General features: G+C 43.7%; 2 protein-coding genes across 2 annotated transcripts; one reads left to right on the top strand and one right to left on the bottom strand.

Moving 5' to 3' along the window:
* The first annotated feature begins 6,335 nt into the window (after nt 1-6,335).
* On the top strand, nt 6,336-7,815 carry LOC147423639 (uncharacterized). The gene has a single exon (XM_086501945.1). The coding sequence runs from the start codon at nt 6,593-6,595 to the stop codon at nt 7,349-7,351; it is 759 nt and encodes a 252-aa protein (XP_086358071.1). The 5' UTR covers nt 6,336-6,592; the 3' UTR covers nt 7,352-7,815.
* An 11,748-nt stretch (nt 7,816-19,563) lies between these two features.
* On the bottom strand, nt 19,564-116,221 carry LOC147423640 (putative histidine kinase 4). The gene is made up of 10 exons (XM_086500966.1): nt 114,945-116,221; nt 70,040-70,993; nt 69,845-69,961; nt 69,640-69,761; nt 21,814-22,039; nt 21,571-21,679; nt 21,416-21,502; nt 20,897-21,245; nt 20,296-20,830; nt 19,564-19,979 (listed from the first exon to the last, which is right to left on the bottom strand). The coding sequence occupies exons 1-10, from the start codon at nt 115,302-115,304 to the stop codon at nt 19,767-19,769; spliced, it is 3,072 nt and encodes a 1,023-aa protein (XP_086357092.1). The 5' UTR covers nt 115,305-116,221; the 3' UTR covers nt 19,564-19,766.
* Nucleotides 116,222-144,179: the final 27,958 nt, after the last annotated feature.

A 144,179-nucleotide genomic window follows, 5' to 3' on the forward strand; every position in this document is an offset into this window, starting at 1 on the left:
TTCTCATGCAATCCTTTGTTATTTCTAATATCTAGATAGAGATGATGTATTTTTTTGTTTCTAAAAAAGCAAGCACTTACAAAGTGAATATTCTAGGAGGGTTATTTTTTAATTTACAAGCATTCAAACCTTTCTCTTTGGTTGTCACATTTCTATTTGCAACCACTGTAGTTTTTTGTGTATAGTATGCCATTTCTCTCGCTATTGTAACCAATGGCTTGATATTTTCTCAACTAGTTGCAAGTGCATAAGCTAATGAAGAGGAGATAATGTCATCTCTTCCTATTTGCAATGTGCGTGCGGCAAAGAGAGAAGCTCGAAATGTCAGGAGGAATAGTGCATCAGCTAATGAAGAGGAGATACTGTCATCTCTTCCTATTTGCAATGTGCGTGCGGCAAAGAGAACAGCTCGAAATGTTGGGAGAGATTTTACAAAGCAGATTATTGAAACCCTGCTACAGATCAAAGCCTCCTGCGATAGGATGGAGACAATGCCAACCAATGTCTCTGATGTGGTTGAAACTTTAAGCTCTGCATTGGAGATTGAAAGTGGGATACTGTGGAAATTGCGAGAAGAGACAAAAGCAACAAACTTGCAAAGATTAGAGAGTGAGGCATACTTGAGAGAGAAACTTTCTCAAGTTGAGGATTCTCAAAAGATGATATTGGCATCTATTGAGAATCTTCAAAAAGAATTTTCAAGGAGTCAATGCGAATCAAAAGGACAAATTCAAAACAATACTCTACGATACATCGTGCTAGGATTGAGAAGTATTGTCAAAAAGCTGGGTGCTTTGACAAAGGTTCAAGGTTCAAGACTTTCAGATATCCGAGCTACCTTAAATAAATTAAGTGCTTTGGCTAGATTAGTTCGACCAAAGAAACGTCAAGTTTCTCAACGAGCTAATCCTACTAATGGAAGAAATATGCAATTCTATGTTGTATCTTCATCAAATTGTATGTTTTTTTGAGTCACTATCGATGTGTCAATTGTATTTAGTTTAGAGGAGATAATTTGATGTTCCAATTTATATGGATTTTTTATTATGCATAAGAACGTCCTTTTACTGACTGATCAAAACTATAGCAAGTACCTTATATGAGATCTATTCGCACGTGATTTCATAGATGGTATCTGGACCAGGTATATTATCACCTGGTCATGCACGACGTAACCGACTATGTGATGAATCCCGAAAGGCGAGACGTAAAATAGCACGAGAGAGAACAAGGCATTCACTACAAAGTACTATTGGAACTTTATTGGAGTGCAATGAAAGACACTGGTTGCATGATGTACATGAAGTAAACTCTGAAGCCATGGATGTTGGGATGACAATGAACATCAAGAAACTATGGAGCCTATTGTTAACCTTGAAGAGGGAAACTATTCTAAAGTAGAAAAGCATTGTTTGTCCATCCGCTTTGAATACCCAACTTCTCTCCTTTTACATCACAAGTCTATGGCACCTGTTCTATCCAAAAAGTGTGATTGCACAACTTAGGAAGCTTAGATTTTATTTGCTCTAAATGTGGAGCAAAGGAATGGAAGGATGAAAGAAAGACTATCCAAACATTCGTGGGTAAATATTGTTGCTCTGATGGAAGAGTTCGATTACTTCCTTTGAATGAGCCACCAAATGAATTGAAAGATTTAATGAGCTCAACCACAACAAGAAGTAGACGTTTCTTACAAAACATTTGGGGATATATAATGCATTGGCATTTGTATCTCTTGGTGCCCATATCGATGAGACTATTAATTATGGTGGGAGAGGTGTATACACTTTAAAGGTACATGGCTCTGTTTATCATAGCATTCGTTCTTTAACGCCAGCTGAAGGACATAATGAAGTTCCACGATTACACAATTATATTTTTTCGATACCAAACATGAGTTGAGCAACAGATTGCATCATGTTTCTAATTTAGATCGTAGTATTTTAGAGTGTTTACGATGGATGATGCATAGAGTAAATCCCTATGCAAATGCTCTACGATCTGTTGCTTCTTTGTCCAGAGATGCTATTGTACCCAATATGAGGATGGTTATTACAGAGCATCGTTGTGATGGTTGGCACTATCTTGCTCCAAGGGGTTCTGAAGTTACTGCAATTATGCCAGGACAAGGGGATGATAGAAATATTGGCTATCGCGACATTATATTGAATTTTTGACATGGGTGCTTGAAAAGAATCTCCAACATGCATCGAGCTTACATGTCCTTATTGTATGTTTTGTTATTTCCAAGTGGAGAGGATGGGTGGCATCTTTATTTACAGACTAGTGATGGAAAAAAGTTGAGTCAAAAGCAATTTTATGTCTTTAGCTTACAAATAAGAGATGATACAGTGGAGTGTCTTCTTTGAGGGCGTAGGCTACTACAACAATATGTCATGGATGCTTATAATACTATAGAGGCAGCACAGCTATTGTGGATGCAAAATAACCAAATAACACTTCGTGATGAATTGGTTGACATGGTTGAGGCTAGAGATGGCTTAGAGAGCATTTGTACACAATTAAATATCTGAATAGCCTTACTCTTGGTGGTGGTTTTCCACCTCATGCTTTAGTCTTGAAAGAAAATGCTCCTATCATGTTGCTGTGAAATTTGGATCCAAGACGTGGATTATGTAACGGAACCAGATTGATATGCAAGCAATTTCATCATAAGGTAATTGAGGTAGAGATAGTTACAGGATCGAATATTGGAGAGAGAGTTTTTATTCCAATGATTGACTTTATTGCTGGAAGCCATCAGGGGCTTCCATTTCAAATGAAGCGTCGTCAGTTTCCAATCAGGCTTGTTTTTGGGATGACTATCAACAAAGCACAAGGGCAAACACTGGGAATTCTTGGTCTATATCTTGCATCATCGATCTTCTCTCACGGACAATTGTATGTTGCAATGTCCCGTGTGCAAAGTGCAACTGCTATGATGATTGTTGTCAATACTGAAAACACTCAAGAGGAGTGTTACTACACTCCAAACATTGTATTCAAGGAAGTATTACAACTAGAGAACTCATAACATAAGTTCAAATTGACATTGTGGCTCTTACTTAAAGTTAGACACACTTGATATTAAATTTTATTGATATCTCTTAGATCAAAGTATTGGCCACAAATGGATCCTCTACGTAGTGCATCTTATGTAGTGGGTCACATCACTGAATTCATTCGAGGTATTTATCTTATTTTTTCAATTAGACTATTAACTTAACCTAATATTTTCTTGAGAAGATTGGCTTATACATTGACTTACTTTGTTGAAGATCCACCACAATGAGGGGAAGAATTTCTGCTATGTTTTTGATGATCTTATTTGATACAACTCATATTATATTGTAAGAGTTTTTATGTGGTATTTTGGTAGTTTTAAGCTTTTCTTGCTCTACATAATTCATGGATGCCTTTGCAGAGATCACTGCCATTGAGGATTTATCGTCGTAGGTGTTTATGAAATGCTATACTTAGATAGAGATATGTCTATGGAAGTTCTTGGATACTATCATGTTGCCTTTTCTTTGGACCACGAGCATCGTCGTATTCAAGTTAATATTTGGTTTGTGAGTGATGAAAGGCCAATTAATGCACAACAGGTGGGGGTTGTTGGAGATCTCACTACACCATATCGATCGAGGATATTTACTCAAGTTGAAACACCCCCCCCCCCCCCAATCTTGCAAAATGTATACAACATAGCTCCTTGGACTTATAGAATCCCTAATGTGGTCTTTCAAAGGCTATACTCTTTTGTATTGTTTTTACTACATTCAAAATATTAAAAGCATCTTTGTGAAGTTGTGAAATTTCAAAGTCTTTTGAATTGCTTTCATTCCTCTCTCTCTCTCTCTCTCTCTCTCTCTCTCTCTCACACACACACACACACACACACACACACACACACACACACACAATATTTTAAATCCTTCTTTTAAACAAAAGAAAGATGGACACGATTCTCTACGGTATGATCGTGTAAGTCTTCTTTATTTTATTTCATCTCTCTTCCTCTTAAACTTCTAAATCTCCATTGTTAGAGTAGATAAAGAATGGCATGATACATCATGGTTTCGTACACCCTCAATGATGTACCTTTTTATATTAGAGGTATGTGAAATCCTATGTTTAATACTTACTTTTATCATGATTGATAAATTTTATGGTCTTTATTTTGTGTATTTACAGGTGTGATATTTTTTCTAGATCCTCCATTGTGGAGGGGTCCTGCACATGCTGAGGATATTGTTCGTCTTATTGATGATTTTGAGATCCTTCGGTGCGTATAGCTTGAACTTGAATCCATATGACGCTAATTAAGTTGTTACTTTTTATGCCTGAATGGCTAGTTGTTATCTTCATTGCAGGCTTCAATATTATTGCAGACATTTTGTCTTGGCAGTATATGAAGTACGATATTTTAGAAGTGTTGTAGGTTATTATCACATAGAGTTTGATATAGATGATATGCGAGTCACTGTACGAGAGTTAGGTACGTAACGGCTTCTCAATTGCAACTTTTCATACGATTCCTATGGAGTGAATGAATGGATGTTTAAAATCTATTCTTTGGGTGACTCACCTCCACGCCTCGGTCGTAGTGTTCAACGTGTTGGACCTTGGATCCTGAGAGTTCCAAGTAGAGTGTGTCGTAGGCTCAACTTCTCTAGATGATCGAACACTTTGATCCATTGTCTATGCATTCTAAGAACCATAATTTTTTACTTAATGTTGGCTTATTGAAGTGGGTTTTTATCTACTACATAGGTTAATGTGTGTGTGTGTGTGTGTGTGTGAGAGAGAGAGAGAGAGAGAGAGAGAGAGAGAGAGAGAGAGAGAGAGAACTTTGCTAATTGCCAATGTAGGTTAACATGAGTCATGATGTATTGGCTATTCTCCCAATACATATCAAGATGCTTATTTATTTGAAAGTTAAGGATGAGTACATTTGTCAAAGAAATGGTACATGGTGCTGGTGGCATCATTGAGTGTATTCATATGCAGATGGGTGGTATGGAAATTGTGGATGCTTAAGCATTTCACTATGCAAAGTGTCACAAATATTGAGCGAGATAAAATTGATGAGAGTCCTACATATGGTTGATATTTATTATGTCAATGTTTATGGTTGTGATATTCAGTTGCGAAAGATATATCACAATCATAAATCTTATATTTTAGATGAAGAGTTTGAAGTTTTGAAATTAATTGTGAAGTTTCTCAATAGGATATATTGGAGTGATCCTTAGTCGTCCAACTACAGAGTCGAATACGAGTTGTTGTAAAAAAAACATTGAGGTTGTTGTAAAGACTTTGACCTAATGGATCTCTTGACACTTTTTGGCTATATTTTGGCATGACTTTGACTAATCGAAGTGTTCGTATTGCGCTTATACTTTTTTAAAGTGTTTAAGTGCACGTTTAACAAGTGGCCATGTTGATAATCTCTCTCTCTCTCTCCATAATTTTAAGCTTTGAGTACTAATGTTGCCCTCTTTTCTTATAGCCAATTAAATGGCCCACGAAATTGTGAATATTTTTTCAAGTGTAAAAAATCTTATTGTTGATGCCTTTGAAGAAAGTTTGTTATTTGCTGAATGCGGATGGCAATGGGCATGGGAAGTGATCGAAAAAAACTACACTGTTTGGGGGTCATATGTAGATGAAGAGTTAGAGGTTGCTTGACCCCTATTTCTTTTCCAATCTTAAGCTCATGCTCTTAAAGCAAGAGCTTGGGTTGATTCGTCATTACAAGATTTACTTGAGCTGGGTTCAAAAAATACATTTAAAAGAAGTGTGTAGAGCTCCATCTCAATATCTTGATCCTGTTGAAATAGCACGACTAAGAGTGCTGTGTAGATATATTCTTGAGCTTTTATGGCAATAATGTAACAATTTTTTTTTTGTTTGAAACATGTCTCTTGCTTTTATGTAATCTCTCTCTTTCTCTCTCTGCAAAAGGGAGAAGGAGAAGAGAGAGATACAAAAAGGTTAAATGTAGAGGGAGTAGTCTAAAGGGGTCAAAGAGAGAGTGAGACAAAAACTTGCATTTGAACAATGGGTAAATAAATATACGTAGGTTATTGGTGATAGTGTCTATCGTGTGTGTGTCATGAAGAGATGTATAAAGATACACACACACACAAACACATACAGAGTGAGGTGATAAGAGCGAACGAGACCTACCGATAGGCGAGTGTCACGAGCTAGTGTTGTAAATTTGGAGCACTTTTGGTAACATGGGAGAAAAAATGTTAATTTGGGCATGCTTGAGATTTCAAGGCCCGGACGCCCATGATCCACGAACACCCTTCCCCCCTTGGAACATGCCTTGCCCCTTCAACTCGGCTTGGAGGACACGCCACGTGGACTTTTGAAAGGACCCACTCTAGTCTAGTGTTCATTCTGCAAGTCTTCTTGCCTACTTCTCCAAGCTAGGGTTTTGCAGAATCAGAGATATCGGGTTTGCTATATTCAAGCTTCAGCAGAGCAGGGATCCCGCCGTGTTGTAAGCTTTGGGCTTTGGATCTCTGTTCTTCTTCCAGATCTTCTCTGTTCTTCTTCCAGATCTACGTGCTGCGCAAGAATGAACGGTTACCGGGATACGCAGGGAGGATCGGATTCTCATGTTGGCATCAACTTCCCGCAGCAGAGAAAGCCAGCTTTTCAACCGATCCAACCACAAATGCGCCCTCCATCTATGGCAACTGGGGTGCCTGCGTCCTCAGGTATTCCTTTTCTTGCTTTTGATCTGAGCTCTGCGCATACTTCGGGCTATGGGCCTCCACCCACAGGTAGCGTCCTTCGCAGTAATGGGTTCTTTGAAGATGAGGCCCCTCTGCTTGAGGAACTTGGCATTAACACACATCAGATTATGCGCAAGACCCTTTCCATCTTGAACCCCATCCGGCTCAATGCAGATCTTCATGAAGATGCAGATCTCTCAGGTCCCTTTGTCTTCTTCATGCTGTTTGGTCTCTTCCAGCTTCTTGGTGGCAAGGTCCATTTTGGGGTTATTTTAGGCTGGCTTGCAGTCGCATCAGTCTTCCTCTACTTTGTGTTCAACATGTTGGCAGGACGAAATGGCAGTTTGGATCTTTACCGGTGTTTGAGCATTGTGGGCTATTGTCTCTTGCCTATGGTGATTTTTGCGGCCCTTTCGCTGTTTCTACCACGTGGTGGCCCAACAATTGTTGCAATTGCATGCATTGCCATTGTGTGGTGTACAAGGGCTTGTACGAGTTTGTTGGTTGTGGTCACACCACATGCAGAGGAGCATAGAAGTCTTGTTGCATACACTTGTGGGTTGCTATATACAGCGTTCTCTCTGTTGGTGCTATTTTAACACTGCAGGTATGTGGATGAAGGCGCCCCGCACGCCACATTTGTGCATGGAAGAATAGAGTTCATCCTGTGGACTTTTTTGTGTAATATTCTTCTCATGCTCGTAGTAACAGATATGTAGCGGATAACCAGGGTTTTCCAAGAGGTGAATTGCTCTATTTTTCAGAGAAATGGGCCTATTTGTCAGCAAAATGCGCCTACTGCTAAATGCTAGAAGTACAGGCTGGTTTCTCTTGAGCACGATCTGTTGCTCTATGTGCATCTTATTTATCCAAACTGGCTTCCACAGTGGTGTAAAATCTGTTCAAGGGAAGAGTTTTCTTGAAGATAATCAAAAGCTGGTAACAATCTGTGCAATTGTAAGTGTTCTCATCAGTTGCAGCTTTCAAAAGATAAGCAGAGCGCCTTCTGATGGTTTATGGATCAATATACAACTACACGAGTAAATTTTTTACATTCTTGGAACAGAGTGTTCTAGTTTTGTGGCTTTTTGATTGTTCAAGCTTTATTTACTACTCTCTACCATCGGTTTCCCTGTCCAATTGTCGGCCACTCGATGTTTGGTTGTTCTGGAGTGTGTGTGCAATTTATGAGCTTGCGTGTTGCCTCTCACTGTTGCATCCCTTGTCTCTTGCAAGCATGTGTGTTTTTTGTTCTCTGCTGTGTGATTTCCAGTTTTTGCTCGCGATTGCAAGGCAACTGGACTTGACTCGGCACCCGGATTTGGCCTAACACCCAGCCTTATCTACAAGCTGACCGAGAGTAGTCCTTATTGAAGAGTGTCAAAGGATGCACATTGGAGCCTGGTGGAAGGTCAGGTTGTGATGTAGACCTTGCGGCATCAGTGAGGACTTTGATGTTCTAAACAGTCTCAGCTATTCGTATGCAAAATGACCCATCAAAGTTAACTTGGAGAGTGGCATGGGGAAAACTAGCTCGAGTAGACAAGGAGTGGTGCTGTTATCTTAAGTCAGGGTGCTTGTTCGTCTTTCCTTGAGAAGGCATGCTGGAGGTAACTGGTCTATTCAACATTTAGAGAGAAAAGAGCCCCTAGGACCATGATAGCATTACCTTTTCACTATGTTAAGGTGATTCTTTCAGTGTGAACACGAAGATTTGTCTGTAAGAGGTCATTTAATCCAAAATGTGAGTGAATGTGAGCGACCGCATGAGCTTGATTGATGATATTTAATCTTTGTGGGACATAATTGGGCATGAAATAGCCTACCCAATGATTGCATTAATAGTATTGTGGGGCTAGCATCTAAACCTTGTGCATTGTTTGATGTATATCTGAAGTCGTATCAGGAGGCATTTCATGCTCACATGCAAAAATTGAGATTGCATTTTTTATGGTGTTCGGTCTCTCAAAATGTATATGCATACGGTATGCCGTGCATTGTTAATGGATGCATGTTGTAACCTTCAAACTTTGAGATTGCTTTTGTACCAGAGATTAGTTTTTAATCTTGGGTACTCGAGATTGCATTTTCCCAAGGTTAGTTTGCTTGAGAGCTACAATTTTCAATTATCCCATTGTCGATCCAATCCCCGATGTAGTTGGGGGTTTCAGAGCTTATGAATGATTAGAGTTCCCTAATTCTGTCAATCATTAAGTCAATTAGTTTACATTCTATTATAACCTTTGCTTCCATACATGTTCTTGGATTAGGTAAGGCCTACGCTATAAAGATATGTTTTATAGGCTTATGCATTGCTTCTTCCTAGCTATGGATAATTGTTGGAGCTTCCATTATGCATGTACGTATGTCCATTGTTTATAAGTCTTGTATGAATCTCTATAATTGTGAGTGTTCCCTACGTGAGCGTGATGCAGTTGTGATGACATCATAGAAAGAGTCTTATACTCCATCTCTATCCCATATAATTAATTTGAGGTAATGCATGGCTTCCTTAATAGAATGAATGGTACTGTGATGCTTTCCCAACTTCACAAATGGTTCTAAAGCTTGTCAAGGCCTGGTATCTCCTAAATCCATCAATTCAATCTCTAATCATCAGGTCAATTAACTTTCTGTAAGATCTAATGTAATCTATCTCATTAGCCAAGCATCCAGCATGTCCATGGAACCATTTATTTGAGCCATTATCCCTCTTACTCCAATTCATAACTCTTCCCATGGTGGGCGAAGCCTCATCTGCTCAGCTACTATGAGAGGTGGAACCATGAAAGGTCCCAAGTTCAATAGGCATGGTTGCCTTTTGGGGAGCTACATCCAACCAACTTGGATGGCGCCCATGCTTGGCACTTGACATTTTGTGGCTTAGTTATCATGATTCACGGTGATATAAGGAGCGACGGAAGTGAATGTTGAACTTTGCTCAAGATGAGTGCTCCAAACTGTGCTCAAGGTTCCTTTTACTTACGGAAGGGAGAGCTTTCCGTTCCTTTAGTGAGAGAGTGCAATGGACACAAACAAAGTGGTGAACATTGTGAATGAAGGTGTTGAGACTGAGAGATAGAGAGAGAAGAATACGACACTAGAATGTTGTCAAACCCTCCTCCAAAGCCCCACTCTCTATGGCGAGAGCCGTCTACTTATGATTGCAGACATCTCTACAACGCTTGGACTTGTCGACGATGAGGACGACGACGAGACCGATTGAAATCTGAAAATGCTAATGGTTGAAATTTGCAAATCTTGATCTGCTGAATTCTAACTCTATATCGGTGACGATGTGGATCGCCATGATGCGACGACGACGCGCTAAAAACGCAGATGTTGATATATATGTTTTCCAGGCAGAATCTGCAAACTCCGCGGGACCTAACCGTGCGGCGAGGATCTGCTGCGGGAAGGTGAGATTTGTGAGGTTTGGGGGTTCTACTGTGGACACTGACTGTTGAAAACTGAAAACAATAAGTCTAGGGTTGATTCCGTCGCGAAGATTTGCAAAAACATTGAGGTTGATCTGCAAACCAAAATCGCTAGGGCCGAATTTTGTGCTTCTGCAAAAACGCTAGGCTTTTGTTGTGTTTTGCTGTCGTCGGGTTGCTCTGCAATGCAAAAGGCTGGGATTGATCTGCAATGGAGAAAAACGCTGGCTGTCCTTGGCTGAAAACACTAAGTCTCCTGCCATCGGGGGGTCTTGCTGAGAAGGTGCACTGTTGGATGTCAGGTCTTTGTTGCCTCTTTTGCCAGAAAGTGCTAACGCTAGGTTTCTATATATATAAACTTAGCAAAATTGCCCTACCTACTTTCCAACAAAAGTCACTTAATAAATAAGTGAAAAATGTCAATGCACTAAAAAATTTCCCTGATGGATTCTGATGGGAATGCTAATGATCATGCTGTGTGCAACCAGAGGATATGCATCTAGATCAAGTGTCTGGATATGCACGGTCTGCAAACAGACTCACAAAAGTGCTAGATCATTTCCTATTCTAGACTAACTTGACTGAACTGAACCCTGGTCATGCTGTAATTTGTCCACGAACACATAAGGTTGGATGTGTCACATGACATCCCCTCCTTTTCAAAGTGAGGTATTGGTATCGAATTGTATGGCGTTGAGGGAGATCGCCTACAGCGTCTGGAATCTTGGAAAGGACTCTTCGCTGGCCCACTCTGATGTGTGGGTCATGCGATACTTGAACTTCATAAAGGTCTGCAACGCTTGCTTCTTTGGGCCGCGCCGAAAGCGACACAAAGTCTTCTGTGGCTCCTTCGATGCTTCATCTTTGTCCATAGTCATGCGTCTACCATCTTCAAGAATCTCCGAGGCTGAAAATTCCTGAAACCACTCCCAACACAAAAACATGAACATACCCATTCCATGTAAAGTGACTGGAAAAAATATTGTCTTCTCTAAAGACTGTGCATGCAATGTAAATGAACAGAGATACGGAGTGCTAAACCGTTTATCAAACACATGCAAACAATGAGATCGAATCTTTTCTTTCTGATCTAAATTAATCAACTGTGGCAAATCATAATGGAAATGCCGATGGTTGATACTCAATCCTTCTTGTGCTCTTTCTACGACTGTGTCGTGCCAAGGAAGAGACATGGAATGTGACTTCTTCGAAAGCATACTTTTCAGCTTTTCATGAGAAATCCGTATACATCCATGCGCAATTATGAGTGAATCATGCTCAACGTACAATATGTCATGCCTAGGAAAAGGGATCACATAAAGATGCTGACTAAAATGCAGGAAACGATCACGAATGAAACACTCGAACAATGCGTGTTGACTAATCATGCTAACACATAGAACTTCCTGTGGGAGCTCTTTGGACCTAGGCTCGAGAGCCAAGATCGGTTCTTCGTGTTTGATCGAATCTTCATGTGGGGGTTCTGTGGACCTCAACTCGAGAGCCAAGATTGGTTCTTCGTGATTGATTGAATCTGCAATGAGGTTAGCTTCACTAGAGAAAGTATCAACTAACACATCATCCTTGTGAACAATCACATCATCTTTATGCAAATCATCATGCTTGTGAGAAATCACATCTTGATCATCATGCAAATCATCATGCTTGTCACTATTATGCAATTCATCATGCTTGTCATTATCAACCAAATCATGTGTGTCGTGCTTTGGAGAAGAAGAGACTAAGAGAGTCTCCTTTTCATGATTCTGTGCAAACTGCGCCTGCACAATAGAAAAAAGTCGCAAGAACTCTTTCATGTGTTGGTCGCTCTTCTCTTTTCTTGCTTTGTTCTCGCGATCAAATTGTGCTTCTCTTCCTTTGTCTTCCAAGCGTGCTTGCTCGTACTTACGCTCGATGGCTGCCAATCTTTCTTTGCGTTCACGTGCTATGGCTGCCATTCGTTCTTCGTATGTACGTTCTATGGCCGCCATTACTGCGTCGCTTTCTAGCTTACTGTCCATCAGATTTTTGTCGAAAGCTGCCATAGGAGCTAATGCAATCTTTGGTGTAAATGGGGAAGGGTCGAAAAAACCTCATGGTGAGGAAAACTCTTCTTCGCCACTTTCATGCTCACCACCTCCAAGCGAAGTATCCATTCCGCTTCGAGTGATGATCATCCACTGAAGTCTTGGGTTCTTAAGTTCACGAGGAACTTGGGTTCTTGTGGGTCTTGGGTTCTTGGGTGTCTTGAGGTTCTTGGGGGTCTTGGGGTTCTTGAGGGTCTTGAGGTTCTTAAGTTCTTGCGGTTCTTGAGGTTCTTGCCTTCTTCTTTCGCTTGCAATCTGTGTTAGAGAAGGATCTTCTCTTCACCCGAGTTCTGCTCTTTTCCGCGGGCGCACCCATTGGCGGCCTTGCGCTCACACCAAGGTTGCTTTTTCCCACCTCACGTCGATTGGCCGGTCGCTAAGTGCACGGTCCGCTCTCAATGAGTGAAAAGAGGCACAAGGGGAGGCTGGACAAGCCCTTCTTTCTTGGTTTTTCTGTCACTCTTCAAAAACACGATTAGAAATCGACACACCTAAGAGGACTTGGGTTATGTGTGAACACAACAAGCAAGAAAAAATTCTTGTGATTCTTGTGGTTCTTTCCTTGAGTGATACAGAACACTGCCTAAGCTCTGATACCAATGTAAGGTGCAGCGGAAGTGAATGCTGAACTTTGCTCAAGATGAGTGCTCCGAACTGTGCTCAAGGTTTCTTTTACTTACGGAAGGGAGAGCCTCCCGTTCCTTTAGTGAGAGAGTGCAATGGACACAAACAAAGTGGTGAACACTGTGAATGAAGGTGCTGAGATAGAGATATAGAGAGAGAAGAATACGACACCAGAATGTTGTCAAACCCTCCTCCGAAGGCTCCACTCTCTATGGCGAGAGCCATCTACTTATGATTGCACAAATCTCTACAATGCTTGGACTTGCTGACAATGTCGACGACGATGAGGACGACGACGAGACGGGCTGAAATCTGAAAATGCTAATGGCTGAAACCTGCAAATCTTTATCTGCTGAATTCTAACTCTATGTTGGTGACGATGTCCATGGCGACGATGCGACGACGATGCGCTGAAAATGCAAATGCTACAATCTGTGTTTTTTAGGTAGAATCTGCAAACTCCGTAGGATCTGACCTTGCAGCGAGGATCTGCTGTGCGAAGGTGAGATCTGCGAGGTTTGGGGATTCTACTGCGGAAACTAACCGCTGAAAACTGAAAACGTCGAGTCTAGGGCTGATTTCGTCGCGAAGATTTGCAAAAACACCGAGGTTGATCTGCAACCCAAAAACGCTAGGGCTGAATTCTGTGCTTGTGCAAAAACGCTAGGCTTCTGCTGTGTCTTGCTGTCGCCGGGTTGGTCTGCAATGCAAAACTTTGGGGCTGATCTGCAATGGAGAAAAACGCTGGCTCTCCCTGGCTGAAAACTCTAAGTCTCCTGCCGGGGGGGGGGGTCTTGCTGAGAAGGTGCACTCTTGGATGTCAGGTCCCTGCTGCCTCTTCTGCTAGAAAGTGCTAGCGCTAGGTTTCTATATATATATACTTAGCAAAATTGCCCTACCTACTTTCCAACAAAAGTCACTTAATAAATAAGTGAAAAATGTCAAAAATAGGAAAAATAGGTTTAATGCACTGAAAAATTCCCCTGATGGATTCTAATGATCATGTTGTGTGCAACCAGAGGATATACATCTAATCTAAGTGTCTGGACATGCATGGTCTGCGAACAGACTCACAAAAGTGCCAGATCACTTCCTATTCTAGACCGACTTGACTGAACTGAACCCTGGTCATGCTGTAACTTGTCCACGGACACATAGGGTTGGATGTGTCACAAGATAGGTGATCCATGGTCTATTGTCGAGTGTTGGTGGCTCTAGATCCCGGTCTAATGGTGCTTAGGCTCATTGTTAACTAGTCTTTTTTGAAGGCAAAGGAAGCTCACATGTAGTGGTTGAGAGGCAACTCACGTTGAGGGAATGGTGCTATATCTTTACATTTTAGAGTAGTTTCTCAATGTCATCCTTACTTAGGTAGGACTCAACACTACAGAAGAATGTCAGCACTACTTTTGTAGACAAATGTCATTAACTACAAAGAAGCAAGATGTGCAATAGTAGTGAAGTACGCAGAGCTTAATTGGGTCCCTTGTGCCACCCATACCCTTGATTTTACCAGAGCCTTACCACTGCACGACCAGAGTTATCACTCTTAGATACAACCACATCACAGGCTTGTGCTACATGGTTTGCTGCGGCATTTCATATTCGTGCATTGCAACAAATGCAACCAGCCTTGGTAGAGCCTCCACACTATCTCGCACAGGCATGCTCAAACGGGATCGATGGCTAAGGTTCTCTGGGCCGTCGGATGTGCATTTGGTAAATTCGAGAAGAAAAGTAAATTCAGGCAGGCTTGTTAATTCGGGTCGATCCGCACCCCATGTCTCAAACCCGCGACCTCCCCACCACGAGCCACGTGCACTAACCACTACGCCCTCATGCGTACGCTGAAATATAGGCGATTTGAGTATGTCATATTGTAAATGTGGGCCGATTAGTAAATTCGGGGCAACTTTGTAAATTCGGGCAAATTGGTAAATTTGGGGCAACCTCAGATTTGACGGTCCATAATTGACACGCCTTGCCCTTTCCTCCTCCACCATTGATCCCATTTGACCACGCCCGTGTGATATAGTGATGAGGTTGGTAGAGGCATTGGTCAACACACATTGGGACATAAAGCTTGACAAATATCCAAGTCACAAAGTGGAAAATTGCCAACGATTGGACATTGGCTTGCCATATTTTTCTTACGATTTGCCATTTTACTTCCTTTATACTCGAGGAAAACATTGCAGTTTCTAGGGGTTTGGGGGGCATCTTCCCTTTGGGCTTGCACCTTCTATACAATTCTACCCTTACCAACACCTACATTGGTTTGCGGTAATCTGAATTGACATGTACATCAATGCTTGAAAGAAACCTAGGTTAGTGTAATCCCCTCCTACAAATTCTGAAGTATACCTCAATTTTGAGATTTGAAGGTGAGAAACGTTAAAAAAAATGTAGAGAAATATAGTGAATTAATCTCTAATATGCACGGCCCTTGGTGTTTGGCATGCAATGCTCGTACCTATATATTTCTACGATAAATTTGAGGAAAACCTATGTGCTACGGTTTTGAGGGGGACAATTTCTTTGGCCTAGCCACCGATTCAAAACAAAGTGTCCCTTATGAAGTGGTTGTGAAATTTTTATTTTTATTTTTTTGCAATATGATGCTTCACATCAGCTAGTTTTATGGGATTGCACCCACATATCCAAACTTGCATGTTGTAGGGGTTGAACCATAGTGGGCGTGCATAAAGCCCTGGTTATTGTTAGGGCAACTCCTTACACTCTTTGATGCTCTCTTTCTAATTGCATCACTTGTGCCATATGTGTGCTACCACACCCTAATCATCTATTTGTGCAAACGTCTTCTTCATAATTCAAAGCTTCATCCATATCTTGCATCCAAAAATGCACGAGAAGTAAGAAACCTAAGCAATGAGTCCAATATAGCAAGATAGAACATGAGATAAATAAGAGATTTCTTCAACAAATTAAAGTAGACAATGTAGATAGCACCATAAAGTAGATAGAACATAAGCTAGCATAGAGAAGAGATAGCACCAGTAAACTGATGTAAGCAAAAGAGAGCACAGGCACTAAACACATTTTGATGCCAAATTTTTGTGTGTTATACTCAAAGTTTATATGTTTACAAGGTGGCTACTCAATACACAAAATTTCAATTTTTTTTATTTTTTGGTGGGGGGTTGGGGGGGGCGGGGGATGTACACACGGGCCACCCATGGATAATTATCACTCACTTCTGCCTTGTTTAGATGGAGAGCATCGGTATGGCGGCGAAGTGCTTCTTAGTGAAAAAAGGTTTTTCTTGGCCCCAATCTATGATCGAAACATAGACTCCCTTCTCTTTAAAGGTGGAGCATGATTTTTGTGAGAGCAAAGATCATTCTGCAAAGCTATGGTGGTGTGTTCCAGTTTGTAGTAAACCATTGACAATGTGGAAGATATTGGCTCTATAGCGGTCCATATCCCCCAATTGTCTTTTTAAAATCTTTGCTTATGGGCATGTTTCCATCTAACTTGGCTACTCAAATCCACTTTTTCAAGTGACCACCATTGCAATATTTTTGAATAAGCATATGCTTCTCATAGTAGTGCAAAATTTCTAGGGGGAGAATCATGCCACAATGTTGAAGATAGGACGACAAAAGCCTACTCCAAACCATTTATATGTGGATATAAACTAATTAGAATCACCTTCATTCATATGTGGATATCAACTAATTAGAATTGCCTTCAATCCTTTTGTTGCATAGGTATTTTCCAGAAATGTGGGATAATTCGTGACATTGGCAAATTTTCCCTTTCGTAATGTAGCAACGTGAGTGAGTTGGAAATGAGTATGAGGAAAAATATGAACATTCGTGGGAGGTGGCTATGACAAGCATCAACAAAGGGGCCACATAAGGTGTCATCTATGCCCCACTTAGAATCTGTTACCTAGCAATTTGGGATGATTCAATTGTACGTGACACCTTGCCTAATGTTGCAGCATGAGTGGGGTGGATATGGGTGCGAGGTAAAAGATGGAACATTTGGTGGGAGGTGGTTGTGTTCAAACAAAGGGGACAAAGAGGGTGGTGCACTCATGGTTGGTGCACTTATGTCCATCTCTACTGCCACATTTTTGTAGGGCTTCTTTGAGTGTAGCTTCCAATGGTACCTCCTCAACACATGCTTGTTTTTGGGTGGATTGCTTGGTATAGCTTGTGCACAAGCTATACTCTTTGGGTGTGATTCGAAACAAGACTATAGCCATTGGATGTTAATGAATCATAGGCCATTGAGATTTTCACTTTTTGGCCATCATCTTCATGGCACCACTAGATAGGATGGAGAGGGAAAATACTCAGGGGCAAGATGTTGCTCCATCCTACTAAAGAAAAAATTGACCAATTCCATAACATGGTCATCTTAAGACTTTGGGGTGCTAGGGGAAAACTTATGGCGGAGATTGGACTCGACAAGCTTGGAGAGATGGTGGGCGATACTCTCAGCTATAACTTGCGAGACCAACTCTAGAGATTTTGGCCTTGAGCTCTACCATGGTCTCAACTTTACGATAACATAACTCATCACAATGCAATACTCACAATATTAAGGCATATCAAACAATCACACACATGGCTAGCACATTTCACTTTAAATAAAACATTTGAAGACACATTACACACCATTCAAAGTCCAATAACAAAAGCACAAATGAAATGTAGTCCAAGCACATGCATTCATAAAGGTTCTTGGAGTGTAAGAAGCAATCTTCCACATGTTTTATAATTATACATGGCAATGATGCGACTAGTGAAATTTAATGACTATAATAACACCTTTGAGGCTCGCTTATTGAAGAGGTAGTAGCTTTTTAGCAATGTAATGTTACTCTTGTTAGTTCAACCTTGCAGCATGAAGATTCCACTACCTACAAGGAGAGGTGTAGCACACAAGAGTGGAAGGAAGCTATGGACAAAGAGATTGATGCTGTCCACAAGAATGGCACTTGGGATTTATGTTTTTTGCCACCCAGAAAGAATACAATAGGTTGCAAATGGTTTTACAAACTCAAGTTCAGCAAGGGAAGATTGATAGATACAAAACCGTAAAGGAATTTCAATGCTACAGTTTTTGCTCAAGAATGTGGTCTTGATTATGATGGGACTTATGCTCCCATAGCAAAGATGAGTTCCATCCTATTAGTTCTCTCGTTAGCTTCCTTTCATAAGTGATAGCTTTGGCTTTGGCAAATGGATGTTAACCATGCCTTCCTCAATGCATAGTTTGAGAATAAAGTTTACATGAAGCAATTTAAGCATTATGATGTTGCAGTAAAGAGCACAAGGTAAGCAACTTGAACAAGAGCTTGTATGACTTAAGCAAACCCCAAGAGTGGTATGAGAGGATTCATTGAGCACCTTGGAGCTATATCAACTATTCTTGAACCAATGATTCTAGAGAGGTACTCATCTTTTGCGGGCACATGGCGACAATATGTTGCTAGTCTATATAATATGCCAACTTAAACTCCCCTATCGCGGCCACTAGGGTCTTGACCTCAATTCCACTTTCTCTACTAGTGATACATGATACCATTGTTAGACTACAAATATGTTGATCACATGACCACGATGTTCTAGCAGCCTGTAATACATTGGAACCTTCGTTGGCACACATGTTTAATAGATCTATATGTGAAGGCTTTCTTGAGAGTTGAAGCAATAAAACTATTGTGCCAACATTGAAAGTAGGGGATCCACCCTAGCAACTATCATACCATCATGACAAGTTATACATTGGCCAATTGGCCAAGCTTTATTCTTCAGTGCTTGAGCATGATCTTAACTTTTGGGCAAAGAGAGTGTGTTAAGGGCATGAAAATAGGCTAAATTTGAAGAGGGGTGACACATTGATAGGTAAGCAAAGCTTAACCAAGAACTTTACTATTTGATCTTTGAGCCTTTAAAATTTATCTGCTTTTCAGAAATGCATTCCTTACTTGTTGCACTCACCCAAGCATTCTAGGAGAAGTATCAATGATGCCATCATTTAGCCTCTTTTCTAAGCCTATTCTAAAGGCTCAGATTTTGTACTCATCATTCAAGTGTTCTAGTAGAGCTTCTTTGCGGGTATATCCTTGTCTCTCCTACATTGTGTACATTTGCGCCATGGAAAGAAAATTCATTAGTTCCTCAATAGCAACTTTTGGGATGTCAATCTACCATTGCTTTGTAGATTTTTGCAAAGCTTTTGAAAGAAAACCTAAAGCAAGATCGGCTGGTTTGGTGCTTTAGGAGATTACATGGGGTATCTTTGCATTTTGATAAGATTGACACAAGTAGAAGAAGATAGCTCACTCCACTGTTGGAGTGATGCATGGATGCCTGCTTTCTCCTACTCTTATCAACAATATGTATATTGATGAGGTACCACTCTTCCATTCTTTTCCTACTCCATCTCCTCCACATGAGAACACCCTCTTAAACTCCGATCACCGCCATAGTCCATGCAGTAGACTATAATTATTTGAAATGATAGCAAGACATTTTTAAAGGGTCTCTCTCAAGGTGAGAAAATAAAGACGACGACAAGAGAGTGGGAAGAGTAAGGAGTTTCTTTTGAACCAACACATGAGCTTTCTTATTATTTCCAACTAGTTTCCCCATAACTGAGTAGGACATGGACATTCTTTAGAGATACTTGAAACTTGGAAAATACCTTAAAAACCTTTCTTTCCATCAATATTAGCAATTTTTTTTAACAAGGATGCAAGCAGCAACATGGCCATCTTGTGCACTCACTTATTCTCTTGATTTCCTTTTTGCTAACTAAGCTATCCATGTGTTGTGTATGTGTATATCTTTGGTAATCCTTTGTTCCTAAAGCTTGAAGTCCTCTTTTTAAGCTTGTAAGACTGTTCTTAAAACTTCAAATAGCTGCTTTGCTTCAAAAGGCTTGCATGCATATGCATCCATCCCAGCTTCCAAGCACTTGTCTTTGTAGCCTTGTATGGCATGAGCTGTTAGTCCTATGATTGGCTTACGTGGCATCCCAAACTCTACTTCACCTTGTCGGATTAGCCTTGTTGCATGAAGTCCGTCCAAAATAGGCATCTGTACAAATTTTGAAACCAAAGCTGTATGAGAATAGCCATCTAGTGGTGGTTTTTGGTCATGTGAAGACATTTGTGTAGCTTAGAGCCAGCACCAAAGCATTCGGATGAACGATTATATGCATTAACTAGCATTTTGGAGATGCTAATCACATCATAAGTGATTGGGGTTTCCTAGCGCATAGCATAATCCCTTACATAATGTTGCGTGTTCTCCATCTAAGTTGTTTTCCTTCCAAAAAGATAAGAATGCTCAGACTTTCTTAGAAGGCACACAAACCATAACTAGGAGTCGTCGTCATGAGTAAGAAACTTGCCTGTACATCCATCAAAACAAGATCATAATTATCCCACCCCTGTCGAAGCGCATCCAAGCACTGTTGTCCATCGCTGACAACGTCCACCTCAATCCCAAACTTCTTGAGTTGCTGGCGGGCTACCTTTTGATTGACCAGATTATCTTCTGCCAGAAGAACCTTCTTGCCATTGAGAGGATTAGTGGACTTTTGCCCTTCCAATGACACCCAACTGCTCTCCTTTTCCAAGTTGCTTGAAATCAAGTCCTTTGATTGGAGGCTACCATTTCTGCTAATTGACCTTCCAAATGTGTCAGGTGCAGCATTGTTTTCACAAGTTCGCCAGCCATTCAAGGACGGAATGGAGGAATGATTACAAGAAACCTCCCTGCACTTTTTGTACTCCAAATTTTTATGGTGTGATTCTTGCATTCCTTCTGAATCCCACACGGCCTTACCTACACACCGAGTCTCATAGCAAGCCAGAAAATAGAATGTGCTTCCTTTTCCAAGCTCACTCTCGAGCCAAATGCGGCCACCCATCATTCCTACTAACCTAACACCAAAAAGAGATAAGTAGAAAGAAAATGCTCACATTTGCTCAGATCGAGTGTTAAGTTACCTCTCCACAATACTAAGCCCCAATCCAGTCCCTCCATAGAGCCTTGTTGTAGAGCTGTCTGCTTGTGAAAAAGCCTTAAAGATTTCCCTCTGGTTGTCCTTGCTTATGCCTATTCCCGTATCGGAGACAGAAAAAAGTATGGGCACTTTGTTGGCTGCCTCTGAACCACAGTCGCAGCCAAGGATGGTTTCCTTGCCATCAAAAGCGTTAGCTGCCTTTAAATCACAGTCGCAACCAAGGATAACTTCCTTGCTATCAAAAGCTGTCAATGCAGGACAAGCTAAAGAATCCATCACCACATTCCCAAGTTCCTCGCTACTTAGGCTGCCAGACACCTCCTTGACCTTGCCTGAAATCCAATTTTTCAGAATCAACGAGCTGAATTTGCAAGCCTAGCCTCCATTGAAACCTAGTTTTTTTTTTTCTGACCGACAGCACCTGACCTCACCATTCAAGGTTAATGTCTTGATGACTCAACCATCCTTACAAAAGCGAGTTAAGCTCATATTCGCACCTTACCTGAGTCTTCGGTAGTAGCACCTTCAGAATATAGTCTTGCTGAAAGAGAGACAGAGCCTTTGTGGGTGAATTTGATTGCATTCCCGACTGCAAGGAAAACAAAATTAGCGAGACAAAATGTACAGAGACATGAATGTGCTTGTTGGCATTCTTACCTAGGTTGAGAATGCACTGCTGCAGCCGTCCCGCATCCCCAATAAAATATGCTGGTAAGTCTGAAGCTACATCCCAAGAGAAGTCTAATTTTTTTTGTGTTGCTCGTACCTGCCATAAAAGCTTTTCTTTTACCAACCGTTTGTCAAAGGATTGTAACCTTAATAGATGCACTTTAGCATGTTGTAGCTTTGTTCCACAGATATTTATGCTTTAGATCAGTCATAAAGGTAAAGAAGACATACCTGAAGCATCTTCATGGTTGACTCTATGGTGCCAGAAAGACAGAATGGCACATGCTCCAATTCCAAGCGACCTGCCTCTATTTTTGCTAAATCAAGTAATGCATTCACGATATGAAGCAGACAATTTGCTGATTGAGAGACGGTTTCTAGGTGTTCCCTCTGCTCATTTGTGAGATCTGTATCGAGTGCCAAAGATACCATCCCAATAATACCATGAATGGGGGTTCTGTTAGCAAAAGGCCACCAGGAAATAAATTCTAGAATGCTTGCTCTCTCTCTCTCTCTCTCTCTCTCTCTCTCTCTCTCTATCTATATATATGTATATGTATATGTATATGTATATCTATATATATATATATATATATATATATATATATATATATATATATATATATATATATATATATATATATATATATATATATATATATATATATATATATGTATGTATGTATGTATGTATACATATAGACAGATATAGATATATGTAGAGAGACAGATATATATATATATGTGTGTGTGTGTGTATATATATATGTGTGTGGGTGTGTGTGTGTAGATAGATAGATATATAAAGTTTCTTAAGTACCTGGTACTGCAAAACAGGAAGCTCCTTCAGAGCATTAGTGTGCCAATTCGCAGAAGACTCCAAGGGTTGTAACCGTGTATTTGGAGAAGGCACATACATGGCATACAATGAGACAAATCTTTATCATTGATATCCTTATGATTCAAGACCTCAATTCCATTGGCAACATATATATATATGTAGATAGATAGATATATACAGTTTGTTAAGTACCTGGTACTGCAAAGTAGCAAGCTCCTTCAGAGCATTAGTGTGCCAATTCGCAGAAGACTCCAAGGGTTGTAACCGTGTATTTGGAGAAGGCACAATATATGGCATACAATGAGACAAATCTTTATCATTGATATCCTTATGATTCAAGACCTTAATTCCATTGGCAACATAAGCAGAAGCCGTGATGCAGTTGCATAATTTACATCGAAATAATCCGTTTGAATCCTTGTAACTTTCTGGATGAAGGCAGGCCAGAGATGGATGTGATCTAGCAGATGAAGTAGACTCAGCAGAGCTCGATGTACAGGCATAGTACTGAGGTTTAGCCAGTACAGATTCCAGATTCCAACTGCTTTTTAGACTTCGATCGACCAAGTATCTTATACTAGCCTGTAGAGCCTAGTCTTTGCACTTGCAAAGGAATTGGTGCAGTCACTTCATTTAGAAGGGTCTTAGAAATATTCAATTGCCATTCATGAGGGAATTGGACTTCTTGCCAAGTAACCATTTCAGGTAAGGTATCCTGAGTGGTCTCGTCAACCTTTATGACAATATTTTGTCCCTTAACTAAAGAAGCATCCTCTTTTAAGTACACAGAATTGTACACCGAAGGTAAACAGGTGTTCACAGTTCTAATGATCATGCGATAAGCGATTTGCAAGTGATCAGAACTATGTTTGAGATCTAAACCATGGGTTTTGATTAACAAAGAGACAATCTCATTGAAGTATTTGTCAGTGAGACTACAAGAGAAGTTAGGAAAACACTCTATATAGGTCCTTTTGAAAGGCTTCCTTGCAAGACACTAATAGTTTGGTCTGCCAAATTTTTATGCCTAATGTCGAGTAATGCTCCAATGCATGAGACGTTCAAGCCTTTGGGAAACAAGGGGATTATGCCTATGGCTATATATCCTATATGCATAAACTGATGACCTTTCTTCAAAGCTTTTTGCCTAAAGTCAAAAAGCTCTTCAAAGAGATGGATAATATGATTATCCGTCTCACTGTCTCTGACAGTAAGTTTTCCATGTGTTTCATGATACAGGGTGTTGGCTGAAATGGCAAAAACCTTGTGATGTTTATAGATTTGAGCAAAAGATACCTTTCGGAGGCTCCTTTTTCCAGAGGGATTAGCTTCGTCGAATTCGATATGATCAGAAAGTAACTTCTTAAAAGAAGAGATGATCATAGCCATAATGATAGAGGTTAAGGCTTCACACAGTTAGGAAATGTTGAGCGCGATTAGAGTACTAGGGTGCTAAGCACTTGATAGTGAACTTGATTGGAAGATATAAAGAGCTGACAGTGTCTGTGTCTGAGCGGCACCAAGCCTAGCGACTGTGACTTAAACAACTAAGTGCTTCCAATTTCACTATATGAAGGTACTCATTAATCAGCTTTCACTCAACAATTACCACTTGCTACAATAAAGCAATTAAACCAACTAACACAAGGCTCTGATACCAATTCAAGTAGGATCTAGACATACAAATAATAATTGAGAGGATACTAATAGAATTGGGAGATGCGGAAACGAGTTAAATAACACAGACAAGGTGGAACAAAATAAGGTACTTGATTTATCATAGAGGATTACAAGCTTCACAAAAATAAACTGCCACGGTTAGGCTTGACTAGTAAGTGCTCTATAGGTAAGAAGCTATTCGCTCGGGAGTGGTAATTCAGGTGCCCCCCTTTGCCTTCGAAACCTCCTTTCTTTATAGTGGAGGAGCCAGGATAGCTTCAAGCATACGCGAGTGCAGGTTGCTTTAGAATGTGGGTATCTTTACAGGTGTCACCTAGAAGGCTTTCAGCATACATGAGTGCAGGTAGCTTTAGGGCGAATATCTTTACAGGCGTCAAGTAGAAGACTTTAGTGCAGATATTTTACAAAAGTAAAACATATCTTACGTCACTGCTGAGATCTTATTCTTTTCTAGAAGTGCTGTATAACATCCTTGCTTAGGTTGCCTTGGCGCGGGATAGTAAATCAGCAATGTTAGTTTTACAACCAGGCACATATTCATAAGTCACATCAAAATGACTCAGCTTGTAGGCCTATCTGTATATGCGAGCATTTCCTACTTTTCTTGCATTCTTTTCTTGGAGGAACTTATCAAAATGCTTCGAGTCACTCTTTAGTGTGAATGGGATCCCCAATAGAAATAATCGGAATGATAACACAACATTCACACCAACTAGGAGTTCTCTTTGAATTGAATGATACCGCTACTCAGCATCTTTGAACCTTTCGGAAGCCCATCTACAAACGATAGGGGTATCATTTACTTGTTCACACAATATATCTCCCCATGCTTCTTCGGATGCATCTGAATATACAATTAAAGAATTATTAGTAGGAATTTGTAACAGAGGTAATTTCTGGCAGATCTCCTTTATCTTATGCACAATAACAGACAAATTCCCAAACCAAAAGGAGTCTTTGCTTCTTTCCAACTGCTTGAATGACAGTAAATCCTTTGCAAGATGAGGGTATTGTGGCGCTATTCATTGTAGACAGCCGACAAAGGATTGGACCTGTTTGAGATCTTACGGCTGATATGAAAAAACCAATAATTCTTCAAAACATGGTCTTGCATTTGTATACATCTAGAGGAGATTTCCACCTCTAAAAAAGTAGTGTGTGGTTGACAAAGCTCCATTTTCTTGAGACTAAGCACTAATCCAGTGGTTGAAGCTTTTGCAAAAACCTCTTAAGATGCTTGATATGGCTGTCAATGTCCTTAGAGTAGACAAGAATATCATCAATATACAGCAGTAAGAATTCCCTACAATCTGAAAATAAAACCTCAATGCGTTCTTGACAGAGTGATGTGGCTGGCTTTAGTCCCATGGGCAACACTGCCCATTCAAACATTCCTTGCGGGACTACAAAACTGGTTTTATAGCGATCAGCAGGTTGTATTTTAAATTGCCAGACCCGCTCTTTAAATCAAACTTTGAGAATACCTTAGTGTCCTTGATTTTGCGAAGTAGATCATCCTTCAAAGGTAAAAGAAATCGCCTTACTTCCAGCCAATCATTAATTGGTTTATAATTAATAACTAGCCGCTTCTTCCCTCTTTTCTTTTCTGCATGATTATTCACATAGAAAGCCTGACATTCAAAAGCATTGTTAGAGGGAACTATTAAACCATTTTCAAGCAGCTAATCAATTTCTTCGTTGCATAGCTTCGAGTCTTCCAAAGACATTCCAGGATGAGTAGATTTCAATCCTGCTGGCTGTGGGTTGCTAGGGAGTGAGACCCAATATTCTTCTTTCTTTCAGAAAGCTAAAGGATTTTCACTAGTTTGTTTAGCTAGCTGATTGGCAATTGATGGTAGCTCATTGTGGTGCTTCAACTTTTCTGCCTCAAACCATGCTAAAAAACGCTCATTCTTTTGTGGATTAGGGAGTGTGGAAATTACCCCCCGAAGCAAAAGAGCTCCACGAGCTTTAGTAAGCACTGTGTAGTACCGGTCATCTAACCGAAATCGGATAGATAGATCAGGGTTCACTATGTAGGGTGTGATTTGAGATATAATATCAACTCCGATTGTAAGATCAGTACTGGGATTGGGATGAAGATAAAGAGTGACCTGTAACTTAGCATATCCCTAAGCCATTTTGCATATTACAATCTTAGAAATTCGGCCACGAGTATTATTGGCATAAGAAACAATGACACCGTAAGGAAGATTTGACCAAACGTTGAGGAACTAGAGCTTGGTTGATGTATGAAACAATAGACCCTGAATCCCATAATGCATCAAGCCGAAAAGACTGCTTAGATGGAAATTTGATCCAAGTTTCAGAATAGAAAGCACGATTATACTTGGGATCAAAGTCGATGATACTGCAATTATTTATAGGCCGAGTAGGGACCCAATTGGTGGGAGCTTCATTAGCAATTTCTGTCATAGCAATTACATCAGACAGATGATTAGCAATCCCATGAACATGATCAATCTTGGTTTCAAGAGTAGCTAACTGATTTTCAATAGAACGAATCTGTTGCTGCAATTGATCACACTTGATATGTATCTCCAGTATAGCCTTTAGAATGGCCTAATCATTTTTACTACAAATTTGAATATACTCACAAGCTTCGTTTAGAGGATGATCTCGAGAAGTAGAAGCTTCAGATACGTCTTCGTCTAGTTGTACTGATGATGGATTCTTTTGATGTCTTTCCTAATGTCTACTTGTTTCTTTGTTGACAAAGAAATGGGTAGAATCAAGTTCTCTTTTCTGGTTCTGTCATAATAATCAATATCTAATTCTCCTAAATGATTTTCTCATATTAAACTGATCATTTAATGTGGGGAGGTACCAGGGGAGAAAAAGCTAGAATATTGGTTAAGCTAGCAGACCGGCCACAGTAGGGATCCAAAGGAGGGAAAATAGGGATCAAAAGGGGGGGCCATCTGCAAAAGAACCATGTGCAACAATGGGCTAAAAAGACCCTAAGGTTCAGCCCATTAAGACTTCCAAAATGCTAAGGTTCCAAAATTCAAAGGTTGTGTCCAAAGGTCAACCCTAGGGAAAATTGGATGCTTAGTGTGTGTACAAAAGTCTTCTTCAAAGCCTACAAAGGAGGGGGCGAGCCCATTTAGTAGGGGATGAGAGAGAAAGCCACACACACACACACAGGCTCCCTTTACACAAAGGGAATTAGGGACACATGTCAGCTCCCTAGGCCAGATGCCCACAAGGTGTGCCCAATTCCTATTGGAAGACCCTTGAAGTGGACCAATGAGAATTAAGCTAGAGTAAATCTAGTTTAATTAATTTAAAAACATTTAATAAAAGAAACCAATGAGAATTAAGTCTCCTAGAAGACTATTGGGCAGTCTCCCAAGGGGTCCAATGAGCATTTAGGAGCCCAATGGCTTGCCTGATTCCTATTGGCCAGGAGGCAAAGGGGTCCAATGAGAGTTTAGTTTAATTATTTAATTACCTAAAGCTCTCACAAAAGGGGAAAGGGGGACACATGTCAGAAGGCTATCACTTATGCTGCTTAACACCCATTGGCTTGACTTGGGGAGGTCCAATGAGGCAAAAGCCAGACCAATTTAGCAGGAAGGACTCGCCCAGGAGAGAGAGGGGGCTGATTTTTGCAAGGCATTATCACACACACACTCACACAAGCTCATGTGTGAAGAAAGAATACTCTATTTCCTCCCAAGCTTTAATGGAGAGCTCATCACCTACTCCAAGCTTGTGAGATAGAAGCCTACATCAACACTCTCTTGGCATGTGGATGCAAATCCAACCAAGAGCCAAGCTTCAATGCATGCTCATCTTCTCTACCAAGCTAATTACTAAGCTAAGCTATGCTAATATGAGTGATTATGTGAGGAGATGTACATCTTTCTCGTAAGATACTCCTTCCTCTCAATCTACTCTCATACCCTGCTAGCTCTCACCATCTTCGAAGGTGTGTGAGGTCTTGGGTCTGAGAACGGGGATAATTCAAGTTGTGTTTGTTAAGTGTTTTGCTTAGTGCATGAAGTTTCCATCTTCATTGCACTAGTTAGTCTTGAAGGAACACAAAGAATTGTATTGTACAATGTCTCTCTTGATGGGAGAAACCATAATACAAAGCCTTTTGGAGGGGGGACCGGCTCCATGAAAATCCGGTCCTCAACTGTTGTCAATAGATTAATTTCTCTCTCTTTTGAAAGTATTGTTGATGCTATCTAACTAGGTGTTATGCTTTTTGTTGCTCTCTCCACCCAAGCACTCTTGTAATTCTCATTAGGAATCTATTCTAATGAAATGCCCACTATGTTCATGCTAATTTCCGCTACACATAAGTTATTAGGCCATTAAATGTTACATTGGTATCAGAGCTCATGGTTTCTCTTTTCTTGCTCAAGAAGGGAGGTCCTCAAGCTAGCTATAAATGGTTGGTATTATTAATTGCCTGTGAGTAAGTAGAATAGGGATTTTTCAGCCTTGCAGTGCGCCTGCCTTCGTGCAGTTAACGGGGCATCACCGTCGAGAGCTATGGTCTTAATAGTGGAGTCCTACGGGGCTTGCCTACGGCTTAACCACTATTGAGCTATTAGAAGCTTGACAGGAGCCGGTGCTGTTTTGGTGTCGAAAGACCCTCTCTTCTATTCCTTGCAATTAATGGTATTCGAGCCGCGGGTACAGTAGCTTGAGTGCTTTTTCTAAAGGGGTAAAGAGGAGTAGCAACTAGGGCTTGAAGTGCCAAAGTACACCTAAAAGTTGTTAGAATGGCTGACAATAGTAAAGAGAGTGAAATTAATGTTGATAACTTTGATTTTGCTCATGAGCAAGCTACTAATGATGCTTTAATGCTTGTTAACTATCTTGTTTCTAGGCTTCAACAAGCCATGGGCAATCCATCTCTCCAAAGTGAAGTGCAACGGCAGCTCCGTGCCCACGGGATTCTCCAAGCTCATCACTATGACGAGAGAACACCTAGGAAGCCTCCTTGTGAGACTACCAAAAGAGGTCTCTCTCCGATTCGGGAAGAAGAAGAGAATCCATATGAAGGGCTCAAAAATTTACTTCTTGATGATGCATCTCCTTCCCAAAGGAGAACTCAAGAGCCTCCACCGAAGGAACGAGAAAGAAGCGAGTCTCCCGCCACCTCGGCGGAGATGGCTCCACGAAGACGGCGGGCTAAACGCTCTCCATCACCACCAAAGAGGAGAAGACCATCATATTCTTCTCCCCACCACAATTCAAAGAGGAATGATAAAAAGCAAGAGAAGAAAAAGGCGAGAAAGAGAACACCCTCTTCTCCATCTTCTTCATCCTCTTCCTCTTATGAAAGCTATGGTGAAGACGACAAAGATCAAGACAAGAAAAAGGCGAGAAAGAGGTCACCCTCTTCTCCATCTTCTTCAAATTCTTCATCTTTTGAAGAAAGTGATGGTGCAACCTTTGAACCATCAAAAAGAAGAGGCCATAGGAAATCCTATGCCGCATGGAAGAGGTCGTCCAAGTTGAAGAAATTCAAAGAGGGAGGGAAGAGCATCTCTTTCCTTACCTATGATGGTACCTTTGGTGCTACGGACAAAGTCTTGGCCTTTATCCAACAATTCGATGCGGCGTTTGGAGATGAGGGCTTCACGGAGTCCTCTAAGCTACGCCATGTAGCTATGCACTTTCAAAAGTCCGCCAGACAATGGTGGTCTAGCCTACGAGCCAACGGTGAAGCTCCATGAACATGGAAAGCTTTAAGAGCTTCCATTATGAAGCAGTTTTTGGCCACTGATGCCAAAGACAAAGTACTCACCGAATGGCGAAGCTTAAAGCTCTCTCCCAATGAATCTATCCACAAATATGTTGACAAGTTTTGGGACCTACAACTCAAAGCCACTGTCTTCAAAAAGTTGGATTTTGGAGAGAAAAAGCAACAATTTTGTGCGCGCTTAACCGAAGAAATGGCGGAGTATGTCAACTCCCAAAGACCACGTACCATATCGGCGGTAATACACCACACTATGGTCGCCTCTCGAATCAATTTCCAAACGGGGGCAAAAAGAAATAATAAGCCCCCGGAAAACAAGGGTTCCAATGAGCCTAAGGGGAAGGACAATGTCCAAAAGTCTCCTAAAGGAAACGCCAACAAAGCTAAAGAGAAGGGAGTTTACAAAGGTAAGAATAAACTCTCTCCTGAAGAGCTTGAGCGTTATCGTAAGGATAACCGGTGTTTCAAGTGCGGCGAACAAGGGCACGCGTACCGCGCTTGTCCCCAAAAGAACAACCGCCAAGATCCTCCTAGAGCTTCCTTGGTTGAAATCCAAGAGGAGGAGACTCACCAAACTCACCACAAAGGATCTCCTCTATGCCATGCTTGGGGAAAGGTAAGAGAACATGATGCTTTTATTCTCTTTGACCTTGGTTCTACTCACAATTTTATATCTATGGAGTTAGCCACCAAGCTAGGCATACAATCCTACGAGATGGGAGATGTCCTACCCGCAGACAGTGCCTTCAAGGGGCAAGAAGCTTCAATCACTCCCTTAATTGGGAAATTGAGGCTTCATGTCCAAGGCTATGTGGACAAAGAGGACTTCTTTATCTCTCCTCTCAAGCATGAGGATGTAATCCTAGGGGCACCATGGTTTGACCGCCTGGCTGCCGATGTTAAATTTCCTGAAAGGAGAATCTCCTTTAAGTTCAGGGAAAAAGACATGTATATAGATGCTAAGGAAATGGGTAACACCATCCCCATTGTACATACACCAGCTTTCAACAAGTCAATAAAGAGCTCTATTTCCGTGTACATGATTTTTGTTAAAGACTCTCAAAATGAACCTAATGCTTTAGCAAAAGAAAATAAAAGCAACCAAAAGGAATTAGAGTTATCTAATTTTCTCAAGGGGTTTCAAGATGTTTTTATTGACGACATCCCTTGTGAGCTACCTCCTAAACGAGGTAATGATGACCATGCAATTGAACTTCTTCCAGGAAGTTCACCGCCTAATAAACCTCCTTATAGAGTTTCTCAAGCTCAACAAGAGGAGATTATGCGGCAAGTGCATGAGTTAGTTGAGAAGGGTATGGTTAGGCCAAGCTCATCTCCATTTTGCTCACCTGTGCTATTAGTGCAAAAGAAAGACGGCACATATCGTATGTGTGTCGACTATAGAGCACTAAATAGGATCACTATCAAGAATAGGTTTCCCGTTCCACGGGTAGAAGACCTATTTGATAAGCTACAAGGATCGACCTACTTCAATAGGGTTGATCTAAAAAGTGGCTATCATCAAATAAGGATAGTTGATCAAGACATTGTAAAGACCGCATTTCGTACTACATTTGGTCTTTACGAATACATTGTCATGCCTTTTGGCTTGACAAATGCACCAGCCACATTCAACCGCTTGATGGAGAAGCTGTTCAGGCCTCATCGAACCTTCACTGGAGTGTTCTTTGATGATATTATCATCTACTCTAATTCATTGGAGGAACACAAGCAACACCTCCAGATAATATTTCAAGTTTTAAGAGAGAATAAACTTTATGTTAATCGAAAGAAAAGTGAATTTTTCTTGCAAGAGATTCAGTATTTAGGTCACATTATCTCTCAAGATGGCATCCAAATGGATCCATCCAAGTTAGAGGTAATAAAAGGATGGCCTAAACCAAGGAATCTTCATGAACTAAGAAGCTTCATAGGTATGTGTGCATACTATAGACGCTTCATAGAAAAGTTCTCACAAATTGCGGGGCCATTACATGACCTAACAAAAAAAAGCGTTAGGTATACATGGTCTGCTAAGGAGAACAATGCTTTCGAAAATCTTATCTCTCAACCTGTGCTTACACTACCGGATCTCACAAAACCATTTGAGGTCCAATGTGATGCTTGTGGTGATTGCCTTGGAGCTGTTTTGCTCCAAGAAGGGCACGCCATAGGCTATGAGAGTCGAAGGCTCGACCCTATTGAGCAAGCTCTAGGCATATATGAAAAAGAACTCCTTGCAGTTCTACATGCCTTAGACTCATGGAAGCACTATTTATTGGGGACTCCTTTCATTCTGCGAACGGATCACCAAAGTCTTAAGTACTTCATGATGCAGACCAAGCTCTCCGACAAACAAATGAGGTGGGCAAATTTCCTTTCGCAATTTCATTTTCATATTGCTCACATTGCTGGCAAGCATAATCAAGTAGCCGATGCACTCTCAAGACGACCGAGAGTGAATGCGGTTTCCATAGCAACTCACAATGATCTATCTTCAATGATATATGAGTATGCTATTGATCCCGATTTTAGAGATGTGATTTCAGCCCTTGCATTAGGGAAGAAAGAAGAACCATTTACTTTACAAGATGGTTATCTTCTCTATGGCAATAGACTATGCGTTACTAACTCCCTGCGTGAGAAAGTAATGTATGAATCTCATGCTCCCCCGTATGCGGGGCATAGAGGGATTCAGTCTACCTTAAAGGGAATTGAAACATATTTCTATTGGCCTACCATGAAAGTGAATATACAAGAGTATGTTTCCAAATGTGTGGTATGTCAAAAGACAAAATTTGATAGAGGGAAGCAACCTGGATTGCTTCAACCCTTACCAATCCCTAATTCACCATGAGAGAGCATATCCATGGATTTTATCTTTGGATTGCCTAAGTCTATCCATGGGAATACGGGAATATGGACGATAGTAGACAGGTTCAGTAAACAAGCTCATTTTATACCTGTCAAAAAGACTATCAAAGCCCATCAAATGGCAACCCTCTTCATTTCACAAATTTTCAAATACCATGGCTTGCCAATGTCCATAGTGTCGGATAGAGATCCTAGAATGACCAATAATTTTTGGAAGGGTCTCTTTGAGAATTTAGGGACAAGGCTAAATTTCTCTTCGGCCTATCATCCACAAACGGATGGCCAAAGTGAAATAGCTAACCTAACAATTCTCGATCTACTAAAAGCCTATGTAACGGAAGTAGATCAAAGATCCCAATGGGAGAAGTACTTACCCTTAGTGGAGTATGCTTACAATAACACTGTACATACTTCCACGGGAAAAGCACCTTTCGAGGTAATTGAGGGAAGATCAAAAAGTCCCTTGCTACTTAAGGTACATGGGAAGATCTTCGCTGCAGATGAGTATAGCCGAGACCTACAAGAATCTTTTCAAAAGATTAAAGATGCTATCTCTATCTCACAGCAAAGGCAAAAGGCTGCTGCTGACAAGCACAGAAGAGCCCAAGCCTTTAAAGAAAACGATTGGGTCTTGTTAAAGTTTCCCAAGGCTCGATTAAGACACACAACGGGCAAGAATCCTACGGGCCACCAAAAGTACTATGCTAAACTAGCAAAAAGGTACTATGGTCCCTTCCAGATTCTTAGGCCAATCAATGACATGGCCTATCAACTTAAGTTGCCCAATCATTGGCTCATACACAATGCTTTTCATGTGAGCCTATTAAAGCCTTACAAAGGAGAGCCACCTCAAGAACCAACTATTGAAGACCCACCGGAGATCGAGGACCAAGAAGAGGTGCTGCAGCCCGAGTCCATTCTCCGACATGAAGACAAGGTACTAAGAGGCGGTAAGACTATCCGACGATATCTTATTAAGTTTAAGAATTATCCTTTTGAAGATGCTAGATGGATGCAAGGCATACAATTAAAGGATAACCTAAACCTTGTCAATGCTTACAATGCTTCCCAAGAGTAAGCAAATGTACAAACTGTTAAAAATGAACAAAATTTTTGTCTTATAAGACTCTTTTTCTTTATTTGTGCACAAAAATGAAGTAGTATGCATGCTTAGATCAAGTTTGCAGAGACGACGTCTCCCAAACACCAAGTAGAGCTTGTCACTCTACTATGGAAGACTGATAGGACTAATGTGCAGACATGCTTGCGGCAGCCTCAGGCTCTCAAGCGCCAAATGGACTAGTCATCCATTGTGGAATGATGTCATAGGGTAACATAGGGATCCTCTACCCGCTAAGAAAAGGACTCATGAATAAAAAATCACAAGGTTTTTGCCCTTTCAGCCAACACCCTGTATCATGAAACACATGGAAAACTTACTGTCAGAGACAGTGAGACGGATAATCATATTATCCATCTCTTTGAAGAGCTTCTTGACTTTAGGCAAAAAGCTTTGAAGAAAGGTTATCAGGTTATGCATATAGGATATATAGCCATATGCATAATCACCTTGTTTCGCAAAGGCTTGAACGTCTTATGCATTGGAGCATTACCGGACACTAGGCATAAAAATTTGGCAGACCAAACTATTAGTGTCTTGCAAGAAAGCCTTTCAAATGGACCTATCTATATAGAGTGTTTTCCTAACTTCCTTTGTAGTCTCACTGACAAATGATTCGATGAGATTGTCTCTTTGTTAATTAAAACCCATGGTTTAGATCTCAAACATAATTCTGATCACCTGCAAATCGCTTATCGCATGATCATTAGAACTGTGAACACCTGTTTACCTTCAGTGTACAATTCTAAGTACTTAAAAGAGGACGCTTCTTTAGTTAAGGGACAAAATATTGTCATAAAGGTTGACGAGACTACTCAGGGTACCTTACCTGAAATGATTACTTGGCAAGAAGTCCAATTCCCTCGTGAATGGCAATTGGATATTTCTAAGACCCTTCTAAATGAAGTGACTGCACCAACTCCTTTGCAAGTGCAAAGACTGGGCTCTACAGACCAGTATAAGATACTTGGTCGATCGAAGTTTAAGAAGCAGTTGGAATCTGGACTGGCTAAACCCCAGTACTATGCATGTACATCGAGCTTTGCTGAGTCTACTTCATCTACTAGATCACATTCATCTCTGGCCTGTCTTCATCCAGAAAGTTACAAGGATTCAGACGGATTATTTCGATGTAAATTATGCAACTGCACCATGGCTTCTACTTATGTTGCTAATGGAATTGAGGTCTTGAATCATAAGGATATCAATGATAAAGATTTGTCTCATTGTATGCCATATATTGTGCCTTCTCTTAATACACGGTTACAACCCTTGGAGTCTTCTGCGAATTGGCACACTAATGCTCTGAAGGAGCTTACTCCTTTCCATATTAGGTACTTAATAAACTTTCCCTGCTTACTCCATCTTCACATGTTTTTTCCCGGGGAGTATTATATTAGGAAATAAAAGATAAGAAAGAAGGAAAGGAAGCAAAGCCCGTGCAGTTAATTCAGTATGACAATCAATCTACTAACAAAACTTTCCCAAGGATGTTTTCAGCCTTTTTGCATGAACCCACTATTGAATCAGTAATCTAGTTTCCTGCAGACATGTCACCATTTGCAACAGAGGATTTAGAAGATGGGTGTAATCCTAATGTTAGATGGAGAATTAATGTTCAAGTCCAAACTTGAGAGCAACGACAACAACAAGGTGAAGTTGTTAGAACTATCCTACCAGAGGATAGTGACTGGACAGTTTTTAAAGATGGTGAGGAAGAAGAATTGGATGAACTAGATGTGCTGCTACCACAAATATTTCCTATCCTAGAGGCTTCCTCTGATGATGAGTCAGTAATTAGTTCCAAGATTATGCTTTATTCTAATGAAGAAGATCGGGTAATGAATCCCATCAAAATGGAAGCAGAAGGAGTCAAAGTGAAATCACCTTCGTCAACATCCTCGAATCTAAAAGGAGTGATAAAGATAGGAGATATGACAATACTCGACATTGATGATCTTTCTCAAGAACAGATTTGGAAGGTTTTTGAGTTCATCTACAACTCAGCCCATTATGGAATCAACTATAAGGATCTGACACAGAGACGATCTGTGTCTATGATTATAGCAGGTTTTCAGGGAATGCTGAGAGCCTGGTGGGATGACCTCAGTCCAGATAGTAAAGCCTACATCATGCAAAGTGGGCCTGCAGGACGAGAAAATTTTGATAATGTGATTTCTCTATTTTTTGCAACTCTTGTTATGCAGTTTTTGGGATCTATTAACAAGATACAGGAGCGCAACAAAGAAGCTTTTATCAGAAGCAAACTCTCTGACTTAACCTATGTTAAGAAATACCAGCAGCACATGACACAACTCATGTATCATTTTCCTGGTGGCTATTTCAAAGCAGAGTATAATCAATATTACCTGAATTCTTTTCCTGAGCCTTTCTCTAACTTGATCAAAAAAAGGATTAAAGCAGCACGTTTGCATGTGGATGAAAACCTTTCTCTAGCACAAATAAATTCTTTCATAGATGAAGTTACAGATTTGGAGTGTGCTAGGATAAGGGTTGGAAAAGAAATAAAGCAGGTAAAAGGATTTAATACTAGTTTCTGTGAAAAAGAAATGAAAGCTAAAGCATTTAGATGCAGAACCTCCAAAGAATGGAGTGTAAAGTCAAAGCCCGCCGAAATAAATTTGGAAAGCCAGAGACCTCGAGAGGAGATTTTTGACTAACCTCTAGGCGGGCTCTCTCAACAAGAGAGGGACTGATCACATCATGTATACTGCCTGGGTCAAACAATATGACAAAACGCTGCCCCGTCATATGACCATAACATTTAATGAGAGACTCATCAATGGGAGGGTCAGAAGAAACTTGGGGCACACTCGTGATATCATTAATTGCATTGACAGAGGAAGTGAGTTCCGTGGATTCTTTAGATTCATTAGAGTCAAGCTTAGGACATGTTCTTTTTATGTGACCCTTAATGTGACAATGAAAACAACGACCTTCCTTAGAATAAGTGCTTTGCTCTTCCGGCGTGATGTATCCTCCTAAAATTCCTTGTGCTACCTTTTCATCTAGAGTGAGCTTAGGTTTAGCAATTGTGGTAGCTTTACCCTTAGGTTCATTGGAAGAGTTCTTTTCTGAGAGACTGTTGGAAGATTGGTTAGAAGAGTTACCGTTCTTACCATTCTGAGGGTTCTGAGAAGTCTGAGAGGTACTTGTCGAAGTCTTGTTCTCCTTAGGCTTTCCCTTGTTGTGCTTCATCTCCTGTGTGAGAGCAATCACTACCGCCTTGTTGAGATCGATTGGATCGAGCACCTCGACATCGTACTTGATATACTCGTCCAATCCATAAAGGAATGCCTCCTTGCGCTCCTAACTCCGACTTACGTAATTGGGTACCTAGCTGCAAAACACGATTAGAGAAAGACATAACTGGCATACTATTTTTCTTGAGAGCGCGCCAATCGTCCTTTAATTCGTGTGAGGTACTGAGGTGGCATAAACCGCGCCTTGAGCTTGTCTTGGAAATCAGCCCAATTGAAGGAAAGGGGCATGAATTCGTTGGCTTCCTCTCGGTGCACGGCTAACTGTGCCTCTTGCCATGCGTGGTATCAATTGATGGCATCAGCGGCAAGGTACATAGCTGCCATCAAAACCTTGCTATTTCCTATCTTCTTAGTTGTCGCAAAATAAGCATTAAATTGACGTAACCAAGAATGAATAACCGTAGCATCCATCTTATCATCATACTTAATGAAAGTCAACTTCTCTGTGACTGGGTTGTTGGAGTCCGAATTGTGGCTTGCGCCACTGGAGGAACTACCAACATCTTTGGCTGGTTCGGACTTCGAGGCAAGAACTTGTCGAACGAATTCTTGAGTGTGAAGGTCTCTTTGAACCTCCCAATCGGCTTCCAAGGCCGCTCGTCTTGCTTCGGCTTCCTCCTTTCTTTGTGCTTTTCGTTCTTTTCATGCATCGCGCTCACGTTCCAAAGCAATGCGAGTCGCTTCTTGTTGTGCCAGCGCAACGCGATTCTCTTCTTGTTGTGCTAGCGCAACGCAAGTCGCTTCTTGCTATTGTGCCAACGCAACTCGATTCGCTTCTTGTTGTTGTGCCATCATGTCCAACATCGACTACACCATCGCCTCCATAGGATTTTGTACAACTCGTGGCGTAGATGGAAAAGGAGGAGGGTCGGAAAAGCCTCCTGATGGAAAAAATTCTTCGTCGCCTCTTTCATGCTCATCACCTGTATGCGAAGTATCCATTCCGCTTCGGTTGATGACCATGCACTACACTACGATCTTTGGTTCTTAAGTTCACAAGGAACTTGGGTTCTTGCGGGTCTTGGGTTCTTCGGTTCTTGACGGTCTTGAGGTCTTGAGGTTCTTGAGGTTCTTGAGGGTCTTCTTTTGCTTGCAATCTGTGTTTGAGAAGGATCTTCTCTTCACCCAAGTTTTACTCTTTTCCGCGGACGCACCCCTTGGCGGCCTTGCGCTCACACCAAGGTTGCTTTTTCCCACCTCATGTCGATTGGGCCGGCCGCTAAGTGCACGGTCCGCTCTCAATGAGTAAAAAGAGGCACAAGGGGAGGCTGGACAACCCCTTCTTTCCTGGGATTCCTGTCACTCTTCAAAAACACGATTAGGAATCAACACGCCCAAGTGAACTTGGGTTCGTGCGACCGCAACAAGCAAAAAAAAAATCTTGTGATTCCTGTGGTTCTTTCCTTGAGTGATACAGAACATTGCCAAAGCTCTGATACCAATGTAAGGTGCAGCGGAATGAATGTTTGAACTTTGCTCAAGATGAATGCTCCGAATTGTGCTCAAGGTTCTTTTTGTTCTTATGGAAGGGAGAGCCTTCCGTTCTTAATGAGAGAGTGCAATGGACACAAACAAAGTGAATGGACACTGTGCGTGAAAGTGCATGAGACTAAGAGATAGAGAAGAGAATACGGCACCAGAGACGTTGTAAAACCCTCCTCCGAAGGCCCCACTCTCTATGGCGAGAGCGGTCTACTTATGATTGCACAAATCTCTACAATGCTTTGGACTTGCCGACGATGTTGACGACGATGAGGACAACGACGAGACGGGCTGAAACCTGAGAACTCTAATGGCTGAAATCTGACTCTATGTCGATGACGATGATGCAACGATGACGCGCTGAAAACGCAGATGCTGAAATCTGCGTTTTCCGGGCTGAAACTGTAAACCTTGCGGAAACTGACCGTGCGGCGAGAAACTGCTGCGGGAAGGTGAGATCTGCGAGGTTTGGGACTTCTTCTGCGATGTCTAAAGGCTGAAAACTGAAAACGCTGATGCTTCTTGGTGTTCCGTCGCGGTGAATCTGCAGAACGCCGGGGCTGATCTGCAAACCAAAAACGCTAGGGCTGAAAACTGTTCTGTTGTCGCCGGATGTCCTGCAAATGCAAAACGCTAGGCTGATCTGCTGTGTCGTGATGACGCCGGGCTGATCTACTGTGCACAAATCGCCAGGGCTGGTCTTGTAGATGAAAAACGCTACGGTTGTCCAGCTGATGCAGAAAACGCTAGGCCTCTTGGGTTCTGCTGAGAAGTTGCCTGTTGAGCGAGTGCTCCTGCTGCCTCTTCTGCAAGAAAGTGCTAGCACTAGGTTTTCATTTATGCAAACTTAGCAAAATTGCCCTACCTACTTTCCAACAAAAGTCACTTAAAAATAATAAGTGAAAAATGTCAAAAATAGGGAAAATAGGTCTATGCATAGTAAAGGATCTGACTGGAATCTGATGGTCATGCTGTGTGCAACCAGAGGATATGTATCTAATCTAAGTGCCTGGGCATGCACGGTCTGCGAACACTCACAAAAATGCCAGCACACTTGCTATTCTAGACTGACTTGACCGAACTGAACCCTGATCATGCTGTAGCTTGTCCACGGACACATAGGGTTGGATGTGTCACGTAATGCATAACTTATGGGACCTTCCCAGAGACATATATGCTCGGCTAGCACTTGAGTCATCCTGACAGCTAGCGCTACAAGGGGACACAACATGTTGGTATGGGCAGAGGGCATCATGGTTTCAGTCACATGGCTTTAGCATGGATAGACTGCCTCCATTCCAGTACTCCTTGGGATGCACCCTCCCTTTCTCTCACACGGACAGAGACCACTAGACTTATACGTCAGGATTTGATTCAACTAGATATCAGAAGCACATGGATACAGCGGGTACAAGACTTGGGCACGAAGATGGCTTTTCTATAGAGAGCATCTCCTCCAACTAATAGAGGATGGATATGTGATCAGACCGGCCTATATGGACACTCATTTATCCTATGGGATACAATGTGCTATTGGTCAGATGCGCACATCATCGCATCAGCTAGAGATTGAAACTGGCAGATTTAGGAAAGTACCAATAGTGGCCAGGGTTTACCGGTTGTGTCATATAGAACCAAAGATAGAGTTGCATCACATTTTTCATTGTCCGGTATACTATGAGATGCGAGGCCGCTTTCATTGTCTATTCAGAGAGGGCTTTGGACTGTTGGCTAGAGTCATGAGATATCAGGATCAGAGATGCCTCGGCTTGTTTTTGCTAGAGTTGCGCAGACACACGGAGAGTCTTGAGGAGATCAGGCAGTGGGAGACATTCACAGTGGGAGATCACTGACTTCTTTAGAGTAGGGACTCGGCAATCCGATGAGCAAGCTTCACAAAAGACTTCAGAGCCCACCTATACTAGAGGCATATTAGTTGACAGAGCCGTTGAGCTCGGGAGACCATGACATCGACGAAGGCTCCATTAGAGGATCGAGACTATTCTAGCACGACATGGGAGACGCCCAGTACCACTATTTACAGAGGCGGACATTGACGAAGCTCTTCAACGATTGATGCAATACTTTCTCAGACAACGCCCGATGCCAAGCATCCTCAGGCATGGATGATGATGATGATGATAATTTTCAGTCTGACTATTTTAGTATTTTAGTTTGTCTTTCACTTTACTTCATTTTATTTTTGTACCCAGACATTGGATTAGATCCACAAGGATTGTATCAGTTTGGTCTCATAGGTCATTTTGGCCTTTTGAAGACGTTTAATATAACATTTCATTTCATTGCATATGTGTGTGTGTGTGTGTGGAGGCTATACATATCATTAGCTCTTTCACCATCCCACCCATCCCCCTCGGAGCCAACCATGACTACCTACCTCTATCTTTCAATGGAGCCACCATCTCCCATGCACCTGCTACACCTACTCCACACTCTTACTATCCAATTCATACAAGAACTAGCCGGAGTACTCAGCACAGGTTTCATGTGGGCCTTTGTTGGCTTGACTCATCTACACCATTGTCCACACTCACCTCCCAGATCTCATCTATCTACACACATCAACCCTTAGCTCCTTCCCACACTACTCACATCAGGCGTGCCCCCCCCCCCCCCCTCCCAAGGGACACTATGTTACAAAATCGCCGGTATGATGATGAGTGCAGAGGCTTTACCACACCCTATGAGCACAGAGAGCTCCAAGGAAGACTAAAGAGTAGGAGGTCAGACGATAGATGAAGACTCTCATATGCACAAGCGGCGAGCTTTCGGGGAGGCAGAGAAGCTTGAGCTTTACCACCTATTCATGAGTATTGATAGTGCGACAACATGGCGAACTCTTATAGAGCCCTATCCGACTACCCCCATTGAGGCCTCACCACAGGCATGGCATGATTATGCAGAGAGGTTGTATGAGGCCTCTAGGCAGCCTCCAATCCCAAACCTACTCGAGCCACGACCTAACATCTCCACTTCCTTCACCCATTGACATGGTAACACATGCCATACGCCAATTACATAACTGCACATATGCCGACCACACAAGATTACAGAGTGAGCATCTCACTTACACAACCGACACCATAGCCCCGTTGCTTGCACACCCCTTCAACAGGATACGGCGGAGGGCTTCCTAGAGGGTGCACTAGACACACTTTTGTGCCTGTCCACTAAGTCTAGCAACACCTTGGACCCAGGGAATTACAGGACCATCATGATTGGCCACACCATGGCCAAACTCTACGGAGCAGTACTTGAGGTAGAGCTCAGCTCATACGCGGAGAGAGAGGGACTCAGAGCCCCCCACTAGATCACACCTTTGTTCTACGATGCCTCTTTGATGGAGCAAAGTGCGGAAGAAGAGATTACACTACTGCTTTGTGAGAGGCTCTTTCAGCGCCTTCAGAGCTTGAGTGTACTAGACACACTGTTGTGCCTATCCACAAAATTTGGCAACACCTTGGACCCAGGGAATTATAGGACAATCACGATTGGCCACACCATGGCCAACTCTACACAGCAGTACTTGAGGTAGAGCTCAGCTCATATGCAGAGAGGGAGGGAGTCAAAGCCCCCCACTAGATCACATCTTTGTTCTACGATGCCTAATTGATGGAGCAAAAGCGCGGAAGAAGAGATTACACTGCTGCTTTGTAAGAGGCTCTTTCAGTGCCTTTAGATCTCCACAGTTGACCTGGGCTATGTATGCTTTATATGAGTAGGTGACAAGAAGAGTACACTACCCCGGAGGCTTATCAGACCCAATTTCTAGCACCATTCGTGTGAAGCAAGGATTCCCACTCTCCCCAGTCCTCTTCGGGATCGACATTGATGAGATCTCAGATTACATACTACGAGTTGGTGGCGAGGATACGGACCTTGGAGGTACCTCCATACATATCATGTTTTACGCTGACGACATTGTTATGGTCTCTGAGTCATGGGAGACACACTTTTTCTTTTTTTTTTTTAAATCATGATTTAATTTACAAGTGGAAACCTCAAAACAAGGAAAACCCACAGTAAAAAAGTACAATAAGTGGAGCATTGTGATGCTTTGAAAGCTAGAAGCAATCAAAGAAAATCCTGTAAGCTTCAAGAGAGATATCTCCCACATCATAAGCATAATGCAGGGCTTCTCCGAGCGAAAACTTGAAGTAAGGGAAAGGGTCAATTTGTAATGCATGAAACATCCGAGAGTTGCGCTGGTGCCAAATGGTCCACATGACCCAAAATCTGACCCAACTGAAGAAGATCTCAAACTAAGACTGTGGCGGTTGAAGAACTCCAAAAATCCAAAACCATCTATGAAAGAGTCCAGATGGGAAACGAAGGCGCAGAGCAAAGGAAACCTGCCTGATGAAGGTCCGAGAGCAGCGGCAATCCCAAAGCAAATGCGGAACAGACTCGTCAGCCCCAAGACACCAGACACACACACACACACACACACACACACACAGGGTTAATAGTGAACCTTGGGAAAACCAAGGTCGTGATCTTTACTTCCAATGCATGGCGGCCTCTTACAGAGTCCTGCCCCACCACACCCATTGAGGCTTCACCCACGGGCATGGCATGATTATGCAACGAGGTTGTATGAGGTCCCTGGGCAGCCTCCGATCCCAAAGCCACTCCGGCCACGACCTACCATCTCCACTTTCTTCACCATAGATATGGTACCACACAGGATTACAAAGTGAGCATCTCACTTACACAACGGTCACCATAGCCGCGTTGCTTGCACACATAACTCTTGATGCACTAGGATTGCATTCATGACTTATTTAGTCATCACATCCACATCTCACCGATCTCTAGCAGATGTGTAGCTGCACTAAATTCATCATATCAATCATCAAACAAAATGCTGTAGACATTTCATCTTTTCAACATATGCTCTAATAATATGCACATGAAAGAGCACATGTAAACAAATTCAATCTAGGAAATTTCCAAGTCGATGTACATTTTTTCATAAAGTCGTTCCGCAAAGTACTTCCAACCTATCAATACCCCTAAAATCTGATGGAGAAATTAGTGACTTCATTCACAATCTAGGCAATCTGTGACAAAGGAGTGGAGTGGCTCCCCTCTTGTGCAACGACCATATTCAACCTGCTGATTCGACGTGCACTTAAGGAATAGACACTGCTAAAATCCAAAAGCCTCAAGGTACAACTCAAAATTGAGGAGAATCTGCATAGTCCCCCTCCTCCATCCATTTTGCATCAAGAGCCAGAAAGTTCTTGCCCTTGACCAAATTATCAGTGGACCTAGCTTACCCTTGTGCCATGGGACTGATGGTTGCTGCTTTGGTCCCCCTGTCCACCGGCACATCATTCGGAATCTTTGGAACTCTCTGATGAATCATCAACTGTTTCCTTCGTTCTTTCTTTGGACACTTCGCAAAGACGTGTCCTTGTTCAGCACGTCCATAACACTTTCTCTCTTTAAAATACTCAACACACTGCTCTTCTATAAATTTGAGCCCTGTGGATTTCTTCTTCTGTTTCTTGCCCTTTCTCCTTGAAAGACTCCTTTCCCGTTGACTTGGACATTGGCTTGTCCATTGGGTAAATCAAGGAGCCTGATCTCTTTCAGTAAGCTGCAACAAAACTTGCTCCAAAAAAAGGGATCTTCCAAAAATAAGCAATTGGCAAAAAGGTATTCCAAAATTGTTGACAATATGTGATGTCTTTTGTCACCCTCAAATGATTCCAAGCCATGATAGCATTTTGTTCGTACTCCTCAATCAGCCATGCTAAAGTGAATGCTTTCTTAAACGTTACATATTCTTGGAGCTTTACTATTCAAAAGCAGGGTCGATCACCATGTCTGAGAATTGCCCTTCAAACAGATGCCACCTTTCGTACTCTGGAGGCTACAAATGTATGCATAATTGAGGAACAAACAGGGATGCTTATGTATGCTTAACTGAGGAAAAACAGGGAAGAAATCTTTTTTCCCATATCATCCCCAGCTTCACCTATGGCTAGCAAACTCAAATATATGCTTCACACAAACGAATTTCCGCTATTGAATCGGAAATGAAGACATGGAGAAAAGAGACGGAGGATTGGAGGAATGCGAAAATTATTTTCCTCAAGAGGATGAAGAAAAGAGAAGACGTGGAAGGACAAGAAGGATCACCTCCTTAACAAGATTGCCGCATTGGAGAGTAGCATTTCAGATCTCCACAAAGAGGTGGCAGAAACGCAGTCAAAAAGCAGACTTGAAGAGGGGGAATTCCAACCCTCTTTAAGGGGAAAAAATGACTATCAAAGAGCAGGTAAAGACGATCAAAACCGAGGAAGAACATAACAAGTCAGCAACGTCTTCATGGGCGGAAGTAGTCAAAAATACACAAAAGAAGGTAGATGAGGCAGAGAAATGGATTAAGGTAGCAATGTAAGGGAAAGATATGGCATCGACACCCACACCTACTCTCATAAACATGACCTTGGAAGAGGAACAAAAAAGGAGGAAGAGAGCCATGCATGTTAGAGTATCCGGTCTTAAAGATCAAGACAATGTGGATGAGGAAGTGAAAAAGCTCATGGGTATGATGGAGATTATATCTCGAACACATACAAGAGCTTGAAGAGTGGGAAAGAAGAGAAAGTGGTACATCCTCATCTAAAGAATGTGCGCTACTATTACACTTTCCCTCAATGGAAACCAAGAAAGAATTTTTGAAAGGGAGACCTACTCTAAAGAAGACGGGAATTTTCTTAAGTGACGACCTCACCTTGACACAGCTAGCACATATGAAAGAGGTCATGCCAGAAATTCAAGCAACAAGGGAAAAAGGGAAGGTTGGTTTTTAAAAGGATGGAAGAGTGGTGATCTTGAAGAGACGCACCGCATGACAGTGCGCTACCTATGGGACTAAAATCAAGATTGCCACATGGAATTGCAATGGGTTTATGAGATCAGATGTAGGAGCCTTTGAGGATAGTTTCAGTGGGAGGGACATTGTTTTTTACTCAGAGACACACCAAGCACCCGGACAAGCCCTACCACATGTTAGTGGATATAGATGGGAGTCGGCTAGTAGACAAGAAACGAGATCAGAGCTAAAGGATGAGGATCCGTTGAAGTAGCAGTACCATACAAGGAGGAGCTACAGCCGATGGTACACATTGTGCAGAGATGCTCATACTCGGTATATGTGGGTGAGACTGAGGCCTGAGACTAGCACATACCTCTATGTTGCTATTTGCTATTTTCCACCTAGCACTTCAGTTTATGCGGCGCCTAGAGGGAAATCACCATTTACCATACTAGACGAGGATATCTAGGAGTTTTCTAAAGATGGTGATGTTATGATTTTGGGAGAGTTTAATGCTAGGAAAACACATCATCGGTCAAGTTTCTATGGGCCTGGCCAGAGCCTCGCAAGATGGAGAGCATACAAAGTATGGTAGGGTTCTTATTGAGATGGGTTGTGCGCATGGCTTGGCTATATTGAATGGTATACATAGTTTCCCCATCGGCATGGATCGAGTACATTAAACTGTCATGGCTACACCCAGCTCCATCCCATGCATTGAGGACATTGTGGTAGGCCCTAGACCGGTTGGGGTTGCAGTGGACCATGCGGTTCTAAGCCTTACACTAGCCTTTTCCTACAATATAGATGCACCAATACACATACCCAGAGCTACTCGGAATACATTTAAGAGGGAGACTATATACATTGATGAGATCTATGCACGCCTTTGTGGCGAGGAGCTAGAGCGTCCTCTTCAAGAGTTCACACAGATTCTCACAGAGACACTACATTTGGCAGCGGTACACGCATTTCCACATAGCCACCCTTCAGGGAGATCTCGTACTGGGAGGATACCCCAGAACAGCTGGTATGATGAGGAGTGCAAGGAGACGAGAGCTACTATACAGAGGGAGGTGCTCATAGGTGCTATTACTCGCATTAGCTTTCGGCGCCTTGTGCGATGAAAGAAGCGAGCCTATTTAGCCCAATTGGAGAGAGATTTATACTAGCTTTTTTTGAGTCAGGATTCAGGTGAGTCTTGGAGATTGTTTCACGAGCACTCCTTGGCACCAGCCATTACATCTATAGATACATTGAGTGAGTATGCTAACTCGCTTTATACAGTCCCTGACCAGAGTTCATTGCCGCATCCACTAGAGGCAGCCCACAGACTTGTAATTTCTTTACTACGGAGAAGGTAAAGAAAGCTATTGACAAGATGAAGACTAGGAGAGCATGTGTACATGATGGCTTCGTAGTCGAGCATTTTATACATGCAAGAGGTATGCTTTGCATGGATGTTTATTAGAGCTATATGTGAGGGCTTCCCTGGTACCTGGAGCATGTCGACTATTGTACCCATCTTCAAATCTGGAGACTTTATGATGCCGGGGAATTATCGTAAATTATCGTACTATCATGATTGGACATACACTAGCTAGATTATATGCATCCATCATTGAGCATGAGCTTAGCAGATGGGCTGAGAGGGAGGGCATTCGTGTGTTGGGCCATGCTGGTTTTAGGAGAGGTTTCTATACTTTTAATCACATTCTCACACTTTGAGCTATTATTGAGGAGGGCAGCTTCCATGGGAGGAGGATCTACTGCAGCTTTGTGGATTTCTGCAAAGCTTTTGATACAGTGCCGAGAGGGAGACTTATGCAGAGATTGGGAGTGCCTATAGAGCTCATTTGGGGCATCATGGCATTATACAAGACAGTTAGAGGACGGGTACGTACACCTCACAAGATGTCAGACACCATTCACTCCACCATTGGGGTGAAACAAGGTTGCCCATTATCTTTGACACTTTTTGGTATGTATGTAGATAAGGTTTCAGACTATATTGAGAGGGAGGGTGACAGAGGTGTGCATATATTAGGGACACGGATACCCTAACTGTTATATGCACATGATATTGTGCTCATTTCAGACTAACCAGAGGGGATGCAGCGTCATCTTGATGCTTTACACACTTTTGTGCAAGATACTGGTATATCAATTAACCTTGGGAAGACCAAGGTTATGATATTTGATACTACAGTGCAGTAGGTCAGACGATCGACACCCATCTTTACTTATGAACAGGAGAGGGTAGAGTATACAAACATGTACATTTATCTTGGACTTTCTCTCTGAGGCGAGCAGCAGAGACTAGATTGACATCGCACCAAGCTATGGCTATTTGATACTTTGGTTGCCTCAACCATGCTTTATGGAGTACAGATATGGGGACCATTGGTGGACCATCATAGCCGTCAGCATGGGCGCACTGATGGATGGCGAGGCATGGAGAGGTCAATTATCTCCATGATATCCAGGATTATCAGGGCTAAGGCCACAGTTCAATGTGAGATTATTAGAGTAGAGATGGCCGCACCCCCACCAGTGGTAGAGGCGCTCACGAGATCAGTATCTTTCTTACATAGCCTATGGAAGCTACCATAGGAGCGTTACGCTCCTCTTGCTCTGGAGTCCTCTCAAAAGCTCACAACTCAGGGAGACACATCATGTTGGTATGCACAGATGGCATCATGGTTTCAATTGCATGGTTTCTCTACGGATAGGCTTCCTCCTTTTCAGTATTTGTAACAAACTGTTGACGTGTCAAAGCCTAAAGAATGGAGCCAGCTTACAGATGATGTGGCTGCCCTAATTTCTGTCAGAAACCCTAACTGCTGAAACCCTAACCCTAAAACCTGCAAACCCTAATTCTAGAACCCTAAGAAGAACAAGCAATAGAAGAAGAAGTCCTACCAACTTATGGGGACCCCGTCCGATGGGGCCACAAGTGATATAAAGGCATTAAAAATAAAGCAGAACACACTCAAAAGACTTTGCACATCAAAATATGATGATGTGGCACCTGTACGGACGTCCCGGAATTCGCGGCGGATTTTTAGGGAAATCCCGAAATTTTAGGAAAGTGATTTTTTGGGGTCAGCTTTTCACATTTGATGCTTTTAGGCTTTGGGCCTTTAAATATGAGCCTTGGGGGCCCTCTCTGGCACTTTTTAGCGCGCAGATTGCAGAGCAGGTGGTCCCCGACTGTTGTACTTTGTGAATCGGCAGTAATATAAAGAAATACCGAAAGGGGCGCAAAGGTTTGGAGCCAATACTCTCTGGGGTGGAATTCCGCCACTCCGTGTCACGTGTCATCTCTCTCTCTTTCAGTTCAATTGTTATTGAAGTGCTAAAAGTTTGTTCAGTCTATTCTTTTCTATTGGCACGTGGTGCCCGCCTTGTGACAGTGGTATCAGAGCATTTGGCGTGTGCTTTTCTGAAAGCATACGGGTCCTACAAAAGAGCAGACAGAGCTATTGGAATTGAATTATATTTGAGGTATCAACCACTCCCACCCTTACTTCAACGCGCATCAAGCGCGCTCCCGTCTTCACCGCTCATGTCTTACAGGGCATAAGCCAATTAAGATCACTTGCAAGAGAAGGATCCAGATTTGTTTCAAGTCACTGTTTTTTTCTCAGAAGCAGTGCCATACAGTTGTTGATGTCTACAGCTACCAAGCAGCATACTCCAAGTACTTGGCAAGCTTTCAAGAAAAATTTTACCCGAAGTTATATGGTTTCTGACATCTTCCTTTGGAGTGCAACTTCTGGCAGAGTGGGGTATCTCGAAATGCTTGCGATGGAAACCCTAGCAGATTATAACTTGAAATTTCTTGACATCTCCCAGTAGATGTCTCTTCACGATCAGATGACCTTGGAGGTCCGGTGTGATTGCTATCTCTTGGGACTACCATCGCCGCCAAAGAAACCCTGTCTGTCCAAGAGCTGATGTACCATGCTGTGCTCGGCTACGACCTCATGGAAGGAGCCTAACCCTAATTTTTGGTGCAGGTTTCAAGATGGAAAGTCAGTTGACTTTTCGAGCTCGACTGATGTCGAGATTGCTTTTTAAGTTTGAAATCTGTTTGAGAACTTGTTTGATGATCCTGTTTGGAATTTGTTTGAAATGGATGGTATCTGTTTTGAACCTGTTTTGCTGATTTGAATTGTTTGACTCTGGTTTGATATTGGTTTCAATGGTTGGTGATTTTACTCCCGGGTGGAGAAGTGAGAAATAATGTTTGAGAATGCTTGTTCATACTCATGGCTCGGACCCTTGTGGTTATTTGCGGGGGGAGTATTGAATGATTGAAAAGTGTTGTTTTTACTCATGGCCCAGAACCTTGTGGTTATTTGCGGGGGGAGTATTAAATGATTGAAAAGTGTTGTTTTTACTCATGGCCCGGACCCTTGTGGTTATTTGCGGGGGGAGTATTGAATGATTGAAAAGTGCTGTTTTTACTCATGGTCCGGACCCTTGTGGTTATTTGCGGGGGGAGTATTAAATGATTGAAAAGTGTTGTTTTTACTCATGGCCCGGACCCTTGTGGTTATTTGCGGGGGGAGTATTGCATGATTGAAAAGTGCTGTTCTTTTTACTCATGGCCCGGACCCTTGTGGTTATTTATGGGGGGGGTCTTGTTGTTGTTACTCATGGCCCGGACCTGGGTGGTTATACGGGAGCAGTATTAAGAAGTCTGAGCAGTGGTTACTCTCAGCACCTCCAAACGACGCAGGCTGCGGTCTGGGGGGCGTTTGGTTGTAAAAGGTCTCTATATCTTATGGCCCGGACCTTTTTAGGTTATTTGCGGGAGGAGTGATGAGGGAGTCGTTGAACAGCTCATGGCCCGGACCTGGATGGTTATTTGCGGGGGGAGTGTTCATCGGCGGCTTTATGTTTCTATTTCTTGTAACATGCATATGTGAGCATTTGTGTTGCATTGTGATGTGCCAACCACTGAATATTCCTAATTGGATGAGATTGCCTAGGTATGTAATTCTAGTGCATCAAGACACCCGTGGAAGATCAATACGGTCTGGGTGTGATGGCTAATTTTACTACGCCGGAATATCAAGAGTTTCGATCTGGACGAAAGGAGAAGCTAACTCCTTGATCAAAACAGCCGATAGGAGTAGCTAACTCCTTGATCAAAAGAGCAGAAAGGAGAAGCTAACTCCTTAATAAAAAGAGCAAACTGATTGTCCCTCGGAATGACCCTCGGAAATTTTTGAGCTAACTTGAGTTGTTTTGTAGATATGCTGTAATCGCGGACAATTACTCTCTTTCAAGAAGGAGAGATGTAACAAACTGCTGACGTGTCAAAGCCTAAAGAATCGAGCCAACTTACAGATGATGTGGCTGCCCTAATTTCTGTCAGAAACCCTAACTGCTGAAACCCTAATTCTGGAAACCCTAACCCTAAAACCTGCAAACCCTAATTCTAGAAACCCTAACCCTAAAACCTGCAAACCCTAATTCTAGAACCCTAAGAAGAACAAGCAACAGAAGAAGAAGTCCTACCAACTTATGGGGAACCCGTCCGATGGGGCCCCAAGTGATATAAAGGCATTAAAAATAAAGCAAAACACACTCAAAAGACTTTGCACATCAAAATATGATGATGTGGCACCTGTACGAACGTCCCGGAAATTTGCGGCGGATTTTTAGGGAAATCCCGAAATTTTAGGAAAGTGATTTTTTGGGGTTAGCTTTTCATATTTGATGCTTTTAGGCTTTGGGCCTTTAAATATGAGCCTTGGGGCCCTCTCTGGCACTTTTTAGCACGCAGATTGCAAAGCAGGTGCTCACCGACTGTTGTACTTTGTGAATCGGCAGTAATATAAAGAAATACCGAAAGGGGCACCAAGGTTTGGGGCCAATACTCTTTGGGGTGGAATTCCACCACTCCGTGTCATGTGTCGTCTCTCTCTCTTTCAATTCAGTTGTTATTGAAGTGCTAAAATTTTGTTCAGTCTGTTCTTTTCTATTGGCACGTGGTGCCCGCCTTGTGACAGTATTCCCTAGATGCCCCCTCCCTCTCCTTGACACAGAGGGAGATTAGCAAAGTTACACGGATGGATATATTTCAGCTCGACACTCAGAGGACATGGATTCAGCCGACACAGGAGCTAGGTACAAAGATGGCTTTCTACAGAGAGCATCTTCTACAGCTCTTAGAGGATGGATTTCTGATCAGACCAGCTTACATGGATACCCACTTGTCATATGGATTACGGTGTGCTATCGGACAGATCCGCACATCATCTCATCAACTAGAGATTGAGAGAGGCAGATTTAGAGGCATCCCAGGGGAGGACAAACTTTGTCAGCTATGTCAGAGAGAGCCAAAGACAAAGCTTCATTACATATGCCAGTGTACAGCCTACTATGAGATACGTGGCCGCTTCCATTGTCTCTTTAGAGAGGGGTTTGGGCCTCTATCTAGAGTCATGCGATTCTACGACCAAAGATGCCTTGGTCTATATTTGATGGAGATACAGTGACATTGAGCAGGGCTCCTCAGAGTGAGAGCGCTACATTTGAAGAGACGTACATAGAGGGTGATAGAGGTGCTCAACTTGCAGGGACATGGATTCCGTTGCCTTTATATGCCGATGATATTGTGTTGATCTCCGATTCTCCACAGGGGATGCAACGTCATTTGGATGCATTGCATGTATTTGCACGGGACAGTGGATTGTTTGTGAACCTTGGTAAGACCAAGGTAATGGTGTTAAACACCATGGTGCAATGGGTAAGGAGGTCCGTCCCCACTTTTACATATGGTCGAGAGACTGTGGAGTATGCAAATACATACACTTATCTTGGGGTGGTTTTCAGTGGTCCAATATTTTTCCTGAGGCGTGCAGCAGATACGTGATTGACCAAAGCCTATGCAGCATTAAGGAGACTTGCGCAGGTTCAGTTCCAGGAACCTCGGACAAAGCTTTGGCTCTTTGACACTTTGGTCACTTCAGCCATACTGTACGGAGTGGAGATATGGGGCCCCTTAGTTGATCATCATAGCAGAGCTGGCAATACCGATGGATGGAGATGTATGGAGAAGCCTTTGGTGTCTATAATTTCTCGGATGATTAGGGCCAAGGCCTCAGTACCACATGACATTGTTAGGGCAGAGCTCGCTGCTCCTCCATTGGTAGTGGAGGCACTCACTCGATCAGTTTCATTTATGCATAGCACTTGGGCTCTCCCTAGAGACAAATATGCTCGATTAGCACTAGAGTCTTCCCGACAGCTGGCATTGCAGGGAGATAGATCATGTTGGTATGCAGAGATGGCATCTTGGTTTCAATTACATGGCTTTAGTATGGACCGGCTACCCCCATTTTAGTACTCTAAGAATGCACCCTCCATCTCCCTCACTAGGGCAGAGATTACCAGGCTTATTAGACAGGACTTGATTCAGTTGGATACGAAGAGGACATGGATACAACCTACACATGAGCTAGGTACGAAGATGACTTTCTATAGAGAGCATCTTCTCCAACTCACGGAGGATGGTTTTGTGATCAGACCAGGATACATGGATACTGTCACCAGTGTGTGACTACTATCTATCCTTTTTGTTGATTTCTTTCTTATTATTTATTTACTTTCACTTTTTGGAAACACCCCTCGGGAAATCTAACTGCCCTGCATTGCATAGCTAGTGTGGAACTGTCCAGAGGGAGTCCAGGCCTGAGGGCAAGAGAGAGCACTAAGGTTGGACAAAGACTATGGTTAGCCAAAGTGGGGTCATTGACTAGCCAAAGTGGAATCCTTTGCTACAGAGCCTACATTTCAGTTCTAGGTGTGGCTGCAGTGTACAGAGGGGGTCAGATGACCTAGAAAGATACAATGGCAGCATCTCCTAAAATTTAGGGAACTGCTATTTTGGGACGTGAAAATGTGTTCGCATCATTACCTCCAGTATGACTAGGGGAACATTTTCTTACTCTGCCGTGAAGTCAACTGGGCAACCGGTTGGGAGATTTTTAGGCGGCAACCCCGAAACGGGAAAATGCTTGTAAATGTGCCAAGTGGCACCTTCTGGTGCACTTTCCTCATGCAACAAGAAGTGGCGCTGAATTTTAAGCTGGGAGAGGCTCATTTTCAGACTTTCTCATAGGTTAAGAGCTATGGAGTGCTTGCTTTCCCTCCTATGTACAGTGCGGTGCCAGGAGTGATGCCCTGCACGCTACGCACTGCCCTCTCTCTCCCCTATGGCAGTATGTTATGCCCCACTAGTGGGCTTTCCAATTGACCATGTACAGTTGTGTGGGTTCATGCGCGATTGCCGAGGCAAGAGCCTCTTGCACAGGTACTGGATTAGCTAGCGGCTAATCCCCCGCAGGTACAGGTGAATTCGGAGAGGTTCCACGCCAGAAATCTCGTTCGATTCAAAGGGCAAGTAGCCCTACAGGTGCGGGAGCTCGAGGACTTGCTACGGATGCGACCGGTACGCGAAACGGAGCCCGAAACAGTAAATTACAGCCTGCTGTGTATTTTTGCAGGTTTAGGAATTTGGCCCTAAGCGGTCCCTAATACCCCCAGGAGGTTCGGGGACGCGAGGGGACCGCTGTACAAGTGATTTGGCGCATTTTCGGGGCTGAAAACAGAGAATTCAGCGTGCTGCAGATTCTCGCCAGGTTTTGCAAAGTGCCCGTATGCGTCGGGAAAGTCATTCCATGCGTGGGAATACTGACTGTGAAGGGTCCTAGTACAGTTATGCTGCCGAAATCGGGCCGGAACAATTGAAATTCAGCCAAGTTTGTGCGGGGCAACTTGTAGGGAACCACAACGTTTATTCCCTCTTTTAAACAATAAAGAAATACCGAAAGGGGCGCCTAAGTTAGGGGCCAATCTGGTGTCGGTCTACTCATACAGGTGCAATCGAGCAACCTGTATCCCTCTCCCCTTTGTTGTGTCTTGAAAGTACAGGTAGAATAGACGACTAATAATGGGTGAAAGCTAAATCAAGGTTTGAAGTAAAGCCTACCGCCCTTTTTGGATTGTACAGGCCGGTTTCATGGTTCCATCGACGGGATTAAATCACTTTTTCCCATAGAAGTGAGCCTTGGTCAGTTTGGGCTTGAAGACACAGGGAATTGCAATTATGGCTGACAGACCAGATGATGTGACTGAAGAGGTTTCCTCTTCACAGGGTCAACAGACACATGAAGTGGGTGAGTCTTCAAGACCGCCACAGACGGATGATGATATATTCAGGACCCAGTTGGCTACTGCTGTGGCTATGTTCACACAAGTAATGCAGAACCCGATGTTTTTAGCCTTTCTGCAACCTCCTCTTCCGTCTCAGCAAGTTGGGTCACTGGATCATATTCAAAAGCCTGTTAAGGCTCGAGCACAGGTGATTCATACTGCACAGTCAATGGAAACACCTGTACACTTGACGGAGAACATGCAATCTCCACAACCTATGCCTAAGGTGCAAGAACAGGTGGCTAAGATGTCAGTCTTTCAAGCTGTACCAGTTCAGCCAGCCACTTTTCAGCAGCCTATAGCTGGTTCTAATGGGCAGGGAAGCAACCTACAGGCTATGACAGGTCTTCCCACCACCTTCAGTACACCCTGGCTATTTTGGAGGTGGATCGGTATTCCAGAGCATGGCTGGTCATGCACCTGGAAATCAGTTTTATACGCCAAGAACAGTGTTCGGGGGTGCCCAAACGATGATGCCTAACCCCATGTATGGTGTCACGGGCATGCTACCAAGGTTTCAAAGCACTCAGGGCCAATTTGGGATGCCACAGGCAAATTTTGGTATGGCTAGAATTACAAATCAGCAGCCAAATATGGCATTTCCAGGGCAACTTAATTGCGGTCAGGGAACACAAATGAATACTAACAGTGTTCCCATGTTTCACTCACTTCCATATGACAACTTAACGCCGCTGGAGAGGCCAACTCCGTACAAAGAAGGTGGCAAAGGTGTGACTTTCACGACCTTTACAGGGTTTAATGACAGGAAGAAGGCTCTCTCATTCCTCCACCAGTTTGACAAGGCCTATGCAGGGGGAAACTTTACAGAGGCTTCAAAGGTCCGTAAGGCAGCCACTTTCTTGACAGGGAATGCGGGACAATGGTGGACAACTTTATTGCTTCAAGGGCAAGCTCCGTCCACATGGATTTACTTCAAGCAGATTTTTGTAGCAACATGGTTATCTGATGACTTTGAAGTAGATGTCATGACAGAATGACACCAGCTTAATGCTGCCACTTGCAAGAATCTGGATAACTACAATCGGAAGTTTTGGAAAGTTGTACTTCCAGTAACTTCCTATAGGTTTGTGCCATTGACAGAACAGATTGAAAAATACTGTTGTGGCCTACCCAAAGGATTGAGAAAGTACTGCACGAAGACCAAAGTCACTACTTTGACGCAGCTCATTGAGGTAGCAAACACTGGCAATGGTTTGCTCAAGGGAGAAGATTGTGAATTCAATACTGGCGTCAAGGAAGGATCAGCCAAGAAAAACTCAGCGAAGAAGCACGTTCCCAATGAGGCTCCAAAAGGGACTCAGGAGCCAGCCAACGCAGGGAAAGGCAAAGCTTCGGCTGAATCAGAAAAGGGACCAACAAAGAAATGGAAAAGACGTTTTCCTCGTAAGTCGGAAGAGCAAAAGAAGGTCCTGAGGTCAGAGAACAAATGCTTCATCTGTGAGCAGCCTGGCCACATTGCTTACAATTGTCCTACAAAGAAAAGGCCAGCTGATTCTGAAGACAAGGAGGACAGGAAAGGAAAGAAACCCATGGCTGGTCTAGTGCCAGATATGGTGGGCGATAAGCCAAATTCAGATGCAAGTGAGCTTTGCAGAGCATGGGGAAAGGTCAGGGATCAAACAGTGCTTATCTTCTTTGATCCAGGTGCCAAAGCCAACTTCATTTCCCCAAAATTGGCTTCCAAGTTGGGAATCAGACCTGAAGAGATGGGGTATACAGCAGAGGAAGGTTTGGCATGTCCTGGCCATACAAAGGCTGTGACACCCATCATTGGAAAGTTGCGCCTACATATCCAGTCCTATGTAGATGTTGAAGAATTTTACATCACGCCACTGGACGGATGTGATGTGTTGTTAGGTATTCCTTGGTTATTTCGTGTACAGGGAATCATGGATGCCTACAACAAAAAGATCACTGTACAGAGCAGGGGAAAGACTCACATTCTGGATGTAAAGCTTAAAGGGGAGTCTATTCCCACTGTATCAGCTTCTGCTATTACTTCTGTAATGAAAAAGCATCTTTCTGCGTACTTGGTTTTTGCACGTGAAGTGTCAGATTGTGATGAATCAAATTTATCTGTGCTAGATAAAGAAAGGTCAATGTTTTTACAACAGTATAATGACTGTTTTTCTGATTCATTACCGTCTCAATTACCGCCAGAGAGACCCGAGGACTACGCGATAGATTTGGTGCCAGGCAGTAGCCCACCAAATAAGCCTCCGTACAGGGTTAGTGCGGCTCAGCAGAAAGAGATAATGAGCCAAGTACAGGAGCTAAAAGAAAAGGGGCTGATTCAGCCCAATTCATCTCCATTCTGTTCTCCAGTGTTGTTGGTGCAGAAAAAGGATGGCTCATGGCGTATGTGCATCGACTACCGTGCACTGAACAAGAATACCATCAAGAATAGGTTCCCTATACCTAGAATTGATGATATTCTGGACAAATTAGAAGGAGCAGCTATGTTTAGCAGGATAGATCTAAAGAGTGGGTACCATCAGATCCGCAATAGATCAGAGGATGTGCACAAGACTGCTTTTAGAACGACGTTTGGCCTTTACGAATTTTTAGTGATGCCCTTTAATCTCACAAATGCTCCTGCTACGTTCAATCGGATGATGGACAGAATTTTCCATCCACACCAGCAGTTTGTTGGTACATTCTTTGATGACATGATAGTCTACTCAAAGAATGAAGAGGAGCATAGGCATCACTTGGCCATTGTGTTCAAAGAGCTACGCAGTCATAGGTTGCTCATCAATGCAAAGAAAAGTGAGTTTTTTCTGGAAGAGATTCACTTTCTGGGACACATTGTCTCAAAGGATGGTGTCAGAATGGATCCTGCAAAAGTTGAAGCGATCAAGTCATGGCCAGATTTGAAGACGGTGCACGATGTCCTAAGTTTCTTGGGACTATGCTCCTATTACAGAAGGTTTATCTGAAAATTCACTGAGATTGCTTCACCTTTGCATGCTCTTCAAAAGAAGGCAGTCACCTTTAGATGGACACAGAAAGAGATTTCAGCTTTTAATCTCTTAAAGGAAAAGATGACTTTAGATCCAGTCATTGTGTTGCCAGATCTTAGGAAGTCATTTGTGGTCCAGTGTGACGCTTGTGGTAGTAGCATTGGTGCAGTGCTAATGCAAGATGGCAGGGTAGTAGCCTATGAGAGCAGAATTTTGCAAGGGCTAGAGATGACCATGCAGGTCTATGAGAAAGAGTTACTGGCTGTGATTCATGCGCTCTTAAGTTGGAAACACTACCTGCTAGGTGCAGACTTTGTTGTCCAAACAGACCATCAGACCTTGCGATACTTCTTGACACAGGCAAAGTTATCTGAGAAGCATATGCGATGGGCAAATATCTTGTCCATGTTCCACTTTCAGATTGTGCATGTGGAAGGCAAGAAGAACGTTGTGGCTGATGCCTTGTCAAGGAAGCCACAAATTTCAGCTGTGTCAATTCCTTATCATCATGCACTTGATGATATGAGGGAACAATATGAAAATGATGAAGATTTTGCAAGGGTCTTCGAGTAGCTAATGGACGGACAACATCATGAACACTATCTTCTTAAAGACGGGTTCATGATGATGCATGGAAGATTGTGTGTCACAAAGCCATTGCGTCGCAAAGTTATGGAAGAGAGTCATGTCCCACCGTATGCAGGGCATCATGGCATCGATGCTACAGTTAAAGCGGTTGAGACATTCTTCTACTGGCCTACATTGAGAAGATGTGGATGCCTTTGAATGCCTAATATGCCAGAAAGTCAAGTTTGACAGGCAAAAGGCACCAGGGTTATTGCAACCACTACCTATTCCAGATAAACCATGGGAAAGTATTGCTATGGATTTTATCTTTGATCTTCCGAGAACGCAGACAGGAAACGATGGTATTTGGACCATCATTTGCAGATTCAGCAAGCAGGCTCATTTTATTCCTATCAGGAAGAAGATAAAGCCAGATCAGATGGCACGCTTGTTTATGAGCAATATTTTCAAGTATCATGGCATGCCACAGTCGATTGTTAGCGACCGTGATCCACGCATGACAAGTTTGTTCTGGAAAGGCTTGTTTGAGAATATGGGCACAACGCTCAAATTCTCTTCGTCATTTCATCCTCAAACAGATGGGCAGTTAGGAGAGGCAAATTCTACTGTCCTAGATCTGCTGAAGTGCTACGTGTTAGAGCATAAAGGAAAGTGGGAGCAATATTTACCATTGGTGGAGTATGCGTACAATAATACAGTGCATTCATCAACTGGCAAGGCACCTTTTGAGATAGTTGAAGGTGGCAAGAAAGTTCCTCCCATACTGCATACAAAGGACAAGATATTTGAAGCAGATAAGTATGTTCAGGACATGGATGAAATCTACAAGAAGGTCAAAGTGGCCTTAGAAAAGACTCAAGCAAAGCAAAAGAAAGCAGTTGATCGTCACCGTCTTCGTGAAGTGGTATTTTCACTTGGTGATTGGGTGCTTCTGCGCTTTGAAAAGGCAAGGTTAAAGAAGATGAAGGGCAAGGAAAGACTGTTTCCAAAGCTCAGCATGCGTTACTATGGGCCTTTTCAAGTGTACGACATAATCAGTGATGTTGCATATAGGCTGAAATTGCCTGAGAGTTGGAAGATTCACAATACGTTTCACGCGAGTCTTCTCAGACCCTATGTGGGTGATGTGCCAGAGGATATGCCAGCTGAAGATCAACCAGAAGTCGAGGAACTTGACAAGATCTTGGTCCCGGAACAGATTTTGGCACATAAAGAAAGAAAAGTGAAAGGCAAGGTTGCTAGGCGTTACTTGGTAAAGTTCAGAAACTATCCACCAATGGATGCTAAGTGGATGGAAGAACGTGAACTTGCAGAGTCACCAACTGTGTTATCACTTTACCTTGAAGCCTTCGATTTGCAACCTGCCTTGACCCCTTGAGTTTCAAAGCTACATGGATTGTCAGTGTGACAATGGCTTCTGAAAGAAATGCTATACATGGTATTTAAAGTGAGCTCAAATGAAATACCTGTTACATGAATGTTAGAGCTGTACAGATTGTCAGTTTGGCAATTGCTCTTATGGAATGTCCAAAAGTATGGTTAGTGCTAAAGAAGTGAGTATTTCTTGTCAGTTTGTCAAGGATACAGTAATTGCTTCTATTAAAGGGTACATGTGTAACTGCATTCTTAAACTGTCGGTTTGGGTATGCTCGAAAGTGTTACTGGGCCCAACGTGTACTATAAGACAGTGGCAAGTTAGTGACTCAAAGCAATGGCAGAGTGCGAAGCTACCACTATGTCATTGGGACAAGGTTCACACGCAGGCAATACATGTGTTGACGAGGTGTTGAATACACCAGGGTTGACAATGACCATGTATGTGTCGTACATGTGTTGACAGGTGTTGAATACATCAGTGTTGACTGTAAGCATGTACGGCATAGATGCAAATGAGGACGTCTGAGATTTCAAGAGGGGGGTATGTCATCAGCGTGTGACTACTATCTATCCTTTTTGTTGATTTCTTTCTTATTATTTATTTACTTCCACTTTTTGGAAACACCCCTCGGGAAATCTAACTGCCCTGCATTGCATAGCTAGTGTGGAACTGTCCAGAGGGAGTCCAGGCCTGAGGGCAAGAGAGAGCACTAAGGTTGGACAAAGACTATGGTTAGCCAAAGTGGGGTCATTGACTAGCCAAAGTGGAATCCTTTGCTACAGAGCCTACATTTCAGTTCTAGGTGTGGCTGCAGTGTACAAAGGGGGTCAGATGACCTAGAAAGATACAATGGCAGCATCTCCTAAAATTTAGGGAACTGCTATTTTGGGACGTGAAAATGTGTTCGCATCATTACCTCCAGTATGACTAGGGGAACATTTTCTTACTCTGCCGTGAAGTCAACTGGGCAACCGGTTGGGAGATTTTTAGGCGGCAACCCCGAAACGGGAAAATGCTTGTAAATGTGCCAAGTGGCACCTTCTGGTGCACTTTCCTCATGCAACAAGAAGTGGCGCTGAATTTTAAGCTGGGAGAGGCTCATTTTCAGACTTTCTCATAGGTTAAGAGCTATGGAGTGCTTGCTTTCCCTCCTATGTACAGTGCGGTGCCAGGAGTGATGCCCTGCACGCTACGCACTGCCCTCTCTCTCCCCTATGGCAGTATGTTATGCCCCACTAGTGGGCTTTTCAATTGACCAATGTACAGTTGTGTGGGGTTCATGCGCGATTGCCGAGGCAAGAGCCTCTTGCACAGGTACTGGATTAGCTAGCGGCTAATCCCCCGCAGGTACAGGTGAATTCGGAGAGGTTCCACGCCAGAAATCTCGTCCGATTCAAAGGGCAAGTAGCCCTACAGGTGCGGGAGCTCGAGGACTTGCTACGGATGCGACCGGTACGCGAAACGGAGCCCGAAACAGTAAATTACAGCCTGCTGTGTATTTTTAAAGGTTTAGGGCTTTGGCCCTAAACGGTCCCTAATACCCCCAGGAGGTTCGGGGACGCGAGGGGACCGCTGTACAAGTGATTTGGCGCATTTTCGGGGCTGAAAACAGAGAATTCAGCGTGCTGCAGATTCTCGCCAGGTTTTGCAAAGTGCCCGTATGCGTCGGGAAAGTCATTCCATGTGTGGGAATACTGACTGTGAAGGGTCCTAGTACAGTTATGCTGCCGAAATCGGGCCGGAACAGTTGAAATTCAGCCAAGTTTGTGCGGGGCAGCTTGTAGGGAACCACAACGTTTATTCCCTCTTTTAAACAATAAAGAAATACCGAAAGGGGCGCCTAAGTTAGGGGCCAATCTGGTGTCGGTCTACTCATACAGGTGCAATCTAGCAGCCTGTATCCCTCTCCCGTTTGTTGTGTCTTGAAAGTATAGGTAGAATAGACGACTAATAATGGGTGAAAGCTAAATCAAGGTTTGAAGTAAAGTCTACCGCTCTTTTTGGATTGTACAGGCCGGTTTCAGATACTCATCTATCCCACGGGATACGATGTGCTATTGGTCAGATACGCACATCCTCAATCAGCTACAGATCGAGACATGCAGATTTAGAGGAGTACCCGCCGAGTCCAGGATTTGTGAAGTGTGCCAAATAGAGCCGGAGACAGAGGTACATTACATATGACACTGCCTAGTATACTATGAGATACGAGGCCGCTTTCATTGTCTATTCAGAGAGGGTTTTGGGCCACTTTCTAGAGTCATGAGATACCAGGATCAGAGATGCCTCGGATTATACTTACTAGAGATTTGCAAACACAGAGAGGACCTCTTGAAGAGGGGCACAATGAGAGAGATCCTAGATAGCGGAAGATTACAGATTTCTTTTAGTCACAGATAGAGGAGTTCCAGCAGCCCCCACAACATAATAACACCAGAGGCACCAGAGACATACTGCTTGATTGGGCGATAGAGTTGGGGCGGTCCCATCGCCCACGGATGAGGGGGCCTCTCGACATCGACGCAAATTGCGACAAAGGATCCATACCATACTGGCGCGACATAGGAGCCGTCCCGGATACTAATGTATACGTATATGATGCCTCGATTGTCAGAGAGCTCCATTGTATTAGCTCACCCTTTGTATTCCCCTATGTATCAGCTTTCACCCCACCCCTACCCACTATTTTCTTTTCAGTTCTTTGTACTTTTTGTACCCAGACCTGGTATTAGATTCACCACATGTAACCTTTTGGTCTCATAGGTCATTTTGGCCTTTTGAAGAAGTTAATATTACATTTCATTTCCATTCATTTCATATCTCTCTCTCTCTCTCTCTCTCTCTCTCTCTCTCTCTCTCTCTCTCTCTCTCTCTCTCTCATTTCATTTACATTCATTTCATGAAGGATCAGACGAAAGCTCTACAGGAAGGAGATGAACAAAAATCGAAAACGGCATCTTCATGGGCGGAACGTCTTGTTAAGACACAAGAAAAGGTTGATGGAGCAGAGAAATGGATTGAGGATGCGAAGAAAGGGAAGGCCCAGATGCCTGAGACCAAACCTACCTCCACCATTATTAATATGACCATTGAGGAAGAGCAGAAAAGGAAGAATCGGGCTCTGCATGTGCGGGTCACAGGAGTCAAAGACAAAGAGAATGTAGATGAAGAAGTGAGGGAACTGCTACAACACATGGGCATCACAGAGCCTACTCACACAAGTGCATGGAGAGTGGGCAAGAAAGGAATCGACGAGAAGGGAAACGTAAAGGATAGGACACTTATTCTCCGCTTCCCGAATATAGAAATAAGGAAAGAATTTCTAAAGAAGAGGCCAACTCTTAAGAAAACCGGTATTTTCCTGGGAGATGACCTTACATTGGCACAAGTGGCACACATGCAAGAGTTGATGCCAGAGATCAAGGCAGCAAGAGAAAAGGGGAAAATCGCCTTTTATAGAGGAGGGAAGTAGTGGTTCTGGAAAAGTGCTCATCATGACGGTGCGAGACCTATGGGGCGACGCTCTGGATAGCGGCGTGGAATTGTAATGGATCATATAGGCTAGATGTAGGTGCCTTTGAAGACAGCTTTAGGGACAGAGACATAGTTTTCTACTCAGAGACACCCCAGATACCGAGACAGCTTATGCCACATGTGAAGGGGTATTTATGGGAAACAGTTGGTCGACCAGACAAGAGATCTCTACAAGGTAGCCGGGGTTCAAGAGGAGTAGCAGTCTTATTTAAAGAGGAGCTGAAACCGCTACTACAGGTTATCAGGAAAGATGAACAAGCAAGGTATATGTCGGTGAGAATGAGAGCTAAGACAGGTAGATTTCTATATATCGCTATATGCTACTTCCCTCCAAGCACATCAGTCTACTCCTCACCTAAAGGACAATCCCCTTTCTCCATATTGAATAATGACATATGGGAGTTCTCTAGAGATGGAGACATCGTTCTCTTAGGAGACTTTAATGCCAGAACGGCCAACTCTCAAGCCGTATTCTATGATACTTCCGAGGAAATGCTCAGAGAAGTGGATTTATCACAGGAGGGGCTTACTAGAAACTCACAGGATAAAGAACACACTGAATATGGGAGACATCTCATGGAGATGGCAACTACACATGGTTTGGCCATACTTAAAGGTCTAGAGAATTTCCCTTTATCTAGGGGATTCACATGCTTCCCGCACAGGCATGGGGCCAGTACAGTGGATTATGTCATGACTTCACCAAGCTTTATTTCTAGTATCGAGGACTTTAAGGTGGGACCCAGACCGGTTGGGATTGCAGTGGATCATGCTCTCTTGACCTTATCAATCTCCTTCCAATACAATGCCTCTCAAGTACAAAGGAAGAAGACACACACAAGATATACTTTCACGCTAGAGACTGACTCAGTCTATGTGGAAAAGATCTATAATAGGATGTGGGCAGCTGACCCACTATATACTGTAGAGGAGATTACTTCTCAGCTCACAGAGATACTACATGGAGCAGCACAAGCGGCATACCCACATACTCAGCCTGATCAGAAGAGAGGATCTGGGAACATGCCTCAAAACAGTTGGTACGACGAGGAATGTAGAGAGACGAGAACCCAGGTCCAGAAAGAGCTTACACTTGGGATCATCACATATAAGCAGTCTCGGATTGCTCTTCGGCGTATAGTACGTCGCAAGAAAAGGGCATTTTAGCCAAACTGGAGAAGGATTTATATCATCTCTTCTTGAGTCAGGACTCACATGAGGCCTGGCATTTATTTCACGAGCACTCATCGCCTCTGACAAGTACTTCTCCTGAGATTTGGGGTCAATATGTAACATCATTATATACGGTATCTGGATAGGCTCCATTACCAGATCCGCTAGAGCCATGCCTTGCTACTAGTACTTTCTTTACTACGGAAATGGTGGAAAAAGCCATTGATAAGATGAAGACAAGAAGAGCATATGATCATGAGGGTTTAGTAGCAGAATATCTGATCCATGCAAGGGATCTACTTTCAGAAGTCCTTGCTCGTCTGTTTAATCAGGTCATGTGTGAAGGATTACCTGAATCTTGGAAATTATCTACTATCGTACCTATTTTCAAGTCAGGGGATCCTATGATACCCGGGAACTACCGTACCATTATGGTGGGTCACACATTGACCCGACTGTACGCATCCATTCTGGAACAAAAATTGAGTAGATGGGCAGAGAATGAGGGCATAAGGGCAACAGGACAAGCTGGATTCAGGAGGGGTTATTCCACTTTGGATCATATTCTTACGCTCAGAGCCATTATTGAGGAAGGAAGAGCAAGCGGGATTGATACAGTACCAAGGGCCAGATTGATGCGCAGAATGCAAGAGTTAGGGGTCCCCAAAGAGATTATCTGGGGGATCGTGGCCTTATACGGGTCAATAACTGGTTATGTACGTACTCCAGAAGGGGATTCCAACATTGTTCATTCCACTGTTGGAGTAAAGCAGGGATGCCCACTGTCCCCTACTTTATTTGGTATGTATATAGATGAGGTATCAGATTACATTGATAGAGAGGGTGACAGAGGTGCTCAACTTGCAGGGTCATGGATCCCTTTGTTGTTGTATGCAGATGATATTGTATTATAGCAGAATCACCAGATGGAATGCAGAGGCAGTTAGATGCATTACATAAATTCGCGGAAGACAGCGGACTGTCGGTAAACTTGGGTAAAACCAAAGTTATGGTGTTTAACACCACACCATAGTGGGTTAGGAGATCAGCACCTACATTTGCATATGGCCAGGATACAGTATAGTACATAGATGCATACACATACCTTGGTGTGGTATTTACAGGACCGAAGTTTACTCTTAAGAAAGCAGCGGGTGCTAGATTGTCCAGAGCCTCTGCGGCCTTGGGAGGGTTGGAGAGGATGTGTTCACAAGTGCAGTTTCAGGAACCACGAACAAAACTTTGGCTCTTTGATACTGTGGTGGCTTTGGCTATGCTTTATGGGGTCCATGGGGACCATCTGTGGATCAGGATAATTGGAAGTCAATGGAGAGACCTTTGGTATCTATGATTTCCCGAATGATTAGAGCCAAGGCCTCCGTACCACACACGATTACTCGAGCGGAACTAGCTGCCCCTCCGATAGAAATTGAAGCTCTTACCAGATCAGTGTCCTTTATACATGGTTTGTGGGATACAAATAATTGCCGATATACTAGATTGGCCCTCGAATCCTCTCGACAATTAGCAATGAAAGGAGATACATCATGCTGGTATGCGCAACTGTCCTCGTGGTTTCAGAGACATGGGTTCAGTATGGAAAGATTACCCCCCTTCCAATACTTTCTTGAGGCTCCATCACTCGCAATCACACGAACGGAGATTAATAAAATCATCCGCTAAGATCTTATACAGCTGGACACCAAGAGGACATGGGTAGACCCTACACAAGAATTGGGCACGAAGATGGCCAACTACAAAGAAAACTTCCTACAGCTATCTAAAGATGGTTTTGTGATTCGCCCGAGCTACATGGATACCCACCTGTCTCATGGTTTGAGATGTGCTATTGGTCAGATTCGTACATCCTCACACCAGCTGGAAATTGAATTTGGCAAATTTAGGGGAATCCCACCTGAGAGCAGAATTTGCAAGTTATGCGGAATGGAGCCGGAGACAGAATTACACTACATATGTCATTGCACCGTATACTATGAGATACGTGGGCGTTTCCATTGCCTATTTAAAGAAGGCTTTGGACCTCTAGATAGAGTCATGCAATACCAAGATCAAAGGTGCTTAGGCTTGTACCTACTGGAACTACATCGGCACAGGGATAATCTAATGAGAAGACAAAGAGCACTACAGCCTTAGAGGCAGATCACAGATTTCTTCGGATCGAGAGAAGCAGGAATGGAAGGAGAAGCAAGAGGCCAGCAGCGAGCACAAAGGAGTACCCACATTCATACCAAAGGCACCCTCATTGACAGGGCGATCGAGCTTAGGAAATCGAGATGACCACGACCGAGATGCAGAAGCACACTTCACCGGAGGAGACTACAACAAAGGATTAGAAGCATTCTAGCCAGACACCCAGAATGCTCCTAAGAAGTTTATCTAATACTTTGTATTTAGTTTTTCGCATTTATTTTCACACTTTCACACTTTTCAGACATTGTAACAGATTCACCACGTTTGTATCAATTTGGTCTCATAGGTCACTCTGGCCTTTTGAAGACATTAATACAACATTTCATTTCATTTCATCTCTCTCTCTCTCTCTCTCTCTCTCTCTCTCTCATAACAGGTCTTGCGTTCAACTCTCCTCGTGGGATAAATCTTTAAGGTCTCTTGGGATAGTTTCCTACGACGTTAAAACAATCTTCTTCTCGAGTGTGTGTGTGTGCACGCGCGCTAATAAAAAGAGGAAAATGGTATAACCTTTCTATCACCCAAGTGTGGTAGATTGGTTATGCCAATTCCCTCTTGAATAACAGGTCTTGAGTTCAACTCTCCTCGTTGGATAGATCTTTAAGGTCTCTTGGGATAGTTTCCTACGACGTTAAAACAATCTTCTTCTCGAGTGTGTGTGTGTGTGTGCACGCGCACGCGCTAATAAAAAGAGGAAAATGGTATAACCTTTCTATCACCCAAGTGTGGTAGATTGGTTATGCCATTTCCCTCTTGAATAAGAGGTCTTGAGTTCAACTCTCCTCGTCGGATAGATCCTTAAGGTCTCTTGGGATAGTTTCCTACGACGTTAAAACAATCTTCTTCTTCTTCTCCTTCTTCTTGATTTGGGGGATTATGGCTTTATACAGATCAGTGATGGGACATGTACGCACCCCAGAGGGGATATCTGACTTAGTTCACTCCACTATCGGGGTGAAACAGGGTTGCCCATTGTCTCCTACTCTATTTGGTATGTATGTTGATGAGGTGTCTGATTACATTGACAGAGAGGGTGATAGAGGTGCCCAGCTGGCAGGGACGTGGATCCCATTGTTGTTATATGCTGATGATATTGTCTTGATCTCTGACTCACCAGAGGGTATGCAGCGACAGTTGGATGCATTACACAGTTTTGCAGAGGATAGTGGATTGTCTGTAAACCTTGGTAAAACCAAGGTCATGGTGTTTAACACCACACCGCAGTGGATCAGGAGATCGGCACCGACCTTCACGTATGGTCAAGAGATTGTGGAGTATACAGATGCATACACTTACCTTGGGATAGTCTTCACTGGGCCGAGGTTTTCTTTGGGGAGAGCAGCAAAGACTAGACTGACCAGAGCTTATGCGGCCTTGGGAGGCTTGGAGAGGATGTGTTCGCAGGTTCAGTTCCAGGAACCTCGGACAAAGTTATGGCTCTTTGATACTTTAGTAGCCTCAGCTATGATGTATGGGGTACAGGTATGGGGACCTTCTGTAGGCCAGGATGGTTGGAGACGTATGGAGAGGCCCTTGGTATCTATGATCTCCCGATTGATTAGAGCCAAGGCCTCCGTACCTCACGCGATCATTCGAGCAGAGCTAGCTGCCCCCCCCATGGAGATTGAGGCGCTTACCAGATCAGTGTCCTTTGTGCACAGCCTATGGGATACTACTAGAGACAGATATGCTAGATTGGCCCTTGAGTCTTCCAGACAGTTAGCTCTACAGGGGGACACTTCATGCTGGTATGCACACCTATGGGATACTACTAGAGACAGATATGCTAGATTGGCCCTTGAGTCTTCCAGACAGTTAGCTCTACAGGGGGACACTTCATGCTGGTATGCACAGATGACTTCATGGTTTCAGACGCATGGCTTCACCATGGACAGGTTGCCCCCTTTCCAGTATTCTCTTCAGGCACCCTCGCTGTCTCTTACACGGGTGGAGATCACTAGACTCATTCGTCAGGACCTGATCCAGCTCGACACCAGGAGGACATGGATAGAGCCGCCTCAGGAGTTGAGCACGAAGATGGCTTTCTATAGAGAGCATCTTCTCCACCTCACAGGAGATGGGTTTGTGATTCGACCCAGCTACATGGACACACATATGTCTCATGGTTTGCGTTGTGCCATTGGTCAGATACGCACATCCTCACATCAGCTCGAGATTGAGACCGGTAGATTCAGAGGGATACCAGCAGACAGCAGGATATGCCGATTATGCCAGAGAGAGCCAGAGACAGAGTTGCACTACATATGTCATTGCACAGTGTTCTATGAGATACGGGGGCGTTTCCACTGCTTATTCAGAGAGGGTTTTGGTCCTCTATCTAGGGTCATGAGTTATGAGGATCAGAGATGTCTTGGACTATATCTACTTGAGTTACACAGGTATAGAGACACTTTACTGGGGAGAGCTAGAGAGAGGCAGTCCCAGAGACACATTACAGATTTCTTTTCACTAGATATGGGACAGCCAGAGGAGCAGCCACCACTGCAGAGCTCGTCCCACACTCATTCGACCACTACTGGCACTCTCATCGACCGAGCATTGGAGCTACAGAGATACAGACGACCGCGACTGAGGAGAGGAGCTACACAGCATCGACGGAGACTACAACAGAAGATTCGAGCCATACTCTCTCGACATCCAGAGTGCAGATGAGGATGGATCCTCACCATTTCTTCCATCTTTGTTTCACACACTGTTACATCCAGTTTACCGGGTACCTATTGTATCAGCTGCTACACCCACGTAGTTTTAGATTGTAGTAGTAGTAGTAGTATTTTGTTCCACTTCTAGTTCTTTTGTACCCAGACATGGTATTAGATTCACTATTTTGTAACTGATTGGTCTCATAGGTCATTTTGGCCTTTTGAAGACGTTAATATAACATTTCATTTCATTTCATTTCTCTCTCTCTCTCTCTCTCTCTCTCTCTCTCTCTCTCTCTCTCTCACACACACACACACACACACACACACGCCATGAATGCTACACTATGCTATCCACCCTAACTCCACAGCACTGAGTATATGGAAACTAAAACAAAACCAACCAGGCTACCTGATTTCATGGCTCATATTTGCAAGAAACTCCGACTTCGCCCTGTTGGCCTCCTCTGCTGCAGCTTGTGAGGCTTGTAGCTCTGTATTGGCTTTCTCAAGCTCCTTGGTACGCTCTTGAACCTAGATTTGTTTTGGAAACTGCTCTTAGAGTGAAACAAATCATGGCATTGACTACATTAAAGGGAACTATGCAAATAGAGTACCTGGAATTCCAGGGTGGAATTCATTTGATTTAGCTCCTCTTCCATTTGTTTCCGTTCATGGACAACAGCTGCCAAAGTTGTTGCAACCATTGACAGCACACTCACAAACATTTGAACCTAAAAAGTAGTAAAACCTAGTTCTTTAAACAAAACAATAGTATCTTAATCAGAATGAGGGACAGCAAAGATTCTAACCTGCAACAATGACCTATCCTTGCTTTCACTATGGTACAAGGGTCCGTGATGCTTAGCTGTGCCAGCACTTGCGATCAAGGTCACAACCACCACAGCCAAAGGCAGGCCAACTCGATTGAAACGGAAAGATGCCCAAATAACCACAGGAAACACAAGGTACGATAAGTGTTGTACAAATTGGCTTGACGGAACCCCAAAGTCAAAAAAGATAACCAAGGACAAGCATATCAGAATGATGAACAAAATCACGCATTCAGCCAGCCACATGAGAAACTTTTGGACTGAAAAATCTGAGATGTCCATTGTACTGTGGTCCTTTTCAACGTCAGATGTAGGCAAGGCTAAGCACTTGTCAATGTTTCTTTTATGATCTTGATTGCACAGGTTTTCAATACTGTTGTGCATTTGGTCTTCAACAGCACAGCCTCCCGTACAGACAGTTTTTGCCTGACTTGTTAACTTGTGGTTGCAACAGCATATGCCTGTTAGCCTAGGGAGACACAGAATGTTCAAAGCCACATAATCTTCTGTTGACAATTTCTCATTCAAATGGTCCCCCATCGGTGTACTCAGCTTTACGTCTGCTGTACTACTTTGCTTGTAAGGAGCTGCTAATGATGCACATACATGCTTCGCTTTCAGAATTAAAGGCTTAGCTTTATTGATTCCAAGACAAGCTTTAAGCCGCTTCCTGCCCACATAGAAGATTCTGAGGTCCTCTAACAAAAAGGTCCAAACATGTAGTAAGCATGGTGTGTAGCATAGAATGGCAGCCAGATCACCAAGAACCCATGTTGGCCAAACTTCTGTAAAGTGACTCCACGAAACAAGATTTGACAAAGAAAGGAGAAGAGCATTTCCAGTCCCAGAAATGCAGGCCGTTGCTGGTGCCACAGCAAATAGCCATAATGCATCATGAAAGGCATCAACAGTAAATACACCTACTTTGGGCTCCTGCACAGAGGAAAACAGTACAAAACATAAGGACTTGTACACAACACTGTAGCAAACGAGCACATCCCATATAATGCACATGCACCCAGACACATGCACAAGGTTAGTGGTTTCAAGTATAACCAGACTGCACCGAGAAAACATGCCCAAAAAATCCACATGCACACGCGTTCACAAACATGCACAAACAGTTAATGTTTGTGTGCAGAATCTTACAGTGGATGCCTCCATGAGTGCACGCATGTAAATGTGCAAATGTCAGCATGCGCAAGTGTGTGTGCAGGCATACATGGCATGGGCATATGTTTCTGCCTGTCTAGGAGGCACAAGCATACAGCAGGCACTTCGTTTGCTATGCATTGTCAGTCATGCTCTGCACACACACTTTCGTTTGAAGGGAGTAATCCCAGCATAAAATCAGCTTAAACCTCCAAATTTTACAGGGATATACTAGACAAAAAAGTTCACCTACATCTTCACGTCCCCCCCCCCCCCCCCCCCCCCCCCCCCCCCCCTCTCTCTCTCTCTCTCTCAGCAGAGGGAGATACTGCCTTCTTTAGAGCAAGGACTCAGCAGCCAGATGAGCATGCTCCGCAACAGACTTCAGAGCCCACTTATACCAAAGGTATATTCGTTGACAGAGCCATTGAGCTCGGGAGAGCTAGACACCCACGTCTATGAGGGCAACCACGACATCGACGAACTTGGGACGCCCATTTTTGGGCTTCCCATCCCCACTTGCCGTCCTGCCCTCTTTTTTACACTAAAAATCCATTTGAGCCCCGTCCCCACTCCTCGGGATGCGTCCCTTGTGACTATGCGACGAAGGCTCCATCGGAGGATCAGGACTATTCTAGCACGACATGGGAGACACTCAGTACGACTATTTACAGAGGTGGACATTGACGAAGCTCTTCAGCGACCGATGCAGTACTTTCTCGGACAATGCCCGATGCTGGGCATCCTCGGGCATTGATGATGATGATTTCAGTCTCACACTACACTTCACTTTATTTTTATTTTTGTACATAGACATTGGATTAGATCCACCAAGATTGTATCAGTGTGGTCTCATAAATCATTTTGGCCTTTTGAAGACGTTTAATATGACATTTCATTTCATTTCATCTCTCTCTCTCTCTCTCTCTCTCTCTCTCTCTCACACACACACACACACACACACACACACACAGAGCAAGGGATGGCGTCGTGAGGGGCTGAGCGGCTGATAGCGCAGCAAATGCTCCCAGCAATCCGTATGATACTACAAAGGCTCCAAGGCTACGCGCACAGAATTTTGTCCAGCCATATGTTAAACGATCGTACACTAAAGCCTATTTTAACATAGGCAAGGGGGAAGCTTAACCAGAGGGGGAGCTTCAACAAAGAGGCAGATAACATTATGGTGTCAAGTTCACGTGCACAGAGGGGGTGGTTGGCTATTGCAAGCAAGGGGGGAGCTTGGTGTGGGAGGCTTCTTGTGTGTGGACATGTACTAAGGCTCTCTCTGGATATTTGGCAGAGCAGACTGAGTGTCCCGCAGTGGGCTGTGGTAGTGCATATACCCGCCCGAGCCAGAGCGTCGAGCTATACCCGCATCGCCAATGGAGGCCATGAGCGCTTCGCCAGTGGAGGCCATGCTCGTTTCGCCAGTATGTAAGCCCCATTCGAAGGCAACCTTTGTGTTTACAAACAAGCGGATAACACAAATGGAAAGGGAGATGAAAGAATGGAAAGCAGAGACGGAGGGATGGTGGAAAGAGAAGGCCAACCTTCTTCAAATGTTTCTCAATGAAGGCGCACAATGGAAGGAGGAGAAAGAGGACTTGCACGCAGAGCTACAAACACTTAAGGCGGATTCACAAGCACTTAGAGAAGAGGTCACAGACCTTAAGCGAGAGCTTGCGGATAGAGTAAGCAGTGGACTAGAAGAAGGGGAATTCCAGCCCTCGGTGATAGAGGAGATCAAGGTCATCAAGGAGCAGGTACGGATGATCACAGAGGAGGAGAAACAGAAGGTGGTAAAGACGTCTTCGTGGATGGATGTGATCACAAATACGCAGAAGAAGGCGGATGAGGCCGAGAAATGGATAGAAGTCGCTAAGAAAGGGAAAGGGAAAGAAACCACATCCGTCCCCACTCCTACAATCATCAACATGACTCTAGAAGAAGAGCAGCGAAGGAAAACTAGAGCCTTGCATATAAGAGTAACCGGTCTAAAAGACCGAGATGATGTGGAAGGAGAAGTCGAAGAACTTCTCCGCATGATGGGTAGTGAGGCTACTCATACAAAGGCATGGAGGGTAGGGAAGAAGACACAAGGCAATGGGGAGACTTCAAAAGGGAGAGCTTTAATCATCCGTTTCCCATCCATGGAGGCAAAGAAGGACTTCTTGCACTAAAGAAAACGGGTATATTCCTTGGAGATGACCTCACTCTCACACAGTTTGCGCATATGAGAGAGGTAATGCCAGAGATTCAAGTGGCAAGGGAGAAGGGAAAGACGGCCTTCTACAGAAATGGCCGGGTGGTGATTGTAGAGCGGCGCTCCACATGACGGTGCGAGACCCATGGGACCACACTCAAAGTTGTCACCTGGAATTGTAATGGATCTATGCGCCTTGATGTGGGTGCTTTTGAGGATAGTTTTAGACATCGTCTTCTACTCTGAGACACATCAAGCCCCGAGGCAATCTATGCCTCACATAAGTGGCTATAGATGGGAGACAGCCTGTAGACAGGAGACACGATCAGAGCACAGAGGGCGGGGCTCAAGAGGAGTGGCAGTGTTATTCAAAGAGGAGTTGCAGCCATTGATACATATAGCCCGCAGGGATGAGCAAGCTAGGTACATGTGGGTGAGATTGAGAGCAGAGACGGACAGATATCTTTACATTGCTATTTGCTACTTTCCCCTGAGTACGTCAGTCTATGCACCACCCAGAGGACAGTCCCCCTTCTCTATTTTGGATGATGACATATGGGAGTTCTCTAGAGATGGTGACATCATCATTCTAGGGGATTTCAATGCTAGGACTGCCCATCATCAGACAGTATTTTATGATACTTCAGAGGAGATGCTGCGAGAGTGGGATGCTGCAGAGACGGGCCTATCCAGGCTATCACAGGATGGAGAACACATTGAGTATGGACGATACTTGATAGACATGGGGACTGCACATGGATTGGCCATCTTGAATGGCCTACAGAGATTTCCCGATGCACAGTTTTTACATGCTTTCCACATAGACATGGAGCCAGCACAGTGGATTATGTCATGGCACAACCGAGCCTCATCTCTAGTATCCAGGATCTCACGGTTGGACCCAGACCTGTTGGTGTGGCAGTGGACCATGCTCTTGTGTCGTTGACCATCTCTTTTCAGTTTAGTGTAGCACACAGGCTACGAGCAGCAGCCCCTACTCGCTACACCTTCACACAGGAGACGGACTTTGTATATATAGATGGGATCTGCAGACGCCTGTGCACAGAGGAGCCAAGGCGACCTCTGGAGGAGCTTACTACTATACTGACACAGACACTACATGATGCAGCAGCAAAGGCATACCCACATACCCAGCCTAAGCAGAGACGCCGTTCGGGGAGCATGCCCCAGAACAGTTGGTATGATGAGGAATGCCTAGACACTAGAGCTAGACTTCAGAGGGAGGTGCTTTTGGGGGACATCACTCACAGACAGTCACAGATTGACTTTCGACGTCTAGTGCGGCGGAAGAAGAGGGCATTTTTGGCTCGCCTAGAGCAGGATCTATACCAGCTATTCTTGAGTCAGGACTCATGTGAGGCATGGCGGCTCTTTCATGAGCACTCCCCCCCCCCCCCCCCCCCCCCCCTGCCATCACTTCTACAGAGGCCTGGGGCCCGTATGCATCATCTCTGTACACAATTCCTGAGCAGCCCCCCCTTCCCGACCCCCCGATCCATGCCGACACACACGCCTTTTTCACCGCGCTGAGATGGTGAGGAAGGCCATTGACAGGATGAGGACTGGGGGAGCATATGATCATGATGGCTTAGTGGCTGAGCATTTCACGCATGCCAGAGATTTACTAGCAGAACTTCTAGCAGTTATGTTTAACCGTGCCATGTGTGAGGGCTTGCCTAATACTTGGAGCCTATCTACTATTGTACCTATCTTCAAGTCAGGAGACCCTATGGAGCCTGGGAATTATCGCACTATCATGATTGGACACACATTGGCACAGTTGTACGTATCTATTCTTGAGCAGCAGCAGCTGAGTAGATGGGCAGAGAGGGAGGGGATACGCGCAGCCGGGCAGGCAGGTTTCAGGAGGGGTTTTTCTACTCTTGACCATATCTTGACACTCAAAGCCATCATTGAGGAGGGCAGATCGCGTGGGAGACGGATCTATTGTAGCTTTGTGGATTTCCGCAAAGCATTTGACACAGTGCCCAGAGCTAGATTGATGCACAGATTACAGCAAATGGGAGTACCCACAGAGCTCATTTGGGGGGTCATGGCATTATACAAGTCAGTAGTGGGGCATGTACGCACCCCAGAGGGTCTATCCACACCGGTTTACTCCACTATTGGGGTGAAGCAGGGCTGCCCGCTCTCTCCTACTCTATTTGGTATGTATGTGGATGAGGTTTCTGACTACATTGCGAGAGATGGTGATAGAGGTGCACAGCTGGCAGGGACATGGATTCCACTATTGTTATATGCTGATGATATTGTGTTGATCTCCGACTCTCCGGAGGGGATGCAACGTCACTTGGATGCTTTGCATAGGTTTGCCCAGGAAAGTGGTTTGTCTGTCAACCTTGGTAAAACCAAGGTCATGGTATTTAATACCACCCCACAGTGGATTAGGAGGTCAGCGCCCGCATTCACATACAGCCAAGAGAAGGTGGAGTATACAGATGCTTACACTTACCTTGGAGTGGTTTTTAGTGGGCCAGCATTTTCATTGAGGAGGGCAGCAGAGACTAGATTGACCAGAGCCCATGCAGCATTGGGTAGATTGGAAAGGATGTGTTCACAGGTTCAGTTTCAGGAGCCTCGGACGAAGCTTTGGCTCTTTGAAACTTTGGTGGCTTCTGCATTGCTTTATGGAGCTGAGATTTGGGGACCTTCACTGGATCATCACGGGAGGACAGGCCGCAATGATGGATGGGGGTACATGGAGAAGCCTCTGGTCTCTATGATCTCGCGGCTCATTAGAGCCAAGGCTTCAGTACCACGTGCTATTGTACGAGCACAGCTAGCTGCCCCCCAACTAGTGGTTGAGGCGCTCACCAGATCTGTCTCCTTCATACACTGCATGTGGGAACTTCCCAGAGAGATATGCACGCCTTGCACTTGAGTCCTCTCGACAGTTAGCCCTGCAGGGAGATACAGCTTGCTGGTATGGGGAGATGACATCATGGTTTCAAGCGCATGGGTTCAGCATAGACAGATTGCCTCCCTTCCAGTACTCACTGGATGCACCCTCTCTGACTCTTACACAGTCCGAGATCACCAAGCTCATTCGCCAGGACTTGACTCAGTTACACACCAAGAGGACATGGATACAGCCAGCACAGGAGCTGGGCACGAAGATGGCTTTCTACAGAGAGCATCTCCTCCAGCTTACGGAGGATGGTTTTGTGAGGAGGCCCAGATACATGGACACCCACTTGTCTCATGGGATACGATGTGCTATTGGCCAGATACGCACATCTTCACACCAGCTGCGGATCGAGACTGGGAGATACAGCGGAGTACCAGCAGAGGCCAAGACATGCCCCCTGTGTGACATCGAGCCTGAGACACAGTTGCACTACACATGCCACTGCCCCGTCTACTACGAGATACGAGGCCGCTTCCATTGCTTGTTCAGAGAGGGCTTTGGACCATTCTCTAGAGTCATGCGGTACGAGGATCAGAGATGCCTGGGTTTGTTTTTGCTCGAGCTGTGCAGACACAGAGAGAGCCTGATGAGAGGAGAGACTAGCCAGTCTCAGAGACAAATCACAGACTTCTTTAGAGCTGCCACTGGACACTCGGAGGAGTTACTACCACAACAGAGCTCGTCGCCTTACACCAGAGGCACACTGATCGACCGAGCGACTGAGCTGGGGAGATCCAGACGCCCACGACTGCGGAGGACTACACAACATCGACGGAGGCTGCATCAGAGGATTCGGATCACTTTGGCTCGACATGCACGACGCTCGGCCAGACTACTGACCATGCAGGAGATTGATGAGATCCGCCAGTGACCGATGCTGGATCTCCTGTGATCTAGCTATCCCAGCTAGTTGTTTAGCTGCTTAGTTCACACCTAGCAGTTTAGGATTCTACAGTATTTTATTTTGTCATTTTGTCATCGTGTCATTTTGTCATCGTGTCATTTTGTCATCTTGTTACTCTTGATACTCTGACTTTGTATCAGATCCACCACATTGTAACTTTCTGGTCTCATAGGTCACTTTGGCCTTTTGAAGACGTTAACATTTCATTTCATTTCTCTCTTTCTCTCTCTCTGATTCATTTCTAGGAACCTTGGACAAAGTTATGGCTCTTTTATACTTTAGTAGCCTCAGCTATGTTGTATGGGGTGTAGATATGGGGACCTTCTGTAGGCCATGATGGTTGAAGACGTATGGAGAGGCCCTTGGTATCTATGATCTCTTGACTGATCAAAGCCAAGGCCTCCCTACCCCACGCTATCATTCGAGCAGAGCTAGTTGCCCCTCCTATGGAGATTGAGGCTCTTACCAGATCAGTCTCTTTTGTGCACAGCTTGTGGGATACTACTAGAGACAGGTATGGTAGACTGGCCCTTGAGTCTTCCAGACAATTAGCTCTTCAAGGGGACACTTCATGCTAGTATGCACAATGATATCATGGTTCCAAATGCATGGCTTCACCATGGACAGGTTGCCCCCTTTCTAGTACTCTCTTCAGGCACCCTTGATGTGTCTTACACAAGTGGAGATTATTAGACTCATTCGTCAGGACCTGATCCAGCTGGATACCAGGAAGACATGGACAGAGCCGCCACAGGAGTTGGGCACAAAGATGGCTTTCTATAGAGAGCATCTTCTCAACCTCACAGGAGATGGGCTTGTGATTTGACCCAGCTACATGGACACACACGTCTCATGGTTTGCGGTGTACCATTGGTCGCACACCTCACATTAGCTAGAGATTGAGACTGGTAGATTCAGATGGATACCTCCAGCGACTTTCAACCAAATGATGGATAGAATTTTCCGAAAGTATCGATCTTTTGTCGGCACTTTCTTTGATGACTTTGTAGTCTTCTCCAAGGATGAAGCAGAACATTGACACCATATACTACAGGTCTTTCAGGCATTGCGAGATCACAAATTAGTAATCAATGCCAAAAGAGTGAATTTTTCTTGCCGGAGATGAACTTTTTGAGACACATCATCTCAGCAGAGGAGTACACATGGACCCTGCCAAGATTGACACTATACGTGACTGGCCAGATTTGAAGAATGTTCATGAAGTTAGAAGCTTCTTGGGCTTGGAGATCTTACTACCGGCGGTTCATTCGAAAGTTTGCAGAGGTAGCCTCCCCTTTGCACACATTGACTCAGAAAGGAGTCCCTTTCTCGTGGGGACCAATACAGGTAACTGCCTTTCAAACACTTAAAGAAAAACTGACTACTAGACCAGTGTTGACTTTGTCGGCCTTGCAAAATTCATTTGAAGTATATTGTGATGCTTGTCGTTGTAGTCTGGGAGCGGCCTTAATGCAAGAAGGCCATGTGAATGATAATGAAAGCCGATTGTTTTCAAGGCCAGAATTGACAGCACAAATTTATGAGAAAGAGCTTTTGGCAGTGATCCATGCTCTTACTCAGTGGCAACATTACCTACTCGGAGCCGATTTCACGATCTTCACTGATCATTAGAGTTTACGCTACTTCTTGTCACAAAAGCAGCTTTTGGAAAAGCAGATGCGGTAGACTAACATCTTGTCACAGTTTCACTTCTAGATTGTCCATGTTCGGGGACATAAAAACTTGGTGGCAAATGCATTGTCTCAAAAGCCCTTAGTCTTGGCTATTTCCGGGATTCATCATAGAAGCTTCAAGGACATGGTTGATCAATACGCCACAGATCCGGATTTTTGTCACAAAGTGATGACGTGGCTGCCCGCTCTGCCGGAAACCCTAACCCTAAAATCAGAAACCATAATTCTGTTGAAACCCTAACTCTGATTTGTTGGCTGGAGCTGCTGACACGTGGCAGCTGTACGGACGCCTCCGTGATTTGCGGGCTATTGACGTGGCAGCAGCATGCGGGAAAAGCATTGTTGCGTGGGCAGCTTTTGGCTACGCATGGGATTTTCTTTTTCTACGCAATAGAGAGAAACTCTTTTGCTTTTATCCAAAAGAGCTTGAGAGAGAGCTTTTCTGCTTTATTTTTAAAAGCTAATTATGGACAGCTTTTTGGGACTTGCTTTATTTTTACAAGCAAGAGAGAGAAAGAGCCTTTGCTTTATTTGGGATTTTGATTTTCAGCTTTTGGGGCTCTGCTTTAGGCATCCCTTGTACTCTTTAAATATGTGGGTAGGCCACTCATAACTCAGAGCATCTGGATGCAGAGTCTGAGTGTGAGCGCCTGTCCGCACTCTTGTACTTTGAACTCAGATTAATACAGAAAGAAACACCGAAAGGGGCGCCAGTCTTTGAGGCCAATATCTATAGGCACGGAACTCCGTCGGGCCAGTGTCGAATAAATTGTGAACTGTGAACTGTTTTGAAGTGGTTATTTGGTGCTGTCGCGGTAGATTCTTGACTTGGGGTGTCCAAGTCTGTTACGGTGGTATCAAAGTGCGGTGCGGCCGATTTCTCTTCTACGAAAAATCCGATCCCAATTTTTTTTTTCCGCGGCACCTATGGCTTCACGCAAGGATCAGTCACCTCCCTCTACATCCGGAGATGCGAGAAGGGATCACAACGAAGATTCCGGCACGGAGTATGGCCCGCCTAGGCCTACTCAGGCGGAGCGTCAAGAGATGGAGCGTCGTCAATTGATCGGCGATGCAACAAAGATGATGCTCAATTTTGTGAAGGACCCAAAATTTGCAAAATATATAAGCGAGACATCTTTTCAGGAGGTGCATGCGCAGTGGTAGAAAACCACAACACCACCCCCAAAACCTGCTCTCAAGAAACCTTCTGCTCACAAGAAATATACAGAGAAGGAATTAGAAGAGGTGGTTGATGCGCGAACTGCTCAGCTTTTTGACGCGCAGAACAAAGCTAAAAAGCACGGCAAAAAGCAGAAGAAAGGCACTGACTTCCTGGGTTATTTGGGTCGTCAGTCGACATTTCAAAAGGCAAAGAAACAGAAGAAGCGTGTTCGATTTGAAGGAGTACCCACTTCTTCTTCTTCTTCTTCTTCTTCTTCTTCTTCTTCTGACAGTTCTTCTAGCTCATCTGACTCGAGCGAAGAAGACAGAAAAGGCAAAAAGCGAAGCAAGAAACAACGCTTCGGAAAGGGCAAGAAAAAGGCAAAGAAGTCTAAATCTCGCCCAGTGAGTGAGGACTCGTCTACAGACAGTTCAGACTCTGATGAGAGCAACTTTTATGCAAAGAAGAAAAAATTTTACAAAGCCAACCAGTATGACTTTCTCAAAGACAAAAGCAAGAAAGTCCGAGAGTTGAAGAAGGTGGACAATCAATTAAATTTGACACGTTTTCGGGATATAGAGATGCTTCGAAGGCTTTGTCTTTTGTACAGCAGTTTGACATTGCTTTCGCGGGAGGGCGTTACTCGGAGCACTCAAAGATTCGGAGAGCTACCTCTTACTTTAAGGGCAATGCTCGAACTTGGTGGTCCACGCTTCTATTAAACAAGACTGCGCCAGTTAAATGGCTGAAATTCAAGAGGCTTTTTATTTCTTCTTGACTGACTCGAGAGTATGAATGCGATATACAAACTGCTTGGAACCATCTTCGGATGACCAAGAAAGATACAGTGGACGCTTATTGCAAGATTCTGGAGCTCTTTTCTATCCGCCTCTTCATTTAAGAAGATTTCATTCAAGGAACAGATTGAGCGGTTTATCTTGGGTCTACCTACAGAGATCCGAGATCACTGCTTGGAACAACAGTCAGCTTCTATTCAGGAGTTGATGAGTCATACAAAACAGGGTTTTGCCATTCACTCTGGCAGTCTGACTTACCCCACCGATGAGATCATGACACAAAGAGCTGAACAGACTTTGACAAATGAAAGTAGAAAAAGAAAGAGCAACCCAAAACAGAAAGAAAAGGATGCACGACCCAAGCTTACTCCTCAAGAGAGGGCTCTCTACATAAAGGAGGGGAAGTGCTTTGGATGCGGGAAACTGGACATATCTCCGCGAAGTGCCCTAAAAAGGCACCGAATGAACAGGATGAAGAAAGGACAGAAAGTTCTAAAGCAGCTGAGGGACGTGGCAGAAAAGGCTGATAAAAAAGCAGAACTAGTACCACATTGCGTGGGGCCTGAACCGAATCAAATGAAGGAAAGTACAGACTTTGCCGGGCAAAGGGAAAGACAAAGAAGCTCTTTTGAAGGAGCCAAGGCCAACTTCTTGAGTTGCCGGCTCGATTTGGAATTACGCCCGACAGGTTGAGCCCACAGGCGGAGGTAGTTCGAGTGGCACCCGGACGGGATGTTGCCATTACACCGAGCATTGGCAAACTACGTTTGCAATGACAGGGGTGTTTAGGGCACGCGGAGTTTTACGTAATTGCCTTGGAAGGTTGTGACGTTCTACTCGAAATCCCTTGGTACCACAAGAACAACGCCGTGGTGACTACCCGACCGAGAATGCGACTTTGACAAATGAAGGGCTTAGAGATTGTATTTGATGGAACTTCAGTTTCTTTACTCACTTTTTTTTGGGAGAGAACTGAACAATGGATGAAGGTCGAATATGTTTTGACCTGAACAAAAGAATGCCAAGATTTTCTCCACACTCATGCCAATTGCTTTTCAGAGGGCCTATCAGGCGAGTTACCACCCACTCGTCCTCGGGATCATACCATTCATCTGAGACCTGGAAGCACGCCACCGAACCAGCCACCTTACCATGAGAGCCGAGCCCAAAACGAAGAGATTATAAACCAAGCGAAAGACCTCTTGGAAAGGGTCTTGTCCAACCTAGTACTTTACCGTATTGCTCTCCAATGTTGTTGGTTTTGAAGAAAACAAAAGACGGATCTTGGAGAATGTGCATCGATTATAGAGCTCTCAACAAAATCACCTTCAAGAACAGATTTCCAATTCCTAGAATTGATGATATACTCGATAGATTACAGGGATCCTCGTGTTTTAGCAAGATTGATTTGAAGAGTGGATATCGTCAGGATGGACAGGATTTTCTGAGAGTACAGGCTATTTGTTGGCACTTTCTTTGACGATATCATTGTTTTTTCCAAGAATGAGGCAGAACATAGAGATCATCTGCTTCAAGTCTTTCAGGCATTACGAGATCACAAGTTAGTGATTAATGCAAAGAAAAGTGAATTTCTCCTACCAGAGATACACTTTTTGGGACACTTTGTCTCAGCAGGCAGGAGTGCAAATGGATCTGGCCAAGATAGAGACTATCCGTGATTGGCCCGATTTGAAGAATGTCCAGGAAGTTGGAAGCTTCTTGGGACTGTGTTCGTACTACAGGCGGTTCATTCGAAAGTTTGCAGAGGTTGCTTCCCCTTTGCATATCTTGACACAGAAAGGAGTCCCTTTCTTGTGGGGACCCACAGAGGTGACTGCCTTTCAGACTTTGAAAGAGAAATTGACTACGGGACCAGTTTTGACCTTGCCGGACTTGCACAAGTCGTTTGAAGTATATTGTGATACTTGTGGTCGTAGTCTGGATGCAGTCTTAATGCAACAAGGCCAATGTCATGCCTATGAGAGCCGATTGTTTTCAAGGCCGGAATTGACAGTACAGATATGTGAGAAAGAGCTTTTGGCGGCTATCCATGCTCTTATTCAGTGGCAATATTACCTACTCGGAGCCGATTTTACGGTTTCTCACAGATGATGGGAGTTTATGCTAGTTCTTGTCATGGAAGCTCGGAAAAGCAGATGCGGTGGGCAAACATCTTGTCACAGTTTACTTCCGGATTGTCCATGTGCAGGGACAAAAGAAATTGGTGTCAAATACTTTGTCCCGAAAGCCGTTGGTTCTGGCTATTTCCGCGATACATAATAGGAGCTTCGAGGATATGGTCGGTCAGTGCGCCACAGAACAGATTTTGCAGATGAATTCAGTTGAATACAGAAAGGGGAGATAGTAGCGGACTATTCCATTCGGGATGGCTACTAGATGAGAAAAACCATGTTGTGCGTTACACAACCGTTGAGGAAAAAGGTTCTAACTGAATGCCACTGTCCGCCTTTTACGGGTCACCGCGGCAATGCTACCACCTTGGAAGGGGTAGAGAGATACGTCTTTTGGCCGAGACTCAAGAAGAATGTGGACGTGTTTGTGCGCAGAAGGTCAAGTTTGACAGGCATAAAGCACAGGGATTGTTACAGCCTTTTTACCCATACCCACCCGCCCTGGGAAAGTATTGCAATGGATTTCATCTCCCGAGCACACAGCGTGGGCACGACTGTTTATTGGCCAGGTCTTTAGATTACATGGCATGTCTGAGACAATTGTCTCCGACAGGGACCCCAGGTTCACGAGTTTAATTTCGGACGGCTATTTGGGGAGAACATAGGCACCCAGTTGCAGTTCTCGTCATCGTTCCACCAGCAGACTGACGGGCAATCAGAGATTGCTAATTCAGTGGTACTGGCTTTGTTGAAGTCCTCTTGGTTGGATCAAAAGACTACTTGGGAAAGGTTTTCACCTTTGGTGGAATATGCCTACAGAAACATGTTTGACTCTTTGATGGGGAAGACGCCATTTGAGATTTTTGAATTTGCTACGAAGGTTCTACCCTTCCTTGTGCGAAAGATAAGATTTTTCTTTGAAGCCAACCAGTTCACGAGGGACTTGGTCCGGAAAGCTTTGCAGAAATTTCAGGAAAGACAGAAAAAGGCAGCAGATCGCCATTGTCGCGGTTTGAAATTGAAGGAGAAGGATTGGGTACTCTTACATTATGGAAAGGCACGCCCGAGAAAGAAAAAAAAAGAGAAAGGAGCAGCTTCTTTGAAAGCTTAACATGAAATAGTGTGAACCTTTCCAGATTTTCCGAAAAGATGAATGATATCTCCTTTGGACTGAAGCTGCCAAAATACTTGGAGGATTCACAATGTTTTTCATGTGAGTCTCTTGAAGCCTTTTGAAGGCAATGTGCCTGATGATGAACAACTCGAATTGGACGAAAACAAGCAGATACTCGTTCCAGAACAGAAATTGGCACAGAAAGAAAGAAAGAAGGTAAAGCGAACTCACGGTTCTTGGTTAAATTCAAGACCTACTTCGCATTGGATGCGAAGCCAATGGAGGAGGAAGACCTAGCAGATATTCCTCGGAATGTGTATCTTTATCTTGAAGCTTTTGGTTTAGCATAGTCTTCTCCAAATGGAACCCATAATTCAGCTTGGCTGGAGATCTGGTGCAGTGGGTTTGCACAAGAGGGGAGTTACTCCGCTCCTTTGTCAACAAATGCCTTGATTTCTTAATACTAGAGTCACTAATGTCTCTTTGAGCTTCAAGGATACTAAGAGCTGACAGTATTCTGTTGGATGACTTTATGGAATGGAATTCTTGAATATGAAACTGATTTGTTCTTGACTTGTTTTTAAGTGTAGGAACTGATAGACGAAATGACTGCAGCATTTTGGTCCAATTGATCTCGAATAGACATGGTTGCAATAGGGGTTAGTCAATTGGACATCTATAAGGTCCCGACTGGATCTAGATGCGATTGCTAGCTACATTGCCGATAAATCATGGTCTAAGATCCGAATGAATGTTGAATGTCATGTGATGTGATTGTCGATTGGTACATGTGCTAGATCTGTATTCCTAGTACCTAGGTACTAACAGTCAATGTCTGCTAAGACGATTTATGGCCTCTGTCTGTTTTGCAGGCGTAATCGAGGGCGATTACAATGCTTTCAAGAAGGGGGTATGTCACAAAGTGATGACGTGGCTGCCCCCTCTGTAGGAAACCCTAACCCTAAAATCAGAAACCGTAATTCTGTTGAAATCCTAACCCTAACCCTAACTTGATGGCTGGAGCTGCTGACACGTGGCAGCTGTACGAACGCCTCCATGATTTGCGGGCTGATGACGTGGCAGCAGCATGCGAGAAAAGCACTATTGCGTGGGCAGCTTTTGGCTACGCATGGGATTTGCTTTTTCTACGCAATAGAGAGAAACTCTTTTGCTTTTATCCAAAAAGAGCTTGAGAGAGAGCTTTTCTGCTTTATTTTTAAAAGCTAATTATGGACAGCTTTTTGGGACTTGCTTTATTTTTACAAGCAAGAGAGAGAAAGAGCCTTTGCTTTATTTGGGCTTTTGATTTTCAGCTTTTGGGGCTCTGCTTTTGGCATCCCTTGTACTCTTTAAATATGTGGGTAGGCCACTCACAACTCAGAGCATCTGGATGCAAAGTCTGAGTGTGAGCGCCTGCCCACACTCTTGTACTTTGAACTCAGGGTAATACAAAAAGAAACACCGAAAGGGGCGCCAGTCTTTGAGGCCAATATCTCTAGGCACGGAACTCTGCCGGGCCAGTGTCGAATAAATTGTCAACTATGAACTGTTTTGAAGTGGTTATTTGGTGCTGTCGCGGTAGATTCTTGACTTGGAGTGTCCAAGTCTGTTACAATTTTTCGATGTATTCACTCAAATACAGAATGGGGAGGTAGTAGCGGGATATTCCATACGGGATGGCTAGTTGATGAAGAAAACGGTGTTGTGCGTTACACGGCCCTTGAGAGAAAAGGTTTTGACTGAGTGCCATTGCCCACCTGCCGAGACTCAAGAAAGATATGGACGACTTTGTTCACAATTGTTTAGTATGCCAGAAGGTCAAGTTTGACAGGCATAAGGCACAGGGATTACTACAACCTTTACCCATTCCACCCGTCCTTGGGAAAGTATTGCAATGGATTTCATTTTTGATCTCCCGAAGACACAGAGTGGACATGATGGCATTTGGACTGTCATCGACAGATTTAGCAAGCAAGCTCACTTCATTCCAATGAAGAAAACAATCAAGCCGGATCGTTTAGCGAGACTGTTCATTGCACAGATTTTCCGACTGCATGGCATGCCTGAGACAATAGTCTCCGACAAAGATTCCCAATTCACGAGTTTGTTTTGAAGGGCTATTTGGGAGAACATTGGCACACGGTTGCACTTCTCGTCATCATTCCACCCGCAGATAGATGGGCAATCTGAAATTGCAAATTCAGTTGTTCTGGATTTATTGAAGTCTTACATTTCCGATCAGAAGACTCAATGGGAAAAATATTTGCCTTTGGTGGAATTTGCCTACAACAACACGATTCACTCTTTGACAAGAAAGGCGCCATTTGAGATCATTGAAGGTGCTCCGAAGGTTCCACCCTTAAAACTAAAGATAAGATTTTTGAAGCCGACCAATACACGAGGGACTTGGACAGTGCTTTTGCCAAGGTCCGAGAGGCTTTAGCGAAATCTCAAGAACGACATAAGAAGGCAGCACATCGACATCGACGAGATTTGAAATTAAACGAAGATGATTGGGTGCTCTTACGTTTTGAGAAGGCACGCCTAAGAAAACGAAAGGAAAGGAGCGGCTTTTTCCAAAGCTTACCATGAGGTATTATGGCCCTTTCCAGAAAAAAGAAAAGATAAATGATGTCTCCTTTAGACTCAAGCTACCTGATACTTGAAAGATTCACAATGCATTCCATGCGAGTCTATTAAAGCCTTTTAAAGGCGATGTGTCAGTTGATGGGGAGCTTGATGAGCAACCGGAAGTGGAGGAAAGCGAGGAGATACTCGTTCCAGAACAGATTTTGGCACACAAGGACATAAAGATAAAAGGTAAAGTGATTAGGCGGTTCTTGGTTAAATTCAAGAACTGTCCTGCATTAGATGCGAAGTGGATGGAGAAGGAGGACCTAGCAGACACTCCTCAGATTTTGAAACTTTACCTTGAAGCATTCGGTTTAGCATAGTCTACTCCGATAGAACCCCAAATTCAGCGAGGGTGAATCTAGTGCAGCGGGTTTGCACAAGAGGGGAGTCACTCCGCTCCTTTGTAAACGGATTACCCCCGATTTTGAATAAAGTCACTGATGTCCCCTTTGGGTTTCAGGGATACTAATGGGCTGACCAATATTCTGCTGTATGACTTTATGACAGGAATTCCCGAAAATGAATATGATTGATTGCACTTGACTTGCTTGACAAGAACTGAAAGACGAAATGACTACAGCATTTCGGTCTCATAAATCTCTATAGACATGATTGCAATAAGGATTAGTTAATCGGGCATCAGTGAGGTCTAGAATGGATCTAGATGCGATTACTAAATACTTTGACGATGGTCATGGTCAAAGATTTGGAATGAACTTTTTTGTGATTTGTCATGTGATGTCCTGTGATGTCAACTGATGTCCTGTGATGTGACTGTCGTTCTGTACAAGTGCTAGATGTGTCGTGTCTAGTGCGTTGGTACTAACAGTCAGTGTCTACTAAGACAGTTCAGGCGTAATCGAGGGCGATTACAATTTTTTCAAGAGGAGGGTATGTCACAAACTGGTAACGTGGTAGAGCCACCCAGACACACACACACAAACTGTTGACGCGGCAGCCACCGGAAAACGCGCCGACAGGCTGACGTGGCAGTACGGATTTCCACGTATGGCGCTGATAGGTGCTGACGTGGCAGACAATATGGACGTTCACTTTTTACGCTGACTGTACGGACGTTCCGTGTACGGACAGCAGTACGAAATTCCGCTTTTAGTGTAACAGACTTGGACACTCCAAGTCAAGAATCAATCGCGACAGCACCAAATAACCACTTCAAACAATTCACAGATCACAATAGATTTGCACTGGCCCGACGGAGTTCCGTGCCTAGAGATATTGACTGCAAAGACCGGTGCCCCTTTCAGTATTTCTTTTTGTATTAATCAGTTCAAAGTACAAGAGAGTGGCTCGGGTTTCACTCTCAGACTCTGCGTCCAGATGCTCTCAGAAGTGAGGCCCTCACCACTAATTTAAAGGTTACAAGGGATGCCCAAAAGCAGAGCCCCAAAAGCTTGAAAGCAAAAGCAAATTCTCTCTCTCTCTCAATGAGAGTTAAAATAAAGCAATTCAACTCTCTTTCTCTCATCCAAAATCCTTGCGTAGCAAAAAGCTAGGATTTGCGTTGCTCTTTTTTTTTTTTTTCCTAGCCTCCGCGATTTCCGGAAATTAGGTTTTTTTTTTGCAAAAATTAGGGTTTGCAAGAATTTTAGGGTTTTTGGCAGAAATTAGGGTTTTTGCGGTTCGTAGCCACGTCATCACTTTGTGACATACCCCCCTCTTGAAAGCATTGTAATCGACCGCGATTACGCTTGCAAAACCGACAAAAGCCATAAACCGTCTTAGCAGACACTGACTGTTAGTACCTACGTACTAGGAACGCACATCTAGCACATGTACAAAATCGACAGTCACATCTCACGACATCACAGGACATCACCAGACATCACATGACATTCAACATTCATTCGGATCTTAGACCATGATTTATCGGCAATGTAGCTAGCAATCACATCTAGGTCCAATCGGGACCTCATCGATGTCCGATTGACTAACCCCTATTGCAACCATGTCTATTCGAGATCAATCAGACCAAAATGCTGCAGTCATTTCGTCTATCAGTTCCTGCACTCAAAAGAAGTCAAGAAATCAATATCATTATTAGGAATTCCATTTCATAAAGTCATCCAGCAGAATATTGTCAGCTCTCAGTATCCCTGAAGCTCAAAGAGACATCAGTGACTTTAGTATCAAAATCAAGGCATCTGTTGACAAAGGAGTCGAGTGACTCCCCTCTTGTGCATCCCACTGCACCAAATCTCCGGCCAAGCTGAATTTTGGGTTCCGTTTGGAGTAGACTATGCTAAACCAAAGCATCGAGGTAAAGTTTCACAATCCGAGGAGTATCTGCTAGGTCCTCCTTCTCCATCCACTTCGCATCAAATGCAGGAAAGTTCTTGAACTTAACCAAGAACCGCCTTCGGACTTTACCTTTAGTCTTCGTATCCTTATGTGCCAAAATCTGTTCAGGATCAAGGATCTCCTCATTTTCTTCCACTTCGGGTTGCTCATCAGGCACATCACCCTTAACAGGTTTCAAGAGACTCACATGCAATGCATTGTGAATCCTCTAAGTACCTGGCAGTTTCAATCGGAAGGAGACATCATGTATCTTTTCAGTGATCTGGAAAGGTCCGTAGTATCGCATACTAAGCTTTGGAAAAAGCCTCTCCTTTTCCTTTTTCTTTCGTAGGCGTGCCTTCTCAAAACGTAAGAGCACCCAATCATCCTCCTTCAGTTTCAAGTCGCGACGATGGCGATCCGCTGCCTTTTTCTATCGTTCTTGAGACTTCTGCAAAGTCTCGCGAACCTTGGCAAAAGCCGTATCCAAATCTTGCGAATATTCATCCGCTTCAAATATCTAATCTTTCGTGCTTAGGAAGGATGGAACCTTCGCAGCACTTTCAACAATCTCAAATGGCGTCTTCCCCGTCGAAGAGTGTATCTTGTTATTGTAGGCAAATTCCACCAAAGGTAAGTTCTTTTCCCATTGAGTCTTCTGATCCGAGATACAAGACTTCAATAAATCTAAAACCACTGAATTGGCAATCTCAGATTGCCCGTCAGTTTGCAAGTGGAACGATGACGAGAACTGCAACCGCGTGTCAATGTTCTCCCAAATTGCCTTCCAAAACAAACTCATAAATCTAGGGTCTCTGTCGGAGACAATCGTCTCAGACGTGCCATGTAATCGGAAAATCATCGTGATCATTCTGTGTTCTCAGGAGATCAAAAATGAAATCCATTTCAATATTTTCCGAGGGGCGGGTGGGTATGGGTAAAGGCTGTAACAATTCCTGTGCCTTATGCCTGTCAAACTTGACCTTCTGGCATACTGCGCACAAACTCTTCCACATCCTTTTTGAGTCTCGACCAAAAGAAGTATCTCTCTACCCCTTCATGGTGGTAGCAATGCCGCGGTGACCCGTAAAAGGTGGACAATGGCATTCAGTTATAACCTTTTCCCTCAACGGCTGTGTAACGCACAACATAGTCTTTCTCATCAAGTAGCCTTCCCGAAAGGAGTATCCAGCTACTGTCTCCCCATCCTATATCCGTGTGAAAATATCTGCAGTATGTATCTGTGGCATACTGATCAACCATATCCTCGAAGCTCCTATGATGTATCGCGGAAATAGCCAGAACCAACGGCTTCCGAAACAAAGCATCTGCCACCACATTCTTCTGTCCCTGAACATGGACAATCTGGAAGTGAAACTATGACAAGATGTTCGCCCACCGCATCTGCTTTTCCGAAAGCTGCTTCTGTGACAAGAAGTAGCGCAAACTTTGATGGTCTGTAAAGACAGTAAAATCCGCTCCGAGTAGGTAATGCTGCCACTGAGTAAGAGCATGGATAACCACCAAAAACTCTCTCTCATAATTCTGTGCTGTCATCTCCGGCCTAGAGAACAGTCGGCTCTCGTAAGCAATGACATGGCCTTCTTGCATCAAGACCGCACCCAGACTACGACCATAAGCATCACAAAATACTTCAAATGACTTCTGAAAGTCCGGCAAAGTCAAATCTGGTCCTATAGTCAATTTGTCTTTCAATGTCTGAAAGGCAGTCAACTCTGTGGATCCCCACGAGAAAGGGACTCCTTTCTGTATCAAGATATGCAAAGGGGAAGCAACCTCTGCAAACTTTCGAATGAACCGTCTGTAGTACGAACACAGTCCCAAGCAACTTCATGGACATTCTTCAAATCGGGCCAATCACAGATAGTGTCTATCTTCGCCGGATCCATTTGCACTCCTGTTGCTGAGACAAAGTGTCCCAAAAAAATGTATCTCTGAAGCATATGATCTCTGTGTTCTGCTTCATTCTTAGAGAAACCAATGATATCATCAAAGAAAGTGCCAACAAATAGCCTGTACTCTTGAAAAATCATGTCCATCATTCGGTTAAATGTCACAGGAGCATTGGTTAAGCCAAAAGGCATCACCAAAAACTCAAATAACCCAAAAGTCGTCCGAAAGGCTGTCTTGTAGATGTCTCCCGGCGCGATTCGGATCTGATGATATCCACTCTTCAAGTTAATCCTGCTAAAGCACGAGGATCCCTGTAACCTGTCGAGTATATCATCGATCCTAGGAATCGGAAATCTGTTCTTGATGGTGATTTTGTTGAGAGAGCTATAATCGATGCACATTCTCCAAGATCCGTCTTTCTTCAAATCCAACAATAGTGGAGAGCAATACGGTGAAGTACTATGTTGGACAAGACCCTTTTCCAAGAGGTCTTTCACTGGGTTCATAATCTTTTCATTCTGTACTCGGCTCACACGGTAAGGTGGCCGGTTCGGTGGCGTGCTTCTAGTTATCAGATCAATGGTTTGATCTTCAGGCCCTCTGAAAAACAATCGGCATGAGTGTGGAGAAAGATCTTGGCGTTCTTTTGATCAGGTCAAAACATATTCAACCTTTATCCATCATTCAGTTCTCTCCCAAAAGAATGAGTAAGAAACTGAAGTTCATCGAGTACAATCTCTAAGCCCTTCATTTATCAAAGTCGATTTCTCGGCCCGGTAGTCAACCATGGCGTAGTTCTTGTGGTACCAAGGGATCCTGAGTAGAACATCACTCGCGTGCCCTGAACACCCCTGTCATTGCAAACGAAGTTTGCCAATGCTCGGTGTAATGGCAACATCCCATCCGGGTGCCAGTCGAACTACCTCCGCCTGTGGCGTCAGTCTGTTGGGCGTAATTTCCAAATTGAGCCGCCAATTCCAAGTGAAAAGAAGTTGGCCTTGGCTCCTTCAAAAGAGCTTCCTGATCCTTCACTTTGCCCCTAAAGCGGCAAAGTTTGTACTTTCATTCATTAGATTCGGTGCAGGTCCCACGCCATGTGGTACCAGTTCTACTTTTCTATTTGCCTTTTCTGCCACGTTCCTCAGCTGCTCTCGGACTCTCAGGCCTGTCGTTGTCTTTATCATTCTGTTCTTTCTGTGCCTTTTTAGGGCACTTCGCGGAGATATATCCCTATTCCCCGCATCCAAAACACTTCCCCTCTCTGATGAAGCGAGCTCTCTCCTCAGGAGTAAGCTTGGGTCGTGCATCCTTTTTCTCTGGGTTGCTCTTTTCCTTTCTACTTTCATTCCTAGAAGTCTGTTCGGCTCGTTGTGTCATGGCCTCATCTGTGGGGTAGGTCAGACTGCCAGAGTGAATGGCAAAGCTCCTGAATAGAAGCTGACTTCTGTTCCAAGCAGTGATCTCGGATCTCTGTAGGTGAACCGCTCAATCTGTTCTCTGAACGAGATCTTCTTGAATGAAGAGGTAGGTAGAAAAGAGCTCCAGAATCTTTCACAGTAAGCATTGATTGTATCTTTCTTGGTCATCCGAAGATGGTTCCAAGCAGCTCGTATATCTCGTTCATATGCTTGCGTCAACCAAGAAGAAATAAAAAGCTTTTTAAATTTCAGCCATTTAACTGGCGCAGTCTTGTTTAAAAGAAGCGTGGACCACCAAGTACGAGCATTCCCCTTAAGGTAAGAGGTAGCTCTCTGAATCTTGGAGTGCTCTGAATAGCGTCCTCTCGCGAAAGCAATGTCAAACTGTTGTATAAAAGACAAAGCCTTCAAAGCATTTGAGTATCCTGAAAAAGTATCAAACTTGATCGAGTGGCCACCTTCCTTAAACTCTCGAACTTTCTGCTTTTATCTTTGAGAAAGTCATTCTAGTTGGCTTTGTAAAAATTCTTCTTGTTTGCATAGAAGTTTCCATCATCAAAATCTGAGTTGTCTGTAGACGAGTCCTCAGTAGAACTGTCAGTCTCTAGGCAAGATTTAGCCTTCTTTGCCTTTTTCTTGTCCTTTCCGAAGCTTTGTTTCTTGCTTCGCTTTTTACCTTTTCTGTCTTCTTTGCTCGAATCTGAAGAGCTAAAAGAACTGTCAAAGAAGAAGAAGAAGAAGAAGAACTGGGTACTCCTTCAAATCGAACACACTTCTTCTGTTTCTTTGCCTTCTCAAAAGTCGACTGACGACCCAAATATCCCAGGAAGTCAGTGCTTTTCTTCTGCTTTTTGCGGTGCTTTTTGGCTTTCTTTTGCGCGTCAAAAAGCTAAGCAATCCGTGCATCAACCACCTCTTGTAATTCCTTCTCTGAGTACTGTTTGTGATCAGAAGGTTTCTTTAGAGTGGGTTTCAGGGGTGGTGTAGTGGTTTTCTACCACTGCGCATGCACTTCCTGAAAAGATATATTTTGCCAATTTCGGATCCTTCGCAAAACTGAGCATCATCTTTGTTGCATCGCCGATCAATTGACGACGCGTCATCTCTCTTTGCTCCGCCTGAGTAGGCCGAGGCGGGCCATATTCTCTGTCTGAATCTTCGTTGTGATCCCTGCCCGCATCTCCAAATGCAGAGGGAGTCGACTGATCCTTGCATGAAGCCATAGGTGCCGCGGAAAAAAAATTGGGGATCGGATTTCCCGTAGAAGAGAAATCGGCCATGCTCTGATACCACCGTAACAGACTTGGACACTCCAAGTCAAGAATCAATCGCGACAGCACCAAATAACCACTTCAAACAATTCACAGATCACAATAGATTTGCACTGGCCCAGCGGAGTTCCGTGCCTAGAGATATTGGCCCCAAAGACTGGCGCCCCTTTCGGTATTTCTTTTTGTATTAATCAGTTCAAAGTACAAGAGAGTGGCTCGGGTTTCACTCTCAGACTCTGCGTCCAGATGCTCTCAGAAGTGAGGCCCTCACCACTAATTTAAAGGTTACAAGGGATGCCCAAAAACAGAGCCCCAAAAGCTTGAAAGCAAAAGCAAATTCTCTCTCTCTCTCAATGAGAGTTAAAATAAAGCAATTCAACTCTCTTTCTCTCATCCAAAATCCTTGCGTAGCAAAAAGCTAGGATTTGCGTCGCTCTTTTTTTTTTTTCTAGCCTCCGCGATTTCCGGAAATAAGGTTTTTTTGGCGGAAATTAGGGTTTGCAGGAATTTTAGGGTTTTTGGCAAAAATTAGGATTTTTGCGGTCCGTAGCCACGTCATCACTTTGTGACATTTAGCTCTTGGCAGCTTTTGGGACAGTTTGCTTTTAATTTTAGATGCTTTTGGGGGCTCTGCTTTTAGCAACCCTTTGTAACTCTTTATAAGGACCCTAGGGGCTCACTCTGCAGAGCATCTGGACGTAGAGTCTGAGAGCGAGCACCCGCGGGCTCATTTTTACTTTGCTCAAAGATTAATATAAAAATAAATACCGAAAGGGATGGCAGTCTTTGGGGCCAATATCTCTTGGCACGGAACTACGCCGGGCCGTGTCGTCTCTCTTGTGATCTGTGAAATAATTTGAAGTAAATCTCTGTTGTGTCGCGGTAAAATCTTCACTTGGGTGTCCAAGTTTGTTACACATCTATCCCATAGGATACGATGTGCTATTGGTCAGACACGCACATTCTCACATCAGCTAGAGATCGAGAAAGGTAGATTTAGAGGAGTACGCGCCGAGTCTAGGATTGTCAAGCGTGCCAAATAGAGCCCGAGACAGAGCTACATTACATATGTCACTGCCCAGTATACTATGAGACACGAGGCCGCTTTCATTGTCTATTAAAGAGGGTTTTGGACCACTTTCTAGAGTCATGAGATACCAAGATCAGAGATGCCTCTGATTCTACTTACTGAAGATTCGCAGACACAGAGAGGACCTCTTGAAGAGGGGCACAATGAGAGAGATCCAGCGACAGCGGGAGATTATAGATTTCTTTCAATCACAGACAGAGGAGTTCGAGCAGCCCCCACAGCATAGCAGCACCAAAGGCACCAGAGGCATACTGCTTGATCGGGCGATAGAGTTGGGGCGGTCCCATCGCCCACGGATGAGGGGGCCCTCTCGAAGTTGACACAGATTGTGACAGAGGATCCATACCATACTTGGCGCGACATAGGAGCCGTCCTGACAAAGTGCTTACCTTGGAGGACATTGAACTTCTACAGCCTTTTGGATATTGATGTATATGTATATGATGCCTCTACTGTCAGAGAGCTCCATTGTATCCCCTTTGTACCAGCTTTCACCCCACCCCTACCCACTATTCTCTTTTCAGTTCTTTGTACTTTTTGTACCCAGACCTGGTACTAAATTCACCATATGTAACCTTTTGGTCACATAGGTCATTTTGGCCTTTTGAAGACGTTAATATTACATTTCATTTCATCTCTCTCTCTCTCTCTCTCTCTCTCTCTCTCTCTCTCTCTCTCTCTCTCTCTCTCTCTCTCTCTCTCTCTCTCTCTCTCTCTCTCTCTCTCTCTCTCTCTCTCTCTGTGTGTGTGTGTGTGTGTGTGGAAAGATCATCTCTACAGAGTTGAGTACAAAAGAACCCTAGAGATGCTAGAAAAATCCTATCTCACGTGATGCATATGGCTGAGGAGTGCAATATGAACCTCTATCACGAGGAGTAATGCCACTGAATTTGACCTCTGACAAAATTGAAAACATCTGGGAGTGAGCCCATTGTCTGAGAAAACGAAACCTACGCTCCCAGCTGCTCTCGAGGAACTTGTTGTTGAATCGCAAGCACTATGTAGGGTGTGGATAATATCCACCCTAATGTCTGTAAGGATGTCCACAATAGAGGACAATGCAGCATTGAGAACGTGACAACAACAAGCTCGCCACACGTTCCACAATGTAATGGAAACTAATATGTAGAAAAGGTGCAACGGAATAAAAATGGTGAAGACCTAGGTTTTAGATTTCCACAAATTCTTTTTTCTTTCTTTCTTTGCATTGGTGATTCCTTTTGGCTTGAATGATGGTTCCTTTTGCCTTTCCTTGGAGAGAGGGAATGAGAGAGCAGTAAAAATATGTAGAGAGAGAGAGAGAGAGAGAGAGACACCTGATGGAGTCCCAACCAACCCTCTCAAGGGGCCCCCACACCATTGCCGATGTGGTATTTGCTTTTAACTGCATAAACGGAATGTACACGCATGCAATACCTCAAGTGCAGACTCTACTGACTTGAATGGTGAATGTCGCCGCAGTAACTCCTAAAGACAAGGCACCTCCGGGGATGATTTGATACACCTTTGGATCCTTCTCGATGTGGAATTGCTGGTGGCCGCCAAGGGGCATATCTGGGACTAAATGACACTCCCAATGTGAGAGGAATGAAGGGCTGAAAACGCAGATCTCGATGACGGCGATGATGGACAGCAATGGAGCACTTGATGCCAGCGAGGGAATTGCCGAGGGGAGGCTTGATGGGCTGCCGAAGTACCGGACCGCAATGTAGAGAACTAGTGAGGCCAAATCCAAGCCAATCTGGCAAGGGAAGGCTTGAAACTAAAACTGCTAGGGGCTGATCTGCAAGGGAGATGGCGCTAGGGCTGGAATCTACAAAACGCTCGCTGGCTGCTATAAAAAACGCCAAGCTGATCTGAGGCGTCTGATGCTAAAACGCGACGCTGCGCCTCATGCTAGCGCTAGACAAATATGAGAGAGATCGCTTGCTCCTCGGCCTCCTTTATGGGGCAGAAATTTGGGTTATAAACCTCTTTAGACTTAGATAGGGCAAAACCTCTGTCAAATTCCTACAAATAAATCATTAAAATGATTTGTAAATAAGTTTGACCAAGGGGTTAGTTTCTGAGTAACTGTCGCTCATCTGCCCACCGAAGAATCTGATTGACGCGGGGAATGGCTGGTTGAATTCTTCTAACCCAAAACTATATGCACGTTATACCATATGCCAACCGTAGTGTAATAACATCTGTCAAAACACGTGTACAAACAAAAGGATTTCAAAACTGGAAAACCTAATCTAATGGACTCGTCCGAACATGCAGGTCTTGCAAACAGGCTCACAAAATTGCTGGTACTAATCCTCCTAGGATTCTAGACACTCCTATCCACGAAGAAGGGAAAAACTGGCTCTAGAAGTTGATGAAGCATGTCCACGTGACACACAGAGCCATGCGCATGTGAAATCCCCTCTTGCTTAAGGTGAGGTACGGATACCGAGCTGCATGGCCTCCTTGTATGAGGCTAGCAAATTTGGATAGTCCTCTCCTATTCATGGACATGCTTCATCCAACAAATTTGGATGAAGCATGTCCACGTGGCACACAGAGCCATGTGCATGTGAAATCCCCGACTGCTTAAGGTAAGGTACGGGTACCGAGCTGCATGGCCTCCTTGTATGAGGCTAGCAAATTTGGATAGTCCATGAAGAATTCTTCGTCCACCCAAGCAACTTCAAGTGTTCCTTGCTTCTTGAACATCAAGAAGTATTGCCTTGCTTACCTCTTTGTTACGTGCTTAAATTGATGCAAAAGGATCTTTTCCGTCTGTATAACTTCGGCTTCATCAATAATCTCTGGTTGCTCCTTGCCTGAAATGCTCCTTGGAGATTCATCCTGAAACAATTTAAGCCAAGAAATATGGAAAACATTATGCATTGTCCAAGAAGGTGGCAAACGTAGTTGCATGGAAACATCATTTACATTTTTGACGATCGGAAACGGACCAATACACATGAAATGAGAGTTTAGGACAGCTCTTAGCAACTTGCTTGAGACGCATGATCCTTAAAAATACCCAATCATCCTCCTTGAATGAGACATCCTGTCGATGCTTATTAGCATGCCTAGAATAGGACTCTTGAGACTTGCTAAGCCGAAGCTTAACACTCTCAAGCACCTGCGCATAGGTTTGACTGACACAAGTAGCATCCTTAAATTTAGAAATTGACCTAAAAAACAAAGATTAGAAAAGATAGTTAGACATTGCGTGTTTAGAAAGGTAACCTGCGACGGGAATTACCACTTAAGCACACACACGGCTTCGAAGCTAGAATGCTCCGAGCATACGCCGACAACCTGTAGGCCCCAAAATTGGCGCCCCTTATGGTATTTCTTTATTCTTTAGGAGGGTAAATTACAAAGAAAAGTCCTCGGAATCCTTTAACTGTGTCCCGCTAGATACCACCTGTTCTGGCAAAATTTCGGCAGCATAACAACCTCAAAACTTGCCCGAAACCAATTCCTCCGCTGGAACTCGCTTGTACTGGCATAAACCCTCTGATTCCTACCCAAAAACAGTAAATTCAGCACGCTGTATTTACTGGTTTTTCATTTGTTTTCAGCCCTAAACAGCCCCCGAACTGTAGTCTAACAGTGGGGCACGGTTCCCAATGCTTCTGCCGTCATTGCGGCTGCAAGACACTCCAAAAACAACGCGTACACAGTGCTGAAAACGCACCTGTTTGGTGAGGTTATGACCCTCACCGGTGCCTACTTTGGAGCTACTCCTGTTCCTGCTCAAGGAGGCTCTTGCCTCCACAGAAAAGCATGAAACCACACAACTGTACATCAATCAAATGAAGAGCCCTCTTGTGGGGCATCACATAACTGCATGTAGGGGGGGGAGAGAGCAGTGTGTAGTGTGCAAGTCATCACTCCTAGCACCACACTGTACATAGAGAGGAAAGCATGCACTCCATAGCTCTCAACCTGCAAATGAGCCTCTTAGCTATAAAAATCAGTGCCCATTTTCTGCAAGAGGAAAGTGCACCATTTTGTGCCACTTGGCGTGATTACAAGCATTTTCCCGTTTCGGGGTTGCCACCTAAAATCCTCCCGACTGGTTGCCCAGTTGACTTCGCGGCAAAGTTCTAAAATGTTTCCCATGTCATTCCGGAGGTAATGACGCGAACAAATTTCATGGCCCAAAATAGCAGTTCCCTAAATTTTAAGGGATGCTTCCATTGGACTCCCATTGGTCATCTGACCATCTATCCTCATTGGGACCGCATCCAAAAGTACAATGTGGCCCAACTGTCGGATACTTTCCTTTGGTGATCCCACCCTGGCTTTGTGCCTTTATTGAGTTCACTTCTTAGTATCGACCAACTTGCTAAGTGCGACGGGGGGACCCACATGATCTTGAACTAAGCCTAGACATCCTCTTACTATACGTATTCCAGTGCCGACCAACTTCCTGTCTACGGGTGAAACTACCGTTCACATTGGCCATACGATGTTCGACCATTTGCAACTTCAAAAAGAGGGTCTCAAAAATAGAACAAAAATCATTGGAAAGAAACCAACAACTGAAGTTAGCAATTGCCATGTCCTCGTGACATACCCCCCTCTTGAAATCGCAAACGTCCTCAATTGCATACCAAAATACACGCCGCTGATGATCTTTTGTTATCAGCACTCTTTTATCATTGCATGTATCCGCAAGAAAGGTCATAACACGTAGATACAAATGACTTAATGAGACCTTCATACTTTTGTCATTTCCATCTATTAGATTGAATTCACATGTACATTTGATGTGCTAGCCCTATCATTACCCCTCCTTTGCACATGTTGGGTTGGGGCATAAGTAGGTTGTAAACCAAAGGATTCAAGGTAAAGTTGCAATACATTTGGTGACTCTGACAGTGTATGCTCTTCCATCCACTCTGCATCCATAGGTGGATAATTCTTGAACTTCACCAAGTAGCGTCTTGCAACCTGTCCTTTAACTTTCCTCTCCTTATGTGCCAAAACTTGCTCAGGTACCAGGATCTCATCAAGTTCATCAACTTCTGTCTGATTCTCATCTGGCCTATCTTCTGGCACATCACCCACGAAGGGTCTTAGGAGACTCACATGGAACGCATTATGAATCTTCCATGCATCATGCAATTTGAGCCTGTAAGCCACTGAAAAGGCCCATAGTAACGCATGCTGAGCTTAGGAGTAACCGTTCCTTGCTCTTCATCTTCTTTAACCTTGCCTTCTCGAATCTTAACAGAACCTAATAACCAGGTGATAACAGCAATTTATGACGGTGACGATCAACAGCCTTTTTCTGCTTTGCCTGAGTCTTCTCCAAGGCAACTTTAATTTTCTTCTACATTTCATCCATGTTCTCAACATATCGATCTACCTCAAAGATCTTGTCCTTTGTATGCAAAATGGAAGGAACTTTTTTGCCGCCTTCAACAATCTCAAAAGGTGCTTTGCCAGTCGACGAATGCACCATATTATTGTACGCATACTTAGGCATAGGCAAATACTGTTCCCACTTGCCTTTATTATCTGACACATAGCATTCAACAGATCTAAGACAGTAGAATTAGCCACTTCTGATTGTTTATCAGTTTGTGGATGAAACAAAGACAAGAACTTGAGCGAAGTGCCCATGTTCTCAAACAATCCTCTCCAGAACAAACTTGTCATGCGAGGATCACGATCACTGATAATCGATTGTGGCATACCATGGTACTTAAACACATTGTACATGAACAAGCGTGCCATTTGATCAGATTTTATCTTCTTCCTGACAGGGATAAAATGGGCATGCTTGCTGAACCTGCAGATTATGGTCCATATACCACCATTCATGTTGGCTTTCTTGGAAGAGCAAAGATAAAGTCCATAGCAACGCTTTCCCATGGCTTATCCGGAATCGACAATAGTTGTAACAACCCTAGTGTCTTCTGCCTGTCAAACTTGACCTTTTGGCAAATCAGGCATGCTCCCACAGAGACATCCACATCTCTCCTCAAGGTAGGCCAATAGAAGAATGTCTCTACCGCTTTAACTGTCGCATCAATACCACGATGCCCTGCATACGGTGGGACATGACTCTCTTCCATGACCTTATGTCGCAATGGGCTAGTGACACAAAGTTTGCCATGCATCATCATAAAATCATCTTTGAGGAGCTAATGCTCATGATGTTGCCCCTCATGTAACTGTTCAAAGACCCTTGCAAAATCTTCATCAATAGCATACTATTGCTTCATGTCATCTAGCTCATGATGATAAGGAATTGACACAGCTGAAATTTGTGGCTTCCTTGATAACGCATCAGCCACAACATTCTTCTTGCCTTCCACATGCATAATCTAGAAGTGGAACATAGAAAGAATGTTTACCGTTCGCATATGCTTTTTGGATAGCTTTGACTATGTCAAGAAGTAGCGCAAGATCCGTTTGGTCCGTTTGGACAACAAAATCAGCAACTAAGCTTCCAGCTAGAAAGAACATGAATCATGGCCAAGAGCTCTTTCTCATAGACTTGCATGGTCTTCTCTGGCCCTTGCAAAATTCAGCTTTCATAAGCTACTACCCATCCATCTTGCATTAGCACTGCTCCGATGCTACTGCCACACACGTCACACTGGACCACAAATGACTTCCTGAGATCTGGCAAAACAACTACTAGATCCGAAGTCAACTTTTCCTTTAAGAGACTAAAAGCTCAAATCTCTTTTTGGGTCCATCTAAAAGTGACATCTTTCTTTTGCAAAGCGTGGACGAGGTGATGCTATCTCTGCAAAATTGCTGATAAACCTTCTATAGTAGGAACACAATCCCAAGAAGCTTCTGACATCGTGCACAGTCTTCAAGTCTGGCCATGTCTTAATAGCTTCGACCTTTGCGGGATCCATTCTGACACCATCCTTTGAGACTATGTGGCCAAGAAAGTGGATCTCTTTCAGGAAGAATTGACTTTTCTTAGGATTGACAAGTAGCCTGTGACTGTGCAACTCTTCGAACACAATGGTCAAGTGATGCCTATGCTCCTCTTCATTCTTCGAATAGACTATCATGTCATCGAAGAACGTCCCAATAAACTATTGATGCGAGCAGAAAATCCGGTCTATCATTCTGTTGAACATGGCAGGAGCATTTGTTAGCCCAAACGGCATCACTAGAAACTCATAAAGACCAAATGTCGTTCTAAACGCAGTCTTATGCACATTCTCTGGCCTTATTCGAATCTAATGGTACCCACTCTTAAGGTCTATCCTGCTGAAAATTGCAGCACCCTCTAAATGATCGAGAATATCATCAATTCTAGGAATAGGAAACCTATTCTTGATGGTATTCTTGTTCAACGCACGGTAATCAATACACAAGTGCCATGAGCCATCCTTTTTTTGCACTAGGTGAAGAACTAGGTTGAATCAGCCCCTTCTCTAATAACTCCTCAACTTGGCCCATAATCTCTTTCTGCTACGCCGCATTAACCCTGTAGGGAGGTCTATTTGGTGGGCTACACCCTGGCACCAAATCTATCCGATGATCCTCAGGTCTGTCTGGCGGCAATTGCGAAGGTAATGAATCAGAAAAACAGTCACTAAACTCTTGCAAAAATGCTGACCTTTCTTTATCTAACACAGATAAATTTGACTGACAATTAATTGAGACATCACGTGCAAAACTCAAGTACACAGAAAGATAATTCTTTATTACAGAAGTGATAGCGGAAGCAGATACAATAGGGACAGACTCCCCTTTGAGCTTTACATCCAAAACATGAGTTTTGCCCCTATGCTGAAGGATGATTGTCTTGCCGAAGGCATCCAGCACGCCATGTACTCTGAACATCCACGGAATTCCAAGTAGCGTATCGCACCCTTCCAATGGCATGATATAAAATTCTTCTGCGTCTACATATGACTGAATATGCAAACGCAGCTTTCCAATAATGGGAGTAACACATTCTAAGTGGCCAGGACATGCCAACCTTGCCTCTGCTGTGTACCCCATCTCTTCAGCTCTGATACCCAGCTTCATAGCTAACTCTGGTAAGATAAAATTTGCTTTGGCACTTGGATCAAAGAAGATGAGTGACGTATGATCTCTAACTTTACCCCATGCTCTGCATAACTCACTAGCATCTGTACTGGGCCTATCACCCACCATATCTGGCACCAAACCTACCGTGGGTTTAGGCTTCTTGCCTTTCTGGTCCTCTTTATCATCTGAGTCAGCTGGTCTTTTCCTTTGGGGACAATTTGTAGCAAAGTGACCAGGCTGCTCACATATAAAGCATTTGTTTTCAGCCATTAAGACCTTTTCCTCGAGCGACTTACGCACAAAAGGCTTCCTATTCTGTTTCTTTGTCTGCACTCCAGAAGCCCCGGCTGAATCCTTATCTTTGGTGGCCTTTTCTGACCCCTGTGACACTTCAGGAGCCGTTTTCACAAAGGGCTGAATTTTTATTCTACTGCCCTCCTTTCTCGTTGCCCGGAAACCCACTATCCTCTCTTTTCAACAAGGCAAGACCAGTGTTAGCAACTTCCATGAGCTGGGTGAGGGTAGCTACTCTGTTCTTGGAATAGTAGTCCCAAAACCCTTTAGACAGCCCACAACAGTACTTCTCTATCTGCTCTATCAATGGCACAAATCTGTAGGAGGTCACTGAGAGTAACGCTTTACAAAACCTCCGATTGTACTCCAGCAAGCTCTTGCATGTAGCCGAAGTAAGCTGGTGCCAATCTGTCATGACGTCGGCTTCAAATTCATTTGACAGCCAAGCAGATGCAAACGTTTGCTTGAAGTAGACCCAAGTGGCGGGTGCCTGTCCTTGCATTAACAATGTCGTCCACCATGTAAGCGCATTGTTCTTTAAGAAGTGGCAGCTTTCCTGACCTTAGAGGCCTCTATAAAATTCCCTCCTGCATAAGCTGTATCAAACTGCTGGAGGAAAGTGAGAGCCTTTGCCTTATCCTCGAAGCCGCTGAAAGTGCTAAACTTTACAGCTGCACCACCTTCTTTATAAGCTTTCGGCTTTTCCAGTGCCCCCAAATTGTCATAAGGAATGGTCTGCAACATGGGCACTGTAGTAGGAATCGTCGGCACGTCTTGGCCATTAACATTTTGCATCAAGGTGCTATATCTCGCTGCTGTCCAGAAAAACCAGCCATGCCGAAATGAGCCTGTGGCACCCCAAACTGGCCTTGGCTGCTCTGAAAACCTTGCTACATGCCGATGCTACCATACATGGGGTTTGGCATCATGCCTTGCATACCCCCAAACACTGTTCCTGGCATGTATGGTTGACTTCCAGGCGCATAACCAGCTATACTTTGGAACACAGATCCACCCCCGAAATACCCAGGGCGTACCATGGGTGGTTGGAAAAACTCGGTGCATTGCCTGGTAACCAGTTCCCTGTTCATTCAAGACAGCATGCGGGCTCTGGAAGGTGGCGATCTGAATTGGCATAGTCTGTGGAATAGGCGTCCTAACCACCTGTTCAAGGACGGGAGGAACCTGTTTTGGAGCCCGTGACTCCGCAACATGCGAGTGTTCCCTATCCTGCTGAGGCGCATGAAGTACTTGGGCTTGAGCCTCAACAAGCTCTGTTCGCAGTGTAGGTTGCCTATTTTGTTGTGGCACTGGTGGGGCTTGCAAGAACTCCATAAACCTTGGGTTCTGCATCAGCTGCGAAAACACATTCACCACGGCAACTAATTGAGTCCTAAACGCATCATCCTCAAGTTGCCCAGTCTCATAAAGCCCTTACTATTGGAGGGACATTCACATCAACAGAAGGTACAAACTGACGTGGCCGTGAGCTCTCGCCAATCTCGAACACCATAGGGGTTTCCTGTCTGTTCTTCGAAGAGGAACCCTCTTCCATAATGCCCCTCCCTTTGTCGGCCATAGTGTTATCCCACGTTCCTGTACTCTGTGTCTTTATCAAAACAACCGAGGCTCACTTCTCGAGGAAAAAGTGATTGATGTACCGACAATGGAACCATAAAATCGGCCCGTAGGGCGGTAGGCTTTGGCTTTCACCCGAAATTCGTTACTTTAGACACACACAGAGAGCACTTTAGAAAGGTAACCTGCGATGGGAATTAACACTTAAGCACATACACGGCTCGTAAGCTAGAATGCTCCGAGCGTACGCCGACAACCTGTAGGCCCCAAAATTGGCACCCCTTTCGGTATTTGTTCATTCTTTAGGAGGGTAGATTACAAAGAAGAGTTTTGGGAATCCTTTAACTGTATCCCGCTGGATATCACCTGTTCTGGCAAAATTTCAGCAACATAACAGCCCCAAAACTTGCCCGAAACCAATTCCCCGGCTGGAACTCGCTTCTACCGGCATAAACCCTCTAATTCATGCCCAAAAACAGTAAATCCAGCACGCTGTATTTACTGGTTTTTGCCCTATTTTCAGCCCTAAACAGTCCCGGAACTGCCCTCTAGCAGTGGGGCATGGTTCCCAATGCTTCTGGCGTCATTGCGGCTGCAAAACAGTCCAAAAACAGCGCGTACACAACGCTGACAACGCGCCTGTTTGGTCTTGTTATGGCCCTCACCGGTGCCTGCTATGGAGTAGCAATTAGCTACTCCTGTTCCTGCTCAAGGAGGCTCTTGCCTCCACACAAAAGCATGAAACCACACATCTGTACATTAATCAAATGAAGAGCCCTCTTGTGGGGCATCACATAACTGCACGTAGGGGGGAGAGAGAGCAGTGTGTGGTGTGCAGGTCATCACTCCTAGCACCACACTGTACATAGAGAGGAAAGCATGCACTCCATAGCTCTTAACCTGTGTGACAGAAGATTGCAAATGAGCCTCTCAGCTATAAAAATCAGCGCCCATTTTTTTGCAAGAGGAAAGTGCACCATTTTGTGCCACTTGGCGCGATTACAAGCATTTTCCCGTTTCGGGGTTGCCGCCTAAAAATCTCCTGTCTAGTTGCCCAGTTGACTTCGTGGCAGAGTTCTAAAATGTTCCCCTTGTCATTCCGGAGGTAATGACGCAAACAAATTTCATGGCTCAAAATAGCACAATTTTAGGGGATGCTTCCGTTGGACTCCCACTGGTCATCTAACCATCTATCCTCATTGGGACTGCATCCAAAAGTACAATGTGGCCCAACTGTCAGATACTTTCCTTTGGTGATCCCACCTTGGCTTTGTGTCTTTATTGCGTTCACTTCCTAGTATCCGCCAAGTTGCTAAGTGCGACGAGGGGACCTACATGATCTTGAACTGAGCCTAGACATCCTCTTACTATACGAATTTCAGTGCCGACCAACTTCCCGTCTGCGGGTGAAACTACCGTTCACATTGGCCATACAATGTTTGACCATTTGCAATTTCAAAAAGAAAGTCTCAAAAATAAAACAAAAATCATTGGAAAGAAACCAACAACTAAAAATGGACTAGAAAAGCAACAATAGAGCCGTCTGATCCCGCTCACTGTTGCTGTTGCTCTCCATTGCCCTCGCAATCCTGCCCCACCCCACCCCCCCAAGCCCCTCCCGCTGCCGCTGCCGCTGCCCCCCTGCCTGTCCTGCGCGCGCTGTCCCACCTCAAGCTGTGCGCAGCCCGCCCGCTAGTCCCCACCCCCATCTCTGCCCAGCGTGTCCTACGAGCTGCCCACCTGCTATGCGTAGCCCTCAGCCCACCGCCAAAGCCCGCCCCCTTCAGCCCTGCACTTCGTACTCACGCCCCGCCGGCCTCGGTTTAGCCTCGCTCTCTTTCCTCCTACCTGTTTTTCGCCTTGCCTTTGTAGATAAGCAGCTTCGGCCCTACTTGGCTCTGCTGGGTTTGGCCTACGGCTGCTGTCTCTTCGTCGACATCGTCCGCCTCGTCCTTTCTTCAGCACAGCAGACACAGAATGGCGGCTCCTGCTCCACCTCAGAGGGACTCCACTGAAGCCCCTCGCCCGATACCGCGGAGCCGACCCTTCGACTTGTTCTTTCGCCAGAAGAGCAAGCAAGCTTGATGGACGAAGTGGAGCGCTTGCAAGCCACTTCGGTTATCTGTAAGATCATTGGCACTCGGCCCAGTCGGGGCAAGGTTCGGGACTTACTACAAGCCCGTCTTCTCTCCGATGCGGGCAAGATCACCGATGTCCAGATCCTCGAGAGAGGCTACTACCAGGTCGAGTTCGAGTCTGCAGATATGACGACCAAGGTGATTTCGATGAGCCCACTCGGCATCAAGGTAGCTCGAGTTTACTTCCGACGTTGGCATCACGGTTTTGACCCTACTACAGACGTGCTCGAGGAGGAGGCAGACTTACCGATTTCGGTCTATTTCCCAGGCCTAAGGTAAGAGTACCATCCCCTCCTACCCAGGATTGGTTCCATGTTCAGGACAGTTCTAGAGTCTCCACACACAGCAGCTTCAGTTGTGGCCAAGGCCACAGGTCTACCTATTGTGCGGGTTCTCGTTCGTGACACGCACTCCCTCCCCAAGGTGGTACTGCTGCCTAGGGTAAGTGGGGGATGGATCAGACAGAGTGTGGAGTATTTGGGTCTCCCGAACCAGTGTTTCATATGCAGGCAGATGGGCCATATGGCAAAGGCCTATCCTCGCAGGAGACCTCGACCCACAGCGCATGCGCAGCCCCCCAAGGCTAAGCATGCGAAGCAGCCGGATACACAGGATGCACAGGCTGGTACTTCGACAGAGACCAGTGACCAGCCAGTTGATGGTTGGCAGCAGGTGCTTGGCCACCGCCGTTAGGAGAGAGCTCACCCACTGCTCCTCCTGGTGGCCAATCTTTTGCAGCTCAGTAGCACTGGGTTCCGACTGGGAACCATTTTGACCCCCTTCAGCAGGAACTGCCTGAGGAGGCCCCGTCCACTTCTATTCCTCCACCACCGCCTCCTCCCTCAGCCGCTGCCTCCCCCGCCTCCCCCCCCCCCCCCCCCCCCCCCCCCACCTCCACCTTCTCCCCCCGCCCCTCCTCTATCCCCGATGGGGCCCACAGCCTCGTCTCCCGACCCTTCCGCCACTACTCCTCAGACGCAGGGTACTGGACACGCTTCTGCCGCGAGGCGTTCTCTTGGTAGTGCTTTCGCTACGAGCCGTGGTGCGAGAGGGACAGCCCTTTGCGTAGTCGCTATGAGACTTTTTGGACAGCTGCTTTTGGACCTAGAGGCATCCAAGGTGGGATATGTATGACCAATGCGGACTTTGCAGCAGGCCATTGTGGGCAAGGGGATTATTGTGTCAGGCAGGGCTCAGTGGATTACTATGCAGGTTCAGGGTTGCCTGATGGGCTTCCTGGACATCTACGCGCCCAATGTGGCGGGCGCACGTGCAGAGTTTTGGGCTCACATTGCGGAGTCGCTGCCGCAGGCAGAGCAATGGTGCATTAGGGGAGACTTCCAACATGTTGGAGGACCCAGCTGACAGGGTTGGAGGTAGCGATACTACTGTGCATGGAGATGAGTTGGCAGCTTGGGAGAGGTTATGTATGACTTTGCGGGTTTCAGATGTGTGGCAGCATTTTAGCTTTGTGAGGCCACCTGACAGCCTGGCCTTCTCTCGTTCGGACCGTTGAGTGGCCTCAGGACTTGCTCAACTTAGTCAACTCTTTCTTCAGGAGTCTTCGGCTTGCCTAGCTGCAGTGAGAGAGGAGCAGCGCCTCCAGCGGGGCATTGCTTCCTTGCAGAGGATGCAGGCGCAGCATCCAGATAGTTCTTGGTTGGAGGAGCAGTTACAGCAAGCTCGCCAGGAGCTCGTCAGCACAGAGGAGAGGCGCCATGAGTTTTCTTTCCATCGACAGGCATCTCAATGGACCCAGGTGGGTGACAGAGTGACGCGCTTTCTTTGAGGCAGTGGGACCTCGGCATACGCATGCCAAGGTCAGTCAGTTGAGGAGGCCCGACAGGTCAGTTGCTTCAGAGCGGGCAACAAAGGTGGCAACATGTAGTTAGGAAACTGTTGGAAGCTCTGCAAAATCCGGAGGTTCAGTTGTGGTGTGTAATCACTTCCGATAAGTGATCGGACAGAAACACAAAATCTACACACTTAGCAACAATTTTAGTACTTCAAAACAACTTGAAAAGAAGACAAAACGACATGGCACGGCGGAGTTTCGAGCCAAGACGCGTTGGCCCCAAAGACTGCGTCCCTTTTGGTATTTCTTTATTATTGAGCTACAAAGGTACTACTCTTAAGGGCCAGACTCTCTTTGAGACTTTGCGTCCAGATACTATCAAAAGAGTGGCCCACGGGGCATGTAACAAATTGCTGACGTGTCAAAGCCTTGAAGAATAGAGTCAACTTACAGATGCTAGCCGAGAGGCCTAAACCCTAGAAAGAACAAGTAACAGAAGAAGAAGTCCTACCAGCTTATGGGGACCCCGTTCGATGGGGCCCCAAGTGACATAAAGAATTAAAATAAAGCAGGACACACACACACGAAAATTGTGTAGCTGTTGATGACGTGGCAGATTTCCGAAAATTGCGCTGGCATGATGACGTGGCAGGCTGTATGGATTTCCACGTTTCGCGCTGGCTGATGACGTGGTAGGCTATACGGATTTCCGTAAATTACGCAGGCAGCTTTTGGTATTGTTTCTTGGACCAGAAGCTTTTGAATTTTGAAGGCTTTTCATTATAACTGCTTTTCAGGCCAAGGGCCTTTAAATATGAGGTTAGGGCTCGTTCTTTGGCATGCTTCCTAGAGAAGGTGCAGAGTCTGGAGTACCGGCTTGTATTGTGTTGATACAATATAAAGAAATACCGAAAGGGGCGCCAAAGTTTGGGGCCAATACTCTCTGGGGTGGAATTCCACCACTCCGTGTCGCGTGTCGTTTCTCTATTTCAGTTTAGTTGTTCTTGAAGTGCTAAAAGTCTGTTCAGTCTGTTCTTTTCTATTGGCACATGGTGCCCATCTTGTGACAGGGCACTTATAAAGAGTACAAGGGATGCCAAAAAGCAGAACCCCAAAAGCATAAGTTCTAAAAGCACTTAAACTCCAAAGCAACTGCTCCAAAAAGCTTGCACTAAAGGTTGTTCAAAACAACCAGTGCAATTTGCGGACTTGTCACATACCCCTCTCGAGTAACTATCCTCGATTACATCGGCAAAACAACTATAGGACAAAAACTTTCTTCAGTATACACTAACTCTATGTACCCATGTACTAGAGTCACAACAAGGTACATTCACTAAACATGCAGTTCACAAATCACACACTTAGTTCACACTGAACACTATGTTTCAATCATTTAGTCTAGTTATCTCATCCGTCCAAAAATCTTGATGCACCTTGATCCCTGTGTAACCATCTCATCCTTCCAGAACTTTTGATGCGCTCACCATAGGACCCAATCATCTCATTCATATGTGAATCTTGATGCATTAGAATCTCATTCCATCATTCAGCCTTCCTTATTTATCATCATGATTTATTCAAATTTCAAAACAAAATTCATGATTCTTATCTTGCATCGAAAAGTTATCGACGGATTTATTTATGAGCCGCCGTTACTCCGGATTGCTTTCACATGCAAGTTCCTCGCCATCTCATCCTCGATTTCACTGATGCGTTTTCCTCACGCCTATTACCTGTTATTTAAGATCTTCCAAAAACATTAACTTCACACTGAAATTTTTTGCAAAAACCCTAATTTTTTGCTGAAAACCCTAATTTTCCAAAGTCGTTGGAATCAAAGTTTGTTCGCGTCAATGCGTAGAGCTTGTCAAGAGAATCAACTTTGTCTCCTATCATATACCCAAATTCTCAACCATTAAAGAGATTTTTAGAGGTCTTTGCTACACAAAAAAGCATCAAAAAGTATGTCCTTTGACCTTTTTAGGGCAAAAACAAACTCTTTTCTCTTCTCCTCCTCCTTCTCTTGTCATTTCTTCTTCATCTAACTCCATCGCTTTTATTTGTAGATTCGTGCAGGATCGGTTTCTCTCCTGAAAAAGGAAAAGAAAAGAAGTTTTCTGTAGAATCTCATGTTTGTCGTCCATGTTGTTAGGTTTGTGCTTTGATTTGCATATGGCAAGGAAGCAAGCTGAGTTCTTATACCACTAATCACTTTCGATGAGTGATCGGACGGAAACACAAAATCTACACACTTGGCAACCCTTTTAGTATTCAAAACAACTTGAAAAGAAGAGAGAGAAGACCACACGGCGCGGTGGAGTTCCGAGCCAAGACGCGTTAGCCCCAAAGACCGACACCCCTTTCGGTATTTCTTTATGATTGACTTGCAAAGATACAACTCCAGAGGGTCTGACTCTCTTCAAGACTCTACATCCAGATGCTCTCAAAAGAGTGGCCCATTGGGCACTTATAAAGAGTACAAGGAATGCCAAAAAGCAAAGCCCCAAAAGCATAAGTTCTAAAAGCACTTAAACTCAAAAGCAACTGCTCCAAAAAGCTAGTGCTAAAAGTTGTCCAAAACAGCCGACGCATTTTGCAAAATTCCATACAGCATGCCACGTCATCACCAACGGCACCAAACACGAAAATCTGTACAATAGTGACTCGTCAGCGCGATGTGTTGCATGAAACGTTTCCAAACTAGAAATGTCAACCTGCATATATGAACATGAAACGACATTCTACAATACAAGGAAACGGCGGGGGTACACCCACAAAGAAATTCAAAAATATATCGACACCTACATTAAAAGCAAACATTTTAATAAGACTTGCATCAACACAAGATTTGCTTGCGATCGTAAAGTCTCTCTCTTTCATTAACACATGCACATGGAAGCTTCCCTTGCTTGCGATTGTGCTGAGAAATTCTGTGAAGTTCTGAAGCTCTCTGTGTGTGTTGTCCAAAGAAAGAGGCTCGTTTTTTAAAGATGGGTGACACACTGAAAGAAAAAGGCTTTTTTTAGAGGGACCTTCTCTTTTAATAATCTAACACAACCTTGGGTTTTTTTAGGAGCAAAAAAGCATGCCCTTTCGAGGCAGTTGGAAACGCCATCCCCCAAGAGAAATGTAGAAACGCGTTTCCTCGCGTTGGGGAGGCCGTTTCCTGCAACGTAGTCAGCAGGTCAGCGTGATTTACAAAAATCAGCTCCAGAGTTCAAGCTTTTGACTTTAGGGTTTTAGGCCCCTCAGCCAGTGCTCCATACGTTGGTAGTGCCATGTCACGGACTTGTCACATGGTGCCTCGAGAGTATGTAATGGAGCTCGTTGAGAAGGAACTACAAATACTCTATAGAATCAAGAAGCACCATCTTGTCCCGTCGTAGGAAGGGATTGGTGTGCTTTCAAAAAAGCAGACGCCTGAAGCTTTGATACCACTACAGCAAGAAGGCACCACATGCCAACTCAAAGAACAAACTGGAACAAACTTTTAGCACTTCAAAACAACTTAAAACAAAGAGAGAGAGAGAGAGTGGTGGAGTTCCACTCCTAGAAGGCACTGACTCCCCCTTTCGGTATTTCTTTTAAATTGCTTCCACAAGATACAAGACTCGGTGCTCTGCTCTGCGTCTTGCAACCGCAAAACCACATTACATATTTAAAAGCCCTTGGCCTTGAAAAGCACTTGTAGTTGAAAAGATATCTTTCATAAAAGCAAAGAGGCCAAAATCTGGCGCTAGTAGCAGTTTCTAGAGATCGCGAAATTATGTAGAGGTGCCACGTCAATAGGGCTATCCGCGTTTTCATTGTCATGTCAACAAGGCTTTCTGTAAATCACAAAAATCCATACATTGATCCGCGTCAATAGGCTTCTAAAGTTTTGAGTTCTCTCAGCTGATCTTCCATAAGTTTGGGGGCGTTATACTGACCCTAACCCCCATGGGGCCTTGCCATGTCACCAATCTTGTGACATTGGTAGTAGCGTGTGATGAGTCCTTGTCACTATTGTCCTCATCAAGGTTGCATTTACCCTTTTTTCAAACTCTTGCCTTTTAAATTTATAATCCCAAGACAAATGACCAAGCTTTCCACATTTGTAACACCAGCTCCAAGAATTCTTCTTAGTTTTCGATGTAGGATGTGTGGATTCATGACTTCTCGAAACTCAAACCTTGCCTTAAGAGACTAAACCAGCTTCCTCCTCAATAAGAAAAGAGTTGAGATTATCAAAATCTAGCTTTTCCTTTGTGATTTGCAAATGTAATGCCCTTGCCCCATCTCGTACTCCTCATATGTACCCAAGCAGCAAACTAACTACTAGTCAAGCACTTTGCATAGACGAGAGTTGATCATAGATGACCTTTTCCTTCATCAAAAAAGCCTACATGGAAGTCCGGACTTCAAACTTGATGGAAAATAATTGTCCAAGAAGAGTGACCGCTCGCATCATAGAGTCTCGATCAAACATTGTACTGGCAGTTTCCAAAGTTTGTACCGTGGAAGAGATTTCCTTCATGAGTGCCTGACCAATGGCTAAAATCGCCTTCACATTACTCGCATCACAATCAACGCATGATTGAAGAAACTCGTCATCTTGAAGTCGGGTCCACCTGTTATTTCCAAACCTCGCGAGTCTTGTCTACATGCCATCGACCATGTTCCACAAGCCTTTGCATAGGCACCACAAACGTATGATCAATTTTCACCGAGCATAGTTGTCTCCAATTAGTTTGTCACTGGCGTTCGAACACGGGGAAGCCATCGCGGGCTGCACCCTTGGCAAGTTCCTCTGCCTGTGGAGCTTCACTCTGGCACTAGCTTTTGGGAGCAAAGATCATTGGCAGGTGGCAAAACACTCCACTGTAGCATTTATTATAGCGTTGTTTGCTTGTTTTTTTTTATTAAAAAAATTATACTAGCATTTATTAAAAAAACATTGCACTGATAGCAGTTACCAGGTGTTAAAAAAATAAACACTGTAAAGAGAGCTTTGTCAGCAGCTGAAAAGGAAAAACGCTCGCACCAAACTCCAAAACACTGCCCATCTTTCTTCTATCAACGTGCGGCACCCTCCCACGATCACTAAGCGTACAACCCTAATACCATGTCAAAGTAGACGATGCGGAAGCGTAGAGATAGACAGAATTTCAGTGGGTACAACCACCCATGTCGCATTGAAGAGGAGGTGTTGGAGATATGTCATCACCAAACGGTTGCATTCTAGGTTGCATCTCATGGCTATATGGCCACAACGGCCCTACATATGCATTTTCTGTCCTTTTTGCCTATTCATAGCTTTTACAGAACTTCCGTAAAAGGCAAACCCCCTCCCCCCACCATTAAAATTTTAAAAAATATACAAATGCTAGAACGACACTAATCTTATGCATGCTCGGGCGGGTTCAAAACCCATGTGCATGGTGGGATGGTTGTGCCTGTTCAACCTCGTGCATAGTTCAATTTGTTTGAAGGGATCACAGTTGAACCTTGCAAAGTCCCACTCGTTCACCGAAAATTTTCTAAGTGTGTCAGGGGAGGCAGCAAGCAATAGGTAGAGCTGTCAATCCGACTATCACAGTCAGACACATGGATTCTCCAAGTCACAAGCAGCCCGATATTTAACCAGCTCTTTTCCAACAAGCCCTACATTCAAGGCTGGCGGTGTAAGTAAAGAAGAGGAAATGTATCTGTAAATTGTGTGAGGATGTGAGAGAGTGCAAAAGAGAGAGAGAGAGAGAGAGAGAGAGTATATTAAAGTCTCTAAAAGTCCAATGTGAGACCAAAACCCTACATACAAAGAAGGAAACCACTATCTCTGAGAGAAACAGAAAAGTAAAACTAAAGACAAAGGCTGAAATGAGCTACCTATCTGAAAATTACATCCATAGTCCAAACATACAAGGTATCGCTAAAATATCCTCTGTTTGAATTCTCTCTCTATGTGTGTGTGTGTGTGTGTGTGTGTGTGTGTGTGTGTGTGTGAGAGAGAGAGAGAGAGTGTGCGTACGCACATGCTGTGTGGCGTGCGCACACACATACATGTGCATGTGCGCATGTGAGGACCTCTGCGTGAGATATGTGCAAAGGGGACAGGCTAAAGCAAAGCAGCGATGGAAGGAAAAGCCTGTGGCAAAACGGAGTTGGAGAATCTTAGGCCATAAAGGTCGCTAACGATCCACGACAGTAATAGAATTTTACAGCAGCAATTTGCAGGCTGCAGAGCTCTCTCTCTCTCTCTCTCTCTCTCTCTCATGCTCATGTAATCAACCTACATTAAATGTCAGTGAAGGATATACACGTACAGAATGGATGTGCAAAAAGTACATTGCCTACCTTCCAATATAAGGAGCCATTTCTGAAACCAACAGGATGCTTGAGCAGCCAAGCACAAGAGGTGGACTCGACCAGTGCAAACAAGCCAACCCCAACAGCAACTGGAAAAAAGGAAGTCGGTCTGTGCTTTCGAAAATACCATGCATTAATGGCAAAGGTGCCAGAAAATATGCCAGGCAGCACCTTGGAGCCGAAGATTGTCACTGCAGCAACCATAAACCCTGATGGCGCCCAAATTGGAGACGACAAAGATTTTGATATTAAGAGCATAGCAGACACATGCCCAGTCCCAAAGTATATTGACGCAACAACCAGATTAAGGAATAAGCATTCAACTGTTCTCCACTTTAGACTCTTCATGATCTAGCAACCAATAGGCATGTCACTTTGCCTCCTCCTCACTTGAGTTCTCTGATGCAGGTCATATATTTTCAAGCAATGGAACCATCTCGAGGCCCATTGAACGGCATATACCCATGCAGAGGCTTGGCAGTTTTGTAGAGGACCAATTATTGACAGTGATGCCAACTCCACATTTCTGAGGCGTTCTGCGATGAACGGCAAGAAGTAAAAGAACACATCTTTTGAATCTCTTGACACAAACGTCTGCTGTCTGAGCTTCTAAAATCATTCCTTACAAAGCTCTGTTAGGCAAGGCAAGCGAATTAACTGAGTTAAGTGCTTGTGTTCACAATGCCGTACCCAAATTGCGATCCTATCCAAGTGAAATCAGTGACGCCATTATTGATATCTCATGCATGCAATTCTGCTCACCAGTGACAAGCTACATCAATGGCTTCTGCATGTTTGTGCCTCTGGTAATTCTCTGCAAACAATAACATTTTCACTTTTCAACGCAGAAGAGGGGAATGGCTTTAAACCAGCTGATTCAAGAGATTCCGAGATGATAAAGTTCTCTCTCTCTCTCTCTCTCTCTCTCTCTCTCTCTCTCTCTCTGCGTTCTCTATCTATATCTCACTGCAGCTTTACCGATTCTTGATTTCGCTATATAGCTTACTGGCCGTCTCCATCTACGTCTAAACGTGAGACTTTGATTCTCTCTCTCTCTCTCTCTCTCTCTCTCTCTCTCTCTCTCTCTCGGTGGGCGTAACGTCAGATCCTTTCGACATGGTCCTCACTGTTGGCCACGCGCTCAAAAAGGGCTCTCGCTCGCCAAAAGGGCAAAAGAGCTCAATGGACAAAGCACAGGGCGATGGACGCTTGGCCTCTTCAGTACTTCAGCAAGCGCCGACAATACACACACAGATTCCGCGCATGCACTCCCCTCTTCCCTGCATTTGATTAGCGGCGAAATGCAGCGAAAGACTGCATGCACGCAGTGACGACCCTCTCATGGGATCTACGGCTTTCAACTGCCCGTCAGAACTCAAGGTGCTGCATGCCGTTCGATCGGCAGAAGTAAAATGAGGAAAGGCCACGTGTGCAAAATCTTCATCCGGCAGCCCACATGTCCAGCTGTTCACTTTAGCCCCGCCAACGATTTTCCATTGGTGCTTATTAGTGTGTGACCCGTGCGTTGCCAAGAAGGAGTATCATTCAATTTTGTGTAACCCCCTCTCCCCCCTTCTTTAGAAGGATAACATAACATGTGTAGGTATTTTTTATGCATCCAAATGAAGGTAGTGACAACCAACTTAAATGTTTTATTATGTACAATAATGCATTATGGTATCAACATAAATCACAATGGCTTTGTGCGACAATAGATAGTGCATAGAGAATTGAATGAACATAACATAAACTTAAAAGACTACACATGAGATTTTGGGGGGGATGAAGAGAGAGAGAGAGAGACAGTAGAATAAGTACATGGTTTTTTTTAGGGAAAATTACCAAAATACCCCTCTAGTTTGTGGAAATTCCCAAAATACCCCTCAAATTTCAAAAATTCCCAAAACACCCCCAATATTTTGTCAAAAATTCCCAAAATACCCCCGATTGTGAAATTAAATTTCTCCAAAGATTAAAAAAATTGTAGCTTTTCATAAAAAGACTCATTGCTTATCAATATAAGATGCTAAATCCAGAACCTGAGTCGATTATGTAGGCTCTGGAGATGAATTGCTTCATTATCTTTAGACATAATTGCCTTTTTTTGCGAGGTAATTTGTGGGAAATTACATGTTAAGCATGCAAAAACGGATCTCAATTATAAAAAAGAAATAAAGATTAAAAAATCTAGAACAATCCAACCAAAATAGATACAAGGGTATTTTGGGAATTTTTGAAATTTGAGGGGTATTTTGGTAATTTTCCCTTTTTTTTAACTTTAGAGAGAGAGAGAGAGAGAGAGAGAGACGGGAAAAGGGAAACTAAAAGAAAAACAACAATCCACTTCCATTACTATAAGTAGTCTTTGTAAGCCCTAATATTCGTCTCTAAAGAAACTTTTTTGCAAGCCACTAAATCTTAACTAACAAAATAGCTGCAACTTCAAAACGACAGTCTTCGGGATGTTGCATTTGGTACTCGTAGAACCCATGGACCCACACAATGAACGCTCCTACCAAAATGACGATGCCCCTCACACAGGGTGTATAATACAATCCTCCAATTCTCATATCTATCCCTATAAGAGTATTCTACATTGACTGGCAAGCGATCTCCGAGCTCGCGAACCCTTATGCAAGTTGAACCTGCATTACGATTCAAAGCCACACTGATATGAAAGTACCCTTGGAGTCCTCCGAAAAACTCATGCACTTCCATTAAAATGTTATCACGATAATAATGATTCCTGCAAGCCAATTGGTTAATTACAATAAGTTCAATAACCAAAAACTATTTAAAAAAGCATTGTGCTTCATTGGTGTTCTTTACCTAACAACTTCAAAGCTTTCAATAATGTTTACAACATCATGCGTACTAAGTGGGCCTCTCCAACCATGTGGATCTAAATGAGAAAATTGTTAGTTTGAACACCAAGCTGGAAAATTTTCAAAGGATATACTTAGATCCTACCATAGATAAGAAATGGTGGATGATGAAGCATCCAGCTAAACGTAGATACTGTCCAATGCCTTCTTTGACGTGGCATCTATAAATACAATATTTCAACCCCGTCCAAGAAACATCATAACATCAGCTTTTCATGACAATCAAAGTGTATAGAGAATTGAATCAACATAGCAACTATAGTATGCGATCCACATGTTGGTGTAATCCAAAAGAGCACACTATTGATACCATTGAAACTTTGAAGTTTGTAACAAAATCTTAGTTCTCGATCACTCATAGAAATGCATAAAGAGCTACACAAATCTACTCGTTTATGTGTACATAAGGCTTAAATTTTCAACATTTTCACATAATGAGATGAAAAAAATTGAAAAATATCACGCATATGCAACAACTTAAAGCAGTGGCAACACATAGTTTTGAGATTTTAAGAAAAGAGAATAACTTCAAATGCAATACCAATAAACCTTCAAACACCGACAGATATTACTTACAATTGACATTTCCACTCCATGCAAAATGTCAAAACTCTTAGGAAACAATCAACAAAATAGTTAGTGGCAAAGGATGCTTTGGTGGAGTTTCAATTGGTAATATATAATAATTATAATAACATTCAAATTTCCTACACTATCATACATCGATGACCCTTTTGTAAAAATAATCCCACAAACTCTATCGTCTTGTTTGAACCTTCCACAATTAGGATACATTATACATACTTTATGGATACACATCATAACAGGGTCTCAATGGTCTCTAATTTCCAAAAGCAAAGGGTTTCATAGGAGGAAGTTTGTTGTTTGCAAAGAGAAAACAAAATTTAGGCACGTGCATATGCATCAATACAATAAAATATCCCATTGAAGTGGTTTGATGTGCATGACCCCAATCTTAAGTTGTCTACAATGGTCATTACGAACTAATAATCGGGTCTAAAAAGTGCTACCCAATTATTTGAGAGTGTATAAAGTGAACTAAATCTAAAGGAGTAAGACAATTTCTACTTGTAAACCTAAAGATAACTTTCAAAATGAAATGTAGATAATGGAAAAATATCATGGAATCTATCAAGCTTCCAAGTATTTCATTGCAGCGTCCTTGAAGCTCACATAGCTAAGCATAGTTGTAACGATGGAAGCCTCTTTTCTAAAAACATGCTACCTTATGACCCCAAGCCACAAAGGTAGTACCTTATGTTGTTTTGACCAAAAATATCATTTCAACCAAAGTCTCAAAACTTAATTTAAGTATACTCTATGGCTTCATGCCATGTAGATCAAACAACACAAGTATAAAACAAAAAAAAACAACACGTTCACTAATTTATCCTACCAACGCAGTTCAAAGCAAGGTATGCTTTAGTACATCAACATAGTGAATCAAATTAACACACAAAAGTACGTGCTTCAACTATTTCTAGTAGCCAAGGTTGAACGTTGCTATATGGCACGGCCATCAGAAGCTCGAGCCATCTTTGTCATCAATGCATTCAATCGATTCAAATGGACCTTGAGCCGGGTTACCTCTCCTTCTAAAGCAAGGACCTGGTCCTTAAGTGCATCAATTTGGACCTGGATTTCCCTATTGGGCATGTGTGAGCTTTGCATTGATTCAAATTGTTGCTCCATGCGCACCAGCATGTTGAATTGGTTCTCCTCAACCTGGGCCATTCCTCCATTGAAGCGTTGTGCACATAAACGCACCTCATTGCGAAGGTTTGAAATTTGTTGGCCATTCGCTTGTTGAGCCACGTCCAAAAGTGCTTCCAAGTGTCGTTCAAAGTCCAATTGCCTAGACTCACTATGGACAAAGAAGTCCCATAATGCAACCATGATTTAATGATTCCCATCATTTACCACAGGATTAATAGAAGAGGATCCCACACATCGAGCACTTCTCTTTGCCGCTCGAACATTGGCAAACCTTGGAGGAGTGGATTCAATACCATCCGACTCGGTCTCAACGATGGCATTGTTATTCATGTTTTCCATAGTTGTACCATTAAAAAGTACATCACAATGCATATAAAGTTGAACTATGTGTCAACTACCACAAAGGAAGCAATCCCTTGCACAATATTACAAACATAACATCTTATCATACAAAAAAACATAATCTACACAAAGCATAAGAGGTGCAAGTTCAAGAAAAGACACAGAGAGACTTTAATGTTTTCCTCAAGCAACATGCATGATTTTCTCTCTTCCTTATTGCACATCTCTCTCTCTCTCTCTCTCTCTCTCTCTCTCTCAACATAGATCAATGCATAGAATTGTTGTGCTTAAACAAAGATCTCTAAGATATGAACCTAATATCTTGGATCCCTCAACCTCAAGTCGCAAGTGGAAAATTCTATTGCATAGAATTACAAAGTCATAATAAACACCAAGACATTGAGAAATGTATCCAGATTTCAAAGAACATTGCCTAAAATGGATCACAAGCATGGCAAAGCTATTGTATGTTTGTCATAGAAGCAAACACAATCAAGGACATTATCGTGCCACAAATGATCTAAGAGGCAATATCAACGTAGCTCGCTTCATCATGCAATTGGCAATCGGCTTGGAGTTTCTCCATTCCTAAATTAAGGACCGTTTTTCCATCCCAAGGTTGATTATCTCCTAGATTAACAAACAATAGTAGTAAAAAAGAGAGACTTTTTTAAAATAATACAATTGAAGCACCAAACACAACAATTTACACATACCAGTTATTGCAGCTATGTATGGTACTGCCAAACATGTAAGTTGTTTAGGCAAGTAGATTTGGTAGATCAACTCAACGAACCTAGAACTCTGGAGGTACTCCCAATCATCGAGAATGGAGTATCCTTCATATCTAGCAAACCATTGAGCATCATCTTCATCTTGGGAAGACACACACTCCTTCCTTACCGAGTAGACACTGTACTCAACGTCGGAGGAGTATGCCAAAATACGTAATGTAAAGATATCGATAGATGGCAGCTTCCTAAGGTCCGTAACACATAAGGAAACAAAAAAACCATGAATCTTACTTTATGCCGTGAATTTTTTATTTCATGCACACACACCTAGTCTTGTAGTGCTTGCGGACGGTCCTAACAATTTTTTTGTGCGGCAAAGGTGCACACCAAAAAAGTGGCTCTACTTAAAATAATGGAAAAAAAAATCAAGGTCCCAAAGATAACAGAATAAGTTTCCACATCATGTCTTAATGGTGGACAAAAACATACCAGGATGTGAATGATCTTCTACATTTAATAGAAAGGACACCTCGGAGATGTAAGTCATTTGATCCATGATCTATATACCCAAATAGAAACCACAAAATAGACAATGTGAGGAAGGAACAAAACCTTCACATCACATAGTTTAGTATATGTTATGGAGAGAGGTAAAAAATTAATTCACAAAATATTTTATGATTTGAAACATATATAAAGAAGAAGACAATGATGAGAAGGACTGAAGCCTTCATATGGCATTGATTGATATCTCATGGTACATAATGTTTATTGTTAGTGCAATTGTTTTGTAATTACATCAACGTCACGTAGGAGAATTTTCACTCCAACAGTTGAGCGTGCGTGTGACAGTGCAACATACAGTTGTCCATGAGTGAAGACCAGTGTCACCAGGTATAGGCCCAACATGGTAATGCTTTGGCCATGTGACTTATTTATCGTCATACAGAAAGAAGGATTGGAACCTTCATATGGCATTGTTTAATATCTCATGGTACACAATGTTTGTTGTTAGTGCAGTTGTTTCGTTTACATCAATGTCACGTAGGAGAATCTTCACTCCAGTTGGCTGCACGTGCACGTGACAAATGCAACATACAGTTGTCCATGAGTGAAGACCGATGTCACCAGGTATAGGCCCAACATGGCAATGCTTTGTCCTTGTGACTTATTTATCGTCATACAAAAAGCCAATCTAACTGGGAACTGCCTCCGTCTAAGAACAAATGGCAACTTTGTACCAGAATGCACAAAACATATTCGAGGGATGAAAACCGGAGTGCCTACCCGTGTACCTTTAATAACTTCTGCCTCCAGAAATCTTGCATGAAATGCCTTGCACACCAAGCGTGTCCCATTACAAGCAACTCCAAGCAATGTGTTGAAAATCCACCACCCAAGGTGAGACTATTTAAAAACTCCACAGAGTATAAGAAAGGATCTTGCATCGAGTTTTCCGCCACGGAGTCAGCACTAAAGTATTTCATAACATCACCTTTCATTGTGTACAGGGCCTTAGCATTGACAAAATCAACTTCATAGTTTTTTGGAGCAAGGATGGCCCACTCTCTGAAGTATTCTGCATGGACCACATCTTTATCAATTTCTGAATAGAAGCAACCTATCAATACATCCAATGAGGATGAAGAAAGCACCATGTGACGGGGGATTTCTATCATTTGCTCATTACCGATTGTCAAAGTCCCATTTCCTACATCCATAAGCCATTCTCTATAGGCATAATTTGCAACATCACCACCTACCATTCGCATGTTATGTGCCAATCTAAGAATCTTCACACGATTCCATAAGTGCGATCGACAAAGTGTAGCATCAACAATGTCAGCACGCGCTCCCTGGAACACCACTGGTAAGATCTGTCTGAAATCTCCCCCAAGAAGCAACACTTTTCCACCAAATGGATTTGTTGAGCACATGATATCTTGCAAAGACCTGTCCAAAGCTTCGAAGGCATATCTATGCGTCATAGGAGCCTCATCCCACATAATCAACTTGCACATTCTAAGCAATTCAGCAAGTTGACCCTGAACAGGGATATTGCATGTGCTACAACTATCAAGGTCCAAGGGTATCTTGAATCTAGAATGTGCACTGCGTCCATTTCGCAATAGCAATGCTGAAATACCAGAAGATGATGTGGCCAATGCAACTTCTCCTTCTCCACACACACGTGACAACAAACAATTATACAAATAAGTTTTCCCAGTCCCTGCAGGACCATCTAGGAAAAAAATAGCCCCACCATCAATAGTCAGCCCATGCAACACTGCCTCAAAAGCAATCCTTTGATCTTCATTTAGACTCTGCTCCATTTCACGTGACACGGATAGCTCTTGCATTGTGTCAAGGCATTGCTCTTGGAAAAGCAAGCTATTTTCATCACGTGTCACAAAGCGTTCATCAGGCATTGGAATTCCAAGAAATTCAGCTAAACTTCGTCCAAAAGTACCAAGAATGTTATGCAAATCTCTCAATGCATGCCTTTCAGCAACCTGTGTACGACCATCTAACGACTCATATCTCATCTCCAACATGTGTTGATAGTCCTCATACAAAAAACGTCGAAATCTTTCCCATAAGAGATGAGGGGGGGAGGGTTCACAAAACAATAGAATGGTCACAAACAAATGTCTCAATTGCAAGCCTATATGTGTACTACAAGATTCCTCCATGCATCCTAACCATTCCCCATCTCTTCCAAGATACCCATTGCAATGCATGCTGCCTTGAATGTTGGAAACAATACACCATTTGCGGAGCGTAGATCCTCAAATGATTTACATCCTTTACAAATAGTCAAAAGCAAACGGACATAATATCGTTCACCTGCAGAGGGCTGCACAAAATACATCCGCCCAATAGTGTCCCCACGACGTCTCTTTGTCCATTTCTTGGAACCCGAATTCCACACCCACTTTTGAGGAAAATCAATGTACAAACTATCGTTTGCTTCAGAATTCTCCAAGTTGCATGTGAACCACTCTGTCAAAGTGGTCTTCTCTGCATTATCTCTTTGCAAGACATCATTAAGTCTATCATTATCTCGAAAAGTCACCATTTGACCAGCCGAAACATGCACGCTCAATCTCTGAACAACTGGTGCGTCATTGTGCAAAGGATATTCAAAAATTCTCCAGCAAGACTCAGATGCAGATACATAGCGGCCATCCGTGTACATGTCTATCTCATCAATGTTCACCCTTTCTGCATCACGTACCGATGTATGGAATCTTACAATTGCCCTATCATGCCCCTTGTAGATGTACTTATAGACATACTTGACGGCTGAAATATTCGAGCATACCTCAACATTGATATGCGCACTAAATAGTGTTGACAAAACAAGATTATATGGCACAACCCATCGGTTATCAATAGTAGAACCCCTAACCTTGGCGGTGAAGCCATTGTTTCGTCGCACATAAATGGGGTAGCCATTATTATCCATGCTTGTTTGCTCACAAAATGAACGTGGATATTTTCTAATACATCGGCCATCAACCATGCAAGGAGATGAACTATTGTGTAAGGAACTAGGCAACTAGGCTCTGCTGGATCCTCCTTCCAACCTCCCTTTATAGGTGGGCTCCTAGCCCCTTGCCCTAGACGGATCCCCTGTCCACACTGCCTAGCCCGGCCCTTGGCCGTAGTCCTTGCCTAGCCTAGTTCTTAGGGTACAGGACCCATGTCCTGACATTACTTCCCCCTTAAGGAAGAGTTTTCGTCCTTGAAAACACAAGTAGTAACATCTTCTTAAGAATACTGGTGTTCTCTTTTATTGACGTCCCGTAAGTGAGCCAGTTGTCTGTATGACCGAGAATTGGTGTAGTGAGGAGGTTCAATGAAACCAAGATGAATATCTTGATTTTCAACATTGTTGTCCGTTTGCAACCACTTGGGTCTAAATGGTAACTCCATTTATAACTCACTTGAGTGCAGTAAAGGAGTAACCACAACTAAGAGTCACTTGGGTTTAAATGGTAACTCCATTTATAACTCACTTGAGTACTGTAAAGGAGGAACCACAACTAAGAGTTTTCCAAAGGCATAACCAGTTTTATTCCAGTACCTTCAGATCTTCTGAAGGTACTGGAATAATGCAAGATGCAAGGAAACCTTAGCGTAACTTTCCATGCAGTTGTGAACCAGATTTCCTACTCACCTGAGTATCTTGAACAGTCCGTTACATGTTCATCCCTAATGAAGGTTACTTGCCAACATGCTCTGTCAGTACACCTGGTAAGTCCTTGACGTATGAAAGTATTGACACAATCTCCAACCCCACCACAAGAGGTGTTCAAAGTCGAAAATCGTACTTAAGCAAATTCTAGAATAGGGAGAAAATCATCTATTTAGAAATGCGTTGTGTTAACGTATGCTCTTAGCAGAGCCTTTAGCACAAGATTACTCTTTGTAATCTGCCTATCCCCTTAGATAACTGACAGTACTGAGGTGTGTTTTCCTCATGGTTTACAGACAGTCGTCCCAGATGACTGGTAAACGGGAAATCACAGTAGTGTTTAACATTGGTGAAGAACCAACAATGTCTGAAATAACCATCGTGGTTAACTTGAAAAAATCCACAAACGCCCAAACCGAGCCATGACCTCTATTGGTGATTTAGTGGATCCAAAAGTAATCTCAGAGAGATAGTGCACATAGAGTGCAAAATGCTTCATAAGCAACAATCTGTGGAAAATGCATGCCGTTCTAAATCAGCCTTTGCTAAACACTAGGGCCCATAACACCTAGTGTGCATGCATTTAGCAAAAACTAACCAAACCTGTATATCCATAATGATGCTTGCCAATACGTATGGCAAATGTGATGCGCCTAGCACGCAATAAAAGGAGTATAAATAGTTCTGAAAAGAAACTAAATACTTTTAGTTGCAATCTTTTGCAAACCTTGTTGAAACGTCTGAATCACAATAGAAGGTGAAAAATTGATCACTTCTAGATACAAACAATGAAACTTTTTCATTAACAACTTATAGCCTTGCTATATGTATAAACAACCATCTGTAATGTTGTTTAGCAGTACTTGTATCTTAACAAGTTATTCTAAGTATCTGACAATTTCTAGCCACGAAATTGCTCATGATACGTCGTGCTAAAAATGGTCTAGAAAACAGATATGACTAGCACCTAGGGACTTTGTCGTGACACATAATTGACATAATGGCGCCAGTGTCAGTCCAGAGACTCATATTCTCCACATGTGGAATATGTCTCAACTAAGGATGTCTGAAAAAGAACATCCTACAAGTACAAGATGTACTTGTGTGTGGAGGTAGCTCTAAACACTTTACGAAAAGAGTGAGAGGGACCCTCATTCATTGCTCCACACTGGCTAAACCGAACTCCTTGAGTTCCTAGACCATGTTGTATCCCATGTGACAACATGTGCCAAATTGAACCCTACGAGTAGGTTCGTAACAACATAAGGCAGAAAAATAGATTGGATACTTCGCCCAAAATACTTTGTGCCGACATGCCCTTGGCATGACTCTGTAACATTCAAGCGTACTTATACGTCTTGAAAAACCAAGCAAAGCATACTAAAAATGGAATAACACCAAATCAATAGATGCATACCTGGAGATTTGAACGTAATGTTCACTTACCCGTATTCAAATGGAGAGGAGCACGTCCCCTACCTGAAAAAACAAACAACATTGCAGTGGGAAGCCTGGGTGTTGCCTTTGCAATCCAAGCTCTTGGATTAGAATCTACGTAGTCAAACCCCTTGATAAGACTCTTTGTAGAAACTGCTCAACTAGCAGATAACGGTAACCAGCATAGTCAACCGTGTAGGTAGTATGTCCATAGACACAAGTAAGATGCGTAGCTCGTGTCAATAGCCATGTTGACTCAACCGTTTGCTGCCTCTAGACTCCATGGTATAGATCAGCTGATGTAAGTGTAAGAGTATCAAAAACTCAATTTCACTAGAAACATGTCGTGCAAAAATGACACCCGAATCCTCCGAAATAACAAGACTCTTGCTTGTCCATTAACGTCAATATGTTCGATGTGTACTCCACTGGGCAAATCTGTTCGATCCTAAGAACAATCACCCAAGGAATGCCAATAGTTGGGTCCTACCCAAAATCTGACAATGGCTCTTAGCCAGCCTGTATGTGGCTCCTAGCTCTTACAACAATTAGTGTTCAATTGATAAACTGATGAAAACTAATATGAATGGCATCTTGGCCAATTTCTATCTGAGAGTTAGAGTGTCTTGGCTCATGTTAACTCCCAAACAAAACATGTAGCAAAATATTCGTAAAAGTTTTCATTATTCTTCTATAGAAGATAGAAATAGAGAGAAGAAGAGCATGTTGGGCTGAGGAACCTTCTTTAAACGACTATGACCTGTATAGTTGGTTGCCATGCTCTTGTGCATCTTATGCCTAACGTGCAGCTTATCGTATAAGCATGCAACAATTTTCTGCTATGACTCTCTCATCGAGAGAGGGAACAGGAAAACATAAACAAATCACAAACTGACCCACTTACCGTGTATGTGGTTGTGACGACCCAAAAATCATGGTAAACAATTCAGAACTTATCTTGTCCTTGACAAAGTATCTGGTGTTATAGCGGAAGCGTTCATGAGGCGGTAGAAGTGAATCCACCAAGCTAGCATGCCGTGCACACCGAATTGTAAGCCCTTGGCAAAAGGGATGGCTTCTAAATGTGAGAGCCACACCCATAAGTGCCTTGCACAGTCGAAACTGGTAGGGATTCCCCATGCTGCCAGTTTTTTCCAACTTGTGTGCCAACGCCCTTGATTCCAAATCAATGGGCAGTATCTCGGCACAAGGGAGAAGCCTTGCTTCGGAAAATTGTCAAAGCACTTTTCTTTGCACAATACCAATAATTGCCAAGTAAAGTGTAAACATGAAAAAAAACAAGAAAAACTTAAACTTGGCTAACCTGGTTGTTGTTGCTGTAACTAGTTGTCCCGAGATTTCGTGGAAGAAAACTCGCTCAAATGTAGCTCATAGCCATCTCTGTTATGCAAGAGAGAGTTGGCATATATATCATATACATGCCCTGAAATATCCTGCCGTCTTATGGAGAAATTCCCCCAAAAGCGTGTGCTCATAGCATACCCCAAACGGGAACAATCTCAATGTAAGAGTCGTAGATTGAAGCCTTGCTTCACATAAATATCTTTGTGCTGAAACCAGTGCTGTATAAGCAGCCTCCGTCAGCGTGTAAAAACTGTGACAAAGAGTCGGCCATGCCAAGGAACTTGCTTTCTGTTTCAAGTCCAGGAATAACAGGCTATGCATGTCTCCTTTGATGCATGTGAGATATATGCAATAGAGATGAGGCATGTTCCATCTAGGTCAAATGCTTCGTAAGCAATTGACAGCCCTGCTATTGTTACATCAATTCGTGGTCGATGATGAAAAGATGTATGGTAAGTGCATGACGCCATTCGCATATATTACCTTGTGTAGAGATATGACGAAAATGCTGAAACCCGTTATGCAGATGACAGTAAACCCAAAATCAACTGCGTACCTCATTAAGCACTCATGCCGACCAATATTGTCTACCCAAAAATTGAACGTGTTATCGAGGAGAACTACAAATAGGACGAAAGCAGTAACCCAACATTGGATTACATCGGCCGTGCTCATGAGCAATAGCAGTCATAGGCTCATTGACCATTACTGCTAGGCAAAGTTGCCCCCCTGCATAAATCATGATGGTAATCAACTTGATTAAAACAAAATTGAACGAGGTTACCTTGTTTCTGTCATTGTATTCAAAGCCGTGTCGCAATCATGTGATGATGTTGGCCTACTTTGGTCAGTCGCAATTCATACCGAGGTCCATCGTTGTCATACAACCTTGCCTGCGGAACCATGTCCGAGCCAAATTTCCTCTTTGAGCGGTGGAACCATGTTGTCGAATTCTGGATGGCCGTGTTAGCAACAGTTGACGTGCTGCATGATTATGTTGCATGATGATTGTTGTCCTTCACCGCTTAGGTGTGTTGTGAGCGAGTCAAACACGAATCCCATCGAATCCCAAACAGTTTGTAGGAAGTTGAGCTTCCAAACTTTGCAATCTGTTTCGAGTCTGGTTGTTGCTGCATGGCCGATGTCTTTGATGGATTCTTCACTCGAGGCCAAAAACCTCACACCCCCGTATGCATGGCCGTGGGGCTTTGCCCTTAGTAAGGGAGGGTGCCCAAAATAGGGCGCTTGCTTTCAGTTAGAATTGTAAAATAACAAAAAAAATAAAAAAAATTAACCCTCCCCCTGTTCAAAGCGATGGCGGTCGCTCTGCACGCAGATGACTTAGCTGATGGAGCTCGCGCAGGTCCTCCCCTCACGGCATGTCTGTGACGAAAATTGTCCCTCGGGCCATGGCGACCCCAGCGCGACAGAGAGCGACCGATTCCATGCAGGTCGAAATTCGACCTTCCTCCTCCCTTAAGCGGGTGTGCCCACGGCTCTGCGTGCCGACGGCCCTCGACTATTAAGGGCTCTTGCCCACGGCCTGTTTTTTCTTCTTGATCCCGCCATGGAAGCTCTCATGTACGAGGTTACTCCTACGGCTCCGGCTCCGGCTCCGGCCCCCTCCATGCACGCCCTCCAGTTGAAGAGAGAGAGAGAGAGAGAGAGAGAGAGAGAGAGAGAGAGAGAGAGAGAGAGAGAGAGAGAGAGAGAGAGAGAGAGAGAGAGAGAGAGAGAGAGATCATGCAAGCCCTGCAAGGCGTGCCTCTTACCTTCCCCCCTCCTCCATGGCTGCCTTCAACCTTGAGCTCCGATACTAGTGTAAGGAACTAGGCAACTAGGCTCTGCTGGATCCTCCTCCCAACCTCCCTTTATAGGTGGGCTCCTAGCCCCTTGCCCTAGACGGATCCCCTGTCCACACTGCCTAGCCTGGCCCTTGGCCGTAGTTCTTGCCTAGCCTAGTTCTTAGGGTACAAGACCCGTGTCCTAACATATTGAACTCACCGCATGGACCATGAATGTTACAACTAACAATGATATCATGCAGCATTGGAAATCGATTTTTATCTGGCAGCTCTGCACAAACCATCTTGTCATAGTCAAATGTTGATTGAGGCTTACATCGAGGATCTAGAATCAATGATGTATGAGAATGTGGCAAGCCTCACTTTTGGAACTCCATGACAGACATGTAAGCCACCACTTTCCCAAAAATATCTTTCTTTAAGATATACTTCATCATGCTCGAGTGTTTCAAGAAGAAAACCCTGGTGGTTATGTCTGGTCGATCAGAGGAAACCTGTCCTGGAAGTAATGCCTCATTTATTTCTGGCCATTTGGCGTTACATGTGAATGTGATAAATAGGTCTGGCTTTCCCTTTGCACGCACAATTGCCATTGCATCTTGATACAATTGGTACATGTGCCGAGGGTTGCCTATAAAAGATGAGGGTAAGACAATTCTTCGACCTGCAGACCGTCCAACTACAGCATCACTCCCAGACAAATGCACCATGTCAACCAAGCCTGCATACAATTCTGCCCAACGTCTGCTGATTTGTACAGACCCATGCAAGACGACATTCCTCAATGGCACAATATGCATCAACCATAAATTGTTGAAGTAAACGACCCCCACGAAGCAAGCATGACTCTGTATCAGCACGAACCTGTAGCCGATATGCACAGTAGTCTCTTTGAGTGACACATTGTTGACCAACCAAGGCATCCAAAGGGCCATGCACATTATCATAAGGAAGCTTGATATGCCATCCATCTTCTCCCCGTGGAAAGAGAAAAACATACAATAGTGGCATGTACGACCTGTGTAGATTTGAAATCCTTTGCAGCCTTCCATTTTGACAATGTATCACAATGTCTCGATGGCCAACTGTTTGTACATCCCCTTGACCTGGCATAATTGCAGCAACCTCATTGCCAACAGGTATCAAGTACTGCATGGAAGTATTTCTATTCTCACAAATTGTCATTTTGATCTCCACACCAGGACTGTCACGTAACATTCTACCAACATTATAGAAGGCATTCGCATACGGATTACATGATTGCATCATCATTGATAATGCTTCAAGAGTGGATAAATTCAAACCATCCAAGTCACTCATACGATTCCGAACCTCATGCTCAGTATCATATACATATATCTGTGAAAATTTTGGAGCCCCTGCTTCATGTGGTAGCAAAGAACCAATTCGATGGTACACACCGCCATGTACACGAAAGCAATATGCACCAGACCTACCCATCAATGTCTCATCAATGGTAGCTCCAAGAGATGCAAATGCCATAACACTATTGTAACTCCCGATGTTTCTTCTGAAAGACCTACTCAAAGCATCACTATTAGTGAGTAGCCTCTCCAATACATCTGGCGGTCTTGCAAGAGGAAAGAGGGATACTTTCCCACCTTTGCAACGATATTTTCCCATTGATGGTGTATCTTCCTTCTTCATTTCACACGGCCAAAGACGTGCACCACAAAACTCACAGAAGGAGGACATGGTTCTTGTATGATCTGCAGGCAATGAGACATGTATCAATGGTAGCATGGGAGGGTGGACACCTCGTAGACATGGATAGGCATGTAGAATGCAAAGCAATTCCTCCAAGTGATGTGTCATGAACATACGGGACCTATTCCTCATTTTGAGCGTCTATGAGAGGGCAAAAGTGTCCATCATGTTGATGGCAGTGTTGTCTTATGTTGGAGGTGAGTTGCCTTGCCCGTTGTGTCGATGATATCTTCTTGTCGCATCCAAACATGAAAGAGTGTGATGTCTTCGTCCTTGTCCTTGCATGACAGTTTGCAAAGGAACTTGTGGAATAGTAACATCACCATGGATAGAACCCTCCACAAATGTGGAGGGACTCCTACCACGACCATGGCCATTTGTTGAGCATGGCAAGGCATCCTCTAGCAAGTATATCGTACATTGTATAGCGAGTTAACGTCGATAATTTCGTGCAACCTTTCGGCATGCACGCACATGAGAGGAATGACTTGTAGATTCAGGAAGACAAAGGCATGTGTCCCTTGTCCTCATAAATGTGTTACCATATAGTGATGTGTGTGAACACACTAGGACCGCCGGGGCATTTTTTCCCTCTTTAGGAGGTTTTTTCCCCCGTGCATTGTATATACGCCCATCACTCTAGGGCTATCCATCTTTCCATTGCACACTAAGTAACACACTCTCCATTGTGTGCCTTGAGCTTCCTTCGTCTTCTCCAACCTATGTGTGTTTCTCTGCAACCCTAATTCCAACAATTGGTATCAGAGCAGGTCACGTCCTCCCGGGCTTAGTCGCCAGCTGCTCCAGCACACGCCTGCTCATTTTCTCCGATTTCAGTGAGCTTTGGCGAGCGTTCGCAGGTTGACAAATATTTTGGGACAAATATATCAGAATTTTGATTTGGGCTCATTTCAGCCTCCGTTTCCACTACAAGCAGTACTGCACAAGCTATTTCGTCATTTTGTGCAGAATTTCTGTCAGGGCCGTTTTCTGCATAACAGGTGCCTTATAGTCTTCTACGGTTTGTGCTATATAGCACAGGTTGTTCCAGCTCCGTTTCTCCTATTTTCGGGCAGTTTTCACATCAAGTGCAGCATTTACCATGGCTCACAACAACAACACAGATGTGTTCAAGATGTTTGTTGTTGAGGACAGGTTGGATGGGGACAACTACCCTATGTGGGCTTATATGATGCAACATGTTCTTGTGTCAAAGGGTGTCTAGAACATTGTGCAGGGCATTGATGTACGTCCTGGTTCTGAGGATGTAGGCGATGTTGAGGATGTTGCAGGTCTTGCTGCAAGGATTGCAGCTGTTAGAGTTGTTTTGCCTACGGCAGGACAAGCTCGTTGGGATGTTAAGGATGCGCAGGCTCATGCATTGATTGCGTTGTCTGTGAAGCGCACCATTGTTCCTCACATCCGTTCAGCAAAACAGGCTTGGGATATTTTAGCAGGTCTTTATGCAAGCCGCAATGAGGCTAAAATTGCTTTGCTGCGTAAAGAGCTGGAGTCGAAGATTATGCATGAGGAAGATGATATGGACACTTTCCTTGCTAGTGTCAAGGATATCAATGAGCATCTTATTTTTGCAGGGGAAGTCATTTCAGATAGTTCCCTTGTGCAGACTGTTCTTGATGCCTTACCAGATTCCTACCAGACTTTTGCTAGTACTTGGAGACTTATGACCCAAGGAAATCCTGAAGTTGTCAAGTTTGATGCATTATGCACATTGCTGTTGCAAGAGTCACTTTCCAGAAAAAACAGGACTAGGCAGCGTGCAGTTGAACAGGCTTTTATTGCTTCTCAAAGAAAGGGTGGTAACAGTAATGTAGCCACTTCTTATGGTTCTGCTGCGAGTGGCAAAAAATTTGTTCCTAATGCTTCTGCTGGCAGCACTTCGTCTGGCAATTCTGGTGATAAGGGCAAAAAGAAGATGCGTTGCCATTATTGTAAATCCAATGATCACTTGATCAAGTCATGTCCTAAGTTGAAGGCCAAAGAGGCTAAGAAGAAAGAGGGTGGTTCCACTGCAAATGCTAGTTCCACTACAAATGCAGCCATTATTGAGTCTTCTGTGAAAGGAGACTGTGTTGCTGATGTTGATGTAGAATGGGCGTTTAGTGCAGAGTGCAATTACAATCATGTTGTCCATGATGCATGCTTGTCAGTTGCTGCAGATTCACATGTGTGGTATTTCGACAGTGGTGCTACAAAGCACATTACCTCACATCATGAATTGTTTACCTCTCTCGAGTCTGTCCCTCATGGGAATTTAGTCACTTGTGCCAACCATGCCTCTTATCCAGTTCAGGGAGTTGGAAAGATTGGTCTCACTGCTGCTAATGGCAGTTCCTTCACACTTGTTGATGCACTTTATGTACCTGGGATCAAGAAGAATCTCTTGTCTGTATCCGCACTTGCTAGACTTGGACTTGTAGTCAAATTTGTGGATGATAGATGTACAGTTCATGATCTCAGTTTTGGTGATGAAATTGTTGCATCTAGCCTTTTGTGATGTGGGCTGTATAAGATCACTTTGTATGACAAGTGTGGACAAAACTTTGCAAATGCTGTTGCAGATTCAAGGGCTATTTCAGATGCAAAACTTTGGCATGCACGTTTTGGTCATCTGAATTTTGCCAGTTTGCTGCGTTTGCAGAAATCTGATATGGTTGCTTCTTTGCTGCCTCTTGAAGCACCTGTCAAACATGTTTGTGAAGGCTGTATTTTGGGTAAGATGCAGCGTTCTAAATTTCCAAAGGATGGTTCGGTTCGGGCCACATGTAGGTTGCAGCTTGTGCATAGTGATGTTTGTGGGCCCATGCAAACTCCGTCCTTGGGCAATTACCTGTACTTCGTGACTTTCATTGATGATTACTCTAGGCATGCATGGGTATTTCCGCTTAAAGCGAAGTCCGAAGTTTTTATGTGCTTCAAACAATTTCTGGCTATGGCTGAAAATGTCTCGAAATGTACTATGGGCACCCTCCGTTCCGATCGAGGGGGGGAGTATATGTCTCATGAATTTAATGCATTTCTGGCTAGTCGTGGGATAAAACACCAATGTACAGTGCCTTATACACCTCAGCAAAATGGTGTTGCTGAGAGGAAAAACAGGTCACTGACGGAAATGGCACGATGTATGGTCAAAAGTCAAGCTTTGCCGCATTCTTTTTGTCTTGAGGCCATTATGTGTGCCACTTATGTACTTAACAGGTGTCCTACGAAAGCTTTGCAGTCTATTACTCCATATGAAGCATGGCATGATAGAAAACCTTCTATTGAGCACATGCGTGTTTTTGGCTGTTTGGCATATTCTTTGGTGCCACAAGTGCAGCGCAAAAAATTGGATGATAAGGCTGTCAAATGTATTTTTGTTGGTTATAGTGTTGAAAGCAAAGGTTACAGGTTGTATCATCCGCAAACAAAACGTATTCTGGTTTCTCGGGATGTAGTGTTTGTGGAAGATTCTGTTCAGCCCTTGTTGTCATGTACTAGAGACAGTAATGTAAGCTCACAGGACATTTATGACACTTTGTTGCCTCTTTCAGTGGTGGAAATATGAATGTAAGTTCCAATGAGGCAAATGTACAGCCTATGGGGGTTTCTGAAAATGTTCTAGATCAGCCTATTACTGATGTAGATGTACATGATGTACTTGATGAGGAAAGGGCTGAAAATGAGCAGGCTAGAGGTATGCCAAAATGGCTGGTGGACACCTTGCATGACAGTAAATTGGATGCACCTTTGTCTAGTCGTACTCGTTCAGGCTCTCGCCATGCATCTTATGCATCAGATTGTTATGCTTTGGCTGTGTCTAGCTTACATGATGTTGAGGAGCCTCTGACTTTTGATGAAGCACAAAATTCAGAAAATTGGATGGCTGCCATGCAATCAGAATATGATGCACTTATAGAAAATGACACATGGACTTTATGTGATTTGACTCCTGGCAAAAAGGCCATTGGTACGAAGTGGGTTTACAAGTTGAAACGCAAGCCGGATGGTGAGATCGATCGCCATAAGGCTCGACTTGTTGCAAAGGGTTATGCACAGCAAAAAGGCATAGATTATGAAGAAACTTTTGCTCCCACTTGTCGTATGACTACTGTGCATTTTCTATGTACATTGGCAGCTCATTTTGGTTGGGATGTACATCAATCAGACATTGTTACTGCTTTCTTGAATGGTGATATATTTGAGGAAGTTTATGTAACGCAACCTTGCGGTTTTGTCATAAAAGGACAAGAGGACAAAGTATGCAAATGTAACAAGGCTTTGTATGGGTTGAAGCAATCTCCTCGTGCTTGGTATGAGAAAGCTGACACTCATTTGGTCAAACAAGGCTTTCATAATAGTCCAACAGAAAGCACATTGTATGTAAAGCGTGAGGGTGATGTACTTCTCATTGTGGTTCTTTATGTTGATGATTTGCTGATCACTAGACCAAATGAGAGACATATTGCTGAATTTAAGGCTGATTTGAATGCTAATTTCAAGATGAAAGATTTGGGGCTATTGCATCATTATTTGGGTATACAGTTTAAGCAGTGTGATGGTGGTATTGCCTTGTGTCAGAAAAGTTACATAGAGACATTGCTATGTAAGTTTGGACTTGAGGATTGCAAACCTATTGCCACTCCCATGGAAACATGTTTGAAGTTGAGTCTACATGATGCTGGTGATCCTGCTGATGTCACTCTTTACCAAACTGCTGTTGGCTGCCTCATTTATGTATGCAACACGAGGCCAGATATTCAGTTTGCAGTCTCACAGGTCAGCATATTTATGCATAGCCCAAGGTCTAAGCATTGGCAGGCTGTCAAGAGGATTTTCCGCTACCTTAGTGGCACTTTACATCTTGGCTTGTTTTATCCCAAGGGGGGATCATTGCCGCCAGACTTACATGCTTTTTCGGACTCAGATTGGGCTGGTTGTTTTGACACGCGAGTGTCCACAAGTGGTTTTTGTTTCATGCTTGGCAGTTCATGTATATCATGGTTGAGAAAGAAGCAACCTACTGTGGCCACTTCGAGTTGTGAGGCTGAGTACAGGGCAGTCTTCACAGCTACGGTTGAGCGTGTATGGCTCAGACGCCTTATGGCTGATTTGGGTGTTGGACAGGACACTGCCAACACTATCTACACTGACAGTCAGAGCGCATTGGCAGTTGCGAGGAACCCAGTTTTTCATGCTCGCACAAAGCACATTGAGGTGCATTACCACTATGTCAGGGAGAGGCTCTCAGCAGGAGAGATCAGCTTGGCTTATGTGCCAACACAAGACAACCTTGCAGATCTTTTCACAAAGGCATTGTCTCGTGAGAAGCTTGAAGCTTTCCACAAAGCTTTGGGCTTAGTCCCCTTTGTGGACTGATCCTGTCCTCAGGGCATGTCACTTCCCTTTACTCATGTGCCAGCTCTCGTTCACCGCATCACTCCAGGGGGGATTTGTTACCATATACATGTGGTAGTGATGTGTGTGAACACACTAGGACCGCCGGGGCATTTTTTCCCTTTTTAGGAGGTTTTTTCCCCCATTCATTGTATATACGCCCATCACTCTAGGGATATCCATCTTTCCATTGTACACTAAGTAACACACTCTCCATTGTGTGCCTTGAGCTTCCTTCGTCTTCTCCAAGCTGTGTGTGTTTCTTTGCAACCCTAATTCCAACAAAATGCTTCTGTCAAGCAACAGAGAAAACACTAAGTTCATAATGAGTGCATAAGTTTTATCATTTTAGTTACTCCCAAATGCAAGCATAAAATATCCTCAATACATCATAGTATTAATTAAAGTAGTGTACTTAAGGTAGGGAAGTTCCTTATCTATACTAACTTCCAAATGCAAGCATATAATACCCTCAACACATCATATTAATTGGAGTATTATACCCAAGGAAGGAATAAAGAGTGCGGATGAGTTCAAGGCTTGTTTGATAGATCCTTTCTATTGCTTTAACAAACCTTTCCTTTCAGGAATCCTCCCACTTCTTCTATCAGTAAGATATATTAAATTTAATAGACGTCATTGGATAAATTGAATATGAAATTACACCATTGGAGTTGAAGACTCAGTTGTGAGACTTCTTGAAGGTTATTTAGCATCTCCTATCATTGGTTCTCTCTATGACATCAAGAACATATTTTTCATGGGTTCTTGCATGAAGAAGGAGAGAAAGGTTGAACCACCCAAGTGTGGTAAGAGTGGTTTTGTGGTTTTCTCACCCAATGTGGTAGATTGGCTTTTCCAATTCCTTCTCCAAATATTGTAGGTTGGTTCTCCCAATTCACATAGAAGTAGTATGCTTAGGTATCAAGACTCATCGGCAAGTCTATTAGCATTGCCCGTATGACATTCAAAACCTTCCCCGTAATGGGGTCTTCCTATTGTGCTACAAAACGTGCCTATCATGGCTACCTGCATGAAGAAGAATAGGAATCTTAAATTTTGTTAGATTGGTTATCAGAGTTTCTTGCCCCGTTGTAATAGACTGGCTCTCCCAGCTCCCTCTCCATTTTTTTTGACTGCTATGCTAAGAGCAAGAGTTTCAAGGGGTCTTGCTTGTTTCATGCAATATTTCTCAGAATAACGTAAATAAGGTAAGGAGTTCTACGTTTTCCACTGTAATATGAGGAATCACTTGGGTTTCCTTCGCAATAGAAAATTTTGGGGTTAGTTTTTGTCGCAAATTTTCTTGACCGCTCTACCTCCCTCCCTCCCTCTCTCTCTCTCTCTCTCTCTCTATATCTCACAATGCTAGGAATTGCATGTGCCATGTGTTTTTTTTTTGAAATGCAGAATGCCTTCTTTTATAGTAGGGAATGTTAAGATGAGGTTACATTTGGACTCCTTTATCTCTCTCTATGGTGCTAGAAAATGTGTTTATCATGGCTACATACATTAAGAAGGAGAGGAAGCTTGAAGTTTGGTAGATTGGTTATCAGAGTTTCCTGCCCCGTTGCAATAGATTGGCTCTCCCATTTCCTTCTCCATTTTGGACAGCTATGTTGCCCGTGATTAAGAGGAAAAGTCTAGTTCATTGACATGTGGACATGTCAAGGGTCCTTACTTGTCTCATGCAATATTTATTTCTTAGAATAACACAAATGAGGTAATGAGCTCTACCTTTATGACTGTAGTATGAGGAATTACTTGGGTTTCCTCTAAAATAGAAAATATTCAGGCTAGTTTTTGGCACAAACTTTCTTGATTGCTCTCTCTCTCTCTCTCTCTCTCTCTCTCTCTCTCTCTATATATATATATATATATATATATATATATATATATATATATAGTTTTTTAGGAATTGCACGTGCCATGTAGTTTTGTAGAAATATAGAGTGCCTTTTGTCATGAGTGTGAATCATGCACTTGCCTGATGTTAAGATATGTTGAGATGAGGTTGTATTCTCCCTGTGTGTGTGTGTGTGTGTGTGTGTGTGTGTGTGTGTGTGTGTGTGTGTGTGTGTGTGTGTGTGTGTGTGTGCGTGCACGCTTCACAAGGCTAGGAATTGCATGTTTCATGTGTAAAAAGAAAGAAATAGAGCGGCTTTTCTCATGAGCGTGAATCATGCACTTGCCTGATGCTTGGAGATGTTGAGACGAGGTTCCATTGGGCCTCTTTTAGCAGTTCAATATGTATAATCAATTTACACATCATGGCAGCATGATAGAACATAGGTGTAGTAGTCCCAACGGTCCCGAAGGCTATGGTGCAAAGGTGTAGAGAGGTAGCTAGTGGTCAAAAGTGAGTGAGAGAGAGAGAGAGAGAGAGAGAGAGAGAGAGAGAGAGAGAGAGAGAGAGAGAGAGAGAGAGAGATGTTTTAGCAGGTGTTGGGGTATAAAGCCCAATGTGGTCGCCCAGGTAAGTGGGCGGGCCGCCAGGTATGTACACATATTCTTTTGTTAAACCTTATAAGAACTCACTATGCTGTACACATTACAGTAGAGCGAGTTCACCATATCTTCGTGCTCTTCTTCTCGAACTCTCTCTTGCGTCACACTTCCGCTCGTACTCCTTCAACTGGTATCAAAGCTTAGATCGAGGCTCGGGGCAGCATTTGCAGGTAGCCAGAGTCACTTGCTCAGATTGGAGTGAGATTCGACAGGCGAAGACACGGCCCCAAATCCTGTGGGAAAGCCCGAAGAGCTAGGTGTTCTTAGAATTTCATCCTGAGGTCATCTCGGCCACCGTTCGGCTTCGACAAAGCTCCACGCAGGCCATTTTCGACTACGTGGTCTTGGTGGGTGCAGATCCGACTCTGCAAATTTGGGGTTTCGGCCTACGACTGCAAGTGATGAGGATATCTACACTTCCAGAGTGCTGATTTGTGGCTGTCTACACAACGAAGGACGGCTCACAGTTCTTGGAGGTGTGTCACATACGACACGGGCGCATCTACACACAGACTGTAGGCGACATCCACTAGTTCATCAGGTAGCTTGTGTTTGCTGCTTGATATTCCAGATTTCATCCTGACATTGCAGGTACTTCCACATGGGATGTATTGTCAGAGATGATGTATGTCTGTTGAGGGTTTCCTGGCTGTGAGTCACGCAGCAAACAACCGCCGCAGCGGTTACAGCATATAGTGGGAAATTTGTGGATGTATGACTTTGTGGGAAGTCTATGTATTGTCAGATTTATTGCAGCCTTTGTTGAGGGTCGAGTGAGGTTTTATTGAGTTGGGGGATTCTCGAATGTTGAAATCCTTTCGGTGATATAGGTCTTGGAGCGATCCCTCGAGCACCCTTAGATAGGCAGCTAGGATGTATTGACTGTGAGTTAGATAGTTGGGATTGAATCTTTGCTTTACTGCCGTTGAGGCATTGTCGCTGTCTATGCGTACAGGACAGTGACAGGACAGTGAGAGACAGTACAGGTGCAGGACAGGTTTACCCACAACTTACAGTGTTAGAGAGACAGTGGTTTTTTGAGCTGTTTTTGGTCTGTTTTTTGAGTACACCAGAGCCATTTTTCAAAGGAGACTCTGGCGAATTTTTTGCAGAATCTGAAGCTTTCTTGGTTCATTTGACAGGTTGATATTGGTTTAGAGGTCAGTTTACAGGGGAAACTCTGCCAAATTTTTCCCAGGAAAGTAAACTACTGTGAAGCGTAGCTATGGCTGGATCACAGGACACTGCTCTTTACAATATCAAGAAGCTGGATGGAACCAATTTCCCATTGTGGAAGAAGCAGATTTGGCACGTGTTGGTACAAAAGAAGCAGATAAAACCTATAAAGCTCAAGGGGATAAAACCAGAAGATATGGACGAAGATGAATGGAGCGAAATGGATGAATTGACACTTTCTACCATTATGCTGACTTTGGCAGAAAGCGTTTACTTCAATGTAGCAGATGCGATGTCGGCTTATGAAGCATGGACAAAGTTGAGTGATCTTTATGAGAAGCACAGTGCAGCTTCACAGGTATACTGGCTTAAGAAGCTTGTTGACTTGAAGATGAAAGAAGGGACACCTATGTCCAATCATCTGAATGAATTCAACACCATCTATAGTCAGTTGTCAGCTCAAGGTGTCAAGTTTGATGAACCTGTTAGAGCTATGTTCCTGTTGATCACATTACCGGAAAGTTGGGACACTTTTCGCACAGCTTTGAGTAATTCGGCACCTCCAGATGGTTTGACCATAGCAGGTGTAGAAGGCAGTCTGCTTACTGAAGAAACCAACAGAAAGACAATGGACAAAGGCAAAGGAACAGCCTTAGTTGTCAGGGGAAGGACCAAAGAAAATTACAAAGGTGGAAAGAGGAATCAGTCTCGTAGCAAGTCCCGTAGTGCTAAAGGCAAGAGTGACATAGAATGCTACCATTGTGGCAAGAAGGGTCACATGAAAAGAGACTGCAGAGAATGGAAAGCAGAAAAAGGCAAAGAGAAAGCTGAAGACCATGGTGAGAAGAACAAGTCCTTAGTGAAGATTCAAGAAATAAATGTGACAAACACTGTTGCAGAGGATGATAGTCTAGTGTCAGGAGACATCTACTTCTTGAAGAATACAATGGACTCAGCTCTTCTTACAGAATCTGATGGAAATGCACTGAGTGACTGGATTATAGACTTAGGGGCATCACTTCATGTGTCTCCAAACAAGGAGTGGTTTACCTCTTATGTGACCACTAAAGATCATGTTCGGCTAGGCAATGGGCAGACATGTCGATCTTAGGTGTTGGAGATGTTCAATTGAAGTTTCAGAATGGCTCTTCTTTCACGCTGAAGAATGTGAGACATGTTCCTCCAATTACAAAGAGCTTGATCAGCACAGGTTTACTTGATGATGCTGGCTACGTCACCACTTTTGGAGAGAACATGTGGAAGATATCCAAGGGTTCTATGACAGTAGCACATGGAGTAAATTCTAGAGGACTTTACATGATTTATGTATCAAATGTCTCTAAAAATGTAATCAATGTAACCGAGCAGCCGAACGTTTCTTTGTGGCATAGACATTTAGGACATATGTCCAAGAAGGGAATAGAAATCTTGTCTCGTTCTGGTTATTTGCCTGGCTTGTCATTTAATGATTTTGAATTCTGTGAACATTGTCTGTATGGTAAGCAAACACAGCAGCCACATAAGCATAGAAGCAGTAGAAGAGATACACAGTTGGCACTTGTTCATAGTGATTTGTGTGGACCTATACCTAACCTATCTCTAGGGGGAGCTTCTTACTTTATGACATTTATAGATGATCACTCGAGGAAAGTATGGGTTTACTTTCTCAAGCACAAGGATGAAGCGTTTAGTGTTTTCAAAACGTTTGTGACACTTGTGGAGAATCAGAGTGGCAAGAAGCTTAAATGTTTACGCACTGACAATGGTGGAGAGTATGTTTCAAAGGCCTTTCAGGACTTTTGTGAGTCAAAAGGTATAAAATGTGAACTTATTGCTCCTTACAATCCTCCTCAAAATGGTGTTGCTGAGAGGATGAATAGGACCATACAAGAGAAGGTCAGAAGTATGTTGTCGAATGCACAACTGCCAAATGGGTTTTCAGCTGAACCTGTATCAACAGCTGTTCATCTTATAAATAGATCTCCTAGCAAGGTTTTGCAGAAGGATTCAGTGGCAGAGATGGTATGGTCAGGCAAAATGCCCTCATACAAGCATCTCAGAGTCTTTGGCTGTGAGGCATATACTCATGTTCCAAAGGAATTTAGGAACAAACTTGAGCCAAAGAGTAGAAAGTGCATCTTTCTAGGCTATGGTAATTCTGGTGAGATGGGGTACAGACTTTGGGATCCCGAATCCAGAAAGGTTATTCGCAGCAATGATGTTCACTTTAATGAAGCTGAATATCATTCTAAACCAGAGAGGGTTGAGGAGATTAGAAGAGTTGTCTTCCAAGAAGATGGACCTGCACGTGCAAGACAAAATGTCAGGGCTCAACAGGAGCAAGGACAGGATAGAGTGGAACCACGGGTTGTGGCTGAGCCTGAGCCACCTATTTTGCGTAAATCGGGATAGATCTCACGACCTCCTGATCGGTTTGTTCCATCTATGAACTATGTCATGTTGACTGATTGCAATGAGCCTTCATGTTACAAGGAAGTAGTGCAAATGAAGGACTCCGGGAATTGGCAATTGGCCATGCAGTCAGAGATGACATCTCTGCATAAAAACCAGACATGGAAGCTAGTTAAATTACCACAGGGCAAAAAGGCTCTACCTTGTAAATGGGTTTACAGGTATAAGATCACCGCTCATGATAGTCAGCCAAAGTACAAAGCAAGGCTTGTTGCCAAGGGCTTTAAGCAAGAACAAGGCATTGACTTTGATGAAGTCTTCTCTCCGGTGGTCAAGATGACTACATTGAGATGCTTTCTTGCATTGGTTGCCATATTAGATTTGGTGTTGCACCAAATGGATGTCAAGACAGCGTTCTTGCATGGTGATTTAGATGTGGAAATTTACATGCAGCAGCCAGAAGGGTTTGTTGAGAAAGGCAAGGAAGATTTGGTATGCCAGTTGTTAAAGAGTCTTTATGGCTTAAAACAATCACCGAGGGCATGGTACCATAAGTTCCACAAGTTTATGCTTTCTCAAGGCTACAAACGTAGTGAGTTTGATCACTGTCTATATACAAAGAAAGCTAAGGATGGCAGTTGGATGATCCTTATTTTTTATGTGGATGACATGTTGATTGCTGGCAAACACTTGGAAGAAATTTCAGCTTTGAAGTCAAAGATGGCAAAATCGTTTGACATGAAAGACATGGGTGAGGCAAGTCATATACTTGGTATGCGCATTGAGAGAGACAGATCAAAGAAGTTGATTTGGTTATCTCAAACAGAGTATATTGACAAGGTTTTGCAACATTTCAATATGGAGATGGGAAAGGCATTGAGTGTTCCATTGCCACCATATGTGAAACTTAGCAAACAAGATTGTCCTATGTCTGAGGAAGAACAGGCTGAAATGGATAAGATTCCATCTGCGTCTGCAGTGGGTAGTTTGATGTATGCAATGATTTCTACTCGCCCAGACATTGCATTTGCAGTGGGAGTAGTAAGTCGATACATGTCAAACCCAGGCAAGAAACATTGGGAGGCAGTGAAAGGAATATTGAGATACCTGAAAGCTACAAAGAGTATGCGTATATGCTATGGGAGTCAGGAGCTAAGTGTAAAGGATTTTACAGACTCAGATTATGCAGGTGACTTAGACAACCGAAGGTCTATGTCAGGGTATGTCTTTACATTGGCTGGTGGAGCAGTATCATGGCGTTCTAGATTACAAGATTGTGTTACGCAGTCTACTACAGAGGCTGAATATGTTGCAGCATCAGAGGCATGCAAAGAATCAATTTGGCTTAATCGACTAGTAACAGATTTGGGAATCAAAGAAGAGATGTCTGTGTTATATTGTGATAGTCAAAGTGCTATACAATTGGCTCGCAATCCAATTTATCACTCAAAGACAAAGCATGTGGATGTGAAGTATCATTTCATCAGGGAAATGCT

The sequence above is a fragment of the Adiantum capillus-veneris genome, chromosome 26, assembly GCF_014529385.1.
Source record: "Adiantum capillus-veneris isolate H3 chromosome 26, ASM1452938v2, whole genome shotgun sequence".
NCBI classification, from domain to species: Eukaryota; Viridiplantae; Streptophyta; class Polypodiopsida; order Polypodiales; family Pteridaceae; genus Adiantum; species Adiantum capillus-veneris.

Bases quoted from the DNA above. Each gene is read 5' to 3' on its own strand.
- LOC147423639 (XM_086501945.1), top strand. From the start codon at position 6,593: ATGAACGGTTACCGGGATACGCAGGGAGGATCGGATTCTCATGTTGGC.
- LOC147423640 (XM_086500966.1), bottom strand. From the start codon at position 115,304: ATGAAGAGTCTAAAGTGGAGAACAGTTGAATGCTTATTCCTTAATCTG. The intron at 70,994-114,944 runs GTAGGCAATGTA...TCCTCTGTGCAG, and splicing joins ATGGCTCCTTATATTGGAAG to GAGCCCAAAGTAGGTGTATT. The intron at 20,831-20,896 runs GTAACTTAACAC...TTTTGGTGTTAG, and splicing joins GGGCTTAGTATTGTGGAGAG to GTTAGTAGGAATGATGGGTG.